Source organism: Hypanus sabinus (genome assembly GCF_030144855.1).
Source record: "Hypanus sabinus isolate sHypSab1 chromosome 24 unlocalized genomic scaffold, sHypSab1.hap1 SUPER_24_unloc_20, whole genome shotgun sequence".
Lineage (NCBI taxonomy): Eukaryota > Metazoa > Chordata > Chondrichthyes > Myliobatiformes > Dasyatidae > Hypanus > Hypanus sabinus.
The window spans coordinates 410,145-553,970 of record NW_026778934.1 but is presented as its reverse complement, the minus strand read 5'-3'; the positions used below and the strand labels follow the sequence as shown (position 1 = coordinate 553,970).

General features: G+C 50.7%; 1 protein-coding gene across 3 annotated transcripts; it reads right to left on the bottom strand.

Moving 5' to 3' along the window:
* Nucleotides 1-65,032: 65,032 nt before the first annotated feature.
* Nucleotides 65,033-105,767, bottom strand: LOC132385488 (histone deacetylase 6-like). Of its 3 annotated transcripts, none has more exons than XM_059957596.1 (10): nt 105,619-105,767; nt 97,193-97,290; nt 88,316-88,414; nt 87,904-87,986; nt 86,110-86,197; nt 84,451-84,491; nt 81,230-81,326; nt 66,327-66,424; nt 65,615-65,719; nt 65,033-65,204 (listed from the first exon to the last, which is right to left on the bottom strand). In XM_059957596.1, exons 2-10 carry the CDS (start codon nt 97,274-97,276, stop codon nt 65,087-65,089), a joined length of 813 nt encoding a protein of 270 aa, XP_059813579.1. In that variant the 5' UTR covers nt 97,277-97,290; nt 105,619-105,767; the 3' UTR covers nt 65,033-65,086. The 3 variants fall into 3 exon arrangements, with proteins under 3 accessions (XP_059813579.1, XP_059813580.1, XP_059813578.1); XM_059957597.1 differs by lacking the exon at nt 105,619-105,767 and adding an exon at nt 105,271-105,379; XM_059957595.1 differs by lacking the exon at nt 105,619-105,767 and adding an exon at nt 105,294-105,412 and having other exon boundaries at nt 65,035-65,204.
* Between the last annotated feature and the right edge of the window lie 38,059 nt (nt 105,768-143,826).

Sequence of the window (143,826 nt, the reverse complement as noted above, 5' to 3'; positions counted from 1 at the left end):
CTGTGTAAGGGTGAGTGAGGGATTGGACTGTGTAATGGTGAAGGGGGATTAGACTCTGTAAGGGTGAGTGAGGGATTGGACTGCGTAATGGTGAAGGGGGGATTAGACTGTGTAAGGGTGAAGGTAGGGATTAGACTGTGTAAGGGTGAAGGGGGGATTGGACTGTTTAAGGGAGAAGGGGGGGATTAGACTGTGTAAGGGTGAGTGAGGGATTAGACTGTGTAAGGGTGAAGGGGGGATTAGACTGTGTAACGGTGAAGGGGGGATTAGACTGTGTAAGGGTGAAGGGGGGATTAGACTGTGTAAGGGTGAGTGAGGGATTGGACTGTGTAAGAGTGAAGGTAGGGATTAGACTGTGTAAGGGTGAAGGGGGGATTGGACTGTTTAAGGGAGAAGGGGGGGATTAGACTGTGTAAGGGTGAGTGAGGGATTAGACTGTGTAAGGGTGAAGGGGGGATTAGACTGTGTAAGTGTGAAGGGGGATTAGACTGTGTAGTGGTGAATGGGGGGGACTATACTGTGTAAGGGTGAAGGGGGATTAGACTGTGTAAGGGTGAAGGGGGGATTAGACTGTGTAAGGGTGAAGGGGGGATTAGACTGTGTAAGTGTGAAGGGGGATTAAACTGTGTAGTGGTGAATGGGGGGACTATACTGTGTAAGGGTGAAGGGGGATTAGACTGTGTAACGGTGAAGGGGGGATTAGACTGTGTAAGGGTGAAGGGGGGATAAGACTGTGTAAGGGTGAGTGAGGGATTAGACTGTGTAATGGTGAAGGGGGGGTTAGACTGTGTAAGGGTGAGGGGGGATTCGACTGTGTTGGTGAAGGTCGGGATTAGACTGTGTAAGGGTGAAGGGGGGATTGGACTGTTTAAGGGAGAAGGGGGGATTAGACTGTGTAAGGGTGAGTGAGGGATTAAACTGTGAAAGGGTGAAGGGGGGATTAGACTGAGTAACGGTGAGGGGGGATTACACTGTGTAGTGGTGAATGGGGGGATTGGACTCTGTAACGGTGAGGGGGGATTAGACTATGTAAAGGTGGGGGGATTTGACTGTGTAAGGGTGAAGGGGCATTAGACTGTGAAAGGATGAAGGGGGGATTGGACTGTGTAAGTGTGAAGGGGGATTAGACTGTGTAAGGGTGAAGGTAGGGATTAGACTGTGTAAGGGTGAAGGGGGGATTGGACTGTTTAAGGGAGAAGGGGGGGATTAGACTGTGTAAGGGTGAGTGAGGGATTAGACTGTGTAAGGGTGAAGGTGGGATTAGACTGTGTAACGGTGAAGGGGGGATTAGACTGTGTAAGGGTGAAGGGGGGATTAGACTGTGTAAGGGTGAGTGAGGGATTGGACTGTGTAAGAGTGAAGGTAGGGATTAGACTGTGTAAGGGTGAAGGGGGGATTGGACTGTTTAAGGGAGAAGGGGGGGATTAGACTGTGTAAGGGTGAGTGAGGGATTAGACTGTGTAAGGGTGAAGGGGGGATTAGACTGTGTAAGTGTGAAGGGGGATTAGACTGTGTAAGGGTGAAGGGGGATTAGACTGTGTAACGGTGAAGGGGGGATTAGACTGTGTAATGGTGAAGGGGGGGTTAGACTGTGTAAGGGTGAGGGGGGATTCGACTGTGTTGGTGAAGGTCGGGATTAGACTGTGTAAGGGTGAAGGGGGGATTGGACTGTTTAAGGGAGAAGGGGGGATTAGACTGTGTAAGGGTGAGTGAGGGATTAAACTGTGAAAGGGTGAAGGGGGGATTAGACTGAGTAACGGTGAGGGGGGATTACACTGTGTAGTGGTGAATGGGGGGATTAGACTGTAAGGGTGAGTGAGGGATTAGACTGTGTAAGGGTGAAGGGGGGATTAGACTGTGTAAGGGTGAAAGGGGGATTAGACTGTGTAAGAGTGAAGGTAGGGATTAGACTGTGTAAGGGTGAAGTGGGGATTAGACTGTGTAAGGGTGAAGGGGGATTAGACTGTGTAAGAGTGAAGGTAGGGATTAGACTGTGTAAGGGTGAAGGGGGGATTGGACTGTGTAAGGGTGAAGGGGGGGATTAGACTGTGTAAGGGTGAGTGAGGGATTGAACTGTGTAATGATGAAGGGGGATTAGACTCTGTAAGGGTGAGTGAGGGATTGGACTGCGTAATGGTAAAGGGGGGATTAGACTGTGTAAGGGTGAAGGTAGGGATTAGACTGTGTAAGGGTGAAGGGGGGGACTATACTGTGTAAGGGTGAAGAGGGATTAGACTGTGTAACGGTGAAGGGGGGATTATACTGTGTAAGGGTGAAGGGGGGATTAGACTGTGTAAGTGTGAAGGGGGATTAGACTGTGTAAGAGTGAAGGTAGGGATTAGACTGTGTAAGGGTGAAGGGGGGGATTAGACTGTGTAAGGGTGAAGTGGGGATTAGACTGTGTAAGGGTGAAGGGGGATTAAACTGTGTAAGTGTGAATGGGGGATTAGACTGTGTAAGGGTGAAGGGGGATTAGACTGTAGTGGTGAAGGGGGATTAGACTGCATAGTGGTGAATAGGGGGATTAGACTGCATAGTGGTGAATGGAGGGATTAGACTGTGTAAGGTTGCAGGGGGGATTAGACTGTGTAAGTGTGAAGGGGGATTAGACTGTGTAAGAGTGAAGGTAGGGATTAGACTGTGTAACGGTGAAGGGGGGATTGGACTGTGTAAGGGTGAAGGGGGGGATTAGACTGTGTAAGGGTGAAGGGGGATTAAACTGTGTAAGAGTGAAGGTAGGGATTAGACTGTGTAAGGGTGAAGTGGGGATTAGACTGTGTAAGGGTGAAGGGGGATTAAACTGTGTAAGTGTGAATGGGGGATTAGACTGTGTAAGGGTGAAGGGGGATTAGACTGTAGTGGTGAAGGGGGATTAGACTGCATAGTGGTGAATAGGGGGATTAGACTGCATAGTGGTGAATGGAGGGATTAGACTGTGTAAGGTTGCAGGGGGGATTAGACTGTGTAAGTGTGAAGGGGGATTAGACTGTGTAAGAGTGAAGGTAGGGATTAGACTGTGTAACGGTGAAGGGGTGATTGGACTGTGTAAGGGTGAAGGGGGGGATTAGACTGTGTAAGGGTGAGTGAGGGATTGGACTGTGTAATGGTGAAGGGGGATTAGACTCTGTAAGGGTGAGTGAGGGATTGGACTGCGTAATGGTGAAGGGGGGATTAGACTGTGTAAGGGTGAAGGTAGGGATTAGACTGTGTAAGGGTGAAGGGGGGATTGGACTGTTTAAGGGAGAAGGGGGGGATTAGACTGTGTAAGGGTGAGTGAGGGATTAGACTGTGTAAGGGTGAAGGGGGGATTAGACTGTGTAACGGTGAAGGGGGGATTAGACTGTGTAAGGGTGAAGGGGGGATTAGACTGTGTAAGGGTGAGTGAGGGATTAGACTGTGTAAGGGTGAAGGGGGGATTAGACTGTGTAAGTGTGAAGGGGGATTAGACTGTGTAGTGGTGAATGGGGGGACTATACTGTGTAAGGGTGAAGGGGGATTAGACTGTGTAAGGGTGAAGGGGGGATTAGACTGTGTAAGTGTGAAGGGGGGATTAGACTGTGTAAGTGTGAAGGGGGATTAAACTGTGTAGTGGTGAATGGGGGGACTATACTGTGTAAGGGTGAAGGGGGATTAGACTGTGTAACGGTGAAGGGGGGATTAGACTGTGTAAGGGTGAAGGGGGGATAAGACTGTGTAAGGGTGAGTGAGGGATTAGACTGTGTAATGGTGAAGGGGGGGTTAGACTGTGTAAGGGTGAGGGGGGATTCGACTGTGTTGGTGAAGGTCGGGATTAGACTGTGTAAGGGTGAAGGGGGGATTGGACTGTTTAAGGGAGAAGGGGGGATTAGACTGTGTAAGGGTGAGTGAGGGATTAAACTGTGAAAGGGTGAAGGGGGGATTAGACTGAGTAACGGTGAGGGGGGATTACACTGTGTAGTGGTGAATGGGGGGATTGGACTCTGTAACGGTGAGGGGGGATTAGACTATGTAAAGGTGGGGGGGATTTGACTGTGTAAGGGTGAAGGGGCATTAGACTGTGAAAGGATGAAGGGGGGATTGGACTGTGTAAGTGTGAAGGGGGATTAGACTGTGTAAGGGTGAAGGTAGGGATTAGACTGTGTAAGGGTGAAGGGGGGATTGGACTGTTTAAGGGAGAAGGGGGGATTAGACTGTGTAAGGGTGAGTGAGGGATTAGACTGTGTAAGGGTGAAGGTGGGATTAGACTGTGTAACGGTGAAGGGGGGATTAGACTGTTTAAGGGAGAAGGGGGGGGATTAGACTGTGTAAGGGTGAGTGAGGGATTAGACTGTGTAAGGGTGAAGGGGGGGATTAGACTGTGTAAGTGTGAAGGGGGATTAGACTGTGTAAGGGTGAAGGGGGATTAGACTGTGTAACGGTGAAGGGGGGATTAGACTGTGTAAGGGTGAAGGGGGGATAAGACTGTGTAAGGGTGAGTGAGGGATTAGACTGTGTAATGGTGAAGGGGGGGTTAGACTGTGTAAGGGTGAGGGGGGATTCGACTGTGTTGGTGAAGGTCGGGATTAGACTGTGTAAGGGTGAAGGGGGGATTGGACTGTTTAAGGGAGAAGGGGGGATTAGACTGTGTAAGGGTGAGTGAGGGATTAAACTGTGAAAGGGTGAAGGGGGGGATTAGACTGAGTAACGGTGAGGGGGGATTACACTGTGTAGTGGTGAATGGGGGGATTAGACTGTAAGGGTGAGTGAGGGATTAGACTGTGTAAGGGTGAAGGGGGGATTAGACTGTGTAAGGGTGAAAGGGGGATTAGACTGTGTAAGAGTGAAGGTAGGGATTAGACTGTGTAAGGGTGAAGTGGGGATTAGACTGTGTAAGGGTGAAGGGGGATTAGACTGTGTAAGAGTGAAGGTAGGGATTAGACTGTGTAAGGGTGAAGGGGGGATTGGACTGTGTAAGGGTGAAGGGGGGGATTAGACTGTGTAAGGGTGAGTGAGGGATTGAACTGTGTAATGATGAAGGGGGATTAGACTCTGTAAGGGTGAGTGAGGGATTGGACTGCGTAATGGTAAAGGGGGGATTAGACTGTGTAAGGGTGAAGGTAGGGATTAGACTGTGTAAGGGTGAAGGGGGGACTATACTGTGTAAGGGTGAAGAGGGATTAGACTGTGTAACGGTGAAGGGGGGATTATACTGTGTAAGGGTGAAGGGGGGATTAGACTGTGTAAGTGTGAAGGGGGATTAGACTGTGTAAGAGTGAAGGTAGGGATTAGACTGTGTAAGGGTGAAGGGGGGATTAGACTGTGTAAGGGTGAAGTGGGGATTAGACTGTGTAAGGGTGAAGGGGGATTAAACTGTGTAAGTGTGAATGGGGGATTAGACTGTGTAAGGGTGAAGGGGGATTAGACTGTAGTGGTGAAGGGGGATTAGACTGCATAGTGGTGAATAGGGGGATTAGACTGCATAGTGGTGAATGGAGGGATTAGACTGTGTAAGGTTGCAGGGGGGATTAGACTGTGTAAGTGTGAAGGGGGATTAGACTGTGTAAGAGTGAAGGTAGGGATTAGACTGTGTAACGGTGAAGGGGGGATTGGACTGTGTAAGGGTGAAGGGGGGGATTAGACTGTGTAAGGGTGAAGGGGGATTAAACTGTGTAAGAGTGAAGGTAGGGATTAGACTGTGTAAGGGTGAAGTGGGGATTAGACTGTGTAAGGGTGAAGGGGGATTAAACTGTGTAAGTGTGAATGGGGGATTAGACTGTGTAAGGGTGAAGGGGGATTAGACTGTAGTGGTGAAGGGGGATTAGACTGCATAGTGGTGAATAGGGGGATTAGACTGCATAGTGGTGAATGGAGGGATTAGACTGTGTAAGGTTGCAGGGGGGATTAGACTGTGTAAGTGTGAAGGGGGATTAGACTGTGTAAGAGTGAAGGTAGGGATTAGACTGTGTAACGGTGAAGGGGTGATTGGACTGTGTAAGGGTGAAGGGGGGGATTAGACTGTGTAAGGGTGAGTGAGGGATTGGACTGTGTAATGGTGAAGGGGGATTAGACTCTGTAAGGGTGAGTGAGGGATTGGACTGCGTAATGGTGAAGGGGGGATTAGACTGTGTAAGGGTGAAGGTAGGGATTAGACTGTGTAAGGGTGAAGGGGGGATTGGACTGTTTAAGGGAGAAGGGGGGGATTAGACTGTGTAAGGGTGAGTGAGGGATTAGACTGTGTAAGGGTGAAGGGGGGATTAGACTGTGTAACGGTGAAGGGGGGATTAGACTGTGTAAGGGTGAAGGGGGGATTAGACTGTGTAAGGGTGAGTGAGGGATTAGACTGTGTAAGGGTGAAGGGGGGATTAGACTGTGTAAGTGTGAAGGGGGATTAGACTGTGTAGTGGTGAATGGGGGGACTATACTGTGTAAGGGTGAAGGGGGATTAGACTGTGTAAGGGTGAAGGGGGGATTAGACTGTGTAAGTGTGAAGGGGGGATTAGACTGTGTAAGTGTGAAGGGGGATTAAACTGTGTAGTGGTGAATGGGGGGACTATACTGTGTAAGGGTGAAGGGGGATTAGACTGTGTAACGGTGAAGGGGGGATTAGACTGTGTAAGGGTGAAGGGGGGATAAGACTGTGTAAGGGTGAGTGAGGGATTAGACTGTGTAATGGTGAAGGGGGGGTTAGACTGTGTAAGGGTGAGGGGGGATTCGACTGTGTTGGTGAAGGTCGGGATTAGACTGTGTAAGGGTGAAGGGGGGATTGGACTGTTTAAGGGAGAAGGGGGGATTAGACTGTGTAAGGGTGAGTGAGGGATTAAACTGTGAAAGGGTGAAGGGGGGATTAGACTGAGTAACGGTGAGGGGGGATTACACTGTGTAGTGGTGAATGGGGGGATTGGACTCTGTAACGGTGAGGGGGGATTAGACTATGTAAAGGTGGGGGGATTTGACTGTGTAAGGGTGAAGGGGCATTAGACTGTGAAAGGATGAAGGGGGGATTGGACTGTGTAAGTGTGAAGGGGGATTAGACTGTGTAAGGGTGAAGGTAGGGATTAGACTGTGTAAGGGTGAAGGGGGGATTGGACTGTTTAAGGGAGAAGGGGGGGATTAGACTGTGTAAGGGTGAGTGAGGGATTAGACTGTGTAAGGGTGAAGGTGGGATTAGACTGTGTAACGGTGAAGGGGGGATTAGACTGTTTAAGGGAGAAGGGGGGGATTAGACTGTGTAAGGGTGAGTGAGGGATTAGACTGTGTAAGGGTGAAGGGGGGATTAGACTGTGTAAGTGTGAAGGGGGATTAGACTGTGTAAGGGTGAAGGGGGATTAGACTGTGTAACGGTGAAGGGGGGATTAGACTGTGTAAGGGTGAAGGGGGGATAAGACTGTGTAAGGGTGAGTGAGGGATTAGACTGTGTAATGGTGAAGGGGGGGTTAGACTGTGTAAGGGTGAGGGGGGATTCGACTGTGTTGGTGAAGGTCGGGATTAGACTGTGTAAGGGTGAAGGGGGGATTGGACTGTTTAAGGGAGAAGGGGGGATTAGACTGTGTAAGGGTGAGTGAGGGATTAAACTGTGAAAGGGTGAAGGGGGGATTAGACTGAGTAACGGTGAGGGGGGATTACACTGTGTAGTGGTGAATGGGGGGATTGGACTCTGTAACGGTGAGGGGGGATTAGACTATGTAAAGGTGGGGGGATTTGACTGTGTAAGGGTGAAGGGGCATTAGACTGTGAAAGGATGAAGGGGGGATTAGACTGTGTAAGTGTGAAGGGGGATTAGACTGTGTAAGAGTGAAGGTAGGGATTAGACTGTGTAAGGGTGAAGGGGGGATTGGACTGTTTAAGGGAGAAGGGGGGATTAGACTGTGTAAGGGTGAGTGAGGGTTTAAACTGTGTAGTGGTGAATGGGGGGATTAGACTGTAAGGGTGAGTGAGGGATTAGACTGTGTAAGGGTGAAGGGGGGATTAGACTGTGTAAGGGTGAAAGGGGGATTAGACTGTGTAAGAGTGAAGGTAGGGATTAGACTGTGTAAGGGTGAAGTGGGGATTAGACTGTGTAAGGGTGAAGGGGGATTAAACTGTGTAAGGGTGAATGGGGGATTAGACTGTGTAAGGGTGAAGGGGGATTAGACTGTAGTGGTGAAGGGGGATTAGACTGCATAGTGGTGAATAGGGGGATTAGACTGCATAGTGGTGAATGGAGGGATTAGACTGTGTAAGGTTGAAGGGGGGATTAGACTGTGTAAGTGTGAAGGGGGATTAGACTGTGTAAGGTTGAAGGGGGGATTAGACTGTGTAAGTGTGAAGGGGGATTAGACTGTGTAAGAGTGAAGGTAGGGATTAGACTGTGTAAGGGTGAAGGGGGGATTGGACTGTGTAAGGGTGAAGGGGGGGGATTAGACTGTGTAAGGGTGAGTGAGGGATTGGACTGCGTAATGGTGAAGGGGGATTAGACTCTGTAAGGGTGAGTGAGGGATTGGACTGCGTAATGGTAAAGGGGGGATTAGACTGTGTAAGGGTGAAGGTAGGGATTAGACTGTGTAAGGGTGAAGGGGGGACTATACTGTGTAAGGGTGAAGAGGGATTAGACTGTGTAACGGTGAAGGGGGGATTATACTGTGGAAGGGTGAAGGGGGATTAGACTGTGAAAGGATGAAGGGGGGATTGGACTGTGTAAGTGTGAAGGGGGATTAGACTGTGTAAGAGTGAAGGTAGGGATTAGACTGTGTAAGGGTGAAGGGGGGATTGGACTGTTTAAGGGAGAAGGGGGGGATTAGACTGTGTAAGGGTGAGTGAGGGATTAGACTGTGTAAGGGTGAAGGGGGGATTAGACTGTGTAAGGGTGAAAGGGGGATTAGACTGTGTAAGAGTGAAGGTAGGGATTAGACTGTGTAAGGGTGAAGTGGGGATTAGACTGTGTAAGGGTGAAGGGGGATTAGACTGTGTAAGAGTGAAGGTAGGGATTAGACTGTGTAAGGGTGAAGGGGGGATTGGACTGTGTAAGGGTGAAGGGGTGGATTAGACTGTGTAAGGGTGATTGAGGGATTGGACTGTGTAATGGTGAAGGGGGATTAGACTCTGTAAGGGTGAGTGAGGGATTGGACTGCGTAATGGTGAAGGGGGGATTAGACTGTGTAAGGGTGAATGTAGGGATTAGACTGTGTAAGGGTGAAGGGGGGACTAAACTGTGTAAGGGTGAAGAGGGATTAGACTGTGTAACGGTGAAGGGGGGATTATACTGTGGAAGGGTGAAGGGGGATTAGACTGTGTAAGGATGAAGGGGGGATTGGACTGTGTAAGTGTGAAGGGGGATTCGACTGTGTTGGTGAAGGTAGGGATTAGACTGTGTAAGGGTGAAGGGGGGATTGGACTGTTTAAGGGAGAAGGGGGGGGATTAGACTGTGTAAGGGTGAGTGAGGGATTAGACTGTGTAAGGGTGCAGGGGGGATTGGACTGTGTAAGGGTGAAGGGGGGGATTAGACTGTGTAAGGGTGAGTGAGGGATTGGACTGTGTAATGGTGAAGGGGAATTAGACTGTGTAAGGGTGCAGGGGGGATTGGACTGTGTAAGGGTGAAGGGGGGGATTAGACTGTGTAAGGGTGAGTGAGGGATTGGACTGTGTAATGGTGAAGGGGGATTAGACTCTGTAAGGGTGAGTGAGGGATTGGACTGCGTAATGGTGAAGGGGGGATTAGACTGTGTAAGGGTGAATGTAGGGATTAGACTGTGTAAGGGTGAAGGGGGGACTATACTGTGTAAGGGTGAAGAGGGATTAGACTGTGTAACGGTGAAGGGGGGATTATACTGTGGAAGGGTGAAGGGGGATTAGACTGTGTAAGGATGAAGGGGGGATTGGACTGTGTAAGTGTGAAGGGGGATTAGACTGTGTAAGAGTGAAGGTAGGGATTAGACTGTGTAAGGGTGAAGGGGGGATTGGACTGTTTAAGGGAGAAGGGGGGGATTAGACTGTGTAAGGGTGAGTGAGGGATTAGACTGTGTAAGGGTGAAGGGGGGATTAGACTGTGTAAGGGTGAAAGGGGGGATTAGACTGTGTAAGAGTGAAGGTAGGGATTAGACTGTGTAAGGGTGAAGTGGGGATTAGACTGTGTAAGGGTGAAGGGGGATTAAACTGTGTAAGGGTGAATGGGGGATTAGACTGTGTAAGGGTGAAGGGGGATTAGACTGTAGTGGTGAAGGGGGGATTAGACTGCATAGTGGTGAATAGGGGGATTAGACTGCATAGTGGTGAATGGAGGGATTAGACTGTGTAAGGTTGCAGGGGGGGATTAGACTGTGTAAGTGTGAAGGGGGATTAGACTGTGTAAGAGTGAAGGTAGGGATTAGACTGTGTAAGGGTGAAGGGGGGATTGGACTGTTTAAGGGAGAAGGGGGGATTAGACTGTGTAAGGGTGAGTGAGGGATTAAACTGTGAAAGGGTGAAGGGGGGATTAGACTGAGTAACGGTGAGGGGGGATTACACTGTGTAGTGGTGAATCGGGGGATTGGACTCTGTAACGGTGAGGGGGGATTAGACTGTGTAAAGGTGGGGGGATTTGACTGTGTAAGGGTGAAGGGGCATTAGACTGTGAAAGGATGAAGGGGGGATTAGACTGTGTAAGTGTGAAGGGGGATTAGACTGTGTAAGAGTGAAGGTAGGGATTAGACTGTGTAAGGGTGAAGGGGGGATTGGACTGTTTAAGGGAGAAGGGGGGATTAGACTGTGTAAGGGTGAGTGAGGGTTTAAACTGTGTAGTGGTGAATGGGGGGATTAGACTGTAAGGGTGAGTGAGGGATTAGACTGTGTAAGGGTGAAGGGGGGATTAGACTGTGTAAGGGTGAAGGGGGATTAGACTGTGTAAGGGTGAAGGGGGGATTAGACTGTGAAAGGGTGAAGGGGGATTAGACTGTGTAAGGGTGAAGGGGGGATTAGACTGTAAGGGAGAATGGAGTATTAGACTGTGTAAGGGTGAAGGGGGGATTAGACTGTGTAAGGGTGAAGGGGGGACTATACTGTGTAAGGGTGAAGGGGGATTAGACTGTGTAAGGGTGAAGGGGGATTAGACTGTGTAAGTGTGAAGGGGGGACTATACTGTGTAAGGGTGAAGGGGGGATTATACTGTGCAAGGGTGAAGGGGGATTAGACTGTGTAAGGCTGAAGGGGGGATTAGACTGTGAAAGGGTGAAGGGGAATTAGACTGTGTAAGGGTGCAGGGGGGATTAGACTGTGTAAGGGTGAAGGTAGGGATTAGACTGTGTAAGGGTGAAGGGGGGACTATACTGTGTAAGGGTGAAGGGGGATTAGACTGTGTAAGGGTGAAGGGGGATTAGACTGTGTAAGGATGAAGGGGGGATTAGACTGTGAAAGGGTGAAGGGGAATTAGACTGTGTAAGGGTGAAGGGGGGATTAGACTGTGTAAGGGTGAAGGTAGGGATTAGACTGTGTAAAGGTGAAGGGAGGACTATACTGTGTAAGGGTGAAGAGGGATTAGACTGTGTAAGGGTGAAGGGGGGATTAGACTGTGCAAGCGGGAAGGGGGATTAGACTGTAGTTGTGAAGGGGGATTAGACTGCATAGTGGTGAATAGGGGGATTAGACTGCATAGTGGTGAATGGAGGGATTAGACTGTGTAAGGTTGAAGGGGGGATTAGACTGTGTAAGTGTGAAGGGGGATTAGACTGTGTAAGAGTGAAGGTAGGGATTAGACTGTGTAAGGGTGAAGGGGGGATTGGACTGTGTAAGGGTGAAGGGGGGGATTAGACTGTGTAAGGGTGAAGGGGGATTAAACTGTGTAAGGGTGAATGGGGGATTAGACTGTGACTGTGTAAGGGTGAATGGGGGATTAGACTGTAGTGGTGAAGGGGGATTAGACTGCATAGTGGTGAATAGGGGGATTAGACTGCATAGTGGTGAATGGAGGGATTAGACTGTGTAAGGTTGCAGGGGGATTAGACTGTGTAAGTGTGAAGGGGGATTAGACTGTGTAAGGTTGAAGGGGGATTAGACTGTGTAAGGGTGAAGGGGGGACTATACTGTGTAAGGGTGAAGAGGGATTAGACTGTGTAACGGTGAAGGGGGGATTATACTGTGTAAGGGTGAAGGGGGGATTAGACTGTGTAAGTGTGAAGGGGGATTAGACTGTGTAAGAGTGAAGGTAGGGATTAGACTGTGTAAGGGTGAAGGGGGGGATTAGACTGTGTAAGGGTGAAGGGGGATTAAACTGTATAAGGGTGAAGGGGGGATTAGACTGTGTAAGGGTGAAGGGGGATTAGACTGTGTAAGAGTGAAGGTAGGGATTAGACTGTGTAAGGGTGAAGTGGGGATTAGACTGTGTAAGGGTGAAGGGGGATTAAACTGTGTAAGGGTGAATGGGGGATTAGACTGTGTAAGGGTGAAGGGGGATTAGACTGTAGTGGTGAAGGGGGATTAGACTGCATAGTGGTGAATAGGGGGATTAGACTGCATAGTGGTGAATGGAGGGATTAGACTGTGTAAGGTTGCAGGGGGGATTGGACTGTGTAAGGGTGAAGGGGGATTAGACTCTGTAAGGGTGAGTGAGGGATTGGACTGCGTAATGGTGAAGGGGGGATTAGACTGTGTAAGGGTGAAGGTAGGGATTAGACTGTGTAAGGGTGAAGGGGGGACTATACTGTGTAAGGGTGAAGAGGGATTAGACTGTGTAACGGTGAAGGGGGGATTATACTTTGGAAGGGTGAAGGGGGATTAGACTGTGTAAGGATGAAGGGGGGATTAGACTGTGTAAGGGTGAAGGGGGGATTGGACTGTGTAAGGGTGAAGGGGGATTAGACTGTGTAAGAGTGAAGGGGGATTAGACTGTGTAAGGGTGAAGGGGGGATTGGACTGTTTAAGGAGAAGGGGGGGATTAGACTGTGTAAGGGTGAGTGAGGGATTAGACTGTGTAAGGGTGAAGGGGGATTAGACTGTGTAACGGTGAAGGGGGGATTAGACTGTGTAAGGGTGAAGGGGGGATTAGACTGTGTAAGGGTGAAGGGGGGATTGGACTGTTTAAGGGAGAAGGGGGGATTAGACTGTGTAAGGGTGAGTGAGGGATTAAACTGTGAAAGGGTGAAGGGGGATTAGACTGAGTAACGGTGAGGGGGGATTACACTGTGTAGTGGTGAATGGGGGGATTGGACTCTGTAACGGTGAAGGGGGGATTGGACTGTGTAAGGGTGAAGGGGGGGATTAGACTGTGTAAGGGTGAGTGAGGGATTGGACTGTGTAATGGTGAAGGGGGATTGGACTCTGTAACGGTGAGGGGGGATTAGACTGTGTAAAGGTGGGGGGATTTGACTGTGTAAGGGTGAAGGGGCATTAGACTGTGAAAGGATGAAGGGGGGATTAGACTGTGTAAGTGTGAAGGGGGATTAGACTGTGTAAGAGTGAAGGTAGGGATTAGACTGTGTAAGGGTGAAGGGGGGATTGGACTGTTTAAGGGAGAAGGGGGGATTAGACTGTGTAAGGGTGAGTGAGGGTTTAAACTGTGTAGTGGTGAATGGGGGATTAGACTGTAAGGGTGAGTGAGGGATTAGACTGTGTAAGGGTGAAGGGGGATTAGACTGTGTAAGGGTGAAAGGGGGATTAGACTGTGTAAGGGTGAATGGGGGATTAGACTGTGTAAGGGTGAAGCGGGAATTAGACGGTATAAGGGTGAAGGGGGATTAGACTGTGTAAGGGTGAAGGGGGGATTAGACTGTGAAAGGTGAAGGGGGATTAGACTGTGTAAGGGTGAAGGGGGGATAGACTGTAAGGGAGAATGGAGTATTAGACTGTGTAAGGGTGAAGGGGGGATTAGACTGTGTAAGTGTGAAGGGGGGACTATACTGTGTAAGGGTGAAGGTGGGGTTATACTGTGCAAGGGTGAAGGGGGATTAGACTGTGTAAGGCTGAAGGGGGGATTAGACTGTATAACGGTGAAGGGGGGACTATACTGTGTAAGGGTGAAGGGGGATTAGACTGTGTAAGGGTGAAGGGGGGATTAGACTGTGTAAGGGGTGAACTGGGGACTATACTGTGTAAGGGTGAAGGGGGATTAGACTGTCAGGGTGAAGGGGGATTAGACTGTGTAAGGATGAAGGGGGGGATTAGACTGTGAAAGGGTGAAGGGGAATTAGACTGTGTAAGGGTGAAGGGGGGATTAGACTGTGTAAGGGTGAAGGTAGGGATTAGACTGTGTAAGGGTGAAGGGGGGACTATACTGTGTAAGGGTGAAGAGGGATTAGACTGTGTAAGGGTGAAGGGGGGATTAGACTGTGCAAGCGTGAAGGGGGATTAGACTGTAGTTGTGAAGGGGGATTAGACTGCATAGTGGTGAATAGGGGGATTAGACTGCATAGTGGTGAATGGAGGGATTAGACTGTTGTAAGGTTGAAGGGGGGATTAGACTGTGTAAGTGTGAAGGGGGATTAGACTGTGTAAGAGTGAAGGTAGGGATTAGACTGTGTAAGGGTGAAGGGGGGATTGGACTGTGTAAGGGTGAAGGGGGGGATTAGACTCTGTAAGGGTGAGTGAGGGATTGGACTGCGTAATGGTAAAGGGGGGATTAGACTGTGTAAGGGTGAAGCGTAGGATTAGACTGTGTAAGGGTGAAGGGGGGACTATACTGTGTAAGGGTGAAGAGGGATTAGACTGTGTAACGGTGAAGGGGGGATTATACTGTGTAAGGGTGAAGGGGGGATTAGACTGTGTAAGTGTGAAGGGGGATTAGACTGTGTAAGAGTGAAGGTAGGGATTAGACTGTGTAAGGGTGAAGGGGGGATTAGACTGTGTAAGGGTGAAGGGGGGATTAGACTGTGTAAGGGTGAAGGGGGATTAAACTGTGTAAGAGTGAAGGTAGGGATTAGACTGTGTAAGGGTGAAGTGGGGATTAGACTGTGTAAGGGTGAAGGGGGATTAAACTGTGTAAGTGTGAATGGGGGATTAGACTGTGTAAGGGTGAAGGGGGATTAGACTGTAGTGGTGAAGGGGGATTAGACTGCATAGTGGTGAATAGGGGGATTAGACTGCATAGTGGTGAATGGAGGGATTAGACTGTGTAAGGTTGCAGGGGGGATTAGACTGTGTAAGTGTGAAGGGGGATTAGACTGTGTAAGAGTGAAGGTAGGGATTAGACTGTGTAACGGTGAAGGGGGGATTGGACTGTGTAAGGGTGAAGGGGGGGATTAGACTGTGTAAGGGTGAAGGGGGATTAAACTGTGTAAGAGTGAAGGTAGGATTAGACTGTGTAAGGGTGAAGTGGGATTAGACTGTGTAAGGGTGAAGGGGGATTAAACTGTGTAAGTGTGAATGGGGGATTAGACTGTGTAAGGGTGAAGGGGGATTAGACTGTAGTGGTGAAGGGGGATTAGACTGCATAGTGGTGAATAGGGGGATTAGACTGCATAGTGGTGAATGGAGGGATTAGACTGTGTAAGGTTGCAGGGGGGATTAGACTGTGTAAGTGTGAAGGGGGATTAGACTGTGTAAGAGTGAAGGTAGGGATTAGACTGTGTAACGGTGAAGGGTGATTGACTGTGTAAGGGTGAAGGGGGGGATTAGACTGTGTAAGGGTGAGTGAGGGATTGGACTGTGTAATGGTGAAGGGGGATTAGACTCTGTAAGGGTGAGTGAGGGATTGGACTGCGTAATGGTGAAGGGGGGATTAGACTGTGTAAGGGTGAAGGGGGGATTGGACTGTTTAAGGGAGAAGGGGGGGATTAGACTGTGTAAGGGTGAGTGAGGGATTAGACTGTGTAAGGGTGAAGGGGGGATTAGACTGTGTAACGGTGAAGGGGGATTAGACTGTGTAAGGGTGAAGGGGGGATTAGACTGTGTAAGGGTGAGTGAGGGATTGGACTGTGTAAGAGTGAAGGTAGGGATTAGACTGTGTAAGGGTGAAGGGGGGATTGGACTGTTTAAGGGAGAAGGGGGGGATTAGACTGTGTAAGGGTGAGTGAGGGATTAGACTGTGTAAGGGTGAAGGGGGGATTAGACTGTGTAAGTGTGAAGGGGGATTAGACTGTGTAAGGGTGAAGGGGGATTAGACTGTGTAACGGTGAAGGGGGATTAGACTGTGTAAGGGTGAAGGGGGATAAGACTGTGTAAGGGTGAGTGAGGGATTAGACTGTGTAATGGTGAAGGGGGGGTTAGACTGTGTAAGGGTGAGGGGGGATTCGACTGTGTTGGTGAAGGTCGGGATTAGACTGTGTAAGGGTGAAGGGGGGATTGGACTGTTTAAGGGAGAAGGGGGGATTAGACTGTGTAAGGGTGAGTGAGGGATTAAACTGTGAAAGGGTGAAGGGGGGATTAGACTGAGTAACGGTGAGGGGGGGATTACACTGTGTAGTGGTGAATGGGGGGATTGGACTCTGTAACGGTGAGGGGGGATTAGACTATGTAAAGGTGGGGGGATTTGACTGTGTAAGGGGTGAAGGGGCATTAGACTGTGAAAGGATGAAGGGGGGATTAGACTGTGTAAGTGTGAAGGGGGATTAGACTGTGTAAGAGTGAAGGTAGGGATTAGACTGTGTAAGGGTGAAGGGGGGATTGGACTGTTTAAGGGAGAAGGGGGGATTAGACTGTGTAAGGGTGAGTGAGGGTTTTAAACTGTGTAGTGGTGAATGGGGGGATTAGACTGTAAGGGTGAGTGAGGGATTAGACTGTGTAAGGGTGAAGGGGGGATTAGACTGTGTAAGGGTGAAGGTAGGGATTAGACTGTGTAAGGGTGAAGTGGGGATTAGACTGTGTAAGGGTGAAGGGGGGATTAAACTGTGTAAGGGTGAATGGGGGATTAGACTGTGTAAGGGTGAAGGGGGATTAGACTGTAGTGGTGAAGGGGGATTAGACTGCATAGTGGTGAATAGGGGGATTAGACTGCATAGTGGTGAATGGAGGGATTAGACTGTGTAAGGTTGAAGGGGGGATTAGACTGTGTAAGTGTGAAGGGGGATTAGACTGTGTAAGGTTGAAGGGGGGATTAGACTGTGTAAGTGTGAAGGGGGATTAGACTGTGTAAGAGTGAAGGTAGGGATTAGACTGTGTAAGGGTGAAGGGGGGATTGGACTGTGTAAGGGTGAAGGGGGGGATTAGACTGTGTAAGGGTGAGTGAGGGATTGGACTGCGTAATGGTGAAGGGGGATTAGACTCTGTAAGGGTGAGTGAGGGATTGGACTGCGTAATGGTAAAGGGGGGATTAGACTGTGTAAGGGTGAAGGGGGGACTATACTGTGTAAGGGTGAAGAGGGATTAGACTGTGTAACGGTGAAGGGGGGATTATACTGTGGAAGGGTGAAGGGGGATTAGACTGTGAAAGGATGAAGGGGGGATTGGACTGTGTAAGTGTGAAGGGGGATTAGACTGTGTAAGAGTGAAGGTAGGGATTAGACTGTGTAAGGGTGAAGGGGGGATTGGACTGTTTAAGGGAGAAGGGGGGGATTAGACTGTGTAAGGGTGAGTGAGGGATTAGACTGTGTAAGGGTGAAGGGGGGATTAGACTGTGTAAGGGTGAAAGGGGGATTAGACTGTGTAAGAGTGAAGGTAGGGATTAGACTGTGTAAGGGTGAAGTGGGGATTAGACTGTGTAAGGGTGAAGGGGGATTAGACTGTGTAAGAGTGAAGGTAGGGATTAGACTGTGTAAGGGTGAAGGGTGGATTGGACTGTTTAAGGGAGAAGGGGGGGATTAGACTGTGTAAGGGTGAGTGAGGGATTAGACTGTGTAAGGGTGAAGGGGGGATTAGACTGTGTAAGGGTGAAAGGGGGATTAGACTGTGTAAGAGTGAAGGTAGGGATTAGACTGTGTAAGGGTGAAGTGGGGATTAGACTGTGTAAGGGTGAAGGGGGATTAGACTGTGTAAGAGTGAAGGTAGGGATTAGACTGTGTAAGGGTGAAGGGGGGATTGGACTGTTTAAGGGAGAAGGGGGGATTAGACTGTGTAAGGGTGAGTGAGGGTTTAAACTGTGTAAGGGTGAAGGGGGGATTAGACTGAGTAAGGGTGAGTGAGGGATTGGACTGTGTAATGGTGAAGGGGGATTAGACTCTGTAAGGGTGAGTGAGGGATTGGACTGCGTAATGGTGAAGGGGGGATTAGACTGTGTAAGGGTGAATGTAGGGATTAGACTGTGTAAGGGTGAAGGGGGGACTATACTGTGTAAGGGTGAAGAGGGATTAGACTGTGTAACGGTGAAGGGGGGATTATACTGTGGAAGGGTGAAGGGGGATTAGACTGTGTAAGGATGAAGGGGGGATTGGACTGTGTAAGTGTGAAGGGGGATTCGACTGTGTTGGTGAAGGTAGGGATTAGACTGTGTAAGGGTGAAGGGGGGATTGGACTGTTTAAGGGAGAAGGGGGGGATTAGACTGTGTAAGGGTGAGTGAGGGATTAGACTGTGTAAGGGTGCAGGGGGGATTGGACTGTGTAAGGGTGAAGGGGGGGATTAGACTGTGTAAGGGTGAGTGAGGGATTGGACTGTGTAATGGTGAAGGGGAATTAGACTGTGTAAGGGTGCAGGGGGGATTGGACTGTGTAAGGGTGAAGGGGGGGATTAGACTGTGTAAGGGTGAGTGAGGGATTGGACTGTGTAATGGTGAAGGGGGATTAGACTCTGTAAGGGTGAGTGAGGGATTGGACTGCGTAATGGTGAAGGGGGGATTAGACTGTGTAAGGGTGAATGTAGGGATTAGACTGTGTAAGGGTGAAGGGGGGACTATACTGTGTAAGGGTGAAGAGGGATTAGACTGTGTAACGGTGAAGGGGGGATTATACTGTGGAAGGGTGAAGGGGGATTAGACTGTGTAAGGATGAAGGGGGGATTGGACTGTGTAAGTGTGAAGGGGGATTAGACTGTGTAAGAGTGAAGGTAGGGATTAGACTGTGTAAGGGTGAAGGGGGGATTGGACTGTTTAAGGGAGAAGGGGGGGATTAGACTGTGTAAGGGTCAGTGAGGGATTAGACTGTGTAAGGGTGAAGGGGGGATTAGACTGTGTAAGGGTGAAAGGGGGATTAGACTGTGTAAGAGTGAAGGTAGGGATTAGACTGTGTAAGGGTGAAGTGGGGATTAGACTGTGTAAGGGTGAAGGGGGATTAAACTGTGTAAGGGTGAATGGGGGATTAGACTGTGTAAGGGTGAAGGGGGATTAGACTGTAGTGGTGAAGGGGGATTAGACTGCATAGTGGTGAATAGGGGGATTAGACTGCATAGTGGTGAATGGAGGGATTAGACTGTGTAAGGTTGCAGGGGGGATTAGACTGTGTAAGTGTGAAGGGGGATTAGACTGTGTAAGAGTGAAGGTAGGGATTAGACTGTGTAAGGGTGAAGGGGGGATTGGACTGTTTAAGGGAGAAGGGGGGATTAGACTGTGTAAGGGTGAGTGAGGGATTAAACTGTGAAAGGGTGAAGGGGGGATTAGACTGAGTAACGGTGAGGGGGGATTACACTGTGTAGTGGTGAATCGGGGGATTGGACTCTGTAACGGTGAGGGGGGATTAGACTGTGTAAAGGTGGGGGGATTTGACTGTGTAAGGGTGAAGGGGCATTAGACTGTGAAAGGATGAAGGGGGGATTAGACTGTGTAAGTGTGAAGGGGGATTAGACTGTGTAAGAGTGAAGGTAGGGATTAGACTGTGTAAGGGTGAAGGGGGGATTGGACTGTTTAAGGGAGAAGGGGGGATTAGACTGTGTAAGGGTGAGTGAGGGTTTAAACTGTGTAGTGGTGAATGGGGGGATTAGACTGTAAGGGTGAGTGAGGGATTAGACTGTGTAAGGGTGAAGGGGGGATTAGACTGTGTAAGGGTGAAGGGGGATTAGACTGTGTAAGGGTGAAGGGGGGATTAGACTGTGAAAGGGTGAAGGGGGATTAGACTGTGTAAGGGTGAAGGGGGGATTAGACTGTAAGGGAGAATGGAGTATTAGACTGTGTAAGGGTGAAGGGGGGATTAGACTGTGTAAGGGTGAAGGGGGGACTATACTGTGTAAGGGTGAAGGGGGATTAGACTGTGTAAGGGTGAAGGGGGATTAGACTGTGTAAGTGTGAAGGGGGGACTATACTGTGTAAGGGTGAAGGGGGGATTATACTGTGCAAGGGTGAAGGGGGATTAGACTGTGTAAGGCTGAAGGGGGGATTAGACTGTGAAAGGGTGAAGGGGAATTAGACTGTGTAAGGGTGCAGGGGGGATTAGACTGTGTAAGGGTGAAGGTAGGGATTAGACTGTGTAAGGGTGAAGGGGGGACTATACTGTGTAAGGGTGAAGGGGGATTAGACTGTGTAAGGGTGAAGGGGGATTAGACTGTGTAAGGATGAAGGGGGGATTAGACTGTGAAAGGGTGAAGGGGAATTAGACTGTGTAAGGGTGAAGGGGGGATTAGACTGTGTAAGGGTGAAGGTAGGGATTAGACTGTGTAAGGGTGAAGGGGGGACTATACTGTGTAAGGGTGAAGAGGGATTAGACTGTGTAAGGGTGAAGGGGGGATTAGACTGTGCAAGCGGGAAGGGGGATTAGACTGTAGTTGTGAAGGGGGATTAGACTGCATAGTGGTGAATAGGGGGATTAGACTGCATAGTGGTGAATGGAGGGATTAGACTGTGTAAGGTTGAAGGGGGGATTAGACTGTGTAAGTGTGAAGGGGGATTAGACTGTGTAAGAGTGAAGGTAGGGATTAGACTGTGTAAGGGTGAAGGGGGGATTGGACTGTGTAAGGGTGAAGGGGGGGATTAGACTGTGTAAGGGTGAAGGGGGATTAAACTGTGTAAGGGTGAATGGGGGATTAGACTGTGTAAGGGTGAATGGGGATTAGACTGTAGTGGTGAAGGGGGATTAGACTGCATAGTGGTGAATAGGGGGATTAGACTGCATAGTGGTGAATGGAGGGATTAGACTGTGTAAGGTTGCAGGGGGGATTAGACTGTGTAAGTGTGAAGGGGGATTAGACTGTGTAAGGTTGAAGGGGGGATTAGACTGTGTAAGTGTGAAGGGGGATTAGACTGTGTAAGAGTGAAGGTAGGGATTAGACTGTGTAAGGGTGAAGGGGGGATTGGACTGTGTAAGGGTGAAGGGGGGGATTAGACTGTGTAAGGGTGAGTGAGGGATTGGACTGTGTAATGGTGAAGGGGGATTAGACTCTGTAAGGGTGAGTGAGGGATTGGACTGCGTAATGGTGAAGGGGGGATTAGACTGTGTAAGGGTGAATGTAGGGATTAGACTGTGTAAGGGTGAAGGGGGGACTATACTGTGTAAGGGTGAAGAGGGATTAGACTGTGTAACGGTGAAGGGGGGATTATACTGTGGAAGGGTGAAGGGGGATTAGACTGTGTAATGATGAAGGGGGGATTGGACTGTGTAAGTGTGAAGGGGGATTAGACTGTGTAAGAGTGAAGGTAGGGATTAGACTGTGTAAGGGTGAAGGGGGGATTGGACTGTTTAAGGGTGAAGGGGGGGATTAGACTGTGTAAGTGTGAGTGAGGGATTGGACTGTGTAATGGTGAAGGGGGATTAGACTCTGTAAGGGTGAGTGAGGGATTGGACTGCGTAATGGTGAAGGGGGGATTAGACTGTGTAAGGGTGAATGTAGGGATTAGACTGTGTAAGGGTGAAGGGGGGATTAGACTGTGTAAGGGTGAAGAGGGATTAGACTGTGTAACGGTGAAGGGGGGATTATACTGTGGAAGGGTGAAGGGGGATTAGACTGTGTAATGATGAAGGGGGGATTGGACTGTGTAAGTGAGAAGGGGGATTAGACTGTGTAAGAGTGAAGGTAGGGATTAGACTGTGTAAGGGTGAAGGGGGGATTGGACTGTTTAAGGGAGAAGGGGGGGATTAGACTGTGTAAGGGTGAGTGAGGGATTAGACTGTGTAAGGGTGAAGGGGGGATTAGACTGTGTAAGGGTGAAGTGGGGATTAGACTGTGTAAGGGTGAAGGGGGATTAAACTGTGTAAGGGTGAATGGGGGATTAGACTGTGTAAGGGTGAAGGGGGATTAGACTGTAGTGGTGAAGGGGGATTAGACTGCATAGTGGTGAATAGGGGGATTAGACTGCATAGTGGTGAATGGAGGGATTAGACTGTGTAAGGTTGCAGGGGGGATTAGACTGTGTAAGTGTGAAGGGGGATTAGACTGTGTAAGGTTGAAGGGGGGATTAGACTGTGTAAGTGTGAAGGGGGATTAGACTGTGTAAGAGTGAAGGTAGGGATTAGACTGTGTAAGGGTGAAGGGGGGATTGGACTGTGTAAGGGTGAAGGGGGGGATTAGACTGTGTAAGGGTGAGTGAGGGATTGGACTGTGTAATGGTGAAGGGGGATTAGACTCTGTAAGGGTGAGTGAGGGATTGGACTGCGTAATGGTGAAGGGGGGATTAGACTGTGTAAGGGTGAATGTAGGGATTAGACTGTGTAAGGGTGAAGGGGGGACTATACTGTGTAAGGGTGAAGAGGGATTAGACTGTGTAACGGTGAAGGGGGGATTATACTGTGGAAGGGTGAAGGGGGATTAGACTGTGTAAGGATGAAGGGGGGATTGGACTGTGTAAGTGTGAAGGGGGATTAGACTGTGTAAGAGTGAAGGTAGGGATTAGACTGTGTAAGGGTGAAGGGGGGATTGGACTGTTTAAGGGAGAAGGGGGGGATTAGACTGTGTAAGGGTGAGTGAGGGATTAGACTGTGTAAGGGTGAAGGGGGGATTAGACTGTGTAACGGTGAAGGGGGGATTAGACTGTGTAAGGGTGAAGGGGGGATTAGACTGTGTAAGGGTGAGTGAGGGATTGGACTGTGTAATGGTGAAGGGGGGGTTAGACTGTGTAAGGGTGAGGGGGGATTACACTGTGTAGTGGTAAATGGGGGGATTGGACTCTGTAACGGTGAGGGGGGATTAGACTGTGTAAAGGTGGGGGGATTTGACTGTGTAAGGGTGAAGGGGCATTAGACTGTGAAAGGATGAAGGGGGGATTAGACTGTGTAAGTGTGAAGGGGGATTAGACTGTGTAAGAGTGAAGGTAGGGATTAGACTGTGTAAGGGAGAAGGGGGATTAAACTGTGTAAGGTTGAAGGGGGGATTAGACTGTGTAAGGGTGATGGAGGGATTAGACTGTGTAAGGGTGAAGGGGGATTAAACTGTGTAAGGTTGAAGGGGGGATTAGACTGTGTAAGGGTGATGGAGGGATTAGACTGTGTAAGGGTGAAGGGGGATTAAACTGTGTAAGGTTGAAGGGGGGATTAGACTGTGTAAGTGTGAAGGGGGATTAGACTGTGTAAGAGTGAAGGTAGGGATTAGACTGTGTAAGGGTGAAGGGGGGATTGGACTGTTTAAGGGAGAAGGGGGGATTAGACTGTGTAAGGGTGAGTGAGGGTTTAAACTGTGTAGTGGTGAATGGGGGGATTAGACTGTAAGGGTGAGTGAGGGATTAGACTGTGTAAGGGTGAAGGGGGGATTAGACTGTGTAAGGGTGAAAGGGGGATTAGACTGTGTAAGGGTGAATGGGGGATTAGACTGTGTAAGGGTGAAGCGGGAATTAGACGGTATAAGGGTGAAGGGGGATTAGACTGTGTAAGGGTGAAGGGGGGATTAGACTGTGAAAGGGTGAAGGGGGATTAGACTGTGTAAGGGTGAAGGGGGGATTAGACTGTAAGGGAGAATGGAGTATTAGACTGTGTAAGGGTGAAGGGGGGATTAGACTGTGTAAGTGTGAAGGGGGGACTATACTGTGTAAGGGTGAAGGGGGGATTATACTGTGCAAGGGTGAAGGGGGATTAGACTGTGTAAGGCTGAAGGGGGGATTAGACTGTGAAAGGGTGAAGGGGAATTAGACTGTGTAAGGGTGCAGGGGGGATTAGACTGTGTAAGGGTGAAGGTAGGGATTAGACTGTGTAAGGGTGAAGGGGGGACTATACTGTGTAAGGGTGAAGGGGGATTAGACTGTGTAAGGGTGAAGGGGGATTAGACTGTGTAAGGATGAAGGGGGGATTAGACTGTGAAAGGGTGAAGGGGAATTAGACTGTGTAAGGGTGAAGGGGGGATTAGACTGTGTAAGGGTGAAGGTAGGGATTAGACTGTGTAAGGGTGAAGGGGGGACTATACTGTGTAAGGGTGAAGAGGGATTAGACTGTGTAAGGGTGAAGGGGGGATTAGACTGTGCAAGCGTGAAGGGGGATTAGACTGTAGTTGTGAAGGGGGATTAGACTGCATAGTGGTGAATAGGGGGATTAGACTGCATAGTGGTGAATGGAGGGATTAGACTGTGTAAGGTTGAAGGGGGGATTAGACTGTGTAAGTGTGAAGGGGGATTAGACTGTGTAAGAGTGAAGGTAGGGATTAGACTGTGTAAGGGTGAAGGGGGGATTGGACTGTGTAAGGGTGAAGGGGGGGATTAGACTGTGTAAGGGTGAGTGAGGGATTGGACTGTGTAATGGTGAAGGGGGATTAGGCTCTGTAAGGGTGAGTGAGGGATTGGACTGCCTAATGGTAAAGGGGGGATTAGACTGTGTAAGGGTGAAGGTAGGGATTAGACTGTGTAAGGGTGAAGGGGGGGACTATACTGTGTAAGGGTGAAGAGGGATTAGACTGTGTAACGGTGAAGGGGGGATTATACTGTGTAAGGGTGAAGGGGGGATTAGACTGTGTAAGTGTGAAGGGGGATTAGACTGTGTAAGAGTGAAGGTAGGGATTAGACTGTGTAAGAGTGAAGGGGGGATTAGACTGTGTAAGGGTTAAGGGGGATTAAACTGTGTAAGGGTGAAGGGGGGATTAGACTGTGTAAGGGTGAAGGGGGATTAGACTGTGTAAGAGTGAAGGTAGGGATTAGACTGTGCAAGGGTGAAGTGGGGATTAGACTGTGTAAGGGTGAAGGGGGATTAAACTGTGTAAGGGTGAATGGGGGATTAGACTGTGTAAGGGTGAAGGGGGATTAGACTGTAGTGGTGAAGGGGGATTAGACTGCATAGTGGTGAATAGGGGGATTAGACTGCATAGTGGTGAATGGAGGGATTAGACTGTGTAAGGTTGAAGGGGGGATTAGACTGTGTAAGTGTGAAGGGGAATTAGACTGTGTAAGATTGAAGGTAGGGATTAGACTGTGTAAGGGTGAAGGGGGGATTGGACTGTTTAAGGGTGAAGGGGGGATTAGACTCTCTAAGGGTGAGTGAGGGATTAGACTGTGTAAGGGTGAAGGGGGGATTAGACTGTGTAAGGGTTAATGAGGGATTAGACTGTGTAGGGGTGAAGGGGGATTAGACTGCGTAGTGGTGAATGGGGGGATTAGACTGTAAGGGTGAAGGGGGGATTAGACTGTGTAAGCGTGAAGGGGGATTAGAGTGTTCTGGTGAAGGGGGATTAGACTGCATAGTGGTGAATGGAGGGATTAGACTGTGTAAGGTTGAAGGGGGGATTAGACTGTGTAAGTGTGAAGGGGAATTAGACTGTGTAAGATTGAAGGTAGGGATTAGACTGTGTAAGGGTGAAGTGGGGATTGGACTGTTTAAGGGTGAAGGGGGGATTAGACTCTCTAAGGGTGAGTGAGGGATTAGACTGTGTAAGGGTGAAGGGGGGATTAGACTGTGTAAGGGTTAAGGAGGGATTAGACTGTGTAGTGGTGAAGGGGGATTAGACTGCGTAGTGGTGAATGGGGGGATTAGACTGTAAGGGTGAGTGAGGGATTAGACTGTGTAAGGGAGAAGGGGGGATTAGACTGTGTAAGGGTGAAGGGGGATTAGACTGTGTAAGGGTGAAGGGGGGATTAGTCTGTGTAAGGGTGAAGGGGGGATTAGACACTGTAAGGGTGAAGGGGGATTAGACTATGTAGTAGTGAAGGTGGGATTAGACTGTGTAAGGGTGAAGGGGGGATTAGACTGTGTAAGGGTGACAGGGGGATTTGAGTAAGGGTGAAGGTGGATTAGACTGTGTAAGGGAGAATGTAGGGATTAGACTGTGTAAGGGTGAAGGGGGGATTAGAATGTGTAAGGGTGAAGGTGGGATTAGTGTGCAAGGGTGAGTGCGGGATTGGACTGTTTAATGGTGAAGGGGGGATTAGACTGTAAGGGTGAGGGGGGATTAGACTGTGTAAGGGTGAAGGTTGGAATTAGACTGTATAAGCGTGAATAGGGGATTAGACTGTATAAGGGATAAGGGGGAATAGACTGTGAAAGGATGAAGGGGGGATTGGACTGTGTAAGTGTGAAGGGGGATTAGACTGTGTAAGAGTGAAGGTAGGGATTAGACTGTGTAACGGTGAAGGGGGGACTGGACTGTGTAAGGGTGAAGGGGGGGATTAGACTGTGTAAGGGTGAGTGAGGGATTGGACTGTGTAATGGTGAAGGGGGATTAGACTCTGTAAGGGTGAGTGAGGGATTGGACTGCGTAATGGTGAAGGGGGGATAAGACTGTGTAAGGGTGAAGGTAGGGATTAGACTGTGTAAGGTTGAAGGGGGGACTGTACTGTGTAAGGGTGAAGAGGGATTAGACTGTGTAACGGTGAAGGGGGGATTATACTGTGGAAGGGTGAAGGGGGATTAGACTGTGTAAGGGTGAAGGGGGGATTAGACTGTGTAAGGGTGAAGGGGGGATTAGACTGTGTAAGGGTGAAGGGGGATTAAACTGTGTAAGGGTGAAGGGGGGATTAGACTGTGTAAGAGTGAAGGTAGGGATTAGACTGTGTAAGGGTGAAGTGGGGATTAGACTGTGTAAGGGTGAAGGGGGATTAAAATGTATGAGGGTGAAGGGGGGATTAGACTGTGTAAGGGTGACAGGGGGATTTGAGCAAGGGTGAAGGTGGATTAGACTGTGTTAGGGAGAATGTAGGGATTAGACTGTGTAAGGGTGAAGGGGGGATTAGACTGTGTAAGGGTGAAGGGGGATTAGACTGTGTAAATGTGGGGGGATTTGACTGTGTAAGGGTGAAGGGGCATTAGACTGTGAAAGGATGAAGGGGGGATTAGACTGTGTAAGTGTGAAGGGGGATTAGACTGTGTAAGAGTGAAGGTAGGGATTAGACTGTGTAAGGGTGAAGGGGGGACTATACTGTGTAAGGGTGAAGAGGGATTAGACTGTGTAAGGGTGAAGGGGGGATTAGACTGTGTAAGCGTGAAGGGGGATTAGACTGTAGTGGGGAAGGGGGATTAGACTGCATAGTGGTGAATAGGGGGATTAGACTGCATAGTGGTGAATGGAGGGATTAGACTGTGTAAGGGTGAAGGGTGGATTAGACTGTGTAAGAGTGAAGGGGGGATTAGACTGTGTAAGGGTGAAGGGGGGATTGGACTGTGTAAGGGTGAAGGGGGGTATTAGACTGTGTAAGGGTGAGTGAGGGATTGGACTGTGTAATGGTGAAGGGGGATTAGACTCTGTAAGGGTGAGTGAGGGATTGGACTGCGTAATAGTGAAGGGGGGATTAGACTCTGTAAGGGTGAAGGGGGGACTATACTGTGTAAGGGTGAAGAGGGATTAGACTGTGTAAGGGTGAAGGGGGGATTAGACTGTGTAAGTGTGAAGGGGGATTAGACTGTGTAAGAGTGAAGGTAGGGATTAGACTGTGTAAGGGTGAAGGGGGGATTAGACTGTGTAAGGGTGAAGGGGGATTAAACTGTGTAAGGGTGAAGGGGGGATTAGACTGTGTAAGGGTGACAGGGGGATTTGAGCAAGGGTGAAGGTGGATTAGACTGTGTTAGGGAGAATGTAGGGATTAGACTGTGTAAGGGTGAAGGGGGGATTAGACTGTGTAAGGGTGAAGGGGGATTAGACTGTATAAGGGTGAAGGAGCATTAGACTGTGTAAGGGTGAAGGGAGGATCAGACTGTGTAATAGTGAATGGGGAACTAGACTGTGTAGTGGTGAAGGGGGATTAGACTGCGTAGTGATGAATGGGGGGATTAGACTGTAAGGGTGAGTGATGGATTAGATTGTGTAAGGGAGAAGGGGGGGATTAGACTGTGTAATGGTGAAGGGGGGATTAGACTGTGTAAGGGTGAAGGGGGGATTAGACTGAGTAAGGGTGAGTGAGGGATTAGACTGTGTAAGGGTGGGGGGATTTGACTGTGTAAGGGTGAAGTGGGGATTAGACTGTGTAAGGGTGAAGGGGGGATTAGACTGTGTAAGGGTGAAGGGGGATTAGACTGTGTAAGGGTGAATGTAGGGAATAGACTGTGTAAGGGTGAATGGGAGATTGGATTACGCAGGGTAAAGGGGGGATTAGACTGTGTAAGGGTGAAGGGGGGATTATACTGTGTAAGGGTGAGAGAGGGATTAGACAGTGTAATCGTGAAGGGCGGATTAGACTGTGTAAGGGTGAAGGGGGGACTATACTGTATAAGGGTGAAGGGGGATTAGACTGTGTAAGGGTGAAGGGGGGATTAAACTGTGTAAAGGTGAAGGGTGGGATTAGACTGGGTAAGGGTGAAGGGGGATTTGACTGTGTAAGGGTGAAGGGGGATTAGACTGTGTAAGGGTGAAGGGGGATTAGTCTGTGTAAGAGTGAAGGTGGGATTAGACAGTGTAAGGGTGAAGGGGGGATTAGACTGTAAGGGTGAATGGAGTATTAGACTGTGTAAGGGTGAAGGGGGGATTAGACTGTGTAAGGGTGAAGGGGGGACTATACTGTGTAAGGGTGAAGGGGGATTAGACTGTGTAAGGGTGAAGGGAGGATTAGACTGTGTAAGGGTGAAGGGGGGACTATACTGTGTAAGGGTGAAGAGGGATTAGACGGTGTAAGGGTGAAGGGGGATTAGACAGTGTAAGGATGAAGGGGCGATTAGACTGTGAAAGGGTGAAGGGGAATTAGACTGTAAGGGTGAAGGGGGGATTAGACTGTGTAAGGGTGAAGGTAGGGATTAGACTGCATAGTGGTGAATGGAGGGATTAGACTGTGTAAGGTTGAAGGGGGGATTAGACTGTGTAAGTGTGAAGGGGAATTAGACTGTGTAAGATTGAAGGTAGGGATTAGACTGTGTAAGGGTGAAGGGGGGATTGGACTGTTTAAGGGTGAAGGGGGGATTAGACTCTCTAAGGGTGAGTGAGGGATTAGACTGTGTAAGGGTGAAGGGGGGATTAGACTGTGTAAGGGTTAATGAGGGATTAGACTGTGTAGGGGTGAAGGGGGATTAGACTGCGTAGTGGTGAATGGGGGGATTAGACTGTAAGGGTGAAGGGGGGATTAGACTGTGTAAGCGTGAAGGGGGATTAGAGTGTTCTGGTGAAGGGGGATTAGACTGCATAGTGGTGAATGGAGGGATTAGACTGTGTAAGGTTGAAGGGGGGATTAGACTGTGTAAGTGTGAAGGGGAATTAGACTGTGTAAGATTGAAGGTAGGGATTAGACTGTGTAAGGGTGAAGTGGGGATTGGACTGTTTAAGGGTGAAGGGGGGATTAGACTCTCTAAGGGTGAGTGAGGGATTAGACTGTGTAAGGGTGAAGGGGGGATTAGACTGTGTAAGGGTTAAGGAGGGATTAGACTGTGTAGTGGTGAAGGGGGATTAGACTGCGTAGTGGTGAATGGGGGGATTAGACTGTAAGGGTGAGTGAGGGATTAGACTGTGTAAGGGAGAAGGGGGGATTAGACTGTGTAAGGGTGAAGGGGGATTAGACTGTGTAAGGGTGAAGGGGGGATTAGTCTGTGTAAGGGTGAAGGGGGGATTAGACACTGTAAGGGTGAAGGGGGATTAGACTATGTAGTAGTGAAGGTGGGATTAGACTGTGTAAGGGTGAAGGGGGGATTAGACTGTGTAAGGGTGACAGGGGGATTTGAGTAAGGGTGAAGGTGGATTAGACTGTGTAAGGGAGAATGTAGGGATTAGACTGTGTAAGGGTGAAGGGGGGATTAGAATGTGTAAGGGTGAAGGTGGGATTAGTGTGCAAGGGTGAGTGCGGGATTGGACTGTTTAATGGTGAAGGGGGGATTAGACTGTAAGGGTGAGGGGGGATTAGACTGTGTAAGGGTGAAGGTTGGAATTAGACTGTATAAGCGTGAATAGGGGATTAGACTGTATAAGGGATAAGGGGGAATAGACTGTGAAAGGATGAAGGGGGGATTGGACTGTGTAAGTGTGAAGGGGGATTAGACTGTGTAAGAGTGAAGGTAGGGATTAGACTGTGTAAGGGTGAAGGGGGGATTGGACTGTTTAAGGGAGAAGGGGGATTAGACTGTGTAAGGGTGAGTGAGGGATTAGACTCTGTAAGGGTGAGTGAGGGATTGGACTGCGTAATGGTGAAGTGGGGATTAGACTGTGTAAGGGTGAAGGTAGGGATTAGACTGTGTAAGGGTGAAGGGGGGACTATACTGTGTAAGGGTGAAGAGGGATTAGACTGTGTAACGGTGAAGGGGGGATTATACTGTGGAAGGGTGAAGGGGATTAGACTGTGTAAGGGTGAACGGGGGATTAAACTGTGTAAGTGTGAAGGGGGATTAGACTGTGTAAGAGTGAAGGGGGATTAAACTGTGTAAGGGTGAAGGGGGGATTAGACTGTGTAAGGGTGAAGGGGGATTAGACTGTGTAAGAGTGAAGGTAGGGATTAGAATGTGTAAGGGTGAAGGGGGGATTAGACTGTGTAAGGGTGAAGGGGGATTAAACTCTGTAAGGGTGAAGGGGGATTAGACTGTGTAAATGTGGGGGGATTTGACTGTGTACGGGTGAAGGGGCATTAGACTGTGAAAGGATGAAGGGGGGATTAGACTGTGTAAGTGTGAAGGGGGATTAGACTGTGTAAGAGTGAAGGTAGGGATTAGACTGTGTAAGGGTGAAGGGGGGATTGGACTGTTTAAGGGAGAAGGGGGGATTAGACTGTGTAAGGGTGAGTGAGGGTTTAAACTGTGTAGTGGTGAATGGGGGGATTAGACTGTAAGGGTGAGTGAGGGATTAGACTGTGTAAGGGTGAAGGGGGGATTAGACTGTGTAAGGGTGAAGGGGGATTAGACTGTGTAAGGGTGAAGGGGGATTAGACTGTGTAAGGGTGAAGGGGGGATTAGACTGTGTAAGGGTGAAGGGGGATTAGACAGTATAAGGGTGAAGGGGGATTAGACTGTGTAAGGGTGAAGGGGGGATTAGACTGTGAAAGGGTGAAGGGGGATTAGACTCTGTAAGGGTGAAGGGGGGATTAGACTGTAAGGGTGAATGGAGTATTAGACTGTGTAAGGGTGAAGGGGGGATTAGACTGTGTAGGTGTGAAGGGGGGACTATACTGTGTAAGGGTGAAGGGGGGATTATACTGTGCAAGGGTGAAGGGGGATTAGACTGTGTAAGGCTGAAGGGGGGATTAGACTGTATAAGGGTGAAGGGGGGACTATACTGTGTAAGTGTGAAGTGGGATTAGACTGTGTAAGGGTGAAGGGGGATTAGACTGTGTAAGGATGAAGGGGGGATTAGACTGTGAAAGGGTGAAGAGGAATTAGACTGTGTAAGGGTGAAGGGGGGATTAGACTGTGTAAGGGTGAAGGTAGGGATTAGACTGTGTAAGGGTGAATGGGGGACTATACTGTGTAAGGGTGAAGAGGGATTAGACTGTGTAAGGGTGAAGGGGGGATTAGACTGTGTAAGCGTGAAGGGGGATTAGACTGTAGTGGTGAAGGGGGATTAGACTGCATAGTGGTGAATAGGGGGATTAGACTGCATAGTGGTGAATGGAGGGATTAGACTGTGTAAGAGTGAAGGTAGGGATTAGACTCTGTAAGGGTGAAGGGGGGATTGGACTGTGTAAGGGTGAAGCGGGGGATTAGACTGTGTAAGGGTGAGTGAGGGATTGGACTGTGTAATGGTGAAGGGGGATTAGACTCTGTAAGGGTGAGTGAGGGATTGGACTGCGTAATGGTGAAGGGGGGATTAGACTGTGTAAGGGTGAAGGTAGGGATTAGACTGTGTAAGGGTGAAGGGGGGACTATACTGTGTAAGGGTGAAGAGGGATTAGACTGTGTAACGGTGAAGGGGGGATTATACTGTGGAAGGGTGAAGGGGGATTAGACTGTGTAAGGGTGAAGGGGGGATTAGACTGTGTAAGGGTGAAGGGGGGATTAGACTGTGTAAGGGTGAAGGGGGATTAAACTGTGTAAGGGTGAAGGGGGGATTATACTGTGTAAGGGTGAAGGGGGGATTAGACTGTGTAAGTGTGAAGGGGGATTAGACTGTGTAAGAGTGAAGGTAGGGATTAGACTGTGTAAGGGTGAAGGGGGATTAAACTGTGTAAGGGTGAAGGGGGGATTAGACTGTGTAAGAGTGAAGGGGGATTAGACTGTGTAAGGGAGAAGGGGGGGATTAGACTGTGTAAGGGTGAAGGGGGATTAGACTGTGTAAGAGTGAAGGTAGGGATTAGACTGTGTAAGGGTGAAGGGGGGATTAGACTGTGTAAGGGTGAAGGGGGATTAAACTGTGTAAGGGTGAAGGGGGGATTAGACTGTGTAAGGGTGACAGGGGGATTTGAGCAAGGGTGAAGGTGGATTAGACTGTGTTAGGGAGAATGTAGGGATTAGACTGTGTAAGGGTGAAGGGGGGATTAGACTGTGTAAGGGTGAAGGGGGATTAGACTGTATAAGGGTGAAGGAGCATTAGACAGTGTAAGGGTGAAGGGAGGATCAGACTGTGAAATAGTGAATGGGGAACTAGACTGTGTAGTGGTGAAGGGGGATTAGACTGCGTAGTGATGAATGGGGGGATTAGACTGTAAGGGTGAGTGAGGGATTAGATTGTGTAAGGGAGAAGGGGGGGATTAGACTGTGTAATGGTGAAGGGGGGATTAGACTGTGTAAGGGTGAAGGGGGGATTAGACTGAGTAAGGGTGAGTGAGGGATTAGACAGTGTAAGGGTGGGGGGATTTGACTGTGTAAGGGTGAAGGGGGGATTAGACTGTGTAAGGGTGAAGGGGGGATTAGACTGTGTAAGGGTGAAGGGGGGATTAGACTGTGTAAGGGTGAATGTAAGGGAATAGACTGTGTAAGGGTGAATGGGAGATTGATTACGCAGGGTAAAGGGGGGATTAGATTGTGTAAGGGTGAAGGGGGGATTATACTGTGTAAGGGTGAGAGAGGGATTAGACTGTGTAATGGTGAAGGGCGGATTAGGACTGTGTAAGGGTGAAGGGGGGACTATACTGTATAAGGGTGAAGGGGGATTAGACTGTGTAAGGGTGAAGGGGGGATTAAACTGTGTAAAGGTGAAGGGGGGATTAGACTGTGTAAGGGTGAAGGGGGATTTGACTGTGTAAGGGTGAAGGGGGATTAGACTGTGTAAGGGTGAAGGGGGATTAGTCTGTGTAAGAGTGAAGGTGGGATTAGACTGTGTAAGGGGTGAAGGGGAATTAGACTGTAAGGGTGAAGGGGGGATTAGACTGTGTAAGGGTGAAGGTGGGGATTAGACTGCATAGTGGTGAATGGAGGGATTAGACTGTGTAAGGTTGAAGGGGGGATTAGACTGTGTAAGTGTGAAGGGGAATTAGACTGTCTAAGATTGAAGGTAGGGATTAGACTGTGTAAGGGGTGAAGGGGGGATTGGACTGTTTAAGGGTGAAGGGGGGATTAGGACTCTCTAAGGGTGAGTGAGGGATTAGACTGTGTAAGGGTGAAGGGGGGATTAGACTGTGTAAGGGTTAAGGAGGGATTAGACTGTGTAGGGGTGAAGGGGGATTAGACTGCGTAGTGGTGAATGGGGGGATTAGACTGTAAGGGTGAAGGGGGGATTAGACTGTGTAAGCGTGAAGGGGGATTAGACTGTTCTGGTGAAGGGGGATTAGACTGCATAGTGGTGAATGGAGAGATTAGACTGTGTAAGGTTGAAGGGGGGATTAGACTGTGTAAGTGTGAAGGGGAATTAGACTGTGTAAGATTGAAGGTAGGGATTAGACTGTGTAAGGGTGAAGGGGGGATTGGACTGTTTAAGGGTGAAGGGGGGGATTAGACTCTCTAAGGGTGAGTGAGGGATTAGACTGTGTAAGGGTTAAGGAGGGATTAGACTGTGTAGTGGTGAAGGGGGATTAGACTGCGTAGTGGTGAATGGGGGGATTAGACTGTAAGGGTGAGTGAGGATTAGACTGTGTAAGGGAGAAGGGGGGATTAGACTGTGTAAGGGTGAAGGGGGATTAGACTGTGTAAGGGTGAAGGGGGGATTAGTCTGTGTAAGGGTGAAGGGGGGGATTAGACACTGTAAGGGTGAAGGGGGATTAGATTATGTAGTAGTGAAGGTGGGATTAGACTGTGTAAGGGTGAAGGGGGGATTAGACTGTGTAAGGGTGACAGGGGGATTTGAGTAAGGGTGAAGGTGGATTAGACTGTGTAAGGGAGAATGTAGGGATTAGACTGTGTAAGGGTGAAGGGGGGATTAGACTGTGTAAGGGTGAAGGGGGGGATTAGTGTGCAAGGGTGAGTGCGGGATTGGACTGTGTAATGGTGAAGGGGGGATTAGACTGTAAGGGTGAGGGGGGATTAGACTGTGTAAGGGTGAAGGGTGGAATTAGACTGTATAAGCGTGAATAGGGGATTAGACTGTATAAGGGTGAAGGGGCATTAGACTGTGAAAGGATGAAGGGGTGATTGGACTGTGTAAGTGTGAAGGGGGATTAGACTGTGTAAGAGTGAAGGTAGGGATTAGACTGTGTAAGGGTGAAGGGGGGATTGGACTGTTTAAGGGAGAAGGGGGGATTAGACTGTGTAAGGGTGAGTGAGGATTAGACTGTAAGGGTGAGTGAGGGATTGGACTGCGTAATGGTGAAGTGGGGATTAGACTGTGTAAGGGTGAAGGTAGGGATTAGACTGTGTAAGGGTGAAGGGGGGACTATACTGTGTAAGGGTGAAGAGGGATTAGACTGTGTAACGGTGAGGGGGGATTATACTGTGGAAGGGTGAAGGGGGATTAGACTGTGTAAGGGTGAAGGTGGGATTAGACTGTGTAAGTGTGAAGGGGGGATTAGACTGTGTAAGAGTGAAGGTAGGGATTAGACTGTGTAAGGGGTGAAGGGGGATTAGACTGTGTAAGGGTGAAGGGGGGATTAAACTGTGTAAGGGTGAAGGGGGGATTAGACTGTGTAAGGGTGAAGGGGGATTAGACTGTGTAAGAGTGAAGGTAGGGATTAGACTGTGTAAGGGTGAAGGGGGGATTAGACTGTGTAAGGGTGAAGGGGGATTAAACTGTGTAAGGGTGAAGGGGGGGATTAGACTGTGTAAGGGTGAAGGGGGATTAGACTGTATAAGGGTGAAGGAGCATTAGACTGTGTAAGGGTGAAGGGAGGATCAGTGTGTAATAGTGAATGGGGAACCAGACTGTGTAGTGGTGAAGGTGGATTAGACTGCGTAGTGATGAATGGGGGGATTAGACTGTAAGGGTGAGTGAGGGATTAGACTGTGTAAGGGAGAAGGGGGGGATTAGACTGTGTAATGGTGAAGGGGGGGATTAGACTGTGTAAGGGTGAAGTGGGGATTAGACTGAGTAAGGGTGAGTGAGGGATTAGACTGTGTAAGGGTGGGGGTGATTTGACTGTGTAAGGGTGAAGGGGGGATTAGACTGTGTAAGGGTGAAGGGGGATTAGACTGTGTAAGGGTGAATGTAGGGAATAGACTGTGTAAGGGTGAATGGGAGATTGGATTACGCAGGGTAAAGGGGGGATTAGACTGTGTAAGGGTGAAGGGGGGGATTATACTGTGTAAGGGTGAGAGAGGGATTAGACTGTGTAATGGCGAAGGGCGGATTAGACTGTGTAAGGGTGAAGGGGGGACTATACTGTGTAAGGGTGAAGGGGGATTAGACTGTGTAAGGGTGAAGGGGGGATTAAACTGTGTAAAGGTGAAGGGGGTGATTAGACTGTGTAAGGGTGAAGGGGGATTTGACTGTGTAAGGGTGAAGGGGGATTAGACTGTGTAAGGGTGAAGGGGGATTAGTCTGTGTAAGAGTGAAGGTGGGATTAGACTGTGTAAGGGTGAAGGGGGGATTAGACTGTAAGGGTGAATGGAGTATTAGACTGTGTAAGGGTGAAGGGGGGATTAGACTGTGTAAGGGTGAAGGGGGGACTATACTGTGTAAGGGTGAAGGGGGATTAGACTGTGTAAGGGCGAAGGGAGGATTAGACTGTGTAAGGGTGAAGGGGGGACTATACTGTGTAAGGGTGAAGGGGGATTAGACGGTGTAAGGGTGAAGGGGGATTAGACAGTGTAAGGATGAAGGGGCGATTAGACTGTGAAAGGGTGAAGGGGAATTAGACTGTGTAAGGGTGAAGGGGGGATTAGACTGTGTAAGGGTGAAGGTAGGGATTAGACTGCATAGTGGTGAATGGAGGGATTAGACTGTGTAAGGTTGAAGGGGGGATTAGACTGTGTAAGTGTGAAGGGGAATTGGACTGTGTAAGATTGAAGGTAGGGATTAGACTGTGTAAGGGTGAAGGGGGGATTGGACTGTTTAAGGGTGAAGGGGGGATTAGACTCTCTAAGGGTGAGTGAGGGATTAGACTGTGTAAGGGTGAAGGGGGGATTAGACTGTGTAAGGGTTAAGGAGGGATTAGACTGTGTAGTGGTGAAGGGGGATTAGACTGCGTAGTGGTGAATGGGGGGATTAGACTGTAAGGGTGAAGGGGGGATTAGACTGTGTAAGCGTGAAGGGGGATTAGACTGTTCTGGTGAAGGGGGATTAGACTGCATAGTGGTGAATGGAGGGATTAGACTGTGTAAGTTTGAAGGGGGGATTAGACTGTGTAAGTGTGAAGGGGAATTAGACTGTGTAAGATTGAAGGTAGGGATTAGACTGTGTAAGGGTGAAGGGGCATTAGACTGTGAAAGGATGAAGGGGGGATTGGACTGTGTAAGGGTGAAGGGGGGATTAGACTGAGTAAGGGTGAGTGAGGGATTAGACTGTGTAAGGGTGGGGGGATTTGACTGTGTAAGGGTGAAGGGGGGATTAGACTGTGTAAGGGTGAAGGGGGGATTAGACTGTGTAAGGGTGAAGGGGGATTAGACTGTGTAAGGGTGAATGTAGGGAATAGACTGTGTAAGGGTGAATGGGAGATTGGATTACGCAGGGTAAAGGGGGGATTAGACTGTGTAAGGGTGAAGGGGGGATTATACTGTGTAAGGGTGAGAGAGGGATTAGACTGTGTCATGGTGAAGGGCGGATTAGACTGTGTAAGGGTGAAGCGGGGACTATACTGTATAAGGGTGAAGGGGGATTAGACTGTGTAAGGGTGAAGGGGGGATTAAACTGTGTAAAGGTGAAGGGGGGGATTAGACTGTGTAAGGGTGAAGGGGGATTTGACTGTGTAAGGGTGAAGGGGGATTAGACTGTGTAAGGGTGAAGGGGGATTTGACTGTGTAAGAGTGAAGGTGGGATTAGACTGTGTAAGGGTGAAGGGGGGATTAGACTGTAAGGGTGAATGGAGTATTAGACTGTGTAAGGGTGAAGGGGGGATTAGACTGTGTAAGGGTGAAGGGGGGACTATACTGTGTAAGGGTGAAGGGGGATTAGACTGTGAAGGGTGAAGGGAGGATTAGACTGTGTAAGGGTGAAGGGGGGACTATACTGTGTAAGGGTGAAGAGGGATTAGACGGTGTAAGGGTGAAGGGGGATTAGACAGTGTAAGGATGAAGGGGTGATTAGACTGTGAAAGGGTGAAGGGGAATTAGACTGTAAGGGTGAAGGGGGGATTAGACTGTGTAAGGGTGAAGGTAGGGATTAGACTGCATAGTGGTGAATGGAGGGATTAGACTGTGTAAGGTTGAAGGGGGGATTAGACTGTGTAAGTGTGAAGGGGAATTAGACTGTGTAAGATTGAATGTAGGGATTAGACTGAGTAAGGGTGAAGGGGGGATTAGTCTGTGTAAGGGTGAAGGGGGGATTAGACACTGTAAAGGTGAAGGGGGATTAGATTATGTAGTAGTGAAGGTGGGATTAGACTGTGTAAGGGTGAAGGGGGGATTAGACTGTGTAAGGGTGACAGGGGGATTTGAGTAAGGGTGAAGGTGGATTAGACTGTGTAAGGGAGAATGTAGGGATTAGTCTGTGTAAGGGTGAAGGGGGGATTAGACTGTGTAAGGGTGAAGGGGGGATTAGTGTGCAAGGGTGAGTGCGGGATTGGACTGTGTAATGGCGAAGGGGGGATTAGACTGTAAGGATGAGGGGGGATTAGACTGTGTAAGGGTGAAGGGTGGAATTAGACTATAAGCGTGAATAGGGGATTAGACTGTATAAGGGTGAAGGGGCATTAGACTGTGAAAGGATGAAGGGGGGATTGGACTGTGTAAGTGTGAAGGGGGATTAGACTGTGTAAGAGTGAAGGTAGGGATTAGACTGTGTAAGGGTGAAGGGGGGATTAGACTGTGTAAGGGTGAAGGGGGATTAGACTGTGTAAGGGTGAAGGTAGGATCAGACTGTGTAATAGTGAATGGGGAACCAGACTGTGTAGTGGTGAAGGTGGATTAGACTGCGTAGTGATGAATGGGGGGATCAGACTGTAAGGGTGAGGGAGGGATTAGACTGTGTAAGGGAGAAGGGGGGGATTAGACTGTGTAATGGTGAAGGGGGATTAGACTGTGTATGGGTGAAGTAGGGATTAGACTGAGTAAGGGTGAGTGAGGGATTAGACTTTGTAAGGGTGGGGGGATTTGACTGTGTAAGGGTGAAGGGGGATTAGACTGTGTAAGGGTGAAGGGGGATTAGACTGTGTAAGGGTGAATGTAGGGAATAGACTGTGTAAGGGTGAATGGGAGATTGGATTACGCAGGGTAAAGGGGGGATTAGACTGTGTAAGGGTGAAGGGGGGATTATACTGTGTAAGGGTGAGAGAGGGATTAGACTGTGTAATGGTGAAGGGCGGATTAGACTGTGTAAGGGTGAAGGGGGGACTATACTGTGTAAGGGTGAAGGGGGATTAGACTGTGTAAGGGTGAAGGGGGGATTAAACTGTGTAAAGGTGAAGGGGGGGATTAGACTGTGTAAGGGTGAAGGGGGATTTGACTGTGTAAGGGTGAAGGGGGATTAGACTGCGTAGTGGTGAATGGGGGGATTAGACTGTAAGGGTGAAGGGGGTTTAGACTGTGTAAGCGTGAAGGGGGATTAGGCTGTTCTGGTGAAGGGGGATTAGACTGCATAGTGGTGAATGGAGGGATTAGACTGTGTAAGTTTGAAGGGGGGATTAGACTGTGTAAGTGTGAAGGGGAATTAGACTGTAAGATTGAAGGTAGGGATTAGACTGTGTAAGGGTGAAGGGGCATTAGACTGTGAAAGGATGAAGGGGGGATTTGACTGTGTAAGGGTGAAGGGGGGATTAGACTGTGTAAGGGTGAAGGGGGGATTAGACTGTGTAAGGGTGAAGGGGGATTAGACTGTGTAAGGGTGAATGTAGGGAATAGACTGTGTAAGGGTGAATGGGAGATTGGATTACGCAGGGTAAAGGGGGGATTAGACTGTGTAAGGGTGAAGGGGGGATTATACTGTGTAAGGGTGAGAGAGGGATTAGACTGTGTAATGGTGAAGGGCGGATTAGACTGTGTAAGGGTGAAGGGGGGACTATACTGTATAAGGGTGAAGGGGGATTAGACTGTGTAAGGGTGAAGGGGGGATTAAACTGTGTAAAGGTGAAGGGGGGGATTAGACTGTGTAAGGGTGAAGGGGGATTTGACTGTGTAAGGGTGAAGGGGGATTAGACTGTGTAAGGGTGAAGGGGGATTAGTCTGTGTAAGAGTGAAGGTGGGATTAGACTGTGTAAGGGTGAAGGGGGGATTAGACTGTAAGGGTGAATGGAGTATTAGACTGTGTAAGGGTGAAGGGGGGATTAGTCTGTGTAAGGGTGAAGGGGGGACTATACTGTGTAAGGGTGAAGGGGGATTAGACTGTTTAAGGGTGAAGGGAGGATTAGACTGTGTAAGGGTGAAGGGGGGACTATACTGTGTAAGGGTGAAGAGGGATTAGACGGTGTAAGGATGAAGGGGCGATTAGACTGTGAAAGGGTGAAGGGGAATTAGACTGTAAGGGTGAAGGGGGGATTAGACTGTGTAAGGGTGAAGGTAGGGATTAGACTGCATTGTGGTGAATGGAGGGATTAGACTGTGTAAGGTTGAAGGGGGGATTAGACTGTGTAAGTGTGAAGGGGAATTAGACTGTGTAAGATTGAAGGTAGGGATTAGACTGTGTAAGGGTGAAGGGGGGATTGGACTGTTTAAGGGTGAAGGGGGGATTAGACTCTCTAAGGGTGAGTGAGGGATTAGACTGTGTAAGGGTGAAGGGGGGATTAGACTGTGTAAGGGTTAAGGAGGGATTAGACTGTGTAGGGGTGAAGGGGGATTAGACTGCGTAGTGGTGAATGGGGGGATTAGACTGTAAATGTGAAGGGGGAATTAGACTGTGTAAGCGTGAAGGGGGATTAGACTGTTCTGGTGAAGGGGGATTAGACTGCATAGTGGTGAATGGAGGGATTAGACTGTGTAAGGTTGAAGGGGGGATTAGACTGTGTAAGTGTGAAGGGGGATTAGACTGTGTAAGAGTGAAGGTAGGGATTAGACTGTGTAAGGGTGAAGGGGGGATTAGACTGTGTAAGGGTGAAGGGGGATTAAACTGTGTAAGGGTGAAGGGGGGATTAGACTGTGTAAGGGTGACAGGGGGATTAGAGCAAGGGTGAAGGTGGATTAGACTGTGTTAGGGAGAATGTAGGGATTAGACTGTGTAAGGGTGAAGGGGGGATTAGACTGTGTAAGGGTGAAGGGGGATTAGACTGTATAAGGGTGAAGGAGCATTAGACTGTGTAAGGGTGAAGGGAGGATCAGACTGTGTAATAGTGAATGGGGAACTAGACTGTGTGGTGGTGAAGGGGGATTAGACTGCGTAGTGATGAATGGGGGGATTAGACTGTAAGGGTGAGTGAGGGATTAGATTGTGTAAGGGAGAAGGGGGGGATTAGACTGTGTAAGGGTGAAGGGGGGATTAGACTGAGTAAGGGTGAGTGAGGGATTAGACTGTGTAAGGGTGGGGGGATTTGACTGTGTAAGGGTGAAGGGGGGATTAGACTGTGTAAGGGTGAAGGGGGGATTAGACTGTGTAAGGGTGAAGGGGGATTAGACTGTGTAAGGGTGAATGGGAGATTGGATTACGCAGGGTAAAGGGGGGATTAGACTGTGTAAGGGTGAAGGGGGGATTATACTGTGTAAGGGTGAGAGAGGGATTAGACTGTGTAATGGTGAAGGGCGGATTAGACTGTGTAAGGGTGAAGGGGGGACTATACTGTATAAGGGTGAAGGGGGATTAGACTGTGTAAGGGAGAAGGGGGGATTAAACTGTGTAAAGGTGAAGGGGGGGATTAGACTGTGTAAGGGTGAAGGGGGATTTGACTGTGTAAGGGTGAAGGGGGATTTGACTGTGTAAGGGTGAAGGGGGATTAGACTGTGTAAGGGTGAAGGGGGATTAGTCTGTGTAAGAGTGAAGGTGGGATTAGACAGTGTAAGGGTGAAGGGGGGATTAGACTGTAAGGGTGAATGGAGTATTAGACTGTGTAAGGGTGAAGGGGGGATTAGACTGTGTAAGGGTGAAGGGGGGACTATACTGTGTAAGGGTGAAGGGGGATTAGACTGTTTAAGGGTGAAGGGAGGATTAGACTGTGTAAGGGTGAAGGGGGGACTATACTGTGTAAGGGTGAAGAGGGATTAGACGGTGTAAGGGTGAAGGGGGATTAGACAGTGTAAGGATGAAGGGGCGATTAGACTGTGAAAGGGTGAAGGGGAATTAGTCTGTAAGGGTGAAGGGGGGATTAGACTGTGTAAGGGTGAAGGTAGGGATTAGACTGCATAGTGGTGAATGGAGGGATTAGACTGTGTAAGGTTGAAGGGGGGATTAGACTGTGTAAGTGTGAAGGGGAATTAGACTGTGTAAGATTGAAGGTAGGGATTAGACTGTGTAAGGGTGAAGGGGGGATTGGACTCTCTAAGGGTGAGTGAGGGATTAGACTGTGTAAGGGTGAAGGGGGGATTAGACTGTGTAAGGGTTAAGGAGGGATTAGACTGTGTAGGGGTGAAGGGGGATTAGACTGCGTAGTGGTGAATGGGGGGATTAGACTGTAAGGGTGAAGGGGGGATTAGACTGTGTAAGCGTGAAGGGGGATTAGACTGTTCTGGTGAAGGGGGATTAGACTGCATAGTGGTGAATGGAGGGATTAGACTGTGTAAGGTTGAAGGGGGGATTAGACTGTGTAAGTGTGAAGGGGGATTAGACTGTGTAAGAGTGAAGGTAGGGATTAGACTGTGTAAGGGTGAAGGGGGGATTAGACTGTGTAAGGGTGAAGGGGATTAAACTGTGTAAGGGTGAAGGGGGGATTAGACTGTGTAAGGGTGACAGGGGGATTTGAGCAAGGGTGAAGGTGGATTAGACTGTGTTAGGGAGAATGTAGGGATTAGACTGTGTAAGGGTGAAGGGGGGATTAGACTGTGTAAGGGTGAAGGGGGATTAGACTGTATAAGGGTGAAGGAGCATTAGACTGTGTAAGGGTGAAGGGAGGATCAGACTGTGTAATAGTGAATGGGGAACTAGACTGTGTGGTGGTGAAGGGGGATTAGACTGCGTAGTGATGAATGGGGGGATTAGACTGTAAGGGTGAGTGAGGGATTAGATTGTGTAAGGGAGAAGGGGGGGATTAGACTGTGTAAGGGTGAAGGGGGGATTAGACTGAGTAAGGGTGAGTGAGGGATTAGACTGTGTAAGGGTGGGGGGATTTGACTGTGTAAGGGTGAAGGGGGGATTAGACTGTGTAAGGGTGAAGGGGGGATTAGACTGTGTAAGGGTGAAGGGGGATTAGACTGTGTAAGGGTGAATGTAGGGAATAGACTGTGTAAGGGTGAATGGGAGATTGGATTACGCAGGGTAAAGGGGGGATTAGACTGTGTAAGGGTGAAGGGGGGATTATACTGTGTAAGGGTGAGAGAGGGATTAGACTGTGTAATGGTGAAGGGCGGATTAGACTGTGTAAGGGTGAAGGGGGGACTATACTGTATAAGGGTGAAGGGGGATTAGACTGTGTAAGGGTGAAGGTGGGATTAAACTGTGTAAAGGTGAAGGGGGGATTAGACTGTAAGGGTGAATGGAGTATTAGACTGTGTAAGGGTGAAGGGGGGATTAGACTGTGTAAGGGTGAAGGGGGGACTATACTGTGTAAGGGTGAAGGGGGATTAGACTGTGTAAGGGTGAAGGGAGGATTAGACTGTGTAAGGGTGAAGGGGGGACTATACTGTGTAAGAGTGAAGAGGGATTAGACAGTGTAAGGGTGAAGGGGGATTAGACAGTGTAAGGATGAAGGGGCGATTAGACTGTGAAAGGGTGAAGGGGAATTAGACTGTAAGGGTGAAGGGGGGATTAGACTGTGTAAGGGTGAAGGTAGGGATTAGACTGCATAGTGGTGAATGGAGGGATTAGACTGTGTAAGGTTGAAGGGGGGATTAGACTGTGTAAGTGTGAAGGGGAATTAGACTGTGTAAGATTGAAGGTAGGGATTAGACTGTGTAAGGGTGAAGGGGGGATTGGACTGTTTAAGGGTGAAGGGGGGATTAGACTCTCTAAGGGTGAGTGAGGGATTAGACTGTGTAAGGGTGAAGGGGGGATTAGACTGTGTAAGGGTTAAGGAGGGATTAGACTGTGTAGGGGTGAAGGGGGATTAGACTGCGTAGTGGTGAATGGGGGGATTAGACTGTAAGGGTGAAGGGGGGATTAGACTGTGTAATCGTGAAGGGGGATTAGACTGTTCTGGTGAAGGGGGATTAGACTGCATAGTGGTGAATGGAGGGATTAGACTGTGTAAGGTTGAAGGGGGGATTAGACTGTGTAAGTGTGAAGGGGAATTAGACTGTGTAAGATTGAAGGTAGGGATTAGACTGTGTAAGGGTGAAGGGGGGATATGACTGGTGAAGGGGGGATTAGACTCTCTAAGGGTGAGTGAGGGATTAGACTGTGTAAGGGTGAAGGGGGATTAGACTGTGTAAGGGTTAAGGAGGGATTAGACTGTGTAGTGGTGAAGGGGGATTAGACTGCGTAGTGGTGAATGGGGGGATTAGACTGTAAGGGTGAGTGAGGGATTAGACTGTGTAAGGGAGAAGGGGGGATTAGACTGTGTAAGGGTGAAGGGGGATTAGACTGTGTAAGGGTGAAGGGGGGATTAGTCTGTGTAAGGGTGAAGGGGGGATTAGACACTGTAAGGGTGAAGTGGGATTAGATTATGTAGTAGTGAAGGTGGGATTAGACTGTGTAAGGGTGAAGGGGGGATTAGACTGTGTAAGGGTGACAGGGGGATTTGAGTAAGGGTGAAGGTGGATTAGACTGTGTAAGGGAGAATGTAGGGATTAGTCTGTGTAAGGGTGAAGGGGGGATTAGACTGTGCAAGGGTGAAGGGGGGATTAGTGTGCAAGGGTGAGTGCGGGATTGGACTGTGTAATGGTGAAGGGGGGATTAGACTGTAAGGCTGAGGGGGGATTAGACTGTGTAAGGGTGAAGGGTGGAATTAGACTGTATAAGCGTGAATAGGGGATTAGACTGTATAAGGGTGAAGGGGCATTAGACTGTGAAAGGATGAAGGGGGGATTGGACTGTGTAAGTGTGAAGGGGGATTAGACTGTGTAAGAGTGAAGGTAGGGATTAGACTGTGTAAGGGTGAAGGGGGGATTGGACTGTTTAAGGGAGAAGGGGGGATTAGACTGTGTAAGGGTGAGTGAGGGATTAGACTCTGTAAGGGTGAGTGAGGGATTGGACTGCGTAATGGTGAAGTGGGGATTAGACTGTGTAAGGGTGAAGGTAGGGATTAGACTGTGTAAGGGTGAAGGGGGGACTATACTGTGTAAGGGTGAAGAGGGATTAGACTGTGTAACGGTGAAGGGGGGATTATACTGTGGAAGGGTGAAGGGGGATTAGACTGTGTAAGGGTGAAGGGGGGATTAGACTGTGTAAGTGTGAAGGGGGATTAGACTGTGTAAGAGTGAAGGTCGGGATTAGACTGTGTAAGGGTGAAGGGGGGATTGGACTGTTTAAGGGTGAAGGGGGGATTAGACTCTCTAAGGGTGAGTGAGGGATTAGACTGTGTAAGGGTGAAGGGGGGATTAGACTGTGTAAGGGTTAAGGAGGGATTAGACTGTGTAGTGGTGAAGGGGGATTAGACTGCGTAGTGGTGAATGGGGGGATTAGACTGTAAGGGTGAGTGAGGGATTAGACTGTGTAAGGGAGAAGGGCAGATTAGACTGTGTAAGGGTGAAGGGGGATTAGACTGTGTAAGGGTGAAGGGGGGATTAGTCTGTGTAAGGGTGAAGGGGGGATTAGACACTGTAAGGGTGAAGGGGGATTAGATTATGTAGTAGTGAAGGTGGGATTAGACTGTGTAAGGGTGAAGGGGGGATTAGACTGTGTAAGGGTGACAGGGGGATTTGAGTAAGGGTGAAGGTGGATTAGACTGTGTAAGGGAGAATGTAGGGATTAGTCTGTGTAAGGGTGAAGGGGGGATTAGACTGTGTAAGGGTGAAGGGGGGATTAGTGTGCAAGGGTGAGTGCGGGATTGGACTGTGTAATGGTGAAGGGGGGATTAGACTGTAAGGCTGAGGGGGGATTAGACTGTGTAAGGGTGAAGGGTGGAATTAGACTGTATAAGCGTGAATAGGGGATTAGACTGTATAAGGGTGAAGGGGCATTAGACTGTGAAAGGATGAAGGGGGGATTGGACTGTGTAAGTGTGAAGGGGGATTAGACTGTGTAAGAGTGAAGGTAGGGATTAGACTGTGTAAGGGTGAAGGGGGGATTGGACTGTTTAAGGGAGAAGGGGGGATTAGACTGTGTAAGGGTGAGTGAGGGATTAGACTCTGTAAGGGTGAGTGAGGGATTGGACTGCGTAATGGTGAAGTGGGGATTAGACTGTGTAAGGGTGAAGGTAGGGATTAGACTGTGTAAGGGTGAAGGGGGGACTATACTGTGTAAGGGTGAAGAGGGATTAGACTGTGTAACGGTGAAGGGGGGATTATACTGTGGAAGGGTGAAGGGGGATTAGACTGTGTAAGGGTGAAGGGGGGATTAGACTGTGTAAGTGTGAAGGGGGATTAGACTGTGTAAGAGTGAAGGTCGGGATTAGACTGTGTAAGGGTGAAGGGGGGATTGGACTGTTTAAGGGTGAAGGGGGGATTAGACTCTCTAAGGGTGAGTGAGGGATTAGACTGTGTAAGGGTGAAGGGGGGATTAGACTGTGTAAGGGTTAAGGAGGGATTAGACTGTGTAGTGGTGAAGGGGGATTAGACTGCGTAGTGGTGAATGGGGGGATTAGACTGTAAGGGTGAGTGAGGGATTAGACTGTGTAAGGGAGAAGGGCAGATTAGACTGTGTAAGGGTGGGGGATTAGACTGTGTAAGGGTGAAGGGGGGATTAGTCTGTGTAAGGGTGAAGGGGGGATTAGACACTGTAAGGGTGAAGGGGGATTAGATTATGTAGTAGTGAAGGTGGGATTAGACTGTGTAAGGGTGAAGGGGGGATTAGACTGTGTAAGGGTGACAGGGGGATTTGAGTAAGGGTGAAGGTGGATTAGACTGTGTAAGGGAGAATGTAGGGATTAGTCTGTGTAAGGGTGAAGGGGGGATTAGACTGTGTAAGGGTGAAGGGGGGATTAGTGTGCAAGGGTGAGTGCGGGATTGGACTGTGTAATGGTGAAGAGGGGATTAGACTGTAAGGGTGAGGGGGGATTAGACTGTGTAAGGGTGAAGGGTGGAATTAGACTGTATAAGCGTGAATAGGGGATTAGACTGTATAAGGGTGAAGGGGCATTAGACTGTGAAAGGATGAAGGGGGGATTGGACTGTGTAAGTGTGAAGGGGGATTAGACTGTGTAAGAGTGAAGGTAGGGATTAGACTGTGTAAGGGTGAAGGGGGGATTGGACTGTTTAAGGGAGAAGGGGGGATTAGACTGTGTAAGGGTGAGTGAGGGATTAGACTCTATAAGGGTGAGTGAGGGATTGGACTGCGTAATGGTGAAGTGGGGATTAGACTGTGTAAGGGTGAAGGTAGGGATTAGACTGTGTAAGGGTGAAGGGGGGACTATACTGTGTAAGGGTGAAGAGGGATTAGACTGTGTAACGGTGAAGGGGGGATTATACTGTGGAAGGGTGAAGGGGGATTAGACTGTGTAAGTGTGAAGGGGGATTAGACTGTGTAAGAGTGAAGGTAGGGATTAGACTGTGTAAGGGTGAAGGGGGGATTAGACTGTGTAAGGGTGAAGGGGGATTAAACTGTGTAAGGGTGAAGGGGGGATTAGACTGTGTAAGGGTGAAGGGGGATTAGACTGTGTAAGAGTGAAGGTAGGGATTAGACTGTGTAAGGGTGAAGGGGGGATTAGACTGTGTAAGGGTGAAGGGGGATTAAACTGTGTAAGGGTGAAGGGGGGGATTAGACTGTGTAAGGATGACAGGGGGATTTGAGCAAGGGTGAAGGTGGATTAGACTGTGTTAGGGAGAATGTAGGGATTAGACTGTGTAAGGGTGAAGGGGGGATTAGACTGTGTAAGGGTGAAGGGGGATTAGACTGTGTAAGGGTGAAGGGGGATTAGACTGTATAAGGGTGAAGGAGCATTAGACTGTGAAAGGGTGAAGGGAGGATCAGACTGTGTAATAGTGAATGGGGAACCAGACTGTGTAGTGGTGAAGGTGGATTAGACTGCGTAGTGATGAATGGGGGGATTAGACTGTAAGGGTGAGTGAGGGATTAGACTGTGTAAGGGAGAAGGGGGGGATTAGACTGTGTAATGGTGAAGGGGGGATTAGACTGTAAGGGTGAGGGGGGATTAGACTGTGTAAGGGTGAAGGGTGGAATTAGACTGTATAAGCGTGAATAGGGGCTTAGACTGTATAAGGGTGAAGGGGCATTAGACTGTGAAAGGATGAAGGGGGGATTGGACTGTGTAAGTGTGAGGGGGGATTCGACTGTGTTGGTGAAGGTAGGGATTAGACTGTGTAAGGGTGAAGGGGGGATTGGTCTGTTTAAGGGAGAAGGGGGGATTAGACTGTGTAAGGGTGAGTGAGGGATTAGACTCTATAAGGGTGAGTGAGGGATTGGACTGCGTAATGGTGAAGTGGGGATTAGACTGTGTAAGGGTGAAGGTAGGGATTAGACTGTGTAAGGGTGAAGGGGGGACTATACTGTGTAAGGGTGAAGAGGGATTAGACTGTGTAAGGGTGAAGGGGGGACTATACTGTGGAAGGGTGAAGGGGGATTAGACTGTGTAAGGGTGAAGGGGGGATTAGACTGTGTAAGTGTGAAGGGGGATTAGACTGTGTAAGAGTGAAGGTAGGGATTAGACTGTGTAAGGGTGAAGGGGGGATTAGACTGTGTAAGGGTGAAGGGGGATTAAACTGTGTAAGGGTGAAGGGGGGGATTCGACTGTGTAAGGATGACAGGGGGATTTGAGCAAGGGTGAAGGTGGATTAGACTGTGTTAGGGAGAATGTAGGGATCAGACTGTGTAAGGGTGAAGGGGGGATTAGACTGTGTAAGGGTGAAGGGGGATTAGACTGTATAAGGGTGAAGGAGCATTAGACTGTGTAAGGGTGAAGGGAGGATCAGACTGTGTAATAGTGAATGGGGAACCAGACTGTGTAGTGGTGAAGGTGGATTAGACTGCGTAGTGATGAATGGGGGGATTAGACTGTAAGGGTGAGTGAGGGATTAGACTGTGTAAGGGAGAAGGGGGGGATTAGACTGTGTAATGGTGAAGGGGGGATTAGACTGAGTAAGGGTGAGTGAGGGATTAGACTTTGTAAGGGTGGGGGGATTTGACTGTGTAAGGGTGAAGGGGGGATTAGACTGTGTAAGGGTGAAGGGGGATTAGACTGTGTAAGGGTGAATGTAGGGAATAGACTGTGTAAGGGTGAATGGGAGATTGGATTACGCAGGGTAAAGGGGGGATTAGACTGTGTAAGGGTGAAGGGGGGATTATACTGTGTAAGGGTGAGAAAGGGATTAGACTGTGTAATGGTGAAGGGCGGATTAGACTGTGTAAGGGTGAAGGGGGGACTATACTGTGTAAGGGTGAAGGGGGATTAGACTGTGTAAGGGTGAAGGGGGGATTGGACTGTTTAAGGGTGAAGGGGGGATTAGACTCTCTAAGGGTGAGTGAGGGATTAGACTCTGTAAGGGTGAAGGGGGGATTAGACTGTGTAAGGGTTAAGGAGGGATTAGACTGTGTAGTGGTGAAGGGGGATTAGACTGCGTAGTGGTGAATGGGGGGATTAGACTGTAAGGGTGAGTGAGGGATTAGACTGTGTAAGGGAGAAGGGGGGATTAGACTGTGTAAGAGTGAAGGGGGATTAGACTGTGTAAGGGTGAAGGGGGGATTAGTCTGTGTAAGGGTGAAGGGGGGATTAGACACTGTAAGGGTGAAGGGGGATTAGATTATGTAGTAGTGAAGGTGGGATTAGACTGTGTAAGGGTGAAGGGGGGATTAGACTGTGTAAGGGTGACAGGGGGATTTGAGTAAGGGTGAAGGTGGATTAGACTGTGTAAGGGAGAATGTAGGGATTAGTCTGTGTAAGGGTGAAGGGGGGATTAGACTGTGTAAGGGTGAAGGGGGGATTAGTGTGCAAGGGTGAGTGCGGGACTGGACTGTGTAATGGTGAAGGGGGGATTAGACTGTAAGGGTGAGGGGGGATTAGACTGTGTAAGGGTGAAGGGTGGAATTAGACTGTATAAGCGTGAATAGGGTATTAGACTGTATAAGGGTGAAGGGGCATTAGACTGTGAAAGGATGAAGGGGGATTGGACTGTGTAAGTGTGAAGGGGGATTAGACTGTGTAAGAGTGAAGGTAGGGATTAGACTGTGTAAGGGTGAAGGGGGGATTGGACTGTTTAAGGGAGAAGGGGGGATTAGACTGTGTAAGGGTGAGTGAGGGATTAGACTCTGTAAGGGTGAGTGAGGGATTGGACTGCGTAATGGTGAAGTGGGGATTAGACTGTGTAAGGGTGAAGGTAGTGATTAGACTGTGTAAGGGTGAAGGGGGGACTATACTGTGTAAGGGTGAAGAGGGATTAGACTGTGTAAGGGTGAAGGGGGGATTGGACTGTTTAAGGGTGAAGGGGGGATTAGACTCTCTAAGGGTGAGTGAGGGATTAGACTGTGTAAGGGTGAAGGGGGGATTAGACTGTGTAAGCGTGAAGGGGGGATTAGACTGTGTAAGGGTGAAGGTAGTGATTAGACTGTGTAAGGGTGAAGGGGGGACTATACTGTGTAAGGGTGAAGAGGGATTAGACTGTGTAAGGGTGAAGGGGGGATTGGACTGTTTAAGGGTGAAGGGGGGATTAGACTCTCTAAGGGTGAGTGAGGGATTAGACTGTGTAAGGGTGAAGGGGGGATTAGACTGTGTAAGGGTGAAGGGGGTATTAGACTGTGTAAGGGTTAAGGAGGGATTAGACTGTGTAGTGGTGAAGGGGGATTAGACTGCGTAGTGGTGAATGGGGGGATTAGACTGTAAGGGTGAGTGAGGGATTAGACTGTGTAAGGGAGAAGGGCGGATTAGACTGTGTAAGGGTGAAGGGGGATTAGACTGTGTAAGGGTGAAGGGGGGATTAGTCTGTGTAAGGGTGAAGGGGGGATTAGACACTGTAAGGGTGAAGGGGGATTAGATTATGTAGTAGTGAAGGTGGGATTAGACTGTGTAAGGGTGAAGGGGGGATTAGACTGTGTAAGGGTGACAGGGGGATTTGAGTAAGGGTGAAGGTGGATTAGACTGTGTAAGGGAGAATGTAGGGATTAGTCTGTGTAAGGGTGAAGGGGGGATTAGACTGTGTAAGGGTGAAGGGGGGATTAGTGTGCAAGGGTGAGTGCGGGATTGGACTGTGTAATGGTGAAGGGGGGATTAGACTGTAAGGGTGAGGGGGGATTAGACTGTGTAAGGGTGAAGGGTGGAATTAGACTGTATAAGCGTGAATAGGGGATTAGACTGTATAAGGGTGAAGGGGCATTAGACTGTGAAAGGATGAAGGGGGATTGGACTGTGTAAGTGTGAAGGGGGATTAGACTGTGTAAGAGTGAAGGTAGGGATTAGACTGTGTAAGGGTGAAGGGGGGATTGGACTGTTTAAGGGAGAAGGGGGGATTAGACTGTGTAAGGGTGAGTGAGGGATTAGACTCTGTAAGGGTGAGTGAGGGATTGGACTGCGTAATGGTGAAGTGGGGATTAGACTGTGTAAGGGTGAAGGTAGGGATTAGACTGTGTAAGGGTGAAGGGGGGACTATACTGTGTAAGGGTGAAGAGGGATTAGACTGTGTAAGGGTGAAGGGGGGATTGGACTGTTTAAGGGTGAAGGGGGGATTAGACTCTCTAAGGGTGAGTGAGGGATTAGACTGTGTAAGGTTGAAGGGGGGATTAGACTGTGTAAGGGTGAAGGTAGGGATTAGACTGTGTAAGGGTGAAGAGGGATTAGACTGTGTAACGGTGAAGGGGGGATTATACTGTGGAAGGGTGAAGGGGGATTAGACTGTGTAAGGGTGAAGGGGGGATTAGACTGTGTAAGGGTGAAGGGGGGATTAGACTGTATAAGGGTGAAGGAGCATTAGACTGTGTAAGGGTGAAGGGAGGATCAGACTGTGTAATAGTGAATGGGGAACTAGACTGTGTAGTGGTGAAGGGGGATTAGACTGCGTAGTGATGAATGGGGGGATTAGACTGTAAGGGTGAGTGAGGGATTAGACTGTGTAAGGGAGAAGGGGGTGAATAGACTGTGTAATGGTGAAGGGGGGATTAGACTGTGTAAGGGTGAAGGGGGGATTATACTGTGTAAGGGTGAGAGAGGGATTAGACTGTGTAATGGTGAAGGGCGGATTAGACTGTGTAAGGGTGAAGGGGGGACTATACTGTGTAAGGGTGAAGGGGGATTAGACTGTGTAAGGGTGAAGGGGGGATTAAACTGTGTAAAGGTGAAGGTGGGGATTAGACTGTGTAAGGGTGAAGGGGGATTTGACTGTGTAAGGGTGAAGGGGGATTAGACTGTGTAAGGGTGAAGGGGGATTAGTCTGTGTAAGAGTGAAGGTGGGATTAGACTGTGTAAGGGTGAAGGGGGGATTAGACTGTGTAAGGGTGAAGGGGGGATTGGACTGTTTAAGGGAGAAGGGGGGATTAGACTGTGTAAGGGTGAGTGACGGTTTAAACTGTGTAGTGGTGAATGGGGGGATTAGACTGTAAGGGTGAGTGAGGGATTAGACTGTGTAAGGGTGAAGGGGGGATTAGACTGTGTAAGGGTGAAGGGGGATTAGACTGTGTAAGGGTGAAGGTGGGATTAGACTGTGTAAGGGTGAAGGGGGGATTAGACTGTGTAAGGGTGAATGGGGGATTAGACTGTGTAAGGGTGAAGCAGGAATTAGACGGTATAAGGGTGAAGGGGGATTAGACTGTGTAAGGGTGAAGGGGGGATTAGACTGTGAAAGGGTGAAGGGGGATTAGACTGTGTAAGGGTGAAGGGGGGATTAGACTGTGTAAGTGTGAAGGGGGGACTATACTGTGTAAGGGTGAAGGGGGGATTATACAGTGCAAGGGTGAGGGGGGATTAGACTGTGTAAGTGGAAATGGGGACTATACTGTGTAAGGGTGAAGGGGGATTAGACTGTGTAAGGGTGAAGGGGGGATTGGACTGTTTAAGGGTGAAGGGGGGATTAGACTCTCTAAGGGTGAGTGAGGGATTAGACTCTGTAAGGGTGAAGGGGGGATTAGACTGTGTAAGGGTTAAGGAGGGATTAGACTGTGTAGTGGTGAAGGGGGATTAGACTGCGTAGTGGTGAATGGGGGGATTAGACTGTAAGGGTGAGTGAGGGATTAGACAGTGTAAGGGAGAAGGGGGGATTAGACTGTGTAAGAGTGAAGGGGGATTAGACTGTGTAAGGGTGAAGGGGGGATTAGTCTGTGTAAGGGTGAAGGGGGGATTAGACACTGTAAGGGTGAAGGGGGATTAGATTATGTAGTAGTGAAGGTGGGATTAGACTGTGTAAGGGTGAAGGGGGGATTAGACTGTGTAAGGGTGACAGGGGGATTTGAGTAAGGGTGAAGGTGGATTAGACTGTGTAAGGGAGAATGTAGGGATTAGTCTGTGTAAGGGTGAAGGGGGGATTAGACTGTGTAAGGGTGAAGGGGGGATTAGTGTGCAAGGGTGAGTGCGGGACTGGACTGTGTAATGGTGAAGAGGGGATTAGACTGTAAGGGTGAGGGGGGATTAGACTGTGTAAGGGTGAAGGGTGGAATTAGACTGTATAAGCGTGAATAGGGTATTAGACTGTATAAGGGTGAAGGGGCATTAGACTGTGAAAGGATGAAGGGGGATTGGACTGTGTAAGTGTGAAGGGGGATTAGACTGTGTAAGAGTGAAGGTAGGGATTAGACTGTGTAAGGGTGAAGGGGGGATTGGACTGTTTAAGGGAGAAGGGGGGATTAGACTGTGTAAGGGTGAGTGAGGGATTAGACTCTGTAAGGGTGAGTGAGGGATTGGACTGCGTAATGGTGAAGTGGGGATTAGACTGTGTAAGGGTGAAGAGGGATTAGACTGTGTAAGGGTGAAGGGGGGATTGGACTGTTTAAGGGTGAAGGGGGGATTAGACTCTAAGGGTGAGTGAGGGATTAGACTGTGTAAGGGTGAAGGGGGGATTAGACTGTGTAAGCGTGAAGGGGGGATTAGACTGTATAAGGGTGAAGGTAGTGATTAGACTGTGTAAGGGTGAAGGGGGGACTATACTGTGTAAGGGTGAAGAGGGATTAGACTGTGTAAGGGTGAAGGGGGGATTGGACTGTTTAAGGGTGAAGGGGGGATTAGACTCTCTAAGGGTGAGTGAGGGATTAGACTGTGTAAGGGTGAAGGGGGGATTAGACTGTGTAAGGGTGAAGGGGGTATTAGACTGTGTAAGGGTTAAGGAGGGATTAGACTGTGTAGTGGTGAAGGGGGATTAGACTGCGTAGTGGTGAATGGGGGGATTAGACTGTAAGGGTGAGTGAGGGATTAGACTGTGTAAGGGAGAAGGGCGGATTAGACTGTGTAAGGGTGAAGGGGGATTAGACTGTGTAAGGGTGAAGGGGGGATTAGTCTGTGTAAGGGTGAAGGGGGGATTAGACACTGTAACGGTGAAGGGGGATTAGATTATGTAGTAGTGAAGGTGGGATTAGACTGTGTAAGGGTGAAGGTGGGATTAGACTGTGTAAGGGTGACAGGGGGATTTGAGTAAGGGTGAAGGTGGATTAGACTGTGTAAGGGAGAATGTAGGGATTAGTCTGTGTAAGGGTGAAGGGGGGATTAGACTGTGTAAGGGTGAAGGGGGGATTAGTGTGCAAGGGTGAGTGCGGGATTGGACTGTGTAATGGTGAAGGGGGGATTAGACTGTAAGGGTGAGGGGGGATTAGACTGTGTAAGGGTGAAGGGTGGAATTAGACTGTATAAGCGTGAATAGGGGATTAGACTGTATAAGGGTGAAGGGGCATTAGACTGTGAAAGGATGAAGGGGGGATTGGACTGTGTAAGTGTGAAGGGGGATTAGACTGTGTAAGAGTGAAGGTAGGGATTAGACTGTGTAAGGGTGAAGGGGGGATTGGTCTGTTTAAGGGAGAAGGGGGGATTAGACTGTAAGGGTGAGTGAGGGATTAGACTGTGTAAGGGAGAAGGGGGGATTAGACTGTGTAAGGGTGAAGGGGGATTAGACTGTGTAAGGGTGAAGGGGGGATTAGTCTGTGTAAGGGTGAAGGGGGGATTAGACACTGTAAGGGTGAAGGGGGATTAGATTATGTAGTAGTGAAGGTGGGATTAGACTGTGTAAGGGTGAAGGGGGGATTAGACTGTGTAAGGGTGACAGGGGGATTTGAGTAAGGGTGAAGGTGGATTAGACTGTGTAAGGGAGAATGTAGGGATTAGTCTGTGTAAGGGTGAAGGGGGGATTAGACTGTGTAAGGGTGAAGGGGGGATTAGTGTGCAAGGGTGAGTGCGGGATTGGACTGTGTAATGGTGAAGGGGGGATTAGACTGTAAGGGTGAGGGGGGATTAGACTGTGTAAGGGTGAAGGGTGGAATTAGACTGTATAAGCGTGAATAGGGGATTAGACTGTATAAGGGTGAAGGGGCATTAGACTGTGAAAGGATGAAGGGGGATTGGACTGTGTAAGTGTGAAGGGGGATTAGACTGTGTAAGAGTGAAGGTAGGGATTAGACTGTGTAAGGGTGAAGGGGGGATTGGACTGTTTAAGGGAGAAGGGGGGATTAGACTGTGTAAGGGTGAGTGAGGGATTGGACTGCGTAATGGTGAAGTGGGGATTAGACTGTGTAAGGGTGAAGGTAGGGATTAGACTGTGTAAGGGTGAAGGGGGGACTATACTGTGTAAGGGTGAAGAGGGATTAGACTGTGTAAGGGTGAAGGGGGGATTGGACTGTTTAAGGGTGAAGGGGGGATTAGACTCTCTAAGGGTGAGTGAGGGATTAGACTGTGTAAGGTTGAAGGGGGGATTAGACTGTGTAAGGGTTAAGGAGGGATTAGACTGTGTAGTGGTGAAGGGGGATTAGACTGCGTAGTGGTGAATGGGGGGATTAGACTGTAAGGGTGAGTGAGGGATTAGACTGTGTAAGGGAGAAGGGCGGATTAGACTGTGTAAGGGTGAAGGGGGATTAGACTGTGTAAGGGTGAAAGGGGGATTAGACACTGTAAGGGTGAAGGGGGATTAGATTATGTAGTAGTGAAGGTGGGATTAGACTGTGTAAGGGTGAAGGGGGGATTAGACTGTGTAAGGGTGACAGGGGGATTTGAGTAAGGGTGAAGGTGGATTAGACTGTGTAAGGGAGAATGTAGGGATTAGTCTGTGTAAGGGTGAAGGGGGGATTAGACTGTGTAAGGGTGAAGGGGGGATTAGTGTGCAAGGGTGAGTGCGGGATTGGACTGTGTAATGGTGAAGGGGGGATTAGACTGTAAGGGTGAGGGGGGATTAGACTGTGTAAGGGTGAAGGGTGGAATTAGACTGTATAAGCGTGAATAGGGGATTAGACTGTATAAGGGTGAAGGGGCATTAGACTGTGACAGGATGAAGGGGGGATTGGACTGTGTAAGTGTGAAGGGGGATTAGACTGTGTAAGAGTGAAGGTAGGGATTAGACTGCGTAATGGTGAAGTGGGGATTAGACTGTGTAAGGGTGAAGGTAGGGATTAGACTGTGTAAGGGTGAAGAGGGATTAGACTGTGTAACGGTGAAGGGGGGATTATACTGTGGAAGGGTGAAGGGGGATTAGACTGTGTAAGGGTGAAGGGGGGATTAGACTGTGTAAGGGTGAAGGGGGGATTAGACTGTATAAGGGTGAAGGAGCATTAGACTGTGTAAGGGTGAAGGGAGGATCAGACTGTGTAATAGTGAATGGGGAACTAGACTGTGTAGTGGTGAAGGGGGATTAGACTGCGTAGTGATGAATGGGGGGATTAGACTGTAAGGGTGAGTGAGGGATTAGACTGTGTAAGGGAGAAGGGGGTGAATAGACTGTGTAATGGTGAAGGGGGGATTAGACTGTGTAAGGGTGAAGGGGGGATTAGACTGAGTAAGGGTGAGTGAGGGATTAGACTGTGTAAGGGTGAAGGGGGATTAGACTGTGTAAGGGTGAATGTAGGGAATAGACTGTGTAAGGGTGAATGGGAGATTGGATTACGCAGGGTAAAGGGGGGATTAGACTGTGTAAGGGTGAAGGGGGGATTATACTGTGTAAGGGTGAGAGAGGGATTAGACTGTGTAATGGTGAAGGGCGGATTAGACTGTGTAAGGGTGAAGGGGGGACTATACTGTGTAAGGGTGAAGGGGGATTAGACTGTGTAAGGGTGAAGGGGGGATTAAACTGTGTAAAGGTGAAGGTGGGGATTAGACTGTGTAAGGGTGAAGGGGGATTTGACTGTGTAAGGGTGAAGGGGGATTAGACTGTGTAAGGGTGAAGGGGGATTAGTCTGTGTAAGAGTGAAGGTGGGATTAGACTGTGTAAGGGTGAAGGGGGGATTAGACTGTGTAAGGGTGAAGGGGGGATTGGACTGTTTAAGGGAGAAGGGGGGATTAGACTGTGTAAGGGTGAGTGACGGTTTAAACTGTGTAGTGGTGAATGGGGGGATTAGACTGTAAGGGTGAGTGAGGGATTAGACTGTGTAAGGGTGAAGGGGGGATTAGACTGTGTAAGGGTGAAGGGGGATTAGACTGTGTAAGGGTGAAGGTGGGATTAGACTGTGTAAGGGTGAAGGGGGGATTAGACTGTGTAAGGGTGAATGGGGGATTAGACTGTGTAAGGGTGAAGCAGGAATTAGACGGTATAAGGGTGAAGGGGGATTAGACTGTGTAAGGGTGAAGGGGGGATTAGACTGTGAAAGGGTGAAGGGGGATTAGACTGTGTAAGGGTGAAGGGGGGATTAGACTGTAAGGGTGAATGGAGTATTAGACTGTGTAAGGGTGAAGGGGGGATTAGACTGTGTAAGTGTGAAGGGGGGACTATACTGTGTAAGGGTGAAGGGGGGATTATACAGTGCAAGGGTGAAGGGGGATTAGACTGTGTAAGGCTGAAGGGGGGATTAGACTGTATAAGGGTGAAGGGGGGACCATACTGTGTAAGGGTGAAGGGGGATTAGACTGTGTAAGGGTGAAGGGGGGACCATACTGTGTAAGGGTGAAGGGGGATTAGACTGTGTAAGGGTGAAGGGGGATTAGACTGTGTAAGGATGAAGGGGGGATAAGACTGTGAAAGGGTGAAGGGGAATTAGACTGTGTAAGGGTGAAGGGGGGATTAGACTGTGTAAGGATGAAGGTAGGGATTAGACTGTGTAAGGGTGAAGGGGGGACTATACTGTGTAAGGGTGAACAGGGATTCGACTGTGTTAGGGTGAAGGGGGGATTAGACTGTGTAAGCGTGAAGGGGGGATTAGACTGTGTAAGCGTGAAGGGGGAATTAGACTGTAGTGCTGAAGGGGGATTAGACTGCATAGTGGTGAATAGGGGGATTAGACTGCATAGTGGTGAATGGAGGGATTAGACTGTGTAAGGTTGAAGGGGGGATTAGACTGTGTAAGTGTGAAGGGGGATTAGACTGTGTAAGAGTGAAGGTAGGGATTAGACTGTGTAAGGGTGAAGGGGGGATTGGACTGTGTAAGTGTGAGTGTGGGATTCGACAGTGTAATGGTGAAGGGGGGAATACACTGTGTAAGGGTGAAGGGGGAATTATACTGCGTAAGAGTGAAGGGGGATTAGACTGTGAAAGGATGAAGGGGGGATTAGACTGTGTAAGGGTGAAGGGGGATAAGACTGTGTAAGGGTGAAGGGGGAATAGACTGCGTAAGAGTGAAGGGGGATTAGACTGTGAAAGGATGAAGGGGGGATTAGACTGTGTAAGGGTGAAGGGGGATAAGACTATGTAAGGGTGAAGGGGGAATAGACTGTGTAAGGGTGAAGGGGGGATTAGACTGTGTAAGGGTGAGGGGGGATTAGACTGTGTAAGTGGAAATGGGGAATAGACTGTGTAAGGGTGAAGGGGAGATTAGACTGTGTAAGGGTGAATGGGGAATTAGACTGTGTAAGGGTGAAGGGGGGATTAGACTGTGTAAGGTTGAAGGGGGGATTAGACAGTGTAAGGGTGAAGGGGGGACTATACTGTTAAGGGTGAAGGGGGATTTTACTGTGTAAGGGTGAAGGGGAGATTGGACTGTGTAAGGGTGAATGGGGAATTAGACTGTGTAAGAGTGAAGGTGGAATTAGACTGTATAAGCGTGAATGGGGGATTAGACTGTGTAAGGGTGGATTAGACTGTGTAATGGTGAATGGGGAACTAGACTCTGTAAAGGTGAGGGCAGATTACACTGTGTAAGGGTGAATGGGGATTAGACTGTGTAAGGGTGAAGGGGGGATTAGTCTGTGTAAGGGTGAAGGGGGGATTAGACTCTGTAAGGGTGAAGGGGGATTAGACTATGTAGTACTGAAGGTGGGATTAGACTGTGTAAGGGTGAAGGGGGGATTAGACTGTGTAAGGGTGACAGGGGGATTTGAGTAAGGGTGACAGGGGGATTTGAGTAAGGGTGAAGGTGGATTAGACTGTGTAAGGGAGAAGGGGGGGATTAGACTGTGTAAGGGTGAAGGGGGATTAGACTGTGTAAGGGTGAAGGGGGGATTAGTCTGTGTAAGGGTGAAGGGGGGATTAGACTCTGTAAGGGTGAAGGGGGATTAGACTATGTAGTAGTGAAGGTGGAATTAGACTGTGTAAGGGTGAAGGGGGGATTAGACTGTAAGGGTGAATGGAGTATTAGACTGTGTAAGGGTGAAGGGGGGATTAGACTGTGTAAGGGTGGAGGGGGGATTAAACTGTGTAAGGGTGAAGGGGGGATTAGACTGTGTAATGGGGAAGGGGGGAATAGACTGTGTAAAGTAGAGGTGGGATTAGACTGTGTACGGGTGCAGGGGGGATTAGACTGTGTAAGGGTGAGTGTGGGATTAGACAGTGTAATGGTGAAGGGGGAATTAGACTGTGTAAGGGTGATGGGGGATGAGACTGAGTAAGAGTGAAGGGGGGATTAGACTGTGCAAGGGTGAAGGGTGGAATTAGACTGTATAATCGTGAATGGGGGATTAGATTGTGTAAGGGTGAAGGGGGGATTAGACTATGTAGTAGTGAAGGTGGGATTAGACTGTTTAAGGGTGACGGGGGATTTGAGTAAGGGTGAAGGGGGATTAAACAGTGTAAGAGTGAAGGGGGGATTAGACTGTGTAAGGCTGAAGGGGGGATTAGACTGTGTAAGGTTGAGTGTGGGATTAGACAGTGTAATGGTGAAGGGGGGAATACACAGTGTAAGGGTGAAGGGGGAATTAGACTGTGTAAGAGTGAAGGGGGGACTATACTGTGTAAGGGTGAAGGGGGATTATACTGTGTAAGGGTGAAGGGGGATTAGACTGTGTAAGGCTGAAGGGAGGATTAGACTGTGTAAGGGTGAAGGGAGGATTAGACTGTGTAAGGGTGAAGGGAGGATTAGACTGTGTAAGGGTGAAGGGGGGACTAAACTGTGTAAGGGTGAAGGGGGATTAGACAGTGGAAGGATGAAGGGGCGATTAGACTGTGAAAGGGTGAAGGGGAATTAGACTGTGTAAGGGTGAAGGTAGGGATTAGACTGTGTAAGGGTGAAGGGGGGACTATACTGTGTAAGGGGGAAGAGGGATTAGACTGTGTAAGGATGAAGGGGGGAAGACTGTGTAAGCGTCAAGGGGGATTAGACTGTTCTGGTGAAGGGAGATTAGACTGCATAGTGGTGAGTGGAGGGATTAGACTGTGTAAGGTTGAAGGGGGACTAGACTGTGTAAGGGTGAAGGGGGGATTAGTCTGTGTAAGGGTGAAGGGGGGATTAGACTCTGTAAGGGTGAAGGGGGATTAGACTATGTAGTAGTGAAGGTGGGATTAGACTGTGTAAGGGAGAATGTAGGGATTAGACTGTGTAAGGGTGAAGGGGGGATTAGACTGTGTAAGGGTGAATGGGGAATTAGACTGTGCAAGGGTGAAGGGTGGAATTAGACTGTATAAGCGTGAATGGCGGATTAGACTGTGTAAGAGTGAAGGGGATTAGACTGTGTAAGGGTGGAGGGGGGATTAAACTGTGTAAGGGTGAAGTGGGGATTAGACTGTGTAATGGGGAAGGGGGGAATAGACTGTGTAAAGTAGAGGTGGGATTAGACTGTGTACGGGTGCAGGGGGGATTAGACTGTGTAAGGGTGAGTGTGGGATTAGACAGTGTAATGGTGAAGGGGGAATTAGACTGTGTAAGGGTGATGGGGGATGAGACTGAGTAAGAGTGAAGGGGGGATTAGACTGTGCAAGGGTGAAGGGTGGAATTAGACTGTATAATCGTGAATGGGGGATTAGACTGTGTAAGGGTGAAGGGGGGATTAGACTATGTAGTAGTGAAGGTGGGATTAGACTGTGTAAGGGTGACGGGGGATTTGAGTAAGGGTGAAGGGGGATTAAACAGTGTAAGAGTGAAGGGGGGATTAGACTGTGTAAGGCTGAAGGGGGGATTAGACTGTGTAAGGTTGAGTGTGGGATTAGACAGTGTAATGGTGAAGGGGGGAATACACAGTGTAAGGGTGAAGGGGGAATTAGACTGTGTAAGAGTGAAGGGGGGACTATACTGTGTAAGGGTGAAGGGGGATTAGACTGAGTAAGTGTGAAGGGAGGATTAGACTGTGTAAGTGTGAAGGGGGGACTATACTGTGGAAGGGTGAAGGGGGATTAGACTGAGTAAGTGTGAAGGGAGGATTAGACTGTGTAAGTGTGAAGGGGGGACTATACTGTGTAAGGGTGAAGGGGGGATTAGACTGAGTAAGTGTGAAGGGGGGATTAGACTGTAAGGCTGAAGGGGGGATTAGACTGTGTAAGGTTGAGTGTGGGATTAGACAGTGTAATGGTGAAGGGGGGAATACACAGTGTAAGGGTGAAGGGGGAATTAGACTGTGAAAGGATGAAGGGGGGACTATACTGTGTAAGGGTGAAGAGGGATTAGTCTGTGTAAGGGTGAAGTCGGGATTAGACTGTGCAAGGGTGAGTGAGGGATTGGACTGTGTAATGGTGAAGGGGGGATTAGACTGTAAGGGTGAGGGGGGATTAGACTGTGTAAGGGTGAAGGGGGTATTAAACAGTGTAAGAGTGAAGGGGGATTAGACTGAATAAGTGTGAAGGGGGGATTATGTGTAAGGTTGAGTGTGGGATTAGACAGTGTAATGGTGAAGGTGGAATTAGACTGTGTAAGAGTGAAGGGGGATTAGACTGTGTAGTAGTGAAGGTGGGATTAGATTGTGAAAGGGTGACGGGGGGATTTGAGTAAGGGTGAAGGGGGGATTAAACTGTGTAAGGGTGAAGGGGGGATTAGACTGTGTAAGGTTGAGTGTGGGATTAGACAGTGTAATGGTGAAGGGGGGAATACACAGTGTAAGGGTGAAGGGGGAATTAGACTGTGTAAGAGTGAAGGGGGAGTCGACTGTGAAAGGATGAAGGGGATAAGACTGTGTAGGGGTGAGGGGGGATTACACTGTGTAAGGGTGAAGGGGGAATAGACTGTGAAAGGATGAAGGGGGGACTATACTGTGTAAGGGTGAAGAGGGATTAGTCTGTGTAAGGGTGAAGTCGGGATTAGACTGTGCAAGGGTGAGTGAGGGATTGGACTGTGTAATGGTGAAGGGGGGATTAGACTGTAAGGGTGAGGGGGGATTAGACTGTGTAAGGGTGAAGGGGGTATTAAACAGTGTAAGAGTGAAGGGGGATTAGACTGAATAAGTGTGAAGGGGGGATTATGTGTAAGGTTGAGTGTGGGATTAGACAGTGTAATGGTGAAGGTGGAATTAGACTGTGTAAGAGTGAAGGGGGATTAGACTGTGTAGTAGTGAAGGTGGGATTAGATTGTGAAAGGGTGACGGGGGGATTTGAGTAAGGGTGAAGGGGGGATTAAACTGTGTAAGGGTGAAGGGGGATTAGACTGTGTAAGTGTGAGTGTGGGATTCGACAGTGTAATGGTGAAGGGGGGAATACACTGTGTAAGGGTGAAGGGGGAATTATACTGCGTAAGAGTGAAGGGGGATTAGACTGTGAAAGGATGAAGGGGGGATTAGACTGTGTAAGGGTGAAGGGGGATAAGACTGTGTAAGGGTGAAGGGGGAATAGACTGCGTAAGAGTGAAGGGGGATTAGACTGTGAAAGGATGAAGGGGGGATTAGACTGTGTAGGGGTGAGGGGGGATTACACTGTGTAAGGGTGAAGGGGGAATAGGCTGAAAGGATGAAGCGGGGATTAGACTGTGTAAGGGTGAAGGGGGGACTATACTGTGGAAGTGTGAAGGGGGGATTAGACTGTGTAAGGGTGAAGGGGGGGTTAGACTGTGCAAGGGGGAAGGGGGGATTAGACTGTGTAAGGGTGAGGGGCGATTAGACTGTGTAAGCGTGAAAGGGGAACTAGACTATGTAAGGGTGAAGGGGGAATAGACTGTGTAAGGGTGAAGGGGGGATTAGACTGTGTAAGGGTGAGGGGGGATTAGACTGTGTAAGTGGAAATGGGGAATAGACTGTGTAAGGGTGAAGGGGAGATTAGACTGTGTAAGGGTGAATGGGGAATTAGACTGTGTAAGGGTGAAGGGGGGATTAGACTGTGTAAGGTTGAAGGGGGGATTAGACAGTGTAAGGGTGAAGGGGGGACTATACTGTTAAGGGTGAAGGGGGATTTTACTGTGTAAGGGTGAAGGGGAGATTGGACTGTGTAAGGGTGAATGGGGAATTAGACTGTGTAAGAGTGAAGGTGGAATTAGACTGTATAAGCGTGAATGGGGGATTAGACTGTGTAAGGGTGAAGGGAGGATTAGACTGTGTAATGGTGAATGGGGAACTAGACTCTGTAAAGGTGAGGGCAGATTACACTGTGTAAGGGTGAATGGGGAATTAGACTGTGTAAGGGTGAAGGGGGGATTAGACTGTGTAAGGGTGAGGGGGGATTAGACTGTGTAAGGGTGAAGTGGGGATTAGACTCTGTAAGGGTGAAGGGGGATTAGACTGTGTAAGGGTGAAGGGGGTATTAGTCTGTGTAAGGGTGAAGGGGGGTTTAGACTCTGTAAGGGTGAAGGGGGATTAGACTATGTAGTGTTGAAGGTGGGATTAGACTGTTTAAGGGTGAATGTAGGGATAAGACTGTGTAAGGGTGAAGGGGCATTAGACTGTGTAAGGATGAAGGGGGGATTAGACTGTGTAAGGGTGAAGGGGGATAAGACTGTGTAGGGGTGAGGGGGATTACACTGTGTAAGGGTGAAGGGGGAATAGACTGAAAGGATGAAGGGGGAATTAGACTGTGTAAGTGTGAAGGGGGATTAGACTGTGTAGTGGTGAATGGGGGGATTAGACTGTGTAATGGTGAAGGGGGATTAGGCTGTGTAATGGTGAAGGGGGATTAGACTGTGTAAGGGTGAAGGGGGGATTAGAGTGTGTAATGCTGAAGGGGGGATTTGTGTAAGGGTGAAGGGGGATTAGACTGTGTAAGGGTGAAGGGCTGATTAGACTGTGTAGTCGTGAAGGGGGTTTAGACTGTGTAGTGGTGAATGGGGGGATTAGACTGTGTAAGGGTGAAGGGGGATTAGACTGTGTAAGGGTGAAGGTAGGGATTAGACTGTGTAAGGGTGCAGGGGGGATTAGACTGTGTAAGAGTGAGTGTGGGAATAGACTGTGTAAGGTTGAGGGGGGATTAGACTGTGTAAGGGAGAATGGGGAATTAAACTGTGCAAGGGTGAGGGGGTATTAGACTGTGTAAGGGTGAATGGGGGATTAGACTGTATAAGGGTGAAGGGGGATTAGACTGTGTAAGGGTGAAGGGGGATTGGACTATGTAGTAGTGAAGGGGGGATTAGAATGTGTAAGGGTGTAGGGGGGATTAGACTGTGTAAGTGTGAAGGGGGATTAGTCTGTGTAAGGGTGAAGGGGGGATTAGACTGTGTAGTGGTGAAGGGGGATTAGACTGTAGTGGTGACGGGGGGTTTAGACTGTGTAAAGGTGAAGGGGGAATTAGACTGTGTAAGTGTGAAGGTGGATTAGACTGCGTAAGGGTGAAGGGAGGGATTAGACTTTGTAAGGGTGAAGGGGGGATTAGACTGGGTAAGGGTGAAGGGGGATTAGACTGTGTAAGGGTGAAGGGGGATTGGACTATGTAGTAGTGAAGGGGGGATTAGAATGTGTAAGGGTGTAGGGGGGATTAGACTGTGTAAGTGTGAAGGGGGATTAGTCTGTGTAAGGGTGAAGGGGGGATTAGACTGTGTAGTGGTGAAGGGGGATTAGACTGTAGTGGTGACGGGGGGTTTAGACTGTGTAAAGGTGAAGGGGGAATTAGACTGTGTAAGTGTGAAGGTGGATTAGACTGCGTAAGGGTGAAGGGAGGGATTAGACTTTGTAAGGGTGAAGGGGGGATTAGACTGGGTAAGGGTGAAGGGGGATTAGACTGTGTAAGGGTGAAGGGGCATTCGACTGTGTAAGCGTGAAGGGGGGATTAGACTGTGTAAGGGTGAAGGGGGATTAGAGTGTGCAAGGGTGAAGGGGGGGATTAGACTGTGTAAGGGTGAATGGGGAATTAGACTGTGTAGGGGTGAAGGGGGGATTAGACTGTCTAGGGGTGAAGGGGGTTCAGACTGTGTAACGGTGAAGGGGGAATTAGACTGTGTAGGGGTAAAGGGGGAATTAGATTTCCCCATTGTTAATGAGTAAAGAGTGGGCTTGGTCCGTCTCGGCTGAAGGCTGTGTACCTGTGGTCGTCCTCGAAGATGTACTGCGTTCCGTGACCATGGTGGATGTCCCAGTCCACAATGAGCACTCTGCAAAGAGAGAGAGCGACTGGTAGCAGGCTGGATAGCAGGGTGTACGGACGGCACTCCCCCTCCCCTCCTGGGGGTTCCCTTCCCCAACACCGGCTCGAGTCATCCACTCCGAGCCACATCCTGACAGGCACAGGCTACGAGTTCCACCTTACTCAGCATCCGTCCATCAGAAAACATTCCCTCTACCATCGGGCTCTTCCTCATCCTCTAAAAGGCCCCCTCGCCAATCTACTCCAAGCCCGCACTCACCTACTCCGGTCTTAAGCATCCTCCGAGGCCTCTCCTCAATCGTCGCACACCCCCAGCTACAACAACCCTACTCCCCACTGTCCCTCTGTCACTGTGACCTGCCCAGCCTCCTCCCCCTGCTGACACCACTTCGAGACGACACCGCACCGCTCACTCACCGTTCTGCTCCATGCTTTGTCTGGGCGTACTTGGCTGCGATCGCGAGGTTGTTGAAGATGCAGTAGGCATTGGCGGCATTACTGAGCGCATTGTGTCCAGGAGGCCTGCAGCAACACGGGACAGGGTCAGGGGAACGTAGGGGCACCCCCCTGGTCATGCAAAAACACAGGACAGGGCAATGGGGAGCGGTGGGGAGTGTCGACGGACAGAGGGACCTCGGTGTACAAGGTTAGGACACACAGCGTGAGTGGTGGGGAGTGTCGACGGACAGAGGGGCCACAGTGTACAAGGGTAGGGCACACACCGTGAGTGGTAGGGAGTGTCGAGCGACAGTGGGACCTCGGTGTACAAGGGTAGGACACTCACCGTGAGTGGTGCGGAGTGTCCAGGGCCAGAGGGGCCTCGGTGTACGAGGGTAGGAAACTCACCCTGAATGGTGGGAGTGTCAAGGGACAGAGGGGCCTCAGTGTACAAGGGTAGGGCACACACCGTGAATGGGGGGGATAGTGTCGAGGGACAGAGGGACCTCAGTGTACAAGGTTCCTCAACTCACAAAACCAGTGGAAGGTCTAAGAAGTGCTTGGAGGTGTTGGGAGAGGAAAGGAGCTACTGTAGAGGCTTCAGATAGAAGGGCATCACAGTGTTGAAGTGCAGGGAAGGTGAAGGTAGAGCGAAGAGGGCGGTCAGTGTGACGTTTACCGCGACACTAACCTGACGACTGCCATCCCATTCCTGACTTGTCTCTCCATCACCTGATCCACTACCTGTAGCACGCAGCCCACAGCCAGGCAGCTAGCAGAGTATGTCTTCTGAAAACGACACACAAGAAGGGGCAGTCAGAGTGGCTTAGCCCTGATGCCCACAATCCCAACGGGACCACACCCTCACCCATTCACACTCACCGTCCACATCCCCAACGGGACCCCACCCTTACCCATTCACTCTCACCGTCCACATCCCCAACGGGACGCCACCCTTACCCATTCACTCTCACCGTCCACATCCCCAACGGGACGCCACCCTTACCCATCCACTCTCACCGTCCACATCCCCAACGGGACCCCACCCTTACCCATTCACTCTCACCGTCCACATCCCCAACGGGATCCCACCCCTACACATTCACTCCCACTGCCAACATCCCCAACGGGACCCCACCCTTCCCATTCACTCTCACCGTCCACATCCCCAACGGGATCGCACCCTTACCCATTCACTCTCACCGTCCACATCCCCAACGGGATCCCACCCTTACCCATTCACTCTCACCGTCCACATCCCCAACGGGACCCCACCCTTACCCATTCACTCTCACCGTCCACACTCCCAACGGGACCCCACCCTTACCCATTCACTTTCACAGTCCACATCACCAACGGGACCCCACGCTTACCCATTCACTCTCACAGTCCACACTCCCAACGGGACCCCACCCTTACCCATTCACTCTCAACGTCCACACTCCCAACGGGACCCCACCCTTACCCATTCACTCCCACCGTCCACACTCCCAACGGGATCCCACCCTTACCCATTCACTCTCACCGTCCACACTCCCACCGGGACCCCACCCTTACCCATTCACTCTCACCGTCCACATCCCCAACGGGACCCCATCCCTTCCCAATCACTCTCACCGTCCACATCCCGAACGGGACCCCACCCTTACCCATTCACTGTCACCGTCCACATCCCCTACGGGACCACATCCCTTCCCATTCACTCCCACTGCCCACATCCCTAACAGGACCCCACCATTACCCATTCACTCTCACCGTCCACATTCCCAACGGGACCCCACCCTTACCCATTCACTCTCACCGTCCACATCCCCAACGGGACCCCACCCTTACCCATTCACTCTCACCGTCCACACTCCCAACGGGACCCCACCCTTACCCATTCACTCTCACCGTCCACATCCCCAACGGGACCCCATCCCTTCCCATTCACTCTCACCGTCCACATCCCCAACGGGACCCCTACCCTTACCCAATCACTCTCACCGTCCACATCCCCAACGGGACCCCACCCTTACCCATTCACTCTCACCGTCCACACTCCCAACAGGACCGCACCCTTACCCATTCACTCTCACCGTCCACATCCCCAATGGGACTCCACCCTTACCCATTCACTCTCACCGTCTACATCCCCAACAGGACCCCATCCTTTCCAATTCACTCTCACCGTCCACATCCCCAACGGGATCCCCCCCTTACCCATTCACTCTCACCGTCCACATCCCCAACGGGACCCCACCTTTACCCATTCACCCTCACCGTCCACATCCCCAACGGGATCCCACCCTTACCCATTCACTCTCACCGTCCACATCCCCAACGGGATCCCACCCTCACCCATTCACTCTCACCGTCCACACTCCCAACGGGACCCCACCACTACGCATTCACTCTCACCATCAACACTCCCAACGGGACCCCACCCTTACCCATTCACTCTCACCGTCCACATCCCCAACGGGACCCCATCCTTTCCCATTCACTCCCACTGCCAACATCCCCAACGGGACCCCACCCTTCCCATTCACTCTCACCGTCCACATCCCCAACGGGATCGCACCCTTACCCATTCACTCTCACCGTCCACATCCCCAACGGGATCCCACCGTTACCCATTCACTCTCACCGTCCACATCCCCAACGGGACCCCACCCTTACCCATTCACTCTCACCGTCCACACTCCCAACGGGACCCCACCCTTACCCATTCACTTTCACAGTCCACATCACCAACGGGACCCCACGCTTACCCATTCACTCTCACAGTCCACACTCCCAACGGGACCCCACCCTTACCCATTCACTCTCAACGTCCACACTCCCAACGGGACCCCACCCTTACCCATTCACTCCCACCGTCCACACTCCCAACGGGATCCCACCCTTACCCATTCACTCTCACCGTCCACACTCCCAACGGGACCCCATCCCTTCCCAATCACTCTCACCGTCCACATCCCGAACGGGATCTCATCCTTACCCATTCACTCTCACCGTCCACATCCCCAACGGAATCCCACCCTTGCCCATTCACTCTCACCATCCACACTCCCAACGGGACCCCACCCTTACCCATTCTCTCTCACCGTCCACATCCCCAATGGGACCCCACCCTTTCCCATTTACTCTCACCGTCCACACTCCCGCCGGGACCCCACCCTTACCCATTCACTCTCACCGTCCACATCCCCAATGGGACCCCACCCTTACCCATTCACTCTCACCGTCCACATCCCCAACGGGACCCCACCCTTACCCATTCACTCTCACCGTCCACATACCCAACGGGATCCCACCCTAAACCATTCACTCTCACCGTCTACATCCCCAACGGGACCCCACCCTTACCCATTCACTCTCACCATCCAAATCCCCAACCGGACCCCATCCCTTCCAAATCACTCTCACCGTCCACATCCCCAACGGGATCCCACCCTTACCCATTCACTCTCACCGTCTACATCCCCAACGGGATCCCACCCTTACCCAATCACTCTCACCGTCCACATCCCCAACGGGATCCCACCCCTACCCATTCACTCTCACCGTCCACATCCCCAACGGGACCCCACCCTTACCCATTCACTCTCACCGTCCGCACACCCAACGGGACACCACCCTTACCCATACACTCTCACCGTCCACACTCCCAACGGGATCCCACCCTTACCCATTCACTCTCACCGTCCACATCCCCAACGGGACCCCATCCCTTCCTATTCACTCTCACCGTCCAAATCCCCAACGGGATCTCATCCTTACCCATTCACTCTCACCGTCCACATCCCCAACGGGACCCCACCCTTACCCATTCACTCTCACCGTCCACATCCCCAACGGGACCCCACCCTTACCCATTCACTCTCACCATCCACACTCACAATGGGACCCCACCCTTACCCATTCACTCTCACAATCCACATCCCCAACGGCATCCCACCCTTGCCCATTCACTCTCACCGTCCACACTCCCAACGGGACCCCACCCTTACCTATTCACTCTCACCGTCCAGATCCCCAAAGGGATCCAACCCTTACCCATTCACTCCCACTGCCCACATCCCCAATGGGATCCCACCCTTACCCATTTACTCTCACCGTCCACATCCCCAACGGGACCCCATCCCTTCTCATTCAGTCTCACCATCCACACTCCCAATGGGACCCCACCCTTACCCATTCACTCTCACAGTCCACATCCCCAACGGGATCCCACCCCTACCCATTGACTCTCACCGTCCACACTCCCAACGGGACCCCACCCTTACCCATTCACTCTCACAGTCCACACTCCCAACGGGATCCCACCCCTACCCATTTACTCTCACCGTCCACATCCCCAACAGAACCCCACCCTTACCCATTCACTCTCACCGTCCACATCCCCAACGGGACCCCACCCTTACCCATTCACTCTCACCGTCCACATCCCCAACGGGACCCCACCCTTACTCATTCACTCTCACCGTCCACATCCCCAACGGGACCCCACCCTTACTCATTCACTCTCACCGTCCACATCCCCAACGGGACCCCACCCTTACTCATTCACTCTCACCGTCCACATCCCCAACGGGATCCCACCCTTACCCATTCACTCTCACCGTCCACACTCCCACCGGGACCCCACCCTTACCCATTCACTCTCACCATCCACATCCCCAACGGGATCCCACCCTTACCCATTCACTCTCACCGTCCACACTCCCACCGGGACACCACCCTTACCCATTCACTCTCACCATCCACACTCCCAACGGGACCCCACCTTTACCCATCCACTCTCACCGTCCACACACCCAACGGGACCCCACCCTTACCCATTCACTGTCACCGTCCACATCCCCTACGGGACCCCATCCCTTCCCATTCACTCCCACTGCCCACATCCCTAACAGGACCCCACCATTACCCATTCACTCTCACCGTCCACATTCCCAACGGGACCCCACCCTTACCCATTCACTCTCACCGTCCACATCCCCAACGGGACCCCACCCTTACCCATTCACTCTCACCGTCCACACTCCCAACGGGACCCCACCCTTACCCATTCACTCTCACCGTCCACATCCCCAACGGGACCCCATCCCTTCCCATTCACTCTCACCGTCCACATCCCCAACGGGACCCCTACCCTTACCCAATCACTCTCACCGTCCACATCCCCAACGGGACCCCACCCTTACCCATTCACTCTCACCGTCCACACTCCCAACAGGACCGCACCCTTACCCATTCACTCTCACTGTCCACATCCCCAACGGGACTCCACCCTTACCCATTCACTCTCACCGTCTACATCCCCAACAGGACCCCATCCTTTCCAATTCACTCTCACCGTCCACATCCCCAACGGGATCCCCCCCTTACCCATTCACTCTCACCGTCCACATCCCCAACGGGACCCCACCTTTACCCATTCACCCTCACCGTCCACATCCCCAACGGGATTCCACCCTTACCCATTCACTCTCACCGTCCACATCCCCAACGGGATCCCACCCTCACCCATTCACTCTCACCGTCCACACTCCCAACGGGACCCCACCACTACGCATTCACTCTCACCATCAACACTCCCAACGGGACCCCACCCTTACCCATTCACTCTCACCGTCCACATCCCCAACGGGACCCCATCCTTTCCCATTCACTCCCACTGCCAACATCCCCAACGGGACCCCACCCTTCCCATTCACTCTCACCGTCCACATCCCCAACGGGATCGCACCCTTACCCATTCACTCTCACCGTCCACATCCCCAACGGGATCCCACCCTTACCCATTCACTCTCACCGTCCACATCCCCAACGGGACCCCACCCTTACCCATTCACTCTCACCGTCCACACTCCCAACGGGACCCCACCCTTACCCATTCACTTTCACAGTCCACATCACCAACGGGACCCCACGCTTACCCATTCACTCTCACAGTCCACACTCCCAACGGGACCCCACCCTTACCCATTCACTCTCAACGTCCACACTCCCAACGGGACCCCACCCTTACCCATTCACTCCCACCGTCCACACTCCCAACGGGATCCCACCCTTACCCATTCACTCTCACCGTCCACACTCCCACCGGGACCCCACCCTTACCCATTCACTCTCACCGTCCACATCCCCAACGGGACCCCATCCCTTCCCAATCACTCTCACCGTCCACATCCCGAACGGGACCCCACCCTTACCCATTCACTGTCACCGTCCACATCCCCTACGGGACCCCATCCCTTCCCATTCACTCCCACTGCCCACATCCCTAACAGGACCCCACCATTACCCATTCACTCTCACCGTCCACATTCCCAACGGGACCCCACCCTTACCCATTCACTCTCACCGTCCACATCCCCAACGGGACCCCACCCTTACCCATTCACTCTCACCGTCCACACTCCCAACGGGACCCCACCCTTACCCATTCACTCTCACCGTCCACATCCCCAACGGGACCCCATCCCTTCCCATTCACTCTCACCGTCCACATCCCCAACGGGACCCCTACCCTTACCCAATCACTCTCACCGTCCACATCCCCAACGGGACCCCACCCTTACCCATTCACTCTCACCGTCCACACTCCCAACAGGACCGCACCCTTACCCATTCACTCTCACCGTCCACATCCCCAACGGGACTCCACCCTTACCCATTCACTCTCACCGTCTACATCCCCAACAGGACCCCATCCTTTCCAATTCACTCTCACCGTCCACATCCCCAACGGGATCCCCCCCTTACCCATTCACTCTCACCGTCCACATCCCCAACGGGACCCCACCTTTACCCATTCACCCTCACCGTCCACATCCCCAACGGGATCCCACCCTTACCCATTCACTCTCACCGTCCACATCCCCAACGGGATCCCACCCTCACCCATTCACTCTCACCGTCCACACTCCCAACGGGACCCCACCACTACGCATTCACTCTCACCATCAACACTCCCAACGGGACCCCACCCTTACCCATTCACTCTCACCGTCCACATCCCCAACGGGACCCCATCCTTTCCCATTCACTCCCACTGCCAACATCCCCAACGGGACCCCACCCTTCCCATTCACTCTCACCGTCCACATCCCCAACGGGATCGCACCCTTACCCATTCACTCTCACCGTCCACATCCCCAACGGGATCCCACCGTTACCCATTCACTCTCACCGTCCACATCCCCAACAGGACCCCACCCTTACCCATTCACTCTCACCGTCCACACTCCCAACGGGACCCCACCCTTACCCATTCACTTTCACAGTCCACATCACCAACGGGACCCCACGCTTACCCATTCACTCTCACAGTCCACACTCCCAACGGGACCCCACCCTTACCCATTCACTCTCAACGTCCACACTCCCAACGGGACCCCACCCTTACCCATTCACTCCCACCGTCCACACTCCCAACGGGATCCCACCCTTACCCATTCACTCTCACCGTCCACACTCCCACCGGGACCCCACCCTTACCCATTCACTCTCACCGTCCACATCCCCAACGGGACCCCATCCCTTCCCAATCACTCTCACCGTCCACATCCCGAACGGGATCTCATCCTTACCCATTCACTCTCACCGTCCACATCCCCAACGGAATCCCACCCTTGCCCATTCACTCTCACCATCCACACTCCCAACGGGACCCCACCCTTACCCATTCTCTCTCACCGTCCACATCCCCAATGGGACCCCACCCTTTCCCATTTACTCTCACCGTCCACACTCCCGCCGGGACCCCACCCTTACCCATTCACTCTCACCGTCCACATCCCCAATGGGACCCCACCCTTACCCATTCACTCTCACCGTCCACATCCCCAACGGGACCCCACCCTTACCCATTCACTCTCACCGTCCACATACCCAACGGGATCCCACCCTAAACCATTCACTCTCACCGTCTACATCCCCAACGGGACCCCACCCTTACCCATTTACTCTCACCATCCAAATCCCCAACCGGACCCCATCCCTTCCAAATCACTCTCACCGTCCACATCCCCAACGGGATCCCACCCTTACCCATTCACTCTCACCGTCTACATCCCCAACGGGATCCCACCCTTACCCAATCACTCTCACCGTCCACATCCCCAACGGGATCCCACCCCTACCCATTCACTCTCACCGTCCACATCCCCAACGGGACCCCACCCTTACCCATTCACTCTCACCGTCCGCACACCCAACGGGACACCACCCTTACCCATACACTCTCACCGTCCACACTCCCAACGGGATCCCACCCTTACCCATTCACTCTCACCGTCCACATCGCCAACGGGACCCCATCCCTTCCTATTCACTCTCACCGTCCAAATCCCCAACGGGATCTCATCCTTACCCATTCACTCTCACCGTCCACATCCCCAACGGGACCCCACCCTTACCCATTCACTCTCACCGTCCACATCCCCAACGGGACCCCACCCTTACCCATTCACTCTCACCATCCACACTCACAATGGGACCCCACCCTTACCCATTCACTCTCACAATCCACATCCCCAACGGCATCCCACCCTTACCCATTCACTCTCACCGTCCACACTCCCAACGGGACCCCACCCTTACCTATTCACTCTCACCGTCCAGATCCCCAAAGGGATCCAACCCTTACCCATTCACTCCCACTGCCCACATCCCCAATGGGATCCCACCCTTACCCATTTACTCTCACCGTCCACATCCCCAACGGGACCCCATCCCTTCTCATTCAGTCTCACCATCCACACTCCCAATGGGACCCCACCCTTACCCATTCACTCTCACCATCCACATCCCCTACGGGATCCCACCCTTCCCCATTCACTCTCACCGTCCACACTCCCAACGGGACCCCACCCTTACCAATTCACTCTCACCGTCCACATCCCCAACGGGACCCCACCCTTACCCATTCACTCTCACCGTCCACATCCCCAACGGGACCCCACCTTTACCCATTCACTCTCACCGTCCACATCCCCAACGGGATCCCACCCTTACCCATTCACTCTCACCATCCACATCCCCAACGGGATCCCACCCTCACCCATTCACTCTCACCGTCCACATCCCCAACGGGACCCCACCCATACCCATTCACTCTCACCGTCCACATCCCCAACGGGACCCCACCCTTACCCATTCACTCTCACCGTCCACATCCCCAACGGGATCCCACCTTTACCCATTCACTCTCACCGTCCACATCCCCAACGGGATCCCACCCTCACCCATTCACTCTCACCGTCCACATCCCCAACGGGACCCCACCCGTACCCATTCACTCTCACCGTCCACATCCCCAACGGGACCCCACCCTTACCCATTCACTCTCACCGTCCACATCCTCAACGGGACCCCACCACTACGCATTCACTCTCACCATCCACACTCCCAACGGGACCCCTCCCTTACCAATTCACTCTCACCGTCCACATCCCCAACGGGACCCCATCCCTTCCCATTCCCTCCCACTACCCACATCCCCAACGGGACCCCACCCTTCCCATTCACTCTCACCGTCCACATCCCCAACGGGATCCCACCCTTACCCATTCACTCTCACCGTCCACATCCCCAACGGGACCCCACCTTTACCATTCACTCTCACCGTCCACATCCCCAACGGGACCCCACCCATACCAATTCACTCTCACCGTCCACACTCCCAACGGGACCCCACCCCTACGCATTCTCTCTCACCGTCCACACTCCCACCGGGACCCCACCCTTACCCATTCACTCTCACCGTCCACATCCCCAACGGGACCCCACCCTTACCCATTCACTCTCACCGTCCACATCCCCAACGGGATCCCACCCCTACACATTCACTCTCACCGTCCACACTCCCAACGGGACACCACCCGTACCCATTCACTCTCACCGTCCACATCCCCAACGGGATCCCACCCATACCAATTCACTCTCACCGTCCACACTCCCAACGGGACCCCACCCCTACGCATTCTCTCTCACCGTCCACACTCCCACCGGGACCCCACCCTTACCCATTCACTCTCACCGTCCACATCCCCAACGGGACACCACCTTTACCATTCACTCTCACCGTCCACATCCCCAACGGGACCCCATCCCTTCCCATTCACTCCCACTGCTCACATCCCCAACGGGACCCCACCCTTCCCATTCACTCTCACCGTCCACATCCCCAACGGGATCCCACCTTTACCATTCACTCTCACCGTCCACATCCCCAACGGGACCCCACCCGTACCCATTCACTCTCACCGTCCACATCCCCAACGGGATCCCACCCATACCAATTCACTCTCACCGTCCACACTCCCAACGGGACCCCACCCCTACGCATTCTCTCTCACCGTCCACACTCCCACCGGGACCCCACCCTTACCCATTCACTCTCACCGTCCACACTCCCACCGGGACCCCACCCTTACCCATTCACTCTCACCGTCCACATCCCCAACGGGACCCTACCCTTACCCAATCACTCTCACCGTCCACATCCCCAACGGGACTCCACCCTTACCCATTCACTCTCACCGTCCACATCCCCAACGGGACTCCACCCTTACCCATTCACTCTCACCGTCCACATCCCCAACGGGACCCCATCCTTTCCAATACACTCTCACCGTCCACATCCCCAACGGGATCCCCCCCTTACCCATTCACTCTCACCGTCCACATCCCCAACGGGACCCCACCTTTACCCATTCACTCTCACCGTCCACATCCCCAACGGGACCCCACCCTTACCCATTTACTCTCACCGTCCACATCCCCAACAGGACCCCACCCTTACCCATTCACTCTCACAGTCCACATCACCAACGGGATCCCACCCTTACCCATTCACTCTCACAGTCCACACTCCCAACGGGACCCCACCCTTACCCATTCACTCTCACCGTCCACATCCCCAACGGGACCCCACCCTTACCCATTCACTCTCACCGTCCACATCCCCTACGGGACCCCACCCTTACCCATTCACTCCCACTGTCCACATCCCCAACGGGACCCCATCCCTTCCTAATCACTCTCACCGTCCACATCCCCAATGGGACCCCACCCTTACCCATTCAGTCTCACCGTCCACATTCACAACAGGACCGCACCCTTACCCATTCACTCTCACCGTCTACATCCCCAACGGGACCCCACCCTGACCCATTCACTCTCACCATCCAAATCCCCAACCGGACCCCACCCCTTCCAAATCACTCTCACCGTCCACATCCCCAACGGGATCCCACCCTTACCCATTCACTCTCACCGTCTACATCCCCAACGGGACCCCACCCTTACCCATTCACTCTCACCGTCCACATCCCCAATGGGATCCCACCCTTACCCATTCAATCCCACTGCCCACATCCCCAACAGAACCCCAGCCTTACCCATTAACTCTACCCGTCCACACTCCCAACGGGACCCCACCCTTACCCATTCACTCTCACCGTCCACATCCCCAACGGGACCCCACCCTTACCCATTCACTCTCACCGTCCACACTCCGAACGGGATCCCACCCTTACCCATTCACTCTCACCATCCACACTCACACCTGGACCCCACCCTTACCCATTCACTCTCACCGTCCACATCCCCAACGGGACCCCATCCCTTCCCATTCACTCTCACCGTCCAAATCCCCAACGGGATCTCATCCTTACCCATTCACTCTCACCGTCCACATCCCCAACGGGACCCCACCCTTACCCAGTCACTCTCAACGTCCACATCCCCAACGGGACCCCACCCTTACCCATTCACTCTCACCATCCACACTCACAATGGGACCCCACCCTTACCCATTCACTCTCACAATCCACATCCCCAACGGGATCCTACCCTTACCCATTCACTCTCACCGTCCACACTCCCAACGGGACCCCACCCTTACCCATTCACTCTCACCGTCCACATCCCCAACGGGACCCCACCCTTACCCATTCACTCTCACCGTCCACACTCCCAATGTGACCCCACCCTTACCCATTCACTCTCACCGTCCACATCCCCAACGGGACCACACCCTCACCCATTCACTCTCACCATCCACATCCCCAACGGGATCCCACCCTTCCCCATTCACTCTCACCGTCCACATCCCCAACGGGACCACACCCTTACCCATTCACTCTCACCGTCCACATCCCCAACGGGATCCCACCCTTTCCCATTCACTCTCACCGTCCACACTCCTAACGGGACCCCACCCTTACCCATTCAATCTCACGGTCCACACTCCCAACGGGATCCCACCTTTACCCATTCACTCTCACCGTCCACATCCCCAACGGGATCCCACCCTTACCCATTTACTCTCACCGTCCACATCCCCAACGGGACCCCACCCTTACCCATTCACTCTCACCGTCCACACTCCCAACGGGACCCCACCCTTACCCATTCACTCTCACAGTCCACATCACCAACGGGATCCCACCCTTACCCATTCACTCTCACAGTCCACACTCCCAACGGGACCCCACCCTTACCCATTCACTCTCACCGTCCACATCCCCAACGGGACCCCACCCTTACCCATTCACTCTCACCGTCCACATCCCCTACGGGACCCCACCCTTACCCATTCACTCCCACTGTCCACATCCCCAACGGGACCCCATCCCTTCCTAATCACTCTCACCGTCCACATCCCCAATGGGACCCCACCCTTACCCATTCAGTCTCACCGTCCACATTCACAACAGGACCGCACCCTTACCCATTCACTCTCACCGTCTACATCCCCAACGGGACCCCACCCTGACCCATTCACTCTCACCATCCAAATCCCCAACCGGACCCCACCCCTTCCAAATCACTCTCACCGTCCACATCCCCAACGGGATCCCACCCTTACCCATTCAATCCCACTGCCCACATCCCCAACAGAACCCCAGCCTTACCCATTAACTCTAGCCGTCCACACTCCCAACGGGACCCCACCCTTACCCATTCACTCTCACCGTCCACATCCCCAACGGGACCCCACCCTTACCCATTCACTCTCACCGTCCACACTCCGAACGGGATCCCACCCTTACCCATTCACTCTCACCATCCACACTCACACCTGGACCCCACCCTTACCCATTCACTCTCACCGTCCACATCCCCAACGGGACCCCATCCCTTCCCATTCACTCTCACCGTCCAAATCCCCAACGGGATCTCATCCTTACCCATTCACTCTCACCGTCCACATCCCCAACGGGACCCCACCCTTACCCAGTCACTCTCAACGTCCACATCCCCAACGGGACCCCACCCTTACCCATTCACTCTCACCATCCACACTCACAATGGGACCCCACCCTTACCCATTCACTCTCACAATCCACATCCCCAACGGGATCCCACCCTTACCCATTCACTCTCACCGTCCACACTCCCAACGGGACCCCACCCTTACCCATTCACTCTCACCGTCCACATCCCCAACGGGACCCCACCCTTACCCATTCACTCTCACCGTCCACACTCCCAATGGGACCCCACCCTTACCCATTCACTCTCACCGTCCACATCCCCAACGGGACCACACCCTCACCCATTCACTCTCACCATCCACATCCCCAACGGGATCCCACCCTTCCCCATTCACTCTCACCGTCCACATCCCCAACGGGACCACACCCTTACCCATTCACTCTCACCGTCCACATCCCCAACGGGATCCCACCCTTTCCCATTCACTCTCACTGTCCACACTCCTAACGGGACCCCACCCTTACCCATTCAATCTCACCGTCCACACTCCCAACGGGATCCCACCCTTACCCATTCAATCTCACCGTCCACATCCCCAACGGGACCCCATCCCTTCCCATTCACTCCCACTGCCCACATCCCTAACAGGACCCCACCCTTCCCATTCACTCTCACCGTCCACACTCCCAACGGGACCCCACCCTTACCCATTCACTCTCACCGTCCACACTCCCAATGGGACCCCACCCTTACCATTCACTCTCACCGTCCACATCCCAAATGGGACCCCACCCTTACCCATTCACTCTCACCGTCCGCATCCCCAACGGGACCCCACCCTTACCCATTCATTCTCACGGTCCACATCCCCAACGGGACCCCACCCTTACCCATTCACTCTCACCGTCCACACTCCCAACGGGACCCCACCCTTACCAATTCACTCTCACCGTCCACATCCCCAACTGGAGCCCACCCTTACCCATTCACTCTCACCGTCCACATCCCCAACTGGATCCCACCATTACCAATTCACTCTCACCGTCCACATCCCCAACGGGACCCCACCCTTACCCATTCACTCTCACCGTCCACATCCCCAACGGGACCCCACCTTTACCCATTCACTCTCACCGTCCACATCCCCAACGGGATCCCACCCTTACCCATTCACTCTCACCGTCCACATCCCCAAAGGGACCCCACCTTTACCCATTCACTCTCACCATCCACATCCCCAACGGGATCCCACCCTCACCCATTCACTCTCACCGTCCACATCCCCAATGGGACCCCATCCCTTCCCATTCACTCTCACCGTCCACATCCCCAACGTGATCCCATCCTTACCCATTCACTCTCACCGTCCACACTCCCAACGGGATCCCACCCTTACCCATTCACTCTCACCGTCCACATCCCCAACGGGATCCCACCCTTACCCATTCACTCTCACCGTCCACACTCCCAACGGGATCCCATCCCTTCCCATTCACTCTCACCATCCACATCCCCAACGGGACCCCATCCCTTCCCATTCACTCTCACCGTCCACATCCCCAACGTGATCCCATCCTTACCCATTCACTCTCACCGTCCACACTCCCAACGGGATCCCACCCTTACCCATTCACTCTCACCGTCCACATCCCCAACGGGACCCCACCCTGACCCATTCACTCTCACCGTCCACACTCCCAACGGGATCCCACCCTTCCCATTCACTCTCACCATCCACATCCCCAACGGGACCCCACCCTTACCCATTCACTCTCACCGTCCACACTCCCAACGGGACCCCACCCTTCCCATTCACTCTCACCATCCACATCCCCAACGGGATCCCACCCTTCCCAATTCACTCTCACCGTCCACATCCCGAACGGGACCCCACCCTTACCCATTCACTCTCAACGTCCACACTCCCAACGGGACCCCACCCCTACGCATTTAATCTCACCGTCCACATCAACAACGGGACCCCACCCTTACCCATTCACTCTCACCGTCCACATCCCCAGCGGGACCACACCCTTACCCATTCACTCTCACCGTCCACACTCCCGCCGGGACCCCACCCTTACCCATTCACTCTCACCATCCACACTCCCAACGGGACCCCACCCTTACCCATTCACTCTCACCGTCCACATCCCCAACGGGATCCCACCCTTACCCATTCACTCCCACTGCCCACACAGCCAGCGGGACCCCACCCTTACCCATTCACTCTCACCGTCCACACACCCAATGCAACCTCCCCCTTGTCATTTACACTCCCAGTTTATCAACCGTGCTGTCAAATAGCCCCTGATGTAGTGACAGGGGTCATCTGTCTGGACAGGAGGACCTGGTGCAGGTGAGGTGGAGACTCACCTCGTGGAGAAAGACCTCGTTGTAGGTGTTGGACAGGGACCTCAGTTCACCCTCACTCATCTTCTCCGTCGACTTTATCTGCTCGATGTAGTCAGAGCTGGAAAGAGAAGCCTGAATGGTCAGATACATCATTGGCACTGCCCTCCTCCCTTGCCCCTGGTGTGAAGCGCCGGAACAGGAGCCCATGGTGTGGGCCACTGCCTGGTCACTGGAACATAAGGCTCCACCTCGGCTCCTCCTGCTGCCAACCCTCCATACAGACATCCACGTGGTTCGGCTCAGTCACAAACACACGCACCGCCTGGACAAGGCCCATGGAGGGAATCGGTACACACACGTGCACAAGGGTAAGTGAATAGGTTTTGAACTAATGCAAACCGGGCTTGCACGGACAAGGAGGGCCTGTTTCTGAGCTGTAGTGCTCTGTAACTATGGCTGTCACTAAATGTGATGAGGGAGGAGGTTGTTCAGCCTGTGGCGTGACTCAGTCCTTCTCATCACTCCCTGTTCCCTTTCACACATGGGCACCTTGCTGCTTGGACTTCCCGTTTCCGTTTGCCTGCAGAATGGGGTAACTTCAAGAGTTGTACCATAACCCAGCAGTGAAACAGGAACGGTGAGAGCAGAGAGTCAACCCATGCGTTGCTCGGGAGATGGTATGAAACCGGAGCAACCAGGAGATGCCTACGGGAGTCAGGCAAACTCCACACAGACAGAGAGAGAAAGAGAGAGAGAGAGAGAGAGAGAGAGAGAGAGAGAGAGAGATGCCAGCTAGAGAGGAAGGAATCTGATAGGAAAGGAGAGTGGATGATAGGAGAAAGGGGAGGGGACCCAGGGAGTGGTGATAGGCAGGTGAGAAGAGGCAAGAGGACAGAGTGGGGAATAGAAGAATGGGAAAGGGGGAAGGGGGGAAAATTACCAGAAGTTAGAGAAATCGTTGAATCTCCTCTGTGCTCTCTCCAGGACAACCGTGTAGAAGAAGAAAGCCCTTAATTCTTAGTGGAGTCATCGGGACACCATCATGACAGTGTTTTTATTTTAAGCAGGCTTTCTTATTTTTACAAGGCCAAGTTGCTAGCTTGACACTCAACTCAGCACGGATGGAAAGCGTGCAAGGGAGCCGGCTGGATTCGAACTCGGGAGCCTTCACTCCGAAGGCCGGTGCCAATGCCACTAGGCCAAATTCCTGGGGAAACTCCACTGTAATCTCTCCAACACAACCACATCCTTAGCTCAGATTCCCAGAGAACCTCCTCTGCTCAGCAGGACAGCTCCTATGAGTTCCTACTCCAATACAAAGAACTCCACCATTCCAGACAATTTTCTTTCCCCTTCCTGTGGGCAAAAGATACAAAAGCATGGAAGCACGCAGCACCAGGCTCAAGGGCCGCTGTTGTCAGACTATCAAATGAACCTCTTGTACATTAATTATTAAATGGTTCCCTACTACGATAAGATGGACTCTTGTCTTCACATACTACCTCATTATGAGCTTGCACCTTACCATCTCCCTGCTCTGCACCTCTCTGCAGCCATAACATTTTATTCCGCATTCTGCTACCGTTCTACCTCAATGCATTTTGTAATGATCTGATCTGTATGAACAATACGCAAGACAAGCTTTTCACTGTATCTCCGTACACGTCACAATAATAAAACAAATCCAATAAGACACAGGAGGAGAATTAGGCTGTTCAGCCCACTGAGCCTGCACCGCTATTCAATCATGGCTGATTTATTACCCCTCTCAACCCCATTCTCCAGCCTTCTGGACAGGTGCAAGGTGTGAGGGCAAATTCCGGTAGGACGCATACAGTAAAACTTTGGGAGTGTGGATGAACAGAGAGATCTGGGGGTGCAAGTCCAACTGCTCCCTCTACTCTGCATCTGACAAGTACCCTGACTGGTTGTATCACAGCCTGGTGCGGAAGCGCCAGTGCCTACGAATGGAGGAGCCTTCAAAAAGTAGTGTATACAATTGTCGTTAATTAAGAGAGAGAGTGCAGCTTGTTGTGTTATAAAAAATTGCAGCAGCTAATCTGTTAGATCCTACTTGGAGGGGTATAGATAGGATTAATGCAAGCAGGCCTTTTTTCAGTGAGGCTGAACTAGAGGTCATAGGGTGAGGGTGAAAGGTGAAATGTTTAAGGGGAACATGAGAGGGAACAACTTCACGCACAGGGTGGCGAGAGTGTGGAATGAGCTGCTGAAGGAAGTGACGGATGCGGGTTCAATTTCAACATTTAAGAGAAATTTGGAGAAATGCGTGGATGGAAAGGGTGTGGAGAGTTATGGCCTGGATGCTGGACAGTGGGACAAGGCAGAATAATAGTTTGGCATGGACTGGATGGGCCAAAGGGCCTGTTTCTGTGCTGTAATGCTCTATGACTTCCAACTCAGTGTATCAGTGGAAAAGTGTTCCCCACCACTGAGCGCATCTACAGGGAGCACCCACTGTCCTCTCTTCTCACTGCTGTCATTGGGATGGAGGTACAGGAGCCTCCGGTCCCCCACCACCAGGTTCAGGAACAGTTATTACCCTTCAACCATCAGGCTCCTGAACCAGTGTGGATAACTTCACTCACTTCAACACTGAACTGATTCCACAACCTAGAGATACACTTTCAACTCACGTTTTCAATATTTATGCATCTATTTATTTATTAATGATTTTTTTTGTAGTCATCTTTTGCACATTGGTTGTTTGTCAGTCCTTGTGTGTAGTTTTTCACTGGTTCGATTGTGATTCTTTGGTCTACTGCAAATGCCCGCAAGAAAATGAATCTCAGGGTAGTATATGCTGACACGTATGTAATTTGATCATAAATTTACTTTGCACTTTGAAAGAGGTGACAGATATTACAGAACTGTGTAGAAGTCTCAGGCACATGTATATAGCGAGGGAGCCTAAAACTTTTGCACAGTGCTGTATTTGTCAACGTGGAACGGATAGCGAGTTTGCAAATCTGACAGAAGCAAAAGATGTTGGGAATGAGGAAGGTGGAGTGCTGCGAGTGTGGTGTGGGACAGGTGCCAGAGGTAGGGGGTGGCAGAGGTGCAGACACATCCAGCCCTGAGACACCAGGCAAGGTCATTTGATTCCAAACAATTGATTTATTGATCATTACAGAATGTCTCCCTGGTGCTTCCTGCACCCTCCCCGATTCCAAGTTGTATCCCCAGTGAACAGCACCCACTTATTTCCCCCACCCACTACTCACCTGTGGACCAATAAGAGCTCTTCTCTGGTTGCCAGTCGGCCCTGCAGGGAAAGCAACAAGTGAGACACAATGGATGCCGCAGTAGCCTGGCGGGGTGCAACGGTATCACAGCTCGGGGCGTCGGGAGTTGAGAGTTTCAATCCTCCCCGTGGCCGTGTGGTTTTGCTCTGGGCGCTCCCGGTTTCCTTCCACAGTCCAAAGATGTAACTGGTCATTGTAAACTGTCCCGTGATTAGGTCATGGTTAAATGGGGGTTGTTGGGGCAGCAAGGGCCCCCTCCATGCTGTATCTATATATCAGGGGATCTCAACCTCTTCTCATGTGGGTGGGGAACACCTGCTCTAAATAACACAGGAAGGTATCATGTGTGCTTGCCTTCATTAGTCAAGGCATTAAGTGTAAGAGTCGTGTTGCCACTTTATAAAAGTTGGTCAGGCTGCATCCAAAGTATCACCACGCCCCCCCCCCCCCTCCAATTACACCAAGGAGGTGAAGGCTTTGGAGAGGTTCACCCAGGTTAGAGGGTGTGAGACATATGCAGGGGGAGGACGAACTTGATGTGTTTCCTTTGGAGCGGCGGAGGCTGAGAGGAGACCTGACAGATGTTATTAGACGGTGAGATGCACCAAAGGAAGCCTCTTTTTCTCGGAGTAGGAATATTAAATAGGGAGGTTGTGCTTGAATGCATGAAGGGTTAAGATGAAAGGAGAGTTGTAAGGGTGTAAGGTCAGACCGCACTTGCAGCATTGTGAAGAGCTTTGGGCACCATATCGAAGAAAGGATATGGTGAGGAGGTCACTGAGAATGATTTCGGGACTGAAGGGTTGAAGTGTGAGGCATGACAAGGTCTGCACTTGCTGGAGTTTAGAAGGATGGGGTGGGGGAGAACTCGCTGAAACCTATCGAATATTCCGAATGGATCTCCAACTAAACAAGGAACAGCAGGTTCAGGGATCTAAACGAACAGCGGGAGGAACTCGTGGGTCATTGCTACCCGAGAGGCAGGGGGCCTGTCGGGGCCTGAGTATGACACTGTGGAAGGGAGATAGCCAGCAGCGAAGATGAGGAAGACCAAAGAAGTGAGATAGGGTTTCTGGTCAAATCTTTTCCCACTCCCCTTAAATCTACACCCTCAGCATGTTGGTTCCCTTTCCACTTGAAAGAGACAGCGTGCAATTAACCAGTCCCCAACCCTTGTGATCTTACACACTGAAACAGCCGTGCTATCGCACACAGATGGCACAGTGTGGAGGGAGCTTCACTCTGTCTGACCCCGGGAGTGTGTGAAGGGACGGTGTGGAGGGAGCTTCACTCTGTCTGACCCCAGGAGTGTGTGATGGGACGGTGTGGAGGGAGCTTCACTCTGTGTCTGACCCCGGGAGTGTGTGATGGGACAGTGCGGAGGGAGCTTCACTCTGTGTCTGATCCCGGGAGTGTGTGATGGGACGGTGTGGAGGGAGCTTCACTCTGTGTGAACCCGGGAGTGTGTGATGGGACGGTGTGGAGGGGGTTTCACTCTGTGTCTGACCCCGGAAGTGTGTGATGGGACAGTGTGGAGGGAGCCTCACTCTGTCTCTGACCCCGGGAGTGTGTGATGGGACGGTGTGGAGGGAGCTTCACTCTGTGTCTGAACCAAACTGGCCTGTACTGAATATTTACCGCGATGGCTTTACATCGTTCTTTGAGTCCATATTCTTCGATCTTTTGCATCACAGCCGTCACCCTCTCTGGCCGTTCTGGAAATTGACTGAGAGACGTGGGTGAAAATGAAACATCTGACAGTGACACACACTGGGGTAAACTGTTACACTGATACACTCCCCGCAACCCCCTGTAAATACTGACACACTCCCCGGGACCCCCATGTAGATACCAATACACTCCCTTGAACACCCTGTAAATACTGTCACAACCCCAAGGATCCCCAGTAAATACTGACAGACCCTCAGGGACCCCCTGTAAATACTGACACTCTCCCCGGGACCCCCTGTAAATACTGACACACTCCCTGGGACCCCCTGTAAATACCGACACACTCCCCGGGATCCCCTGTAAATACTGACACACTCCCCGGGACCCCCTGTAAATACTGACACACTCCCCGGGACCCCCTGTAAATACCGGCACACTCCCCGGGACCCTTTGTAAATACCGACACACTCCCCGGGATCCCCTGTAAATACCGACACACTCCCCGGGACCCCCTGTAAATACCCACACGCTCCCCGGGACCCCCTGTAAATACTGACACTCTCCCTGGGACCCCCTGTAAATACCGACACACTCCCCGGGATCCCCTGTAAATACCGACACACTCCCCGGGATCCCCTGTAAATACTGACACACTCCCCGGGACACCCTGTAAATACCGACACACTCCCCGGGATCCACTGTAAATACTGACACACTCCCCGGGACCCCCTGTAAATACTGACACACTCCCCGGGACCCCCTGTAAATACTGACACACTCCCCGGGATCCCCTGTAAATACTGACACACTCCCCGGGACACCCTGTAAATACCGACACACTCCCCGGGATCCCCTGTAAATACTGACACACTCCCCGGGACCCCCTGTAAATACTGACACACTCCCCGGGACCCCCTGTAAATACTGACACACTCCCCGGGACCCCCTGTAAATACTGACACACTCCCTGGGACCCCCTGTAAATTCTGACACACTCCCCTGGACCCCCTGTAAATACCGACACACTCCCCGGGACCCCCTGTAAATACCGACACACTCCCCAGGATCCCCTGTCAATACTGACACACTCCCCGGGACCCCCTGTAAATACCGACACACTCCCCGGGACCCCCTGTAAATACCGACACTCTCCCCGGGACCCCCTGTAAATACTGACACACTCCCTGGGACCCCCCATAAATACTGACACACTCCCCGGGACCCCCTGTAAATACTGACACACTCCCCAGGATCCCCTGTCAATACTGACACACTCCCCGGGACCCCCTGTAAATACCGACACACTCCCCGGGACCCCCTGTAAATACCGACACTCTCCCCGGGACCCCCTGTAAATACTGACACACTCCCTGGGACCCCCCGTAAATACTGACACACTCCCCGGGACCCCCTGTAAATACTGACACACTCCCCAGGATCCCCTGTCAATACTGACACACTCCCCGGGACCCCCTGTAAATACCGACACACTCCCCGGGACCCCCTGTAAATACCGACACACTCCCCGGGACCCCCTGTAAATACCGATACTCTCCCCGGGACCCCCTGTAAATACTGACACACTCCCTGGGACCCCCCGTAAATACTGACACACTCCCCGGGACCCCCTGTAAATACCGGCACACTCCCCGGGACCCTCTTTAAATACCGACAGTCCCCAGTATCCCCTATAAATACTGACACACTCCCTCGGAGCCATGGCAAATCCTGACTCACTCCCGTGTAATAAATTGCACGTACGTGTCCCACAGACACTGCGGCTCCGTCAGTCGATCATCATAGGAGAGGGCAGTTCCATCAACAACATGGTCTTCCTCAAGGTGCTGGGCAGAGGACAATGAGCACGTTTCAGCGACGAATACAAACACTCTACTCGAGCCTGTGACCCACCTCCCTACCATGCACTGCACCCGTCCCCGCCTGGTACCCCACCTTTCTCCTCTCATTTTTAAGCCAGGAGCCCATTCACCAACCCCAGCCCTGCTGCCCTCCCTCCCCTTATCCCTATCAGGCTGGTGATCTGTGAGACGATTTCATCCTTCTCCGGATTGTGTGGCATCTTCACCAGCCAGCCCGCTGAGCCTCTGAACCTGCGCCTGCCCCCCTCCCTCCCTACCGCCCCTCGCTGCCCTCCCTCGGCCCATCTCCATACCAGCTTGGTGAGCTGTGAGACGATCTCTTCCTCCTCCGTGTCCGCCACCATCTTCACCTGTTTCTTCACCACCTGCTTCTTTCCTTTCTTCTCGGACTTCTGCAGAAGAAAGGAGAGGAGGAGAAAGATTTCAGTTCAGAGAGGCTCGCTCCGGTTACCGCTCCGATCCGGGACACAGAGCCGGTACCCAGGCTGCCTCACTGACCCTGGGCCATCTCTCTCCATCCACCGACCCCAGGCGAAGCCAGCACCAGAGAGGTGGAGGGGCTCTGCAGGTCAGGCAGCCTCCATGGAGGGAGATAGGAGGGTTGACATTTTGGCTTGAGACCCTCCATCCGGCCTCACGATCAGCAGGAAGTCAGGTTGAGTTCAGGTGATCTTTCTCCAGATTGTAATGCTGTTCTGAATGCTATTTGCTTACTTTTACTGTTTGCATGATTTTTTTTCCTGCACTTTGAATAGCTGATGGTCTTTTTTTTAGTGGGTTCTATTGGGTTTCTTGTTTTGTGACTGCCCGTAAGGAGATGAAACTCAGTGTTATATAAAGCACACATACTCAGATAATAAATGTACTTTGAACAACGAAGCCAGCTCGCAACCTTCATGTTATGTATTTATTGTAACATTTAGTAATTTTAGTGTCTGCACTGTGCTCGTGCCGCAGAACAATTTCACGACGTACGTCAGTGATAATGAACCCGATTCTGATTCTAAGGTTTTTTGAAGTTCAAAGTTCATTACCAAGGCACGTACATGTCACCAGATACTACACTGAGATTCATTTCCTTGCGGGCGTTCACAGTAAAAAAAATACAATAGAATCAGTGGAAGATTACATGCTGAGACTACAGCCAACCAACGTGCAAAAGAAGACAAACTGTGCAAGTACCAATAAAAATAATAATTATAAATAGATAAGTAATATTAAAACATTAGGTCTGTGGGTTGGGGTGAGTGAAGTTATCCACTGTTGCTGAACCTGGTGGTGTGGGATCTCAGACTCCTGTACCTCCTTCCTGATGGCAGCAAGGCCTGGATGAAAGATTTGCACTCCCGCTTTCCATTGCATAGCAATGTTGTTACAGGTGTGGCTGTTAACTTTGTGCATGGCCCATTTACAGTCAATCTCCACAAGTGCAACATGTCCAAACCACCCCAAGACCCTGTCCAACAACACCCCCACCATTTACCAACAACACTGACCACACACCTACCCACCAAACAAGCTCCACTCGCCTCCTCCTTGCCTGACGATAGCCAGCTGCCTTCCCAGGAGGGGTGCTGAGATCCCCAAACAAGCCCCTAAACTGTTTCCCATGCAGACACCAGTTTGGCACCACCTGGTGCTCATTTCAAGGGAGATCGCGGAGAAGCACTTTGCTAGAAGGAATAAAGGCACTAACTAATTTCTAAACGGGGAGCAAATTCAGAAATCAAAGGTGCAAAGAGACTTGGAAGTCTGTGCAGAACTCCCTAAATGTTAACGTGCAGGTTGAGTCAAATGCAATTTTAGCATTAACTTTGAGAAGGTGGGAATATCAGAATTGGGATTAGGTTTATCACCACTGGCATGTATCATGAAATTTGATAACTTAGTAGCAATAGTTCAATGCAATTTTAATAAATGTGAATCAATTACAGTATACGTATATTGAACAGTGTAGTGATCTGCTACACACAGCGCTGAAATAACGACACGCAGTCGGTAAGTCGTTTCGAGACTAGTTTATTCAAACTTCGCGGCGCTGGCATTTAAATACCTAGCGCCTGCCCTCTCCGGGCGGAAATGACGTCGGAGGTGCATTACCAAAGTCTCCCTCCGCGTGCTGGCTATTTGTGAGGCGGTTCGCCTGCATGGAAAGTGGGTCGCCACATAACCCCCCCCCCCCCAGAACCGGCAATACAGCCCCCAATGTCCACAGTCTGGATCAGCCTCTGTTTGGGAGGTCTGGCTCTGTGCCACGGTGCCTGAACCTCGACCGGCTGGTCCACATGGGCTGGTTTGAGTCGGTCCACCGTGAAAACCTCCTCTCTCCCCCCAATGTCCTGAACGTACATGGACCACGTTGTTGTTGATCACCCTGAATGGCCCCTCGTACGGCCGCTGTAGCGGTGCCCAGTGTCCGCCACTTCATACAAACACAAACTTACAGTTCTGCAGGTCTTTGGGTACATGGGTCGGTGTCCGTCCATGCTGCGAAGTTGGTACAGGGGCCAGGTTGCCAAGCCTTTTGCATAGCCTGTCCGGGACTGCTGCGGGTTCCACCTCTTGCCCCCTTGGGGCTGGTATGTACTCTCCTGGGACGGCCAGGGGTGCACCGTACATCAACTCGGCCAATGAGGCGTGCAGATCCTCTTTGGGCGCTGTGCGAGTTCCAAGCAGGACCCAGGGAAACTCGTCCACCCAGTTAGGTCCTCTCAGGCGGGCCATGAGAGCCGACTTCAAGTGATGGTAGAAGCGTTCCACCAGTCCGTTCGACTGTGGGTGGTGGGCAGTAGTGTGGTGCAGCTGTGTTCCCAACAGGGTGGAGGTGAACTGGGCACCTCTGTCAGAGGTAATGTGGGCTGGTACCCCGAAGCGTGCTTCTCAAGTTGTAATCAGTGCTCGGGTGCAGGAATCGGCAGATGTGTCGGTGAGCGGGACCGCCTCTGGCCACCTCATGAACCGGTCTACCATAGTTAGGAGGTACCGCACTCCTCGGGACACTGGTAGGGGGCCCACGATATCCACATGAATCTGTTTGAACCTCCGGTGGGTGGGTTCGAACTGCTGCGGCGGGGCTTTAGTGTGCCGCTGCACCTTGGCTGTTTGGCACTGCGCACACTCTGGCCCATTCACTGACCTGCTTGCAAAGTCCGTGCCACGCGAACTTGCTGGAGACCAGCCGGACAGTTGTCCTGATAGATGGGTGCGCCAAACCGTGTATGGAGTCGAAAACCCACCGCCTCCAGGCTGCTGGGACGATGGGGCGAGGTTGGCGGGTAGCCACGTCGCACAGGAGGGTCCTGGGCCTCCTGGACCTGGGCCTACGAGAAAGTCCTGCAGCTGCAAACCCGAGACTGCGGTCCTGTAGCTGGTCATCTGCCTGTTGTGCCTCCGCCAGTGCTGCATAGTCCACCCCCAGGGACAGGGCCTGGACAGCTGGTCTGGAGAGTGCATCCGCCACGACGTTGTCCTTCCCCGAGACATGCTGGATGTCCGTCGCGTACTCAGAGATGTAGGACAGATGTCGCTGCTGGCAAGCCGACCAGGGATCGGACACCTTCCTGAACGCGAAGGTCAACGGTTTGTGGTCTGTGAGCGCGGTGAACAGCCTACCTTCTAAGAAGTACCTGAAATGCCGGATTGCCAGATACAGTGGCAACAGCTCCCGTTCGAAAGCACTGTACTTGAGTTTGGGGTGATCGTAGGTGCTTGCTGAAGAACACCAGGGGTTGCCAGCACCCCTCGGCGGTCAGAACGTCCATTCTGGGGTGCGCCAGCATCGCGGCATCTGCCAAGGCTTCCTTGGCTTTAACGAAAGCGGCCGCGGCCTCCTCGTCCCAAGTAATGTCCTTGCCTTTACCCGACATCAGGGTGTACAAAGGGTGCATGATACGGGCTGCTGAGGGGAGGAAACGGTGGTAGAAGTTCACCATACCAATGAACTCCTGCAGGCCTTTGACCGTGTTGGGCTGGGCAAAGTAGCGGACTGCGTCTACATTGGTGGGCAGAGGTGTTGCCCCGTCTTTGGTAATCCTGTGGCCCAGGAAGTCGATGGTATCGAGACCGAACTGGCATTTGGCCGGGTTGATCGTGAGGCCGAAATCACTCAGGCGGGAGTAGAGCTGGCGGAGGTGGGACAGATGCTCCTGACGACTACTGCTGGCTATAAGGATGTCGTCCAAATAGATGAACGCAAAGACCAGGTCGTGTCCCACCGCATCCATTAGCCGCTGGAACGTCCGTGTGGCATTCTTCAGGCCGAACGGCATTCAGAGGAACCCGAACAGGCCGAACGGGGTGATGAGTGTTGTTTTGAGGATGTCTTCAGGGTGCACCAGGATTTGATGGTATCCCCAGACGAGGTCTACTTTGGAAAAGATTCTTGCCCCGTGCAGGTCCTGTATGTGCAGCACGGGGTAACGGTCTGGAGTGGTAGCCTCGTTCAGTCTGCGGTAGTTGCCGCATGGTCTCCAACCCCTGGCTGCTTTGGGCACCATGTGCAGGGGGGAGGTCCATGGGATGTCGGACCTCCGTACAATCCCCAATTCCTCCATCCTCCTGAACTCCTCCTTCGCCAGGCGGAGCTTTTCCGGGGAGAGTCTTCATGCGCGGGCGTGGAGGGGTGGTCCCTGGATCGGAATGTGGTGCTGTACCCCGTGTCTGGGCATGGCTGCCGTGAACTGCGGTGCCAGAATCGATGGAAAGTCCACCAGGATCCCGGTGAATTCATTGTCCGACAGTGTGATGGAGTCCAGGTGTGGGGCTGGCAACTTGGCTTCACCCAGGGAGAACGTCTGGAAAGTCTCAGCATGTACCCGTCTTTTCCCTTGCAAGTCGACCAGCAAGCTGTGAGCTCGCAAGAAGTCCGCCCCCAAGAGTGGTTAGGCCACGGCGGCCAGTGTGAAGTCCCACGTGAACCGGCTGGCGCCGAACTGCAGCTGCACTGTGCGGGTGCCATAGGTCTGTATCGTGCTGCCGTTTGCGGCCCTCAGGGTGGGTCCTGGCTTCCTGTTGCGGGTGTCGTACCCCATCGGGGGCAAGACGCTGATCTCTGCTCCGGTGTCGACCAAGAAGCAGCGCCCCGACTGTTTGTCCCAGACGTACAAGAGGCTGTCCTGGTGGCCAGCCGCCATAGTCATTAGCGGCAGCTGGCCCTGGCCCTGGCCCTTGCAGGGCGGGCGACAACAGCGGGCTTTTGTGCCCCACTGCTGGTGGTAGAAACACCACTGTTCACTGGCCTCCTCACTCCTGCCTCTGTGTTGTGTGCGCCCCCATGCCAGGCCTGGTTTAGTCTGCTGTTGGGCATGTGGCCTGTTAATCTGACTGACGGACGCCACGCTCTCCCTCTTGGCTTTCCACAGCACGTCTACCTTCCAGGGGTCGCTGAAATCTGCGTCGGCCAGCAGCAGATGTATGTCCTCGGGCAGTCGATCTACGAATGCTTGCTCGAACATGAGGCAGGGCTTGGGTCCGTCAGTCAGGTGATCAGATTTTCAAAGAGCAGGCATGGGATAGCGTTCTTGATGATGGTATAGTAGTGGTCAAATATGTCTGTAATAGTTGCTCAAAGATCTCTTCAAACTGCCCTGGCTGAAATCCACCCCGTGATGCTAGGGTAGCAGTTTCATGCCTGCTAATTAAGTTGCACAGCTCCTCCAATGCATGCCTGGCATTGCGCTGAGCAGGAATGTACACCACTACCAGTATGACAACAGAAAACTCCATCTGCAGAGAAGATGGACGGCACTTAACCACTAGATGTTCCGGATCGGGTGAACAGGGTTGAGACAGAACCACCACATCCATGCACCACGATGTTAATTATAAAGGGTGCTCCGCCTCCTCTGCCTTTATAGGACTGAGCTGTCCTGTCCTTGCAGAGAATAGTAATGGGCTGCACCACTGCATTCAAAATTGCTGGTTTTATAGACAGTAGGTGCAGGAGTAGGCCATTTGGCCCTTCAAGCCAGCACTGCCATTCACTGTGATCATGGCTGATCATCCACATTCAGTACCCCAATCCTGCCTTCTCCCCATATCCATTGACTCCGCTATTTTTAAGAGTTCTTTCTTGAAAGCATCCAGACAATTGGCCTCCACTGCATTCTGAGGCAGAGCATTCCACAGATCCACAACTCTCTGGGCGAAAAGTTATTTGTGAACTCTGTTCTAATTGGCCTACCCCTTATTCTTAAACTGTGGCCTCTAGTTCTGGACTCACCCATCAGCAGGAACATGCTTCCTGCCTCTAGCGTGTCCAATCCCTTAATAATCTTATATGTTTCAATCAGATCCCCCTCATCCTTCTAAATTCCAGTGTACACAAGCCCAGTCGCACCAATCTTTCAACATATGACAGTCCCGCCATTCGAGGAATTAACTTCGTGATCCTACGCTGCACTCCCTCAATAGCAAGAATGTCCTTTCTCAAAATTGGAGACCAGAACTGAACACAATACTCCAGGTGTGGTCTCACCAGGACCCTGTATAACTGCAGAAGGACCTCTTTGCTCCTATACTCAATTCCCCTTGTTATGAAGGCCAACATGCCACTAGCTTTCTTCTCTGCCTGCGGTACCTGCATGCTTACTTTCAGTGACTGATGTACAAGAACACCTAGATCTCATTGTACTTCCCCCTTTTCCTAACTTGACACCATTTAGATAGTAATCTGCTTTCCTGTTCTTGCCACCAAAGTGGATAACCTCGCATGTATGCACATTAAACTGTATCTGTCATGCATCTGCCCACTCACCTAACCTGTCCAAGTCACCCTGCATTCTCCCAACATCCTCCTCATATTTCACACTGCCACCCAGCTTTCTGTCATCTGCAACATATCCTGCAAAGTTAGCCATGTATTCGTGAAGCAAAGTACATAGCAGTCGCTAATGTCCCTCTGGTACCGCAATCTTGCTCTGAGGCTTTCAATTTTATTTTCCAGAGACTGTAGATTCACCAGCAGGATAGTCAGGAGTGAAAGTCTCAGGCTTCTGCATTTCAGCACGGCATCCCAGGTTCCCTTTTCTTAAACGGGAACTGCATTCGCAATCCAAGTATGACATCTGAGGTTAATCGATTTTCAGAATCGACAGATCCTTTAAACATCTTAGAATGATGTTTCTTACCAAAATGCCCATGGCTATGACTGTGGATTTCAGCTGCAGTCGTCCTAAACGGGAATACTTGATGCATGCGAACAGTTGCCACTTAATGGCGCCATCATACCTGAAGCTAGATTCTGCATTCTGTTATTGTTTTACCTGGTTCTACCTCAATGCACTGTTGCATTCTGTACGGACGGCATGCAAGACCGCATTTCACTCTACCTCAGTACATTTGACAATAATATGCCAGTTTCAATTCTTCCCCCACCTTCCTGTCAAGCAGAAGATAGAAAAGCCTGAAATCATGTAGCACAGGCTCAAGGAGAGCTTTTGTCCCACTGTCATCCGATCAGATTAGCTCCCGATCTTACAATCTACCTTGTTATGATCTTGCACATATTGTTCACCTGCGCTACACTTTCTCTTTAACTGTTACACTTTAAAGTCAGAGTTCAAAGCACGTTTACTATCAAAGTATGTAAACATTTTGCAACCTTGAGATTTGTCTGCTTACAGGCAGCCACCAAACTAGAAACCCAATAGAACCCATTTTTAAAAAGACCGACAAATGGCCAATGCACACAGAGGAGAAAAAACACAAATTGTGCAAACAGTAAAAACAAGCAACAACAGCAGCATTCAGAACCAAAGTTAGTCCATAGACCTGAATGTGGAGCAGGCCCACAGCCTCAACCTCAGTTCATCACCAGCAGAGCAATGTGTCACAGAACTGGCAGACACAAATTCTGGGGCAGCCCACAGCCTCAATCTTAGGTCAGTAAAGCGCAGAGCAGTGAGCAGAACTGGCCCGACCCTCAGCTCTGGTCCCAACAACCTGCCTTTTTCAATCCATCCATCCAGGTGTTTAAATCGTCCAAAAACCGGGTCTTTCCTCGCACTCGGACCCGGGCCCGTCTTATCAATATGCTCTGGGCTTGGGCCATTCTGCTATTGTTTTACCTTGTTCTACCTCAATGAACTGCGCAACAATCTGATCTGAATGAACACTATGCAAGAACAAGCTTTTCACCGTATCTTGGTACATGTGACAATGATAAACCAATTCCAATTTCCAAGGCACTTGCGTGTGCGTGCACTTGCGGACATGACATGACGCTAAACCTGACTCCGAGGGTTCAAAGGGGAAATGGCAGAGAAAGATAACTTCCCGTCGAAAATTGGGGGCCGCTTCCTCGAGCACCTCCGCACCATTGACAGAAGCGGGACTCCCCGGTGACCAAACATTTTAATTCCTATTTTCGTTCTGACAAGTTGGCCCAAGTTGTGCCAAGATGAGGCCATTCTTAGCGTGGAGGAGCAACACAGTCTGTCTGGGTAGCCTCTAACCCAATGGCGTGAATATCGATTTCTCCTTCCTGAAAACAAATTCCCCCCTCCAATCCCCCCTCTATCCCCCACTCTGACCTTTCACTTCCTCTCACATATCTATTACTTCCCCCAGGTCCCTTTCACCTAACATCCACTCTCCCTTCCTATCAAGATTCCTTCTACAGCCCTTCAGCTTTTCCACCCACCTGTCTTCTCCTATTGCCTTCGAGATAACCTCCTTCTCCTCCCACCCACCTTTTTATTCTGGCACCTTCCCCCTCCCTTCTCCGTCCTGATGAAGGGTCTCAGCCTGAAACATCAACTGTTTATTCATTTCCACAGATGCCGCCTGACCTGCTGAGTTCCTCCAGCACCTTGTGCGTGTGTGGCTGTGGATTTCCAGTGTCTACAGAGACTTTCTTGTGTTAGAGAAAGACACAGGGAAACGGGAGGAGTGTGAAAGGGTAGAAAGGTGAACAGGGATACCATGGGACATAGTTTCTGTGTTTGTGCAGCTGTTCAACCCAACACCACCCAATGCTGTTGAGGATTCAAACCCCCTGCGATTTCCAGTGCTGATGGGGATTCAAACCCCCTGCGATTTCCAGTGCTGATGGGGATTCAAACCCCCTGCGATTTCCAGTGCTGATGGGGATTCAAACCCCCTGCGATTTCCATGTCTGCCAAGAGCTTTTGGGCATCAGACAGGGTGGTGGGGATGTATCAGTTCCTTACCATGGTGCTGCTGGATGCAGCAGACCTCTGGGCCATCGCCGTGGCCCCCACTCTGTGCCTCACATGGTCTGGTAGCATCTCCATGGTCTCACGTCACCCTGAGGAGAACGAGAAAAGACGATCAACAACAGGCCTTTAATTCCGCCAAGGACAGTCCCAAGCCTGGCTGTGAGGGGAGGAGGGTTGGGCACCCTATCCCCATAAAAAGCTGGAGTTACAGAAACGCCCACAGAAGCTCCAAAGTGCTCATGCCTCGGACAGGAAGGATCTTCACTTTGATGTATGAAGTCGTGCCGTGAAAGAAGCCAGAGGAACGATCAACCTTCAGCCCAGGACAGACTCTGGTGAGCTGCTGTCGGCAGCCTATGCCACAGTTGGGGTGATGGGCTTAAGGAGGAGAAGAAAAAAATCAAACCTAAAAAGGACTGAGTCCGGGACATGAGAAACTTGGTGATAGGGAGTGAGTGGGCAGGTGGGGACTTCATTCAGAGAAGTGTAGGAGGCTGAGGGGGTGATCTTATAGAAGTATTCATGATGGGCACTGACAGGGTGAATGCACGGTCTTTATCCTCAGGGTTGGGGAATCAAGAACTGAAAGGTGAGGGAGAGAGATTGAACAGGAACTTGGGAGGGCAATGCATCCGCAAGTTGAGAGGGTGGTTGAGAAGGCATATGCTGGCTGGCCATCTTTAGCTGGGAGACTGGGTTCTAGGGCCGCGAGGTAATGTTGAAGCTCTATAAAGCTCTGGTTAGGCCACAGCTGGGAGTATTATGGTCAGTCTGATCGCCTCATTATCCAAAGGATGCAGAGGTGTCGGAGAGGGTGCAGAGGAAATCTACTGGGATGCTGACGGGATTAGGGAGCATGCCTTACGAGGGAAGGGTGAATGAGCTAGAGCTTTTTCTTTGGCACGAAGGAGGATGAGAGAAGATAGAGATGTACAAGATGATAAGAGGCTTAGATAGAATGGACAGTCAGTACCTTTTTCTCTGGGTGGAAAGAAGGCATAATTTCAAGGAGATTGGGGAAAGTACAGTGGGGATGTCAAAGGTAAGTTTTATATACAGGGAATGGTGGGTGCGTGGTAGGAGCAGGTACGTTAAAGAGACTCTTAGGTAAGTACTTGTATGAAAGAAAAATGGAAAGCTACATGGTTAGATTGATCTCCACGACCCTCGCCGTGACACAGACAAACCCCACGCCATTCACTGTAACATCGACACATGCACGCCTCACATAAAACTCAGACACACACACACACACACACCTATCAATTCCACAGCACCCACCTGCTTTTAACTTCGGACATACAGTGCACTCAGTGGTCACATTATTAGACACACCTGTACACCTTCACATTACTGTGAATATCTGATGAGCCAGTCACGTGGCAGCAACTCAATGCGTAAAAGCATGTCGGCGTGGTCAGGAGGTTCAGTTGTTGTTCAGACCAGACATCTGAACGGGGGAGAAATGTGACCTAAGTAACTATGACCATGGAACGATTGTCGGTGCCAGACAGGGTGGTTTGAGTATCTCAGAAACTGCTGATCTCCTGGGATTTTCACGCACAGCAGTCTCTGGAGTTTACAGAGAACGGTGCAAAAAATGAAAAGAAAACACCCAGTGAGCGGCAGTTCTGTGGGCGAAAACCCCTGGTTAACGAGAGAGGTCAGAGGAGAATGGCCAGACTGGTTCAAGCTGACAGGATGGTGACAAACAACCACACATCTCTGAATGTACAACACTTAGAAGTGGCTAGGCTACAACAGCAGAAGACCATGCTGAGTTCCATGGAATACTGTATCACAGAAACATGCCTAGTACCATCAACCTGGACCAATGCCCTCAAGTACCTATCCAAATTTCTCTTGAATGTTACAATTGAACCCAAATGCACCTTTCACCCTTAAACTATAACCTCCAGCTATATTCTCACCCAACCTCAGCGGAAAAAGCCTGCTTGCATTTACCCTAGCTACACCCCACAAAATTTTGTATGCCTCTATCAAAGCTCACCTCAATCTTTATTGCCTTGCCTCAGGCAATAAAGTCCTAACCTAACCTAATCAACCTTTCCCTCTAACTCAGCTCCTCAAATTCTGGTAACATCCTCGTGAATTTTCTCTGCACTCTTTCAATCTTATTTCCATCTTTCCCGGAGGTGGGTGACCAGAACTGCAAAGAACACTCCAGATTAGGCCTCACCAACGTCTTATTCAACTTCAACATAGCAACCCATCTCCTGTACTCAGTACATTGACTTATGAAGACCAATGTGCCAAAAGCTTTCTTTACGACTCAATCTACTTGTGACCCCACTTTCAAGCAATTATGGATCAATATTCCCAGATCCCGTTGTCCTACCACACTCCTCAGTGCCCCGCCCGGTTGGCCCTACCGAACTGCAACACCTCACACTTGTCTGCATTAATTCAATCCGCCATTTTCCAGCCGGTCCAGATCCCATTCCAAACTTTTGTCAGCCTTCCTCACTGTCCACTACATCCCAACCTCGGTGTCATCTGCAAGTCTGCTGATCCAGTTAAACACATTATCATCCAGATCACTGATACAGATGACAAACGACAAGGGAACCAGCAGCACATCACCAGTCATGGGCCTCCAGTCAGAGAGGCAACCATCTACAACCACTTCTTCTGTGAAGCCCGTGTCTAATCAATTCATCTTGAATGCCAAGGGACTGAACCTTCTCGAGCAACCCTGTCAAAGGCCTTGCTAAAATCCATGAGGACAACATCCACTGCCTTGCCTTCAACAACTCTCCTGGTAGCTTCCTTGAAAAACTCTAAGATTGGTCAGACACAGCTTACCATGCACAAAGTCATGTAGGCTATTCCTAATCAGTCCATATCTATCCAAATACTCATACATACAGTCCCTTAGAATACTTTCCAATAAATTTCCCACTACTGATGTCAGGCTCACCGGCCTATAATTTCCTGGGTTGTGATTGGAACCTTTCTTAAATAACAGAATGGCATTAGCTATCCTCCAATCTGGCACCTCACACATGGCTGAGGATGTTTTAAGTATCAGCCTCAGGGTAGCCTCAGGGTAGCAAACACCTCCATGTACAGGGTCCATGACCTCGGTCCTGCTTTGCGTCACTTCTACAGACTCTGTGTCCATCTGCCGAGTAAAGGCAGATGCAAAAAATCTATTTTAAGTTCTCCCCCATCTCCCTTGGCTCCACGCACAGATTACCACTCTGATCTTCCAGAGGACCAATCTTATCCCTTGCAATCCTTTTGCTCTTAATATATCTGTAGAATCCCTTTGGATTCTCCTTCACCTCGTCTGCTAGAGCAACCTCAAGTCTTCTTTTAGCCTTCCTGATTTCCTGAAGTATTCTCTTGCTTGTCTTATATTCCTTTAATATCTCATCTGTTCCTTCTTTTTCTTAACCAGGGCCTATCTCTAAACCTACTCTCCTTGCCATTTATTCTGACAAAACCACACAAACGCTGTACTTACAAAATTTCACCTCACTGGCCTCCAACTTAACAAGTGCACCTTTCAAAGTAAACAGCCCACCCCAGTCCACACTTGCCAGATCCTTTCTGATACCATCAAGATGGGCCTTTCTCCCATTTTGAATCTCAACACAAGGACCAGACCTACCCTTTTCCATAACAACCTCGAAACTAATGGCATTATGATCACCAGGTGAGAAGTGCTCCCTGCACAAATTCTGTCACCTGCCCCTAATCAGGGATCTACCACCTCAGTCTCTCTCGTTGGGCCTTTGCCGAACTGAAGAAGGAAACTTTCCTAAACATATTTGACAAACTCTATCCTATCTTGTTTAGGAGTCCCAGTCATTATGTGGAAAGTTAAAAATCACCAACTATCACAACCTTATGCTTCTTGCAACAATCCATCTACCAATTTGCTCCTCTAAATTCCACGTACTGTTGGGTGGTCTATAACGCTATTAATGTGGTCATACCTTTCTTATTCCTCAGTTCGACCCATAAAGCCTGTATACGAGGTCTCCAACCGGTCCTGACTGAGCACTGCCCCCTCCTGCAATGGCTCCAATATCACAATTCCTAGTGCTGATCCATACTGAGCTCATCCGCTTTTCCTACAATGCTTCTTATGTTCAAGTCTGTGCAGCTCAGAACGATAGTCCTAGCAAGCTCGACCTTTTGAATCCTGACTTTGTATGTAAACTGACTATCTTCCTCCACAACCACTCTACTATCTGTGTTCGGGCTCTCTGTTCCCCATCCACCTGCAGCTCCAGTTTAAACCATCCCCCGTGAAGAACGAGCAAACCCTCCTGCCGGGATATTCGTTCCCCTCCAGTTCAGATCCAAAAGGTCTGTACCTAGTAAAGTGTTTACGGAGTGTATTCCCCTGTGTTCAGAGTAACTATGCCCAAATCACCAGATCTGTGGGTCGCCGAACGGCACGGAAAGCCCCTGTGGAACTGAAAGGCAGACTGTGCCCGTTTGATCATTCAGTCACAGTGTCATCTGAGGCTTTTGGGTCTGCGGGCAAGCCTGTTACGTGAGACTGATCAAACACCTTCTGAAAGCCCAGACAGAGACCACAAGAATAGCAGCTCACCCACTGAGAGAGGCTGCAGTTTCGCAGTGAACACCGGCAAGCTCGCTCAGGGAGTACTGCCTGCAGTACTGGACAGTAATGTACACCGCCATCCACTGCAAGGACTCGGCGGAATGACCTACAGACATCTCACTGTGACACTGACACAGCCCGCATTCTTAACAGCGACAGCAACATACCCCACGTTAACACCGATACACTCCCTCACCGTGACACCGACGTGACCCTCGCACCTCACGATGACACCGGCGTGCCCCTCACCGTGACACTGGTCCACCGTTTACCGCGACACCGGCGTACCGTTCACCGTGACGTCACACCCCCTCAAAATGGAGGAAGAAATCAGATCTGACTTTGACCGTGGAATGATTGTTGGAGCCAGACAGGAAGGTCTGAGTATCACAGAAACTGCTCATCTCCTGCGATTTTCATGAATAATGTCTGGAGTTTACAGAGAATAGTGCGAAAAATTTTTAAAAGTACACCATCCAGTGAGTGGCAGTTCCAATGGGCGAAAACGCCTTGAACTGCCACTCATTGCATTTTTTTTCACACCATTCTCTATAAACTACAGAGATCGTTCATGAAAATCGCAGGAGATTGATTTTCAGTCGCTGCTGAGCATCAGAGGAAACCCCCGTAGAAATGAAAGACAGACTTTCAGTGTGACTGCAGGGCTGTCAGAATGCTCAGCTACAATATCGAGTCATCTGGGGCTTTCGGGTCTGTTGTGTGGGACTGATCAAACACACTCCGAAAGCCAGACAGGGACCACAAGAAGACTTTGAGCAGGGCAAATTGGAGATCGGAAGCCTGAGAAGGTGTAGCTGACTCAGGGTCGCTGATGGAGCAGAAAAGACAGCGACTCACAACAGTTTGGTGCTTTGATTGGCGAGAATAAATTAAAGTAAGCCAGGGGTAAGTGGAGTGGCCACTGTCAGAATGGACAGAGTCTAGAGTGGGGTATTTGAGGCTTTAACTCATCGAGGTTTCAGTGGAGAGACGTTTTAGTGAGAGAAGGCAAAAGCAGTAGGTAGAGTATTTTTCCTCCCCAACACCCCCACCCCCCCAGCTTATGGTTTTTCCTAATTTATACTTGCTCAGTTAGAACAGTAGAAATGCCACGGAGGATAGTGGAATGCTCCTCTTGCAGGATGTGGGAAGGCAGGGAGACCTCCGGTGTCCCCAACTACACCCTCGAGGTGCATCCTCGAGCTTGCAACAATCCTCCTTAAGGAGCTAGTACTGGAACTGGATAAATTCCTAATCATTTGGAAGGCTGGGGGGGGGGGGGGTGATACAGTACGTAGAGAGGTTGTTACACCCAAGGTGCATTACGCAGGAAACTGGATGACAGTCAGGCTGGGGAAGGGGGTTAAAGAGCCAGTGCAGAGTGGCCATACTATTTTGGATCCTGTTGGGGGAGGGGGCAATGGGTGACCTAGCAGAGGAAAGTCACAGCGGTCAGATATCTGGCACTGAGTCTGGCTCTGTGACTCAGAAGGATTGGTGGGGGGCAGAAGATACGACCTGTGGTCAGCAGGGATTTGTTAGCTAGGGCAACGGAAAGGAGGTTCTGAGGACGAGGACGAGATTGCAGTAGGTGATTTTAACTTTTCAGCTATTGACTGGGACTCCCATACTGTAAAAGGACCTAGAGGGGACAGAGTTTGTCAAATGCGTCCAGGAAAGTTTCCTTCATCAGTATGTGGCAGTCCCAACGACAGCGCATGACGCTTGATCTGCTATTAGGGAACGAGACAGGGCAGGTGACAGAAGTTTGTGTAGGGGAACACTTTGCACCCAGTGATCACGAAGCCATTAATTTCAAAGTAAATATGCAAAAGGATTCGGTTGAGATTCTAAATTGGGGAAAGGGCAATTTTGATGGTATCAGAAATGATCTGGCAAGTGTGGATTTGGACAGACTGTTTTCTGGCAAAAGTGAACTTAGTAAGTGGGAAGCCTTCGAAAGTGAGATTTTGAGAGTACAAAGTTTGTATGTGCCTGTCAGACTAAAAGGTAAAGGTAACAGCTGTAGGGAACCTTGGCTTTCAAGAAGCCCTGGTTACAAAGAAGAAGGGTCTACACAGCGGGTATAGGAGGTCGTAACAAATACGCAGCTTACGGAGCACCAGAAAGAAATCAGGAGGGATAGAAGAAAACATGAGGTTGCTCTAGCAGACAAGCTGAAGGAGAATCCTGAGAGATTCAACAGATATGTTAAGACCAAAAGGATTGCAAGGGACGCTGACGAACCCCTCACTGTAACACCAACACACCCCTCACCACTCACTGTGACAACACACTCCACACCCCTCACTGTAACACCGACACACCCCGCACCAACAGATCCTACACCTGACCCAGTATGTGTCTCAGACCTCTGGAAGTTTAATTCTCCACTCAGAAACAACTTCCTCCCTCCACAATCAGCTCCCTGAGCGGTACATGAACCAATGAACACCACTTCACCACCATTTAACACCATTCAATTATTTTTTAAAGTAGAGCATTTTATTATACCAGCACCGTCCACTGCTACAAAACAACAAATATCACAACACAAGTCAGCAAAAGTAAAGCTGACGCTAAAGTTGGCCAAGCCAGCCCACGGGATTTATCACAGACTCTCTGGCACCTCAGTACTGAATATTTTAGCTTTTTTGGCATTTCAGATACATTTCCCTTTGCGAAAACCAGAAACGTGCAGGTGGTGGTAAGTGACATAACTAAGTTAACGCTGCTGTCTGTCCCCCTGACAACAGCCATGCTGTCAGCACGAGGAGCTTGAATTCCATTACATCACAGTTATTGCCCGCCACATCCATACCCTGGCCATCTATATTATTCTTGTTTACCAGCACGTGGCCTCGCTGATTAAAGCTGATTTTAATACCCCAACTATTCCCCTTGTCTCAAACACCACCTTCATCCCTCTCTGCACTCTCTCATTTCTCCACATCACCCCTCTCCCTCACTATATTCCCAGTTCCTGGTCATCTGGGAGTTCCAGCTCCGGTCCCAGCCAACTTTGTGCCCCATTGCAAAGGCGATTTACCCATGAGTGAATTCTCACCCCACTGAGACTGGAACATCTCCCCTCCCAACTGACCTTCTCCCTCACCATCCCTTTCCTGCTCTCCCTCCCTCATTACCTGTCAGCCTCCCAAATTCACTCACTCTCGATCCCTTTCTCCTCAATCATTTGTCTGGCTATCCATCCTATACCTCCTCATTCCCTCTCATTCATCCCTCCCTCCATCACTTATTCCCTCTCCCTCATTCAACCTTTCCCTACTCACCTCCTTCCCCCTCATCACCTCCCGCTGCCTCCCTCATCCATCATTCCTCCTACCTCACTCTCCCTCGTTCATTCCCTCTTCCTGATTCCCTTTTTGATGCCTCCCTCCCCTCCGTCCCTCACCCCACTCCCACATTCCCTTCTCATTCCCCAATGATGCTCCCTCATTATTACCCTCCCCTCCGGCCTCTCCTCACCGCTCCGATGCTGCCAGGAGCCGCTCAGCAGCACAGCAACGGTCCTCCCACGGGCCCGCCCGCTGCAGCCCCGCGGTCTTTTCGAAGGTCCTCCCACTACATCGTCACGGTCCTCCCAGTTGCCCGCCCGCTGCAGCCCCGCGGTCTTTTCGAAGGTCCTCCCACTACACCGCCGCGGTCCTCCCACTACATCGTCACTGTCCTCCCAGTTGCCCGCCCGCTGCAGCCCCGCGGTCTTTTCGAAGGTCCTCCCACTACACCGCCACGGTCCTCCCACTACACCGCCACGGTCCTCCCACTACACCGCCGCGGTCCTCCCAATTACCCTGCCGCTGTCAGTGCCACGATCTTCCGTAGGCCTAGCGCCACGGTCCTCCAGCGGCTCTTCCGCTACAGCGCCCAGGGATTGAGAATAAAGGGGCGGGGGGGGAACTGAGAGTGGGATGAAGTTGATGCCGCAGACAAAACCGGAAGCGAGCATCAGTGCGGAACAGTTGAGCGGTAGTAAGACTCAGCGGTCCTCCCACTACAGCGCCCCAGCCCTCCCGACGGTCTTCCCTCGGGTGTGTCTCGGGCCAATCGCTGGACCTCCCACTCTAGCGCCCCCACCAGAGTACCGCAGCTCCCAACACAACGCTCGGTGGCTCCTCCTAGAGGTTCCTGAGAGGATCACAGACAGAGACAGGAAGGGCTGTAGGGGAAGGAGTGCGTCACAGAGACCGGGGTGGAAGGGGATGATAGAAACAGAGAAGGGTGCAGGGGAGGGAGGGAGTATGTCACAGATAGTGTGGGGTGTAGGGGAAGGAAGGGGTCATGGAAGTTGTAAAGGGTGTAGGATAGGGAGGACATCACAGAGACGGGGAGAGGTGTAGGGGAAGGAAGATGTCATTGAGATAGGGAGGGGGTCACGGAGGTGGGGAGGGGTGTAGGACAGGGAAGGAGGGGGGTTAGGGTCTTGCATCGAGTTAGGGTGCGTGAGACACCCGTTGTCACAGCCCCGTTCTGTCCGGACTCCGTGGGATCGAAGAACAGTGTGTAGCTACAGCTTCCAAAATAACACACACACACACACACACACACTAAGTGCTGGAGGAACTCAGCAGGTCAGGCAGCATCTATGGAGGCCAATAAACAGCCAACATTTCGGGCTGAGACCCTTCAGCAAAACTCAGCCTGAAACATCAACTGTTTATTCTCCTCCATAGATGCTGCCCGGCCTGCTGAGTTCTTCCACTACTTTGTGTGTGCCATTCAAGGATTCCAGCATCTGCAGAATCCCTTGTGATTACTGATTGACGCCATGTGGCCTTCTAGCCCCTCTAGATATTGGAATTCGAGGATAAAGTGATGCAAGGTACTTTCCAGATGCATGCAAGAGCTTTGACTTAAAAAGTTTTTCCAGTTTTCTTTTATAAATAATTGTCATTATTTAATAACAACTATTATTATCATCGTCAAACCACCTCCAAACACATCTACATGGAGCACTGCCACGGGAAAGCAGGATTCATCATGAGGGACCCCCACCACCCAGGCCATGCTCTCTTCTCGTTGCTACAATTGGGAAGGAGTTACGGGAGCCTGAGGTCCCACACCACCATGTTCAGGAATGGTTATTACCCCTCAACCATCAGGCTCCTGAACTGGCATGGGTAACTTCACTCACCCCAACCCTGAACTGATTGCGCAACCTAGAGATTCACTACACAACTTGTTTATTTATTAATTACTTGTGTTATGAATGTACCACAGCTCTGAGGGGCCGAAGGGTGCGGGGTAGCCCCCTCCTTGGTGAGAATCGCAAGATCACTATTGAGTCCATTCAGGAGACCCAGGAAATGAGAGAAAGACATGCAGAATCCATAAAGATTGGAATGTGACCTGGCCTCCGAGAAGGCGGACCCATTGATACCGGCTATTGTCTCTTGAAGATGGACTTGTTTATTGCATCCTGTACATGCATCGAAGCCCCAGGCAATGAACCGAGGGGGAGGTTGGTGGAGGGATTGCATCATCCCAACCTGATTGACATCTGAGACCCTGTGAGTCAGGATAAAAGAGGGTCTGTGGGAACAGCCCCTCAGACGCACCAGAAGAAACGTAATAGCAAAAGCCGATGGGAAGGCCACGTGTGTCCGTTTTCATTTGCCCCGGAATCGGTGTGCCTTGACCACAGAAGAACGGTTTTTAGCTAACAACGGGGAAATCAACTCCCAACGACTCTCGAAGGATTGACATCATAAAAGGACTGGGCAAGTTTTAATCAGAATCAGAATCAGACTTTAATTGCCAAGTACCTGTGCACATACAAGGAATTTACTTCCGGCAGATGTTGTCTCTCTGCTCATAACAATATTAATGATAAATATAAATGAAAATATAGATTATACATACAAGTAGTGCAATCCAAGTAATAGTTAGCCGACAGTTAACTGTTCAGCAAAGTGACCGCAGTAGGGATAAAACTTCTCCAGTGCCTATTAGTCTTAATCTGGAGAGATCTGAAGCGCCTACAGTTCAAACAGTCCGTGCGCAGGATGGAAGGAGTCCTTTATGATGTTCCCCGCCCTCTTCTTCAACCTGGAAGAGTACAGGTCCACAATAGAGGGCTTTCTCTCAAACCAAAACGCTGCAGCTTGAACGATATAAAAGTGACTTTTATATTTCCATCAGACAATACATTATCCCCTAGACCAGGGGTCAGCAACCTTTACCACTGAAAGAGCCACTTGGACCCGTTTCCCACAGAAAAGAAAACACTGGGAGCCGCAAAACCCGTTTGACATTTAAAATGAAATAACACTGCATACAACGTTTTTTTTGCCTTTATGCTATGTATAAACAAACTATAATGTGTTGCATTTATGAAATTGATGAACTCCTGCAGAGAAAACGAAATTACATTTCTGCATGCAACAAAAACATTTTGAACTCCGAAAAAAAGACGTTGGGTTGAAAGTTACTTTTAAGTAAAATATTCAATGTCTATTTGAGTCCTTCTTGTATTTATGAAAAACGCCGAACTTAAATTTTCCGCCAGCAGCAAACCAAAAATAACGTCAGCCAGCTGTCATCCTGAAAAATGAAAGGACTATTTCACTGAACAATGAAAAAATATGAATATAAGTAAAATAATAGGCAATTAAAATATTTATCATACTTGGTTAATGGGATTTCTGCTCCTGGACCTCAGCACACAGCGTCTGCACATCAGGGCTGTATGATGTCACCTTCATCTTTACACAGGATTGCAAGCTGTCATCTGTGAGGTTTTCAATATCACTCCATTTGTGTTTCTGAGCAAGAACGGCCTTCTGACGGGCAACATCTTCAAGGTCTGCTGTCAAGCGTCTAAACTTGGACACCCATAGGTCTTTGTCGGCTATGTCGGCCAGTTCCATCTCAAGATCAGGTTGACTCACACCTGCCAATGCAGTCGTATTCAGTAGGGAAGGATCGATGCTTAGGGGAGTGACCGGGAAGGATAATGTGTTTTTTTCCTCTCTGAACTCACAGAAGCGTTTCCCAAACGATGTTTGCATTGCGATGATTGCAGAATGTAAATACTCCGAAATTATCATGTCGTGACCTTGTTTGAACTCTCTCAAATTGGGGAAGTGAGACAAAGTGCCTTTCTGTAAATCTCTGGCAAGCACTGTCAACTTGCGCTTGAATGCCAAAACATCCTCCAACATGTGCAGGGCTGTACGTCCTTTCCCCTGAAGAGCTGTGTTCAGCGTGTTCAGGTGCGCTGTCATGTCTACCATGAAGTGTAGCTTTTCCAGCCACTCTGGCTGTTCCAGCTCAGGAAAGGTGAGCCCTTTGCTGCCCAGGAAAGTTTTCACTTCTTCCAGACACGCGACAAAGCGTTTCAGCACCTTCCGTCTGGACAGCCAGCGATAAAAACACGTTGTAGCGGTGTCAGTAAACTGCAGTCAAAGATAGCTTTATTCGAACTAAACAGCCTTGCTTTTAAGCCTCCCTCAACCCAGCCCCCATGGACGCAGATGCTGCAAAAGACGCGTACTCACAAACCCCCGTAGGCTATCTCCCTTAGCCGGAATGCTGGCTAATTGTGAGCCGTTTCGGATGTGGCAGGAAATGTGTCGCTACACTTAGGTTGTACAAGATCACCATAATTACATTTCAAAAGCTAACAAACTAACATAAAATACATTTTAATTAAATACTGACCAATTATTTCCCAAAGCCACAGGGAGCCGCAGCACAGAGGTGAAAGAGCCACAAATGGCTCGGGAGCCGCAGGTTGCCGACCCCCGCCCTAGACAATGATAGAGCGATTTCTTATTGATTATTATACCCACACTTTTAGATTTAGTATTGACGACGTATACTATCTGTATGTTTGCATTGATATTATTTTGTGTATTTTTATCAATAAATACTGTAAAAATAGTATCATCAGACTTCAACGGACCTCTCTATCTTTGCTGGTAAGTGACCCAGTTACGGGGTTCGTAACACTTGTTTTCTTAACATTTACACAGTTTCGCATATTGGTTGTTTGCCAGGCTTTCATCGATTCTATGGTTTTTCTTTCTGCTGCTGCGAATGAATCTCTGGGTTGTATATGGTGGCATCCATGCACTCCAATCTTTGAAGAGCGTTCAGGGCAAAGCGAGCTCTGCACATGGCCGGACGCAGGGCAGTCAAAACTCAGTGAAAGGGGATACTCCTTCAAAACTCAGTGAAAGGAGATACTCCTTCAGCAGACCGGTTGTGTTCCCGTCTCTGGAGCCCAGGGTTCAGCTCCAACCTCCGCCACAGGAGTACATCTGTTTGAAGTCTGCACATTCTCCGAGAAAGAGATAGAGGCAGAATTAGGCTGTTTGGGCCATCGAGTCTGCTCTCCCATTCCACCATGGCTGATTCATTATCCCTCTCAACCCCAATCTCCTGCCTTCTCCCCATAACCTTTGATGTCTTTACTAATCAAGAACCTATCGACCTCCTTTTTAAATATACCCAATAGCTTGGCCTGCACGGCCGTCCGTGCCAATGAATTCCAGAGATTCACCACCCTCTGGCTGAAGAAATTCGGAATGTTGACTCTTCATCCCTCTCCAGAGATGCTGCCTGACCTGCCGAGTTCCCCCAGAGTTTTTGTGTGTCACTCTGGATTTGGAGCATCCGCAGAATTTTGTGTCCTCCTCATCTCCGTCCTAAAGAGATAACTTGGCCTCCACGACCTTCTGTGGCAATGAATTCCACAGATCCATCACCCTCTGGGTAAAGAGATTCTTCCTCATCTCTGCTCCACACGGCTGTCACTCTATTCTGAGGCTGTGCCCTCTGGTCCGCCACAGGAAACGTTCTCCCCACATCCGTTCTACCGAGGCCTTTCAGTATTCTAAAGATTACAATGAGATCCCTCCTCATTCTACTAAACTTCAGCAAGTACAGGCCCAGAGCCATCCTCATAGTCCTCTTACATTAACCCTTTCATTCCTGGGATTGTTCTGTTGAAACGTCTTTGGACCCTCTCCAATGCCAGCTTATCCTTGCTTAGACAAGTGGCTCAGATCAGCTCACAGCAGTCCAAGTGCAGTCTGACTGATATAAAACACCAGCATTGGAAACATCCTCTCCACGTCCGCTCTATCTAGGGCTTTAATAGGTCTCAACGACATTCTACAGGGGTTGTATTGAGAGCATCCTGAGCAGCTGCATCACTGCCTGGTTCGGAAATTGCACCGTCTCGGATCGCAAGACCCTGCAGCGGATAGTGAGGTCAGCTGAGAAGATCATCGGGGTCTCTCTTCCCGCCATTACAGACATTTACACCACACGCTGTATCCGCAAAGCAAACAGCATTATGAAGGACCCCACGCTCCCCTCATACAAACTCTTCTCCCTCCTGCCATCTGGGAAAAGGCACCGAAGCATTCGGGCTCTCACGACCAGACTGAGCAACAGTTTCTTCCCCCAAGCCATCAGACTCCTCAATACCCAGAGTCTAGACTGACATCTACATCATTTATTATTATATTGAAATTTGTCCTCTACTGTGCCTATTGTCTTGTTTATTAATTAATTATTATACTGCCCTGCACTGTTTTGTACACTTTATGTAGTCCTGTGTGGGTCTGTAGTCTCGTGCAGTTTTTGTGTTGTTTTATGTAGCAGCAGGGTCTTGGAGGAACGTTGTTTCATTTTTACTGTGCACTGTACCAGCAGTTTATAGTCGAAATGACAATAAAAAGCGAATTGACTTGACTTGACATCATCCCCCCCCCATTTCACCCACCCATTCTTCTAAACTCTCTGTTTCTCCCTGATGCTCCTGTTCCCTTCCTCGTCCCAAGGAATGCGAAGTGGATTAATCCCCCACTGCAATGTGTATGGGTGAGGGGGAGGATCTGGAGGGCGTGGGGATTTAATGGGAATAAGTGGAGGACAGAGTATGGGTGGGGGGGGGGTGAGATTGGCAGATCTGAAGGCCGCGAGAGTTAGTAGTAAAATACGTTTTTGTGGTGAACTACGTGTGCCTGTCTGGACATGCCCTTGCTGACTGCTCCTGTGGCTCCTCCCACAGACCCCTGTATAAAGGCGATCTGAGGCCTGATGCTCGGCCTCAGTCTCCAGGACGTAGTATGATGGTCACTCACTTCTGGTTCCTTCTTCCAGTCAATAAAAGCCGATATCTCGCCTTACGTCTCAGAGTGAGTTATTGATGGTGCATCAGTTTTGGTCCGTTCTGACCCCCAACCCTCCCACCCCAGGTGCCCCTCTCACCCACACACTGGAGGGGGGGGGTGGTGAATGATCATTAACATAATCTGAGATGTGAGCACGCTGAAAGCTGTAAAGGTCGCCTCTCTCTGCGTTTCAAAGAAGCTGCCATCTTGGTGGCCACTGAGAGGATGTTACTGGTCTGCTGCTGCTGTAGCCACCGTCTTCAAGGTTCGACCTGTTCAGAGACATTCTTCCTCACACCACTGTTATAACGCGTGGTTATTTGACGTACTATCACCTTCCTGTCAGCTTGAACCAGTCTGGCCATTCTCCTCTGACCTCTCTCATTCACCAGGCATTTCAGAACTGATGCTCATTGGATGCTTTTTTGTTTTTCCCACCATTCTCTGTAAATCCTAGAGCAAGGTTTCCTAGCCTGGGGCCCGTTTTCCCCTGGTTAGAGGTCCATGGCATAAGAAAGATTGGGAACCCCTGCCCTAGAGACCTTTGTGCGCGAAAATCCCAGGAGATCGGCAGCTTCTGAGATACTCAAACCACCCCATCTGGCACCAACAATCATTCCGCGATCAAAGTCACTTAGATCACATTTCCTCCCTATTCTGAAGTTTGGTCTGAACAACAACCGAACCTCTTGACCGTGTCTGCATGCTTTTATGCATTCAGTTGCTGCCACGTGATTGGCTGATTGGATATTTGCATTAATGATGAGTATCTAATAAAGTGGCCACTAGTTGTACACTGGGCCTCCCCAGTTTACCACAGTGCCCCTATCCTGAGAGCCTTTCATGACCTGAGCTGTTGGTGAATCCAAAGCTGTAGTTAAGCAACAGCTTCGGCCAACCACAGGGCCACGTTTGGTGTGCACCCATGTCTTTGTAGCAGGTGAGAGGGAGGAGGTTTCAAAGAGATCTGAGAGGATTTAAAGTTGGTAGATTGCTTAATTATCGTCACAGGTACCGAGACACAGAGAAAAGCGTTAAGCACCACTCACAAAATGCTGGAGGGACTCAGCAGGCCAGGCAGCATCGATGGAAAGGAGTAAACAGTCGACATTTTGGGCCGAGGCCCTTGTTCAGGACTGAGAAGGAAGGGGGAAGATGTCGGAATAAGAAGGTGGGGGGGAGAAGGAAGCTGGAAGGTAATGGGGAAGCCAGGTGGGTGGGAAAGGTCAAGGCTGGAGAGGAAGGAATCTGATCGGAGAGGAGATTGGACCATAGGAGAAAGGGAAGGAGGAGGGACCTAGGGGGAGGTGATAGGCCGGTAAGAAGAGGTCAAAGTTCAGAGTGGGGACTAGAGGACGGGGTGGGAAACTGTTGACCAGAGGGAGAAATCGATACTCGTGCCATCAGGTTGGAGGGTCCCCAGATGGAATATAAGGTGTTGCTCCTCCACCCTGAGAGTGGCCTCATCTGGGCGCAAGAGTAGGTCATCGACTGACATGTCAGAACGGGAAAGGGAGTCGGAATTAAAACGTTTGGCCAGCGGGAGGACCCGCTTGTGCGGAGGTGCTCGACGAAGCTGTCCCCCAGTTTACGCCGGGTCTCACCAGTGGGGGGGGAGGCCGCCTCACCTGGAAGGACTGAACGGAGGAGATGAAGTTGTTTTGCACCCTGTTCATACCGATCAGATCATCACACAGAGCACTGAGGTAGAACAAGGGAAAGCAATGACAGAATGCAGAATAGAGTGTCACAGTCACAAAGAGAGTGCAGTGCAGGTCGACAATGAGGTGCAAGGTCATAACGAGGTTTCAGGAGATGAAGAGTCCATCTTATCATCCCCTTCGTTAATCTGAGAACAGCCAGGTGGAAGCTGGCCCTGATCCTGGTGGGACGTGCTTTCACACTGTTGTATCTCCTGTCCGATGGGAGAGGGAAAGGAACTGGAGGTGGAATCTGATAGGATAGGAGAGGACAGGAAACTCGGGGATAGAGGCGAGGCACAGAACCGGAGAGGGGAAAGTGTAGGCGATCGGCAGATCAAGAGGGTGGGGAGGGGAAAGAGGAGGGGTGATGGGCGGAGGCTTGTCATTGAGGGAATGGGAAGTGGGCCTTCGTCCCTCTCTCTGGAAATGGATGATTTCAAGTTAGCATTCATTTCAAGAGGGCTAGAATATAAAATCAAGGACATAATGCTGAGGTTTTATGAGGCGTTGTTCAGACCACCCTTCGGAGAACTGTGAGCGGTTTTGGGGCCCTTCCCGAAGGAAGGATGTACTGGCATTGGAGGGACCATGAGAGACAGGAGCTGAGTTAGGCTGTTGCTCCATTATTTCACCATGGCTGATCCATCTTTCCTCTGAACCCCATTCTCAAGCCTCTCCGCAGCCTTTCACACCCTGACTAGTCAAAAACCTACCACGTCTGCCTTAAATGACTCGGCCTCCATGGTCGTCTGTGGCAACGAATTCCACAGATTCACCACCCTCTGGTTAAAGAGACAGACAGGAGATCACACACCAAGGCAGCATGCTGACCCATTCACTGATGGAACCAGGTCAGGAAACTCACCACATAACCCTCAATTAATCAAAGCTTTACTGCCTCTGCACAATCGACAAGGTAACTATATGTTGACCAACGACTTCAAACGTGAATTCTGTTCCCTTTGTGCCAATATTCATTCCAAGTACTCTTCCCATTTATAACACCAAAAAAGGGGATCATCCATTGGCCAAATCGATCGACCCTTCTTCTCACCTGGCATGGGGGTTCTTCCTTGCAATGGTTAGTCTCCAAAGTTATCGCTACCTTGTATTTGAAGCTTTTATATTCATTCCTTACCAGTTCAAATGTTGCATTTCAGTGTTTCTGGCTAAAGGTCATCGTACTGACCTACAACACCTTCTTCTTTGCTTTTGTCCAAGTCAGCATCCACTTATTGCCCTCTTTTGCAAGTGACAGCTGGTAATTTATGGTTCTTTGTTTTAAATCAGTTATCAAACCAGTATCCCACTCGAATCACACGGTCCCCACATTTGCAAACATGCATGTAATATCTAACAAAAGAATAACTCAAAAATAACTTTTTATTTGGAAATGATCTCTCGTCCAGCAGACTACCTGGAGCATTAGAGCGTCTTCTTCAAAAAACCGAAAGCCAAGCAACTCCAGTTCACAAAATGGCAGATGCAGAGCAGCTTCACAAAATGGCAGCCTCCATTGCTTCGACCTCCTGGCGAGAGCAAAGGACAGTTGGTTTGTCTGCTTCCATTGTCCTTGACCTACTTGAGTTCGACATTTTTGTCCATATTTTTTTTCCTCCGTAGCCGGCAGACAGCGGAGGAAAAGGGTGAGCAGCTTCAGGTTCCTGGACGTTCCATGCTGGGCCCACACTGATGCAGTCATCGCCAAGGCACAACACCAGCCTTGGTTTGTTCAGAATTTGAGGAGGTCAGATTAGTCACTGAAGAGTCTTGCAGGTTTCTACAAATGTACAGTGGAGACCTTTCTGACTGATGGCATCACACAGACTTTACAGAATCACATAAGCCCTGCAGAATATTGTAGGCCAAAGGCCAGAAGTACGTGTCACAGCTACGGTCCTTTTTCAGGATTTGTCGATTACTATAACCGGTTCCTGCCAAACCTGGCTGCTAGGCTCTACCTTGAACTCAATACTACGGACTGGGAAGAAATGGCAGTGTGAGCTGGCTTTCCAAAAGGTGAAAGGAAATGGTGACGTCAGACACGTACTCGCACGTTATGATCCTCATCGCCTGTGCCCTACGTTATGGTACAGGTCACGTCATGAGTGATGGAAATGAAAGCCCCAGAGCCTTTCCGTCTTGTCCCCCACTGCCGCAGAGAAAACTTATGCACAATTGAAAGAGAGGCCTTGAGTTTGGTCTGGGCTGTAAAACATTTCACCCAGTTCTTGTACGGGAGAGAGTTCTCCCTCATTACTGATCATCAACCACTAGTGGCCATTTTCAATCCACTGACAGCAGCCGCACGGCTGCAGAAATGGGCTGTTTCTTGGAGGACACAAGAATGGATGCAGGAGGGTGACTGATCATGGAAATGTTGATGGATTGTCCTGTTTACCTGTGGAAAATGAAATGCCTGAAAAATTTATGAAAGGACTCTCCTCTTGATGTATTCGAGTCTCCCTTATCACAGCAGGGAAACCACGAAAAACCTCCCACGGTCTCAGGTCTGGATGGCCACCCAAGCTGTCTGAACTGCACAGAAGAAACTCCCGTTCCCCCATACTTACCCACACAGGATGAAGCTGCCCTTGACAGGAGCTGCCTTACGTGGGGATTGACAGCTGTTGTACCATCCAAGCTGAGAGCTAAAATGTTGGAGGAGCTGCATGCCTGACTTCTAGATGTGGACAAAAGTGAAAGCGTTGGTTCAAGGCTTCGTCTGGCGGCCTGGGACAGATCGAGCAGCTTGCCACGCACTGTCCGAGATGCCAACGCATCCAGAAGAAAGGTATTCGGAGCTGTCAGAACCACTTCCTGCTGTCCCGCAGTCAACTCCGACAACCACCACGGAGGAAGCTCCGGAACCTGAGATTGTTTCACAGCCACGAGTCTCACCTGCACCCCTCTCCCAACTTATTAGGAAAGACGTTATCCCACAAGAGTAAGAGATCCTCCACAGTGATTAAATCTTCAGGCTTGAATGTGACAATTTAGAGTTTACTATGCTGCGGATGACAGAATCCATGGCTTCGTGGACGATGCAAAGATAGGTGGAGGGGCAGGTAGTTTTGAGGAAGCAGGGAGGTTACAGAAGGACTTGAATGGATTAGGAGAACGGGCAAAGGAGTGGCAGATGGTATACAGTGTCAGGAAGTGCGTGGTCATGCACTGTGGTAAACCCTCACCATACCAGACGGTGATGCAGCCTGTCAGAATGCTCTCCACCGTTCATCTGTAGAAGTTTTTGAGTGTTTTAGGTGACAAGCCAAATCTCAAATTCTGAATGAAGTACAGCCGCTGTCTTGCCTTCTTTATAATTGCAACGACATGTTGGGACCAGGTGAGATCCTCAAAGATCTTTCTATTTTGTAATTTATTTTTATTATTGAAGTTCATCGTCAAACATTTGAAATTGCTCACTCTCTCCACTTCTGAACCCTCTATGAGGATTGGTGTATGTTCCCTCTTCTTATCCCTTCTGAAGTCCACAATCATCTCCTTGGTCTTGCTGACGTTGGGTGAAAGGTTGGTGCTTCAACACCACGACCAGCTGGTCTATCTCGCTCCTGTACGCCCTCTCGTCTCATTCTGACATTCTGCCAACCAGATTGGTAAATTTTGTGGTGATAACCAGCTCCATCCCTCGAAGCAGAGGTGAACAGTAGGGTGGCCAAAGCTGCAGGTCTCACGGCCAGTCTGAACAAGAGCGCGTGGAACAATGGACAGCGGACAAAGAGGACTAAGCTCCGTGTGTAGCAGGCGCATGTGCTCAGGGCAGTCCTCTACGCCAGTGAGGCTTGGATGCCATACATCAGCCAAGAGAAAAGGCGAAACTCATTCCACCTACGTTGCCTTAGGCACATCTTGCACATCTCCTGGCAGGACAGAACGACCAACACCGAGGTTCCGCTGCGGTCTGACACCTCCAGCATCTCCACACTGCTCAGCCACAGACGCCTCAGATGGTTGGGCCGTGTCAAATGGATGGACCGGGGTCACATTCCCAAGGACATGCTGCATGGCAAGCTGAGTGAGGGTCACCGCCTGCGAGGAAGACCATGCCTCCGCTACAGGGACGTGTGCAAGCAGAGTCAGAATCAAGTTTATTATCACCGGCATGTGACGTGAAATTTGTTAACTTAGCAGCAGCAGTTCAATGCAAAACATAATACAGAAGAAAAAAACAAAATGAAATAATAATAATAAATAAATAACAGTATGCACATATTGAATAGATTAAAAATGGTGCAAAAAACAGAAATATATATTTTTTTAAAAAGTGAGGTAGTCCAAGGGTTCAATGTCCATTTAGGAACTGGAAGAAGCTGTTCCTGAATCGCTGAGTGTGTGCCTTCAGGCTTCTGTACCTCCTACCTGATGGTAACAGTGAGTAAAGGGCATGCCCCGGGTGCTGGAGGTTCCTTAATAATGGACGCTGCCTTTCCAAGACACCGCTCCTTGAAGAGATTTGCAACCTTCTGCAGCTTCTTTCGGTCCTGTGCAGTAGCCCCTCCACACCAGACAGTGATGCCGCAGCCAGTCAGGATTCTCTCCACAATACGCCTAGAGAAGTTTTTGAGTGTACTTGTTGGCGTTCCAAATCTCTTCAAACTGCTAACGAACGACATGAAGCTGGCCAGCATTCACCTCAACACATGGGAGGAAATAGTTGAAGACCCGACGCAGTCAAAAGCGGTGTACAACGAGCTGAGATAGCAGGGACCAACGTGCTCATCAACAAGAGAGCCACAGCACCTTTCTCCTGCACCTGCAGCTGCCATGAAAGAGACTGTCAAGCCCCAAGTCTAGACCCCTAAGACCCATCGGAAAGAATGTCACACCATCGTCCCTCGAGACGTACGAATACCGATGACGATTTGGGCTATGCCTAGCCACACACTCAGAGGCATGGAGAGAGAGGAGCAGAGAGCTTACACACACCCCTGAAGTGCACCAGTAGTGACCATCAGCGTGCAGGAGATACTATTACCAATACTCACAGATTGTGGTCTTCCAGTTAGCACGTTGAAGATCCATTTGCAGAGGGAGGTACAGGGAGCCAGGTTCTGAAGCTTTTCGATCAGGACTGTGGGAATGATGGTGTTAAATGCTGAGCTCTGGTCAATGAACAGCCCCCTGATGTAGGTGTTTGTATTGTCCAGGTGATCTAAGGCTGTGAGAAGAGCCATTGAGATTGCATCTGCCATAGACCTATTGTGGTGATGGGCAAATTGCAATGGGTCCAGGTCCTTTGCTGAGGCAGGAGTTCAGTCTAGTCATGACCAACACCTTAAAGCATTTCATCACCGTAGATGGGAGTGCTACTGGGCAGTAGGCAGCTCACACTACTCTTGTTGGGCACTGGTATAATTGTTGCCTTTTTGAAGCAGACAAGAGTTTGAAAAATGTCTTTGAATACTCCCACCAGTTGGTAGACACAGGTTTTCAGAGCCTGACCATGTTGGGGCCTTGCAAGGGTTCACCCTGCTAAAAGACAGCCTAACATTGGCCTCTGAGACGGAGATCACAGGGTCATCAGGTGCAGCAGGGATTGTCACAGCTGTAGCTGTGTTCTCCCTTTCAAAGCGGGCATAGAAGGCATTGAGCACATCTGATAGTGAAGTATTGCTGCCATTCATACTATTGGGTTTTGCTTTGGAAGAAGTATTGACTTGCAAACCCTGCCAGAGTTAATGTGCACCCAATGTTACCTCCCACCTCACTCGGAATTGTTTCTTCACTCTTGAAATAGCCCTCCACAAGTCACACATAGTTTTCTTGTACAGATCTGGGTTGCCGCAGATCTAGCCCTCAGCAGATGATAAAGCTCCTGGTTCGATCACGGCTTTTGGTTTGGGAATGGAGGTACCACTCATCCACACAGGTTTTAATGAAGTACGTAACAACTGCGGCATACTCATCCAGTTTTGAAGAATCTAAGAAAGGATGTGCTGACATTGGAGAGGGTTCAAAGGAGATTCAGGAAAATTATTCCCGAATTGAAAGGCTTGTCATATAAGGAGCGTTTGATGACTCTGGGTCTCTACTCACTGGAATTCAGAAGAAGCAGGGGGGACCTCAATAAACCTATTGAACGTTGAAAGGCCTCGATGGAGTGGATGTGGAGAGGGTGTTTCCTTTGGAGGGGATGCCTAAGACGAGGGACACAGCCTCAGAGTAGAGGGGCTTCCTTTTAAAACAGAGGTGACGAGGGATTTCTTTAGCCTGAGTGGGGAGAATCTGTGGAATTTGTTGTCACGGGCAGCTGTGGAGGCCAAGTCACTGGGTTTACTTAAGGCAGTGGCTGATAGATGGTCAGGGTGTGAAAGGTTACGGGGAGAAGGCAGGGGGAAAATGGATCAGTCATGAGGGAATGGCGGAGCAGTCTCGACGGGCCAAATGGCCTAACTGTGCTCCTACATCTTATGGTGTAAGTATGTGAATGGCAGACGTCGTGGTGCTACACTTCATGCTCACTAAAATAACAAGTATTTACCCTTGGTCCTGAAATTATCTTCCGATTAGTTTTGGAGACACAGAACACAACATTCCTCACTATTCCTCTTTTGTGGAGGTTACTGATCGGAGCTTATAGTAATTTTTCGATGTCTCACACTGCACCACTGCCACAGAAACAACAAATTTCGTACCATGTCCTCGGTAATGAACCTCATTCTGCTTTACCTGTGCACTATCCTGCTCACGCAGTATAGAAATCACAGCATCTAATTCAATGATAACAACTAGATTCCGAGAACCCACTGGTGCGTGGACGTTGCCTGGTGGAAGGACCGCTCCCTCCCCTCCCCAACGACGCAGGAGTGAGGGAGGGGCCCCCGGGGGTGTTATATGGCTGCCCCGAGCGCCGATCTGTCCTTGGATTCAGTGTTGCCGTCCTCGCCCCCGTCTCCCGGCCTGCCCGCAGAGGTCAACCACCTCCAGCCCCGTAGGTGCAGGAGAGCCGCACTCTCCCACCTGGCTTCGGAGGGGAAGTGGAGGTGGCTGTCCAGCTCCTGATGGAAAGAAGACCTGTTCCCTGGCTAGTTGACGGTGTGGATTAGACCTCTTCCAGTCCCCAGTGTCACTGAGCAGCGCACACGCACAGGGAACTCGGGGGTCTGCAGATACGGCAATGAGGAGAAGATCTGCAGACGCTGGAAACCCAAGCAAAATGCAGTCCAGGCAACGCCAATGGAACGGAGTAAGCAGTTGACGTTTTGGACTGTGGCCCTTCATCTGGACTGGACAGAAAGATGAGAAGCTAGAGCAGAGGGTGGAGTGGACAGGAGGAGGTGGTAGGTGATAGGTGAAACCAGGAAGGGTGGAGGAGTGAAGTAAAGAGCTGGGAAGTTGATTGGCTAAAGAGATAAAGGGCTGGAGAAGGTGGAATCTGGTAGGAGATGACAGAAGACCAAGGGAAGGAGGAGGAGCGCCAGAGGGAGGGGATTGGCCGGTAAGGAGATAAGGTGAAGGTGGGAAAAGGGAATCGGGGGGATGGTGAAGGGGGGCAATTACTGGAATTTCAAGAAATTGACGTTCATGCCATCAGGTTGGAGTCTGCCCAGATGGAATTTAAGGTTTTTCTCCTCCAACCTGAGTGTGGCCTCATCGTGGCGGTAGAGGAGACCAGGGACTGACATGTTGGAATGGGAAGGGGACGTAGAATTGAAACGGATGGCCTCTGGGAGATCCCGCTTTTTCTGGCAGATTAAGGTGCTCGGCGAAGCGGTCTCCCGACCTAAACCGGGTCTCACCGATATACCAGAGACCACACCGGGAGCAGATGACCCCAACAGACTGACAGGTGAAGTGTCGCCTCACCCGGAAGGACCGTTTGGGGCCTGGAGGGAGCAGGTGTAGGGGCAGGTATGGCACCAGTTTCACTTGCAAGGGTAAGTACCATGAGGGAGAGGCGAATGGACAAGGGAGTCGACAGATACTAGAAAGCTGGAGCAACACACACGCACACAGACACACACACACACACACACGCACACAGACACTCACACACACGCACGCACAGACTTGCACGCACACACGCGCACACACACACGCACACAGACACACTCACACACACGCACGCACACACACACACACACCCCACACACACACGCACACACACACACACCCCACACGCACACACACACACACACGCACACAGACACACCCCACGCACAGACACACCCCACGCACACACAAACACGCACACAGACACACACGCACTCACACACACGCACGCACGCACACAGACACACCCCACACACGCGCACACACACACGCATACACACACGCACACAGACACGCACACACTCACACACACGCACGCACTCACACACACACTCACACACACGCACGCACTCATACACACGCACGCACACACACACGCACACACACACGCACGCACACACACGCACGCACACACACGCACGCACACACACACACGCACACACACACGCGTACACACACACACGCACACACACCCCACACGCGCACACACACACATGCACACAGACACACACACACAGACATACACCCCCCCACACACACACACACGCACACACACTCACACACGCGCGCACACACACACGCGCACACACCCCACGCGCGCACACACACACGCACACAGACACGCACACACTCACACACACGCACGCACTCACACACACACTCACACACACGCACGCACTCACACACACGCACGCACACACACACACGCACACACACACACGCACGCACACACACACACGCACACACACACACGCACACACACACACATGCACACACACCCCACACGAGCACACACACACATGCACACAGACACACACACACAGACATACACCCCCCCACACACACACACACGCACACACACTCACACACGCGCGCACACACACACGCGCACACACCCCACGCACGCACACACACATGCACACAGACACACACACACACACAGACATACACCCCCCCCCACACACACACACACACACCAGGCAGCAATCCGTGGAGTTGACATTTCGAGCTTACTCAGAGAGTCAGGCAGCACCTATCCTCCTCTCTTCCCCCAGTGCCCCTCATTCTTTCTCCTATGGTCCACCCTCCTCTCCAGTCCTGTATTTCCCAGCCACCTGGCTTCCTCTATCACCTGCTTTGTACCCCCCCCACCTTTTTATTTGGGTATCTTCCCCCTCCTTTCCAATCCTGAAGAAGGGTCCCAACCCAAAACATTGACCGTTCATTCATTTCCCACAGAAATCCTCCAGCATCTCTCCCACCATCAAGGACGTCTTCAAAGGACAGTTCCTCAAGATGGACATTAATGAGAATCTATTTTTCAGGACCCTTGCCCTCTTCCAGTTACTATCACCAGGGAAAAGGGCCAGCAGCCTATGGTCCCACAGTCAACAGTTTAGGAGCAGCTCCTTCCCCTCCACTATTAAATTTCTGTATGGTTCATAAACACAGTATTTTGATGTTTTTTACACTGTACTGAATTTATTTTTAAGATGTTGTTAGTGGATTTTCTTGTTGTAGCTGGGGGAGTAATGGGGGTGAGCTCCCTATTAAATGCTTCCAGTGGTGTGTGCCTCAAGTTGTTGCAGGGACGAGGCTGAGGACGAACCCATGCAGGACACAGGCGCGGAGGCAGAGTCGTGAGGCGTTAGCACCATCGCGAACGGGGAACCGGTATCCAGGAGAGTCTTCACACGGAGACGAGGTTTACGTAGAGTATCCAGGAAATGATGCGGAGCTTAGAACTGACAGTCCAAAGGATTCAGGGAACGAGGTTTACACACACCACAGTCGACCAACGAACTGGCAAAGCATGGCTGTGATGCCCGAGTTTTATCCTCTGTTCACTAATAAGAACCAGGTGTGCTGTAATTAGTGGAAATGGGAATGACTGGGAATCAGACGAGGGGATTAAGGCCCAATTAAGGAGGTAATAGCAAGATGGGGAATGGCAGACGGGTCCATGTCTACCACAGTAAGTACGGTGGTGTTTCCGTGTGAAGGGGGTAGACCTGTGATGAAATCTAGGGCAATGTGCGACCAGGGACAACCAGAGACAGGTAGTCCAGGGACGAAGTAATCCTGCGGGTGGCCGATGGGAGGCTTTTCCACAGGCACAGACGGAACATGTCAGTGTCTATGGAAGGCTATCGGCAGGTCCATTGCTAGGGTCAGGGTTATCCCGCTGGGCTTCCTTTAATATGGACTCAACCTCCTAAGTGAGGGTTCCCACCACACAGGATGGTGGGAGGATAGTCTCTGGGCTGGAAGGTTCCTACTTGGAGTTGTACTGGCGGGAGCGGACGTCCAGCTTCCTGTTCTTGAACCCTGGATGGTATGTGACGGAAAACTTAAACCGTCCAAAAATTAATGCCCAACGGGCCTGGCAGGAGTTCAAATGTTTGGCAGTCTGGATACATCCTAGGCTCTAATGATCAGTCCAAACAATAAACGGTTGTTCGGCCCCATCCAGCCAGTGCCTCCACTCCTCCAATGCTAGCTTGACCGCCAGTAGTTCCCGATTCCCCACGTCGTAATTCCGCTCAGCGGGGAACAGTCGGTGAGAAAGGAAGGCGCAGGGGTGAAGCTTTTTGTCCCGACTTGATCGTTGGGACAGGACTGCTCCTATCCTGGAGTCGGAAGCGTCAACCTCAACAGTGAATTGACGGTAGGGTTCCGGTTGGACCACAATGGGAGCAGTTGTGAATCGCCTCTTCAGGTCAGTGAATGCCGAATCAGTCTCGGAGTCCCTACTGAAAGGTGTTGTAGGCGAGGTAAATCAGGTAAGGGGTGCCACCACCCATCTGTAATCCCTAATAAGTCGGCAATAAAAGTTTGCAAACTCCAAAAACCACTCAAGTTGCGGTTCGTGGGCCTCGGCCATTCTTCCACCGCCCTGATCTTCTCGGGATCTGCTCTCACCTGCCCACTCTCGATGATGTAGCCCAGGAAGCTGACTGAAGGGATGTGGAACTCACACTCCTCTGCCTTTACAAATAACTTATACTCCCACAGTCTCTGGAGAACTAAACAATAGACAATAGGTGCAGAAGTAGACCATTTGGCCCTTCGAGCCTGCACCGTCATTCTGAGATCATGGCTGATCATCTACTATCAATACCCGGTTCCTGCCTTGTCCCCATATCCCTTGATTCCCCTATCCATAAGATACCTATCTAGCTCCTTCTTGAAAGCATCCAGAGAATTGGCCTCCACCGTCTTCTGAGGCAGTGCATTCCAGACCCCCACAACTCTCTGGGAGAAGTTTTTCCTTAACTCTGTCCTAAATGACCTACCCCTTATTCTCAAACCATGCCCTCTGGTACTGGACTCTCCCAGCATCTGGAACATATTTCCTGCCTCTATCTTGTCCAATCCCTTAATAATCTTATATGTTTCAATCAGATCCCCTCTCAATCTCCTTAATTCCAGTGTGTACAAGCCCAGTCTTTCTAACCTCTCTGCGTAAGACAGTCCAGACATCCCAGGAATTAACCTCGTGAATCTACGCTGTACTTCCTCTACAGCCAGGATGTCCTTCCTTAACCCTGAAGACCAAAACTGTACACAATACTCCAGGTGTGGTCTCACCAGGGCTCTGTACAAATGCAAGAGGATTTCCTTGCTCTTGTACTCAATTCCCTTTATAATAAAGGCAAAAATTCCATTAGCCTTCTTCAGTGCCTGCTGCACTTGCTCATTCACCTTCAGTGACTGATGAACAAGGACTCCGAGATCTCTTTGTATTTCTCCCTTACCCAACCCTACACCGTTCAGATATTAATCTGCCTTCCTGTTCTTAGACAGACATAGTGCATGTGCTTCTGGCGGCTGCTAGAAAATATTATTATATTGTGGCGACCCATTTCCTGGCACGTCCGAACCGACTCACAATTAGATAGCCTACGGGGGTTTGCGAGCACAGAGCTTTGGAGCCTCTGCGCCACGGGGGGCAGGTTGAGGGAGGCTTAAAAGTGAGGCTGAAGATTTCGAATAAAGTTTTTTCCTTCGACTGCAGTTACTGACTCCGTGTCGTAATTTTAGCGCTGCGTGTAGCACACTGCTACAATTGGTGACCCCAACAGTCCAAACAATTTTTGGACCAGAAATGACCGACGCCGCCTCTGTTCATGCGGTTTCATTGAAACTGCCGGGTTTCTGGACACAGCGACCGAACCTATGGTTCCAGCAAGCCGAAGCCCAATTCCACGTTCGCCAGATCACCTCAGAAGACACCCGCTACTACTACGTGGTGAGCTCCCTCGACCAGGACACAGCGGCCCAGGTTGCGGAGTCCGTACAGTCGCCCCCGGCAGACGGCAAGTACACGGGATTCAAAGCCCTGCTCCTCAGGACTTTCGGACTCTCACGGCGCGAGCGGGCTGCCCGTTTACTGCACCTGGATGGCTTGGGAGACAGACCTCCATCGGCTTTAATGAATGAGATGTTGTCTCTGGCCGACGGACACACATGCCTCATGTTTGAGCAGGTATTCCTGGAGCAGCTGCCCGAGGACATACGCCTGCTGCTGTCCGACGCGGATTTCAGTGACCCCCGGAAGGTGGCAGCCCGGGCGGACTTGCTGTGGAACGCCAAAAAGGTGAGCGGGGCGTCCATCGCACAGATCTCCCAGCCACGCTCCCGGCAGCAAACCAGTCCAGGCCCGGCCGCAGAGCCCGCCAACCCCCGGCCCAATGAACACTGGTGCTTCTACCACCAGCGGTGGGGCGCAGAAGCCCGCCGTTGTCGCCCGCCCTGCAAGTTCCCGGGAAACGCCAGGGCCAGCCGCCGCTGATGGCTACGGCGGCTGGCCATCGGGATAGCCTCCTGTATTTGTGGGATAGAAGGTCGGGATGCCGGTTTTTGGTTGATACTGGGGCTGAGATCAGCGTTTTACCTCCGACGAGTTACGACACCCGCAGCAGGGCACCGGGTCCCCCCCTGAGGGCTGTGAATGGCAGCGCAGTAAGGACCTATGGCACCCGTCAGGTGCAGCTACAGTTCGGCTCCAGCCAGTTCACGTGGGACTTCACACTGGCCGCCGTAGCCCAACCGCTTCTGGGTGCGGATTTTTTGCGGGCTCACAGCCTACTGGTCGACCTGCCCAGGAAGAGACTGGCACACGCCGAGACCTTTCAGACGTTCTCCCTGGGTGCAGCCCAGTTGCCAGCCCCTCACCTCGGCTCCATCACGCTGTCCGACAACGACTTCACCAGGGTCCTGGCGGATTTCCCATCGGTTCTGGCACCGCAGTTCACAGTGGCCATGCCCAGGCACGGCATACAGCACCACATCCCGACCCAGGGACCACCCCTCCACGCCCGCGCTTGGCAGCTTCCCCCGGACAAGCTCCGACTGGCGAAGGAGGAGTTCCAGAGGATGGAGGAATTGGGGATCATCCGGCGGTCCGACAGCCCATGGGCCTCCCCCCTGCACATGGTGCCCAAAGCGATGGGGGGCTGGAGACCGTGCGGCGACTACCGCAGGCTGAACGAGGCTACCACACCGGACCGCTACCCTGTGCCGCACATTCAGGACTTTGCAGCAAACCTGCACGGCGCACGGATCTTCTCCAAGGTAGACCTCGTCCGAGGGTACCATCAAATCCCGATGCATCCTGACGACGTCCCCAAAATGGCTCTCATCACCCCGTTTGGCCTTTTCAAGTTCCTCCGCATGCCGTTCGGCCTGAAGAATGCCGCACAGACGTTCCAGCGGTGGTGGGACGGGACCTGGACTTCGCGTTCATCTATTTGGATGACATCCTCATAGCCAGCAGCAGTCATCAGGAGCATCTGTCCCACCTCCGTCAACTCTGCGCCCGACTGAGTGAGTACGGTCTTACAATCAACCCCGCCAAATGCCAGTTCGGACTCGATACCATTGACTTCCTGGGCCACAGGATTACTAAAGACGGGGCAACCCCTCTGCCCGCTAAGGTAGATGCGGTCCGCCTCTTTCCCTGACCCACCACGATCAAAGGCCTTCAGGAATTCGTAGGTATGGTCAATTTCTACCGCCGCTTCCTCCCTTCAGCTGCCCGGATCATGCGCCCCCTGTTCGCCCTGATGTCGGGTCCGAGCAAGGACATTACCTGGGATGAGGAGTCCGCCGCCGCTTTCGTTCAAACGAAGGAAGCTTTGGCGAATGCCGCAATGCTAGTACATCCCAAAATGGACGCCCCTACCGCCCTCACAGTGGACGCATCAAACACGGCAGTCGGTGGGGTGCTGGAGCAACTCATCGCAGGTCGCTGGCAACCCCTGGCGTTTTTCAGCAAACACCTGCGGCCACCCGAGCTCAAGTACAGTGCTTTTGACCGGGAACTGTTGGCGCTCTACCTGGCAATCCGGCATTTCAGGACTTCCTAGAAGGTCGGCCGTTCACCGCGTTCACGGACCACAAACCGCTTACCTTTGCGTTTACGAAAGCGTCCGACCCCTGGTCGTCCCGCCAGCAACACCACCTGTCCTACATCTCTGAATACACGACGGATGTCCGGCACGTCTTGGGTAAGGCCAATGTCGTGGCGGATGCGCTCTCTCGCCCTACTGTTCATGCCCTTTCCCAAGGGGTAGATTTTGAGGCACTGGCAGAGGCGCAGCAGGCGGATGAGGAGATTCCGAGTTACAGAACCGCAGTCTCCGGTTTGCAGCTCCAGGACCTCCCCGTGGGCCCAGGTGAGAGGACCCTACTCTGTGACGTCGCCACTGGCCAGCCCCGTCCCGTCGTCCCGACAGCCTGGCGGCGCCGCGTTTTCGACTCCATTCATAACTTGGCGCATCCCTCCATCCGGACAACTGTCCGGATGGTTTCCAGCAGGTTCGTTTGGCACGGACTCTGCAAACAGGTCAGTGAATGGGCCAAAACGTGCATGCACTGCCAGACGGCCAAGGTGCAGCGGCACACCAAAGCCCCACCGCAGCAGTTCCATCCCGCCCACCGGCGTTTCGACCACATTCATGTGGATATCGTGGGCCCCCTGCCAGTGTCGCGCGGAGCGCGGCACCTCCTGACTATTGTGGACCGGTTCACAAGATGGCCAGAGGCGGTCCCTCTCACTGACACCACCTCCGAATCTTGCGCCCGAGCCCTGATCATCACCTGGATATCTCGCTTTGGTGTACCAGCCCACATTACCTCCGACAGAGGCGCCCAGTTCACCTCCAGCCTGTGGTCAGCTATGGCCAGCCTTTTGGGGACTCAGCTGCACCACACCACTGCCTACCACCCACAGTCGAACGGGCTAGTGGAGCGTTTCCACCGTCACCTGAAGTCGGCCCTCATGGCCCGCCTGCGAGGAGCCAACTGGGCGGACGAGCTTCCCTGGGTCCTACTCGGCATCCGCACAGCGCCCAAGGACGACCTGCACGCCTCGTCGGCCGAGTTGGTATACGGCGCGCCCCTGGTCGTCCCCGGGGAGTTCCTACCAGCCCCAAGGGGGCAAGAGGAAGATCCCGCAGCAGTCCTGGGCAGACTACGCGAGAAGCTCGGTAACCTGGCCCCCATACCCACTTCACAGCACGGGCGGCACCCGACCTGCGTACCCAAAGACCTACAGAACTGTAAGTTTGTGTTTGTACGAAGGGGCGGGCATCGGCCACCGCTGCAGCGGCCATACGAGGGGCCGTTTACGGTGCTCCGGAACAACGGATCCACGTTCGTGCTGGACGTTGGGGGGAAAGAGGAGGTTTTCACGGTGGACCGCCTCAAACCGGCCCATGTGGACCTGGCGCAACCGGCCGAGTTTCCGGCACCTCGGTGCAGAGGCCGACCTCCCAAGCAGGTTCTGGCCCAGACTGTGGACATTGGGGGGTGTATCGCCGGTTCTGGGGGGGGGTTATGTGGCGACCCATTTCCTGGCGTATCCGAACCGACTCACAATTAGATAGCCTACGGGGGTTTGCGAGCACGGAGCTTTGGGGCCTCTGCACCATGGGGGGCAGGTTGAGGGAGGCTTAAAAGTGAGGCTGAAGATTTCGAATAAAGTTTTTTCCTTCGACTGCAGTTACCGACTCCGTGTCGTAATTTTAGCGCTGCGTGTAGCACACCGCTACAATATCATCTAGGTAGACGAACACAAAACGATTAATAAAATCCCTCAGCACATCATTGATTAGGGCTTGAAAAATGGTGGGGGCATTGGTGAGGCCAAACGGCATGACCAAGTATTCGAAGTGGCCCAAAGGTGTATTGAAGGCCGTCTTCCACTTGTCTCCCTCCCTCATCCTGAGTAGATGGTAGGGGCTACAAAAGTCCAACTTCGAGAAGATAGTGGCTCTGTGAAGTGGTTCAAATGCCAAGTTAATGAGTGGTAGTGGGTGCTTATTTTTAACTGTCATATTGTTTAGGCCTTGGTAATCAACACAGGGACGAAGTGACCTATCCTTCTTCTCTACAAAGAAGAAACCAGCACCCACCGAGGAGGATGAAGGTTGAATAATGCCCACCACGAGGGACTCACTAATGTATTTCTCTGCGGTCGGGATAAGTTATAAAGATGACTGGTGGGTAATGAGGCCCCGGGGTGAAGGTCGATAGTGCAGACATATGGGCGGTGCAGAGGCAGGGAAAGAGCCCGTTGTTTGCTGAATGTCAGGGTATTCTGCAGGGACTCCGGGCAAAGTGAGGGTTTCCAAAACAGGCAAGGTCGCGGTAGCCTCCCTAGGGGGTGGAGCTGACTGTAGACAAAATGGGCTCCAGCTGACTATCCTCCCGGTAGTCTGGTCGATGTAGGGGTTGTGGTGGTTCAGCCAAGGATATCCGAAAACTATAGGGGCTTGAGGAGAATGGGTGAGATTAAATCGTACCTCCTCTCGATCGTGTCCCGACAGAATCAAGGTCAGGGGTGGTGTACAGTGGGTATCCCGAGCCAGCAGTTTTCCGTCCAGCGCCCGGGACTCCAGAGGGGTACTTAACTTTTCCCAAGGTATTCCAGCCTGGTAGGCTATGTCCTCGTCCAGCAGAATTCCCTCGGCACCGGAATCCACCAAGGCGGATAGGGACAGGGACTGTTGTTGATAGTTCACGGTAGCCGGGATCTGCCTCCGGGTCTGGAGGACTGAAGGGAGTGTCGTCCAGCTCACTAGGATTCTCCTTTCTACTGGTGGGCCCTCCCTTTTGGCCGCAGAGGACAGGTATCCCGGAAATGTCCCGGCTGGCTGCAATAGTAACAATCCCCAGCTCTCCGCCTCCCAAGTTGTTCAGCAGGGAAGAGATGGTTCAGTCCCAGCTGCATCGGTTCCTCCCCCAGGGTAGTGGGGTCAGTCGCAGCAGGAGCTATACTTGGAGCAATTGGGGAAGGGAGGCTGGCTGAAGATGATAAGGTTGACGTGGGCTGACCCAAGGAGCTTTTCTCTCAGACGCTCTTGAAGTCGATTATCTAGCCTGGTGGCTAGAGAGATCAACGGGTCCAGGCTGTCCATGTCATCACTGCTGGCAATTCATCTTTTATCTTACCAGAGAGGCTCTGTCGGAACACTTCCCGTAGTGCCTCGTCATTCCACCCAGAGTTGTCCAACGTTCGGAACTCGATGGAGTATTTTGCTACGATTCGCGAACCCTGACAGAGAGTTAGCAAGCGCTTAGCAGCGTCCTTACCGCGAAGGGGCAGTTCAAAGACCTTCCTCATTTCAGAGACAAAGGACGGGGAAGGAGGAACATGGTGGCCCATGCCAAGGCATCCCCTTGTAACGGCCCCATGATGTACGCAATCTTTGATCTGTCCGAGGTGTACGGACGTGGCTGTTGCTCAAAGACCAAAGAGCTTTGTAATAAGAAGGCCCAGCACCTCCCTAGGTCCCCGGCGCAGGGTTCTGGTTCGGGTACATATGGCTCTTGAGAGGACTGTGTTGCTGATCTGAGGGGTGTACCATCCCAGGCTGTGAGGTTTGTTCAGTCGGGGTTCTTGGAAGGGACGGAGAAAGGGAAGCGGATACCCGGTCAACCTGCTCACTGACCTTCCTCACATTTGGGGGCAGTGCATGAAGGTTTTCCGTGACCTCTCTGAGCAGTTGGTCATGGGTGCCCAGTAGGTGGCTGGGTCATGGGCGCCCAGTAGGTGGGTGGGTCATGGGCGCCCAGTAGGTGGCTGGGTCATGGGCGCCCAGTAGGTGGGTGGGTCATGGGCGCCCAGTAGGTGGCTGGGTCATGGGCGCCCAGTAGGTGGCTGGGTCATGGGCGCCCAGTAGGTGGCTGGCGAGGGCCTGTTGCATGGGGTCCGTGTCTGCTGGGTTCGTTCTGTTGCAGGGACGAGGCTGAGGACGAACCCAAGTGCAGGACACAGACACGGAGGCGGAGTCGTGAGGCGTTAGCACAGTCGCGAATGGGGAAGCAGTATCAAGGGGAGCCTTTAGACGGAGACAAGGTTTACATAGAGTATCCAGGAAATGATGCGGAGCTTAGAACTGACAGTCCAAAGGATTCAGGGAACGAGGTTTACACACACCAGAGTCAACCAACGAACTGGCAAAGCATGGCTGTGATGCCCGAGTTTTATCCTCTGTTCACTAATAAGAACCAGGTGTGCTGTAATTAGTGGAAATGGGAACGATTGGAAACCAGACACGGGATTAAGGCCCAATTAAGGAGCAAGATGGGGAATTGCCAGACAGGACCATGACACAAATAGCCTCTGACAACCAAGTCCAGCTCCTGGCCTCATGTGGCTTAGCTACTGAGCCTGGTGAAACTGTTTCTGACAGAAGGGGCAAAGGAGGGTTAGTCTAGTCCAGTGTTTCCCAACCTTTTTTAGCTCAACGTCCCCCTAAAAGCACCTACATACTGGCCAAGGCCCCTCTCAGGCACAACCTGGCTTACACAGTACCTGTGCGCTGTACAAAAGCTTCAATATCAATGTGATCTGTAAGCTTTTAGCAAGAGTTGAAATATCTGGTTCAAGTTGTGACAGAAAAAGCGTTAAGTCCCCACAAGGAAAAATGTCGAAGTGGTTTCTGTTTTTGTGAGTGTGTGGTTCATTGCACTGAAGCCTCTTTCAGCAAGGTAGGAGGATGGAAATACAATGAAGTGCAGTCTGGCTCTTCTCCAAAGACCAGGAAACTTCATATGACGGCGTGGCCACATACCAGAAAAGCCAACATTTTTGAAAAGCAGTTTTGCCTCATCATTCTGAATTTCAACAATTTCTTCTTACAAGCTCTCTTCCTGTTCTTCCACCTTGCAAAGAAATGGGTTACTTACCCGGTCTGGAATTTCCAGATCATTCAAATCCATGAATTGATACTGAAAATCCTTCTTCAGTGACTGCAGGTGTAAGCAATACTCTTGCAAATCACTGTCTGTAAAGAGAATGCCATACTTTCCAAGCAGGGAAACTGTGAGAACATTCCTCTCCCAATGTTTTGCTTATATATTTTCAATTTTCTGATAAAAATGGACACTGCACATTTTGCCTGGATAAATTGAAATTCTCACCCTGCAGTTATTGGAGTATAAAAGTTGTATTGTTTGCTGTGTAACCAAAACTACGTAGTCAGCTTTGAGCTTGCTATTTTGCTATGCATGTATCCAATTTAGTAGGAGAATGAAATCTTAAGAATGTAGAAGATAATGGTGTGTTAATGAGGTAGCTAAGAGATGTAGATTAGAACATGATTAAGTCAATGAGTAGAAACAATAGTGGCGGATGTACTTGTGATACGCAACGATAGACCGATTGGATATACTAATGCAGCTAACCAGGAGATTGCTATAAAAAATGCTATGTACAAGGATCGGTGGGCAATCAGCGACTAGCTCAATGACTGTCTCAGCTTTGATTTGCAAATTAAAGTTTAACCCTTCTTGAAGAATCTTCTGCGTCTCCTGGTCGTTTGTGGGGCACGAGAAACCTTGACACAGTTTTATATTTAGAATCTTCGTCATACAGATCAGCCACATCTCCATGAAAAAATTGTTTTTCAAGCTCCTGTTGACTTTCAGCAAAAATTCAACCAGCGTCAAAAAGATGTTTTAAGCAGCAGCTTTTGACAGTCAACGCACTTCAATGTGAAGAAGCAAGTGTTCAAACTCTTCATTATTTTCTTGGTATGACTGGGGAAATGTTCGCTATTTAATGAATGTGCTTTAATTTTGTTGATAGCAGGTATTACAAGAGTCATGCTTCAAAACAGTCACTGGCTGAGATTTTGGGCTGTGAGATGTTGATGACGGATTGCAAACAGACTTGGAATTTCAGCATGGTGACTCCATACATGGTGCTCCATCTGTTGGGCAAAAAAATCACTTTCCTAATTGGAATACTTTTATCCTCATTATACATTTTGAGCTAATCATAGATTGGTTCTCCATTGACATTCGTTTTAAAAATTTACAGAAGAGAATCTCCTCACAAACTTTTCCATTTTTAATAATTAGCAATGCTTCATTGTCTCACACCATTGACTCATCCAGTTGTATCCCAAATCCTGTTTTTTGTAGCTATGTGCATAGTTGATATTCAATGATTTCACTCATTTCATCAATACAATGAGCTACAGAATTATTCAGAGGAACTTATTTTCAAATACTGGTTCCATTTTGAGGACAGTGGTGAGCACTTCTGATACAGCAGCGTTATTAATCTTTCACCAAGTGCATGCGTTTTTTCTGCACTTTACTATGATTATGGAAATATTATAAGAACCAATGAGACTACTGTCAAGTCACTTTTAGCTTTCTAGGCAAATGCTTCATCGCTTCATTAGACAGTACAGTATTACAAATAAGACTCATGGGGCATCGCTGATCTGATGGGAATGGAATAAAACCATACTCCAGGTGTGTAACATTGTATTAACACACTTCCCGTTTCTTAGCAGGATTAGAATGCAAGGCTTCACCACCTTCAGACACGTGGAGGTCACACCGTATGTATTTATCCATCGTTAACAGGGTTAAATTAATATGAAAAATCAATACAAATTGGGAATGCCTATCAGATATTGATGATGGCAACGAGTTGACATAGATGGGATGATGGTAGTGGTACGCAAAGGAATGGCGAGGTGAAGATGAAGACGATCACAACAGCGGAAATTACATTGACAAGGTTTCAGACTGGAATCTGAACATTAGTCGGGATAGAGCTGGTGTTTGGCAGACTACCTTTGTACTATTCCCGTTAGCGTGATTGACCAAACACATAAGGTCTCATAATTATAGTGCTGTGACGACCCACTTCCTAGCACACTCGAACCAGCGCACAAATAGCCAGCGCGCCGGCATAAAGGCCAGTCCCAAAAGGGCGCCAGGTCTGCTTCACTAACAAAGGGAAAAGCTCGCGCGGGTCTGTGAATACGTGCCTCCTACAGCATCTGCGCCCAGGGAGGGCGGGATCAGGGGGGCTTTAAAGTGAAACCGCGAAGTTCGAATAAAATCTTCTTTAACTGCAGTATACCGACTCCGTGTCGTTATTTCAGCGCTGCGTGTAGCACACCGCTACAATTGGTGACCCCGACGTTCCAAACGATATTTGGACCGGAGATGAACGACGCTGCATTTGTTCATGCAGTTTTGTTGAAAGTGCCAAACTTCTGGACGCTGCGACCTCACCTGTGGTTCCAGCAAGCAGAAGCCCAATTCCACATTCGGCAGATAACATCAGAGGACACATATTACTACTACATGGTGAGTCCCCTCGACCAGGACACAGTGGCCCAGGTTGAGGAGTTCATACAGTCTCCCCCAGCGGACGGCAAGTACACAGAATTCAAAGCCCTGCTCAAAAAGACTTTCGGACTCTCACGGCGTGAGCGGGCTGCCCGTTTACTGCACCTGGATGGCTTGGGAGACAGACCTCCATCGGCTTTAATGAATGAGATGTTGTCTCTGGCCGGCGGACACAAACCCTGCCTCATGTTTGAGCAGGCATTCCTGGTGCAGCTGCCCGAGGACATACGCCTGCTGCTGTCCGACGCGAATTTCAGCGACCCCCGGAAGGTGGCAGCCTGGGCGTACTTGCTGTGGGACGCCAAGAAGGTGAGTGGGGTGTCCGTCGCACAGATCACCAGGCCACGCTCCCAACAGCAAACCAAACCCGGCCCGGCCACAGAGCCCGCTAACCCCAGAGGCAGAGGTGGGGAGCTCAACGAACACTGGTGTTTCTACCACCAGCGGAGGGGCGCAGAAGCCCGCCGCTATTGCCCGCCCTGCAAGTTCCCAGGAAACGCCAGGACCAGCTGCCGCTGATGGCTATGGCGGCTGGCCATCGGGATAGCCTCCTGTATGTGCGGGACAAGCAGTTGGGACGCTGCTGTTTGGTCGACACCGGTGCCGAGATCAACGTCTTACCTCCGACGAGTTACGACACCCACAACAGGACACCGGGTCCCCCCCGAGGGCCGTGAACGGCACCACAGTAAGGACCTATGGCACCCGTTCGGTGCAGCTACAGTTCGGCTCCAGCTGGTTCACGTGGGACTTCACACTGGCCACCGTAGCCCAACCGCTTCTGGGTGCAGATTTTTTGCGGGCTCACAGCCTACTGGTCGACCTGCCCAGGAAGAGACTGGTCCACGCCGAGACCTTTCAGACGTTCTCCCTGGGTGCAGCCCAGTTGCCAGCCCCTCACCTCGACTCCATCACGCTGTCTGACAACGACTTCACCAGAGTCCTGGCGGATTTTCCTTTGGTTCTGACACTGCAGTTCACAGCGGCCATGCCCCGACACAGCGTACAGCACCACATCCCGACCCAGGGGCCACCCCTCCATGCCATGCTTGAAAGCTTCCCCCGGACAAGCTCCGACTGGTGAAGGAGGAGTTCAAGAGGATGGAGGAATTGGGGATCATACAATGGTCTGACAGCCCATAGGCCTCCCCCCTGCACATGGTGCCCAAAGCGACAGGGGGCTGGAGACCATGTGGCGACTACCGCAGGCTGAATGAGGCTACAACACCGGACCACTACCCTGTGCCGCACATTCAGGATTTTGCAGCAAACCTGCACGGCGCACGGATCTTCTCCAAGGTAGACCTCATCCGGGGATACCATCAAATCCCGATGTATCTGGATGACATCCCCAAAACAGCACTCATCACCCTGTTCGGCCTTTTCAAGTTCCTCCGCATGCTGTTCGGCCTGAAGAATGCCGCACAGACGTTCCAGCGGTTAATGGACGCGGTGGGATGCGACCTGGACTTCGCTTTCATCTATTTGGACTACATCCTCATAGCAAGCAGCAATCATCAGGAGCATCTGTCCCACCTCTGTCAACTCTACGCCCGACTGAGTGAATACGGTCTAACAATCAACATGGCAAAATGCCAGTTTGGGCTCGACACCATTGACTTCCTGGGTCACAGGATTACTAAAGACGGGGCAACCCCTCTGCTCACTAAGGTAGATGCAGGCCGCCATTTTCCCTGACCCACCACCATCAAAGGCCTTCAGGAATTTGTGGGTATGGTAAATTTCTACCACCGCTTCCTCCCTTCAGCAGCCCGAATCATGTGCCCCCTGTTCGCCCTGATGTCGGGTCCAGGGAAGGACGTTACCTGGGACGAGGAGTCCGCCGCCGCTTTCATTAAAACGAAAGAAGCCTTGGCAAACGCCGCGATGCTAGAGCACCCAAGAATGGACGTCCCTACCGCCCTCACAGTGGACACATCCAACATGGCAGTCAGTGGGGTACTGGAGCAACTCATCGCGGGTCGCTGGCAACCCCTGGCATTTTTCAGCAAACACCTGTGGCCACCCGAGCTCAAATACAGTGCTTTTGACTGGGAACTGTTGGCACTATACCTGGCAATCCGGCATTTCAGGTACTTCTTAGAAGGTAAGCCCTTCACCGCGTTCACAGACCACAAGCCGCTTACCTTTACATTCACGAAGGTGTCCGACCCCTGGTCGTCCTGCCAGCAGCGCCATCTGTCCTACATCCCTGAATACACGACGGATGTCCGGCACGTGTCGGGTAAGGGCAATGTCGTGGCAGACGCACTCTCTCGCCCTAACATTCATGCCCTTTCCCAAGGGGTAGACTTTGAGGCACTGGCAGAGGCGCAGCAGGCAGATGAGGAGATCCCTAGTTACAGAACCGCAGTCTCCGGTTTGCAGCTCCAGGACCTCCCCGTAGGCTCAGGTGTGAAGACCCTACTCTGTGACATCACCACCGGCCAACCCCGTCCCATTGTCCCGGCGAACTGGCAGCGCCATGTTTTCGACTCCATTCATAACTTAGCACACCCCTCCATCAGGACAACCGTCTGTATGGTCTCCAGCAGGTTCGTTTGGCACGGTCTCCGCAAGCAGGTCAGTGAATGGGCCAAAACATGCATGCACTGCCAGATGGCGAAGGTGCAGCGGCACACCAAAGCTCTGCCGCAGCAGTTCCACCCCACCCACCGGCGTTTCGACCACATTCATGTGGATATTGTGGGCCCCCTTCCTAGCGCACTCGAACCGGCTCACAAATAGCCAGCGCGCTGGCATAAAGGCCAGTCCCAAAAGGGCGCCAGGTCTGCTTCACTAACAAAGGGAAAAGCTCATGCAGGTCTGTGAATACGTGCCTCCTACAGCATCTGCGCCCGGGGAGGGCGGGATCAGGGAGGCTTTAAAGCGAAGCTGCGAAGTTCGAATAAGATCTTCTTTAACTGCAGTTTACCGACTCCGTGTCGTTATTTCAGCGCTATGTGTAGCACACCGCTACAGTGCTTTAGTTAGGGTGATGTTTACTGCCCTCCCCCCAATAATCCTGAATGCCCCCGATTACTTCTATTTTCCCTAATGTCCCCTTAGGACGTGTAACTATCCCCGTTGGGAATCACTGGTCTAGTCCCATTATGCTGAGCAGTGGCACTCCCCAAGGCTGTGCGCTCATGACTGTGTCGCAGGATCCAGCTCAAACCGTGTCATCAAGTTTGCGGATGACACAACAGTGGTTGGTTTTATCAAGAGTGATGATGAGATGGAGCATAGAGAGGAAGTGGATCGGCCAGAGAAGAACAATCTAAGCCTGAACGTGGAGAAGACAAAAGGGACCATCGTGGACTTCAGGAAGGTGCAGATGAACCACCCTCCTCTATGAATACATTGCTCCTCAATAGAGAGAGTTCTTGGGAGTTCACATCATGGATAACTTCGTCTGGTCCCTTAATGTCACCTGCCTAACAAAATTGAGGCAAGCAAGGCTTTCCCCACCCTCAATCTTAACTGTGATTTACAGGAGTACCATTGAGAGTGTCCTGACAAGTTGCATTTCCATCTAGTATGGGAGCAGTCGAGAATTGGACCTGAAGTCCATACAGATGACTGTGAGAACAACTGAGAGGATCATAGGGGTCTTCCTACCATCCATTGTAGACATTTATCAGGAGCACTGTGTACGCAGGGTCCTCAGTATTATTAAGGATCCCACCGATCCACATCCTCTTTGACTTACTACTGTCAGGTGGGGAGACTCCAAAGCGTAAAGACAAGAATGGTCAGGATTAGTAACAGATTCTTTCCTCAGGCCATTCGGCTTCTGAACTCCGGGCCACATCGTTTTCAAAGCACCATTGGTTAATTTGTTCCATATCTTACAATATTCAGTATTAATGCACTTCAGTTTGTTATTTATGTGTGATTCCTTTTACCTTCATAAGTTATTGTGTGTACTACTGTGCCTAACACCCTAGTTCGAAGAAACATCTTGTTTCTGTATACATTATATGGTTATATACATATACAGTGTCTATAAAAATTATTCACCCCCTTGTAAATTTTCATGTTTATTGCTTTACAACATTGAATCACAGTGGATTTAATTTGGTTTTTTTGACATTGATCAACAAAAACGACTCTTTCATGTGAAAGTTAAAAATTTTTTCTACAAATTGGTCTAAATTTATTACAATTATTGATTGCATAATTACTCACCCCTCTCAAGTCAGTATTTAGTAGATGCACCTTTGGCAACAATTACAGCCTTGAATCTATGTGGATAGGTTCATAAACAGCTTTGCATATTGGACAGTGCAATTTTACAAAACTGCTCAAGCTCTGTCAGATTGCATGGGGATTGTAAGTGAACAGCCCTTTTCGAGTCCAGCCACAAATTCCCAATTGGCATCCCCAGACATTAACTTTATTGTTTTTAAGCCACTCCTGTGTAGCTTTGGCTTTATGCTTGGGGTCATTGTCTTGCTCGAAAATAAATCTTCTCCCAAGTCACAGTTCTCCTGCATCAGGTTTCCCTCCAGGATTTCCTTGTATTTTGCTGCATTCATTTTGCCCTCTACCTTCACAAGCCTCCCAGGGCTGCTGCAGTGAAGCATCCCCACAGTGTGATGCAGTCACCACCATGCTTCACGGTAGGGCTGGCGTGTTTTTGATGATGTGCGGTGTTTAGTCTGATGGCCAAAAAGTTCAGTTTTGGTTTCATCAGACCAGAGAACCTTCTTCCAGCTGACTTCAGAGTCTCCCACATGCCTTCTGGCAAACTAGCTGAGATTTCATGTGAATTTTTTTCAACAGTGGCTTTCTCTTTGCCACTCTCCCATAAAGCTGCGACTGGTGAAGCACCCGGGCAACAGTTGTTGGATGTGCAGTCTCTCCCATCTCAGTCACTGAAGCTTGCAGCTCCTTCAGTTATCACAGGTCTCTTGATGGCCTCCCTCACTAGTTCCCTTCTTGCACGGTCACTCAGTTTTTGAGGACGGCCTGCTTCAGGCAGATTTACATCTGTGCCATCTTCTTTCCATGTCTTGATGATTGATTTATCTGTACTCCAAGGGGTATTCAGTGACTTGGAAATTTTTTTGTATCCATCTCCTGACTTGTGCTTTTCAATAACCTTTTTGCGAAGATGCTTGGGGTGTTCTTTTGACTTCACGGTGTAGGTTTGCCAGGATACCAGCTCACCAGCAGTTAGACCTTCCAGATGCAGGTGTATCTTTATGACTCTAAATTGAAACACCTTGACTGCTCTTTTCACCTTGACTGTGACTTCTAAAACCAATTGGCTGCACTGGTGATGATATGGTGTGTCATTTTAAAGGGAGGTGGGGAGGTGAATACTTATGCAATCAATTATTTTGTCCTTTATATTTGTAATTAATTTACATCACTTTGTAGAGATCTGTTTTTACTTTGATGCGAGTCTTTTCTGTTGATCAGTGTCAAAAAAGCCAAATTAAATCCATTGTGATTCAATGTCGTGAAACAATAAAACGTGAAAATTACCAGGAGGTGAGTGAGTACTTTGTATGGGCACAGTATATAGTTAAATGACAATACACTTGACTTGATTTGATTTACTGGTGCCTTAAAACAGATGGGCTCATCAGCCATGGTTGGCAGCTCATCTGGAAGGAAAACTCTGATCCGGATTGTCCACTGCCTTGTGGCTTCAGGAGTAAACCCCAGGGAAAAATCTGGAGCTGGGGTTCTACGTTGCGCTCAACACTGACTGGCAACTCCTACAATGCCACTGGTGCCAAACTGTATTGGTCTCTGCTGTTCCTTTGGGTTCATCAGCCGTGTGGAGAGGGGGAACCTGATGCATGGGCAAAAGCTTGCTATTCAAATTGAACCACCCAGGCTTGCATATCACCTAGACAGCTGGGATGCAACATCCATGGTCGACTCCGAACAATGGAGAGCCTCAAAATATTCCTATTGTAACTTACAATAAAATTTTAATGTCTTGCTACCACAGAAGAACAGATTTTATTACCTATGTCAGTGATACTAAACTCGATTCTTGGCTGGATTTGGGATGTTACGCCTTTGTTCAAGTCATCAATCTACAAGGGGTGCACACCTCCTCCTTGCTGACTGTCAACACTGGCACAGCTCAGGGACGCATGCGTCGCCCACTGCTCTACTCTGCACCCATGACTATGAGCCTAGGAACAGCTCAAACGCCATCTATAAATATGCCGATGACACAACTGCAGTTGGCAGAATCTCTGATGGTAACGAGGAGGTGTGTAGGAGTGAGGATGACCGAGTGGTATTGTAATAATAATGTTGTAGTCAACTTAAGACCAAGGACTTGATTGTGGACTTCATCGAGGAATCACCAATGGAAAGGGTGAGCAGTGTCAGGTTTCTGGGCATCTGAAGATCTGTCCTGGGCCCAACATTTTGATGCAATTATAAAGAAGGCTCGTTAGCAGCTATGTTTCATTAGGAGCTTGAGGAGATTTGGTACGTCACCAAAGACTAGCAAGTTTCTACAGATGCTCCATGGGGACATTCTGACTGGTTGCATTGTCTGGTATGGAAGGGCAGAACAACCTGCAGAAAGTTGTAACCTCAGTTAGCTTTCCCAGCATCCAGGATGTATTTAAAAGGCGATGCCTCAAAAAGGTGGCATTTGTCATTAAGGATCTTCACCATCTCATTACTACCATCAGAGAGGAGGTACGGGAGCCTGAAGATATCCATGCACTCGCCACTTTAGGTACAGCTTCTTCCCCTCTGCTGTCAGATTGCTGAACCGACGTACACTCCCTCATTATTCCAAACCCCAGCCTCCCTCATATGCCCATTCCACGTATTGGTCCAGTAGATGTTTATGAACCATTCCCAGAACATTAACATCCTCCTGTACATAAGGAGATGAACACTGTCCCAGGTTCCCAGGATGTGGGCTCGTCAGTGCCCTATGTAACTGAAGCCTGACGAAGAGTCTCGGCTTGAAACATCGACACTTTCATAAATGCTTCTTGACTTGCTGAGTTCCTGCATTTTTGTACGTGTTATCTGAAGCTTAAACTCAGTTTCTGTGTTCATAGTAAACAATACCATTATGTCTGCCTTCCTAGTTGTGCCCATTTTGTAGTCTGCTTTGAATCATCTACCAGGACAGCTTGACCTCTCTGCTGTTCAGACCTCCACGGCACAAACTACCTCATTATGATCTTGCACCTTCTCATTGTTACCACCAAAGAGCTACAGGAGCCTGTCGCACTTGACTTAGTATTTCAGTCACAGTCTCTTCCTCTATGCCATCAGATTTCTGATCAGTCCATAAACACAATCTCTTCTTGCAGTACTTTAGGGTGCTGGAGCGGAGATATGACCATGACCTGGAGTTACATACTGACTTTGCTTCTTTGCCAGAATGGGACCCGCTCTCAGGGCCTCAAGTCCGGCCTGGAAGTTGGGTGCACCTCCTGGGTTCCGGATTTTTGTGGCACTGGGGATGTACTGATTCTAAGCCCGTGCCTCTACTGAAGCATCTTGGGAGAACACGGAACATCGGAAGCAGCGGGTTAGCTGCCGGGGATTGTGTGTCCAGACAGCTGTGCCCTTTTCATGCCGACTCTCCGGGTGTAGAGCTCAGAAAAAGTGATGCAAGACTTTAAACATCATATATCAGCAAGTTGTTTGCTATGTCTCCCCTCTCGCTGTGAAATGGGGACACCTCTTTTTCCCTTATTAGGGAGAGAGAGCGAGAGCCTGTGGTATGTTGAATTACCAGGTGAACAAGTAGTTTTTCAGGGTACTGTGTCTATTGATGCTTTGCTGCATGCTTGAGTACTCGGAGGGTACTGATGCTTTTTTGCTGGTGGGGGGTGGTCGTGGCCTTGTTGCTGCTTCTGCATGGGAGGGGGAGTTGGGGGTGCTTTGGGGTTCTAACATTTCACTGTCATTCAATCTTTGGGCCATTCCTGTGTTTTTGTGGATGTTTGTGTAGAATAAGAATTTCAGGATGTATATTGTATACATTTCTCTGACATTAAATGCACCCATTAAAAACTACCAAGGCAGCTATAGGGCGCTCCTTCCCTCCGCTAGCCTTGGTCAAGGTGTAGCAACTGCTTAACCCCCACACCCCCCATCCGGATCATGTGAAGCCATGGGAGCTGGTAGTGGATGGCTGTACAAACAGTGTATCTCAAGTCCTGGTTATGTGACCAGACGCCAGGCAATCTCTGAAGAGTACTGATAATGGCTGGGGTCTTGTAAAGTCACTGCCCAGAAGAAGGCAATGGCAAACCACTTCTGTAGAAAAATTTGCCAAGCACAATCATGGTCATGGAAAGAACTTGACCACCCATGTCATACGACACGGCACATAGTGAACTAAAGATATAATTTCACACACAAACACGCACATAAATTCCTTATTGAAATTTATAGTATTATTATGCTTTGCACTGTACTGCTGTCACAAAAAAAACAAATTTCAACAAATGTCAGTGATATTAAACCCAATTCTAATCC

What these genes read in the sequence shown, in the direction of transcription:
- LOC132385488 (XM_059957596.1), bottom strand. Translation starts at nt 97,276, where the DNA reads ATGGAGATGCTACCAGACCATGTGAGGCACAGAGTGGGGGCCACGGCG. An exon ending in AATGGGATGGCAGTCGTCAG is followed by an intron (nt 65,720 to 66,326) that starts GTTAGTGTCGCG and finishes GTGTTGCTGCAG; the next exon opens with GCCTCCTGGACACAATGCGC. An exon ending in ACAAAGCATGGAGCAGAACG is followed by an intron (nt 65,205 to 65,614) that starts GTGAGTGAGCGG and finishes CTCTCTTTGCAG; the next exon opens with AGTGCTCATTGTGGACTGGG.